General features: G+C 35.1%; 7 protein-coding genes and 1 long non-coding RNA gene across 24 annotated transcripts; 4 read left to right on the forward strand and 4 right to left on the reverse strand.

The window, feature by feature from the left end:
* Positions 1-2,623: 2,623 nt before the first annotated feature.
* Positions 2,624-10,337, reverse strand: LOC119629410 (uncharacterized). Its single transcript, XR_005245410.2, has 2 exons — positions 6,825-10,337; positions 2,624-5,466 (listed from the first exon to the last, which is right to left on the reverse strand). It is a non-coding gene; the product is annotated as an uncharacterized LOC119629410 (long non-coding RNA).
* Positions 10,338-12,494: 2,157 nt separating this feature from the next.
* Positions 12,495-47,654, forward strand: LOC101736809 (gamma-tubulin complex component 2). Of its 2 annotated transcripts, XM_012691811.4 has the most exons (16): positions 12,495-12,651; positions 12,754-12,921; positions 13,242-13,386; positions 14,008-14,194; positions 14,884-15,179; positions 16,111-16,239; positions 17,776-17,949; positions 18,780-18,957; positions 19,620-19,908; positions 20,247-20,362; positions 20,938-21,109; positions 22,707-22,875; positions 40,411-40,554; positions 41,642-41,719; positions 44,024-44,187; positions 44,795-47,654. In XM_012691811.4, exons 1-16 carry the CDS (start codon positions 12,581-12,583, stop codon positions 44,886-44,888), a joined length of 2,574 nt encoding a protein of 857 aa, XP_012547265.1. In that variant the 5' UTR covers positions 12,495-12,580; the 3' UTR covers positions 44,889-47,654. The 2 variants fall into 2 exon arrangements, with proteins under 2 accessions (XP_012547265.1, XP_004927829.2); XM_004927772.5 differs by lacking the exon at positions 41,642-41,719.
* On the reverse strand, positions 24,544-38,423 carry LOC101736668 (transient receptor potential cation channel protein painless). The gene is given in 2 exon segments (NM_001309624.1): positions 24,544-27,641; positions 38,323-38,423. A coding segment is annotated over 1 exon segment (2,832 nt). The 5' UTR covers positions 27,629-27,641; positions 38,323-38,423; the 3' UTR covers positions 24,544-24,796.
* A 1,282-nt stretch (positions 47,655-48,936) lies between the features above and the next one.
* On the reverse strand, positions 48,937-65,460 carry LOC101744411 (dynamin-1-like protein). 15 transcript variants are annotated; one of them, XM_062671853.1, is made up of 17 exons: positions 65,186-65,436; positions 64,457-64,601; positions 63,577-63,651; positions 62,742-62,950; positions 62,061-62,271; positions 60,562-60,671; positions 59,814-59,951; positions 59,395-59,635; positions 58,778-58,923; positions 58,058-58,201; positions 56,664-56,819; positions 55,457-55,528; positions 54,459-54,530; positions 54,117-54,240; positions 53,542-53,637; positions 51,627-51,838; positions 48,937-50,161 (listed from the first exon to the last, which is right to left on the reverse strand). In XM_062671853.1, the coding sequence occupies exons 1-17, from the start codon at positions 65,285-65,287 to the stop codon at positions 50,105-50,107; spliced, it is 2,310 nt and encodes a 769-aa protein (XP_062527837.1). In that variant the 5' UTR covers positions 65,288-65,436; the 3' UTR covers positions 48,937-50,104. The 15 variants fall into 15 exon arrangements, with proteins under 15 accessions (XP_062527837.1, XP_062527836.1, XP_037871084.1 ...); XM_062671852.1 differs by having other exon boundaries at positions 56,646-56,819; XM_038015156.2 differs by lacking the exon at positions 63,577-63,651 and having other exon boundaries at positions 56,646-56,819; positions 65,186-65,439.
* A 1,702-nt stretch (positions 65,461-67,162) lies between these two features.
* Positions 67,163-74,272, forward strand: LOC101744267 (TIP41-like protein). 2 transcript variants are annotated; one of them, XM_038015018.2, is made up of 6 exons: positions 67,163-67,566; positions 67,640-67,797; positions 68,366-68,545; positions 69,763-69,976; positions 73,767-73,925; positions 74,105-74,272. In XM_038015018.2, the coding sequence occupies exons 1-6, from the start codon at positions 67,552-67,554 to the stop codon at positions 74,201-74,203; spliced, it is 825 nt and encodes a 274-aa protein (XP_037870946.1). In that variant the 5' UTR covers positions 67,163-67,551; the 3' UTR covers positions 74,204-74,272. The 2 variants fall into 2 exon arrangements, with proteins under 2 accessions (XP_037870946.1, XP_037870945.1); XM_038015017.2 differs by having other exon boundaries at positions 67,250-67,566; positions 67,625-67,797.
* A 5,808-nt stretch (positions 74,273-80,080) lies between these two features.
* On the forward strand, positions 80,081-95,708 carry LOC105841933 (uncharacterized). The gene is made up of 10 exons (XM_012691970.4): positions 80,081-80,231; positions 80,444-80,669; positions 81,427-81,557; positions 83,416-83,670; positions 87,602-87,767; positions 89,093-89,265; positions 90,210-90,399; positions 91,556-91,864; positions 92,810-92,985; positions 94,450-95,708. The coding sequence occupies exons 1-10, from the start codon at positions 80,204-80,206 to the stop codon at positions 94,695-94,697; spliced, it is 1,902 nt and encodes a 633-aa protein (XP_012547424.1). The 5' UTR covers positions 80,081-80,203; the 3' UTR covers positions 94,698-95,708.
* On the forward strand, positions 84,483-87,256 carry LOC119629361 (uncharacterized). The gene is made up of 2 exons (XM_038015014.2): positions 84,483-84,675; positions 84,920-87,256. The coding sequence occupies exon 2, from the start codon at positions 84,920-84,922 to the stop codon at positions 86,912-86,914; it is 1,995 nt and encodes a 664-aa protein (XP_037870942.1). The 5' UTR covers positions 84,483-84,675; the 3' UTR covers positions 86,915-87,256.
* Positions 95,709-99,612: 3,904 nt separating the features above from the next.
* On the reverse strand, positions 99,613-103,547 carry brP-2095 (juvenile hormone binding protein brP-2095). Its single transcript, NM_001043522.1, is given in 5 exon segments — positions 99,613-99,870; positions 100,184-100,336; positions 101,216-101,352; positions 101,678-101,906; positions 103,424-103,547. Coding segments are annotated over 5 exon segments (750 nt in total). The 5' UTR covers positions 103,494-103,547; the 3' UTR covers positions 99,613-99,709.
* Between the last annotated feature and the right edge of the window lie 17,916 nt (positions 103,548-121,463).

Below are 121,463 nucleotides of genomic sequence, written 5' to 3' on the forward strand. Positions count from 1 at the left end.
AAGTATAAAATACAATCATAATAGTGTACAAATTTACAAATCCAATTAATTATAGTCGAATTTCGACTACTGCGGGACCTCTAGTTAGTATAGAAGTATAGATGAAATTATTGTTTTATGTCAAGTCTAGCATGTAGGTAATAAAAATGTCGTTACAAATACATATAGATACAAACTCACTTTGTATTCAGATTTATTTTATATATATTTTAATTCGACAACCTTTAATTTTTACTGCGTTGAAGCGTTATTCAATCTCTTTGATGTCTCAATAAGCTGACAAAAACAAAATGAATCTCCCTCGGTCCCTTACAGAATGCATCGGAGCGGAAAGGCGACAATGTACCCGCAGCAAAACTACGGACCAAATAAAAATCAAAAGTATACCGGACCTTTTTGTGATATCGTTTGAAATCAACAGGCAATAATAAGCTATTGAAATAATAGCCTACATCTGTCCTAACCGCTGGAACTGTACGAAATTAAAACAAACATGCGTTTCGATCGTCGTCACAAATCAGTAATCTACAATCGATTTGCGATGTGCTAGATTAAGTAACGCTTATATTAAGTGATGTACTGTTGTATTTTTATCCAACTAAGAAAGGAGGTTCATGTTTTTTGAGTGTTTTTATATTATTATTTTTTTCTATTGCTTAGATGGGTGGACGAGCTCGCAGCCCACCTGGTGTTAAGTGGTTACTGGAGCCCATAGACATCTACAACGTAAATGCGCCACCCTTCTTGAGATATAAGTTCTAAGGTCTCACTATAGTTACAGCGGCTACCCCACCCTTCAAACCGAAACGCATTACTGCTTCATGGCAGTAATAGGCAGGGCGGTGGTACCTACTCGCGCAGACTCACAAGATGTCCTACCACCAGTAGTAGTAAGTAACACTTATATTAAGTGATGTAGATTGTACTGTTGTATTTTTATCCAACTAAGGAAGGGATTAATGTTTTTTGAGCTTATGCCATTGTATATTCGTTTTATCCAACCGAATATCTTTCGTAAAGGCGTCGTCAAATTGACTAATAAAAATATAAAATAGACCTTATAACATCTATGTCCTAAAGCCTAAAGTGGTCGAAAACTTCAATTTTTTTTTTACTTTTTTTTTGTCACCTAGGAACCTGTCCCTTATAATTCCATGTTCACGGCTTCTGTATTCGCGACATATTTATGGAACATATATTATTACATACCCCGCGAATAAAGAGCTTTTAATATACTATATATATTTGGCACGCTCTGTATGTAAATATTATTAGGTGTCATTAGATTCGTCTGAGTTGTGGGAGTTATAATATAGTCTATATTATTTCAAAATCAGTATTTATACATCCGCCAAAAAAAGATAAAAATAATCCATTAACTAAAAATGCGAGAAATAAAATAAATTATTTATTTTAACAAATAACCTGGCTGCATTCAATATACGGTTAGACACCAACAATTACCACATGCATATCACTTGTTCGTGGTAGTAGTATTTTTCTACCCACTCCCTTATTGCTAAGTCTCTCCCTACATTAGGTACTGGTGGTAGGTGATACTGGTGGGCAAGTGCCAAGAGCATAAATGAATTCTAATGGAAGTGTATGACAGCAGCGATGTTGGGTACCTTTGAAATTGGGTACCAAATTTGATGTTTTATTCAGGGCAGCGACACTTAATGGTGTCTATTGTCTTAGGTAATTCCCGGCCCGTAACGTAGTCGCCCGCCTAGAAAAAACAAAAAGCTCTGTTATTCAATTTTGAATGACCAAAAAACCTGAACATGTTTTGAATACAAAATCATTTTAATTAATCCCGGTTGTATCATATTTTCCATGATTAATTATCAGCTATTTGTATCCGGGCCTACCCACCTATTAGGAAACGCCTTGCATGACAAAGACCAACAGTTTAGTTATTATGATATCATGTGTCAACGCTGAACGGAATATGTAATAAGTAAATGTTTTGGTCGAACGTACTCATTCAGCTACTTATTATGTGTAAATGCGTGGGAACGCAATTGTTTCCGAAGTTACATCCTAGTTTCAAAATTGCTTTTTTTATAAAGCAAGTATATAAATGTCTAAGGCTACGTAGGTAACTGGCTGAAATTTTAATTTAATGTTTCGATCGGGCATTGTAGGTAGAAAACAGAGTAATTCATTTACAATCGTTTAAAAGTAAAAAGTGCGCTTCAATGTCAATTTACGGAAAAATACCCGTTATGGTAAAAAATAATTATCGCAATTCAAGTTCACTAGACGTCTGATGGCCATTAGTGCCACCTGTTGATTAGTTGTGACAAAAATGTTTAATTGAGCTCCACAATTTTCGTGTATGCTGCCATCTATTGTGTATTAGTCGAACTAAGACATATTTCTTGAAAATTAACAAGGTTACGGTTTTAGTTGCTCAAGAAATCTCAAATTGTTCGTTAGAGATTTATTTAGAGCTTAGAAATTTCAATAAAATTGTAAATTAATTGTACGTGTTAATTGAGGAGGCAGAAATGTACGGCAACGGCGTCGAGGATGGCAAAATAATTAGTTCGTCTGTTTAGTGCTAAAAATTGAAACTTGAATGTTGCAAAGCGGCGTTAAGAAAGAAATAAACAATACATTTTTGTCCTTTAAATTAAATTTTAATTCAAAACAAAATTTATTACATATTTTGAGATTACAGATTAATTTAATGACGGTCTCGTAAGAAGTTTCATAGGATAAACGAAATGTTATTCTGAATGTAATTATCAAATTCCCAAATAACTGCAAAATATCTCTAATTTGTTTAACTCTGGCGAGCGCTGAATGTCAATAGCAGTTATTATTCTAAATCACAAAATTTTTGAAGGCACACCTTTTTATCGAAGAGGTCGTCATCATAAATCACGACAAAATCGTAAGGCATTTTTCGAAGAAATAACACGTCTATGTGACCGGAAGCATTACGACAACATTCTGAGTATCAATGGCTGTAAAGCAATTTTCACATGGCATCTACGTGATGATACGTAGGTGTGTAATGTTGCCATGTACACGAGCGTAATAAATTAACTTCAGTTTGTAACTCGAGTCACCGCCAAATATCGTCGTTTATATTCCTAAGGAGTATTCTAAGTGCGCATGGACGTTCCTACCGCCATTTACTTTAACCGGATTTTATAATTTACATTATTTTCCTCGTATGATTTTTCAAAAGCTACTAGAGTTACTTTCTTGAACCTTGTTAAGCAAAAGAGCTATGTGGTTTCACAATCATAATCTACCTCCAACACGAGTAATGTCATTTTAGGGATACCTATATAATAGAGATTCGTCCTTACATTTTTTTAAACAATAAGAATAAGCATATTATTGATATGCGATCAATCTCATTCCACAAAAAAACTTTGAATCATAAAAAAGAAAAAGAAAAAAATGGTAATACCAACCTAACTTGCAATTAAAGCATCTGACGTTATAACAATATCTAGAAAACATGTTAAAGACTAGCCGTACTCGCCCGCTTCGCTGGGCATTTAAAATTAACATTATTATTTATTGTCATTATTATTAGGGAGTCCAACACTCATATAAATATTAGCCTATCCATTAAGTAGGTAGGTACATGTATTTTCTATATGGATACCAAGTTTCAAGTCAATCGGATGCATGGTTCAGTAGTTATAACGGAAGATCCGTCAAAACCACCGTAGATTTATATATTAGTATAGATAAATATGTTCGACCGCCAAATTTTTTATTTATTGCTTAGATGGGTGGACGAGCTCACCGCCCACCTGGTGTTAAGTGGTTACTGGAGCACATAGACATCTACAACGTAAATGCGCCACCCACCTTGAGATATAAGTTCAAAGGTCTCAACTATAGTTACAACGGCTGCCCTGCCCTTCAAACCGAAACGCATTACTGCTTCACGGCAAAAATAGGCAGGGTGGTGGTACCTACCCGCGCGGATTCACAAGAGGTCCCACCACCAGTAAAACCACTAAATTGCGTTAAATCACTGCAATTTCAGTTTTTAATTGAAAAATTATAATTATTTTTACTTTTAATTGTTTACTCTTGATTTCTTACTAATAAATTCACTTCTAAATTGTTTATGCAGCTGATGTCCAAATGGACAGGTAAAGTGAATATGGCCCGTCAGCGAAATCTTGTAATATTTAAAGAATTCACAAATTAGTTTTATGTTCTGCGTATATAAATGTTTGTGACACACGCACAATGCATGAACAAAATTCGTTTTAACGCCCGCGTTAGGAACGAAGAGATTCGGCATGCACCCCGAGCCCACATAGCGCTAGTTTTATTCCCACATTTTTAAGTTTTTAACCTACCTAAGCTGATGGTCTAGAACTCTAGAGAGACCATGTCAGCGTAACTTTAACTAGTAGGTGAGCTCACGGGGCTCAAACCTGACGGGTATTTTTAAGCCAACTGAGCATCGTACTATATCCAATTGCTTTCTGACTTAGTTAGACAATTACAATAAAATAGAGCTTCATCCTCATTTCTTATTTTTGTTTCCAAGCTTAAGATTATGCTTGCTCGTAATAACTACCACCTTAGGGAGCCACGGTAGTTTTTGTTTACAATGACTCAGCGCTATGCTAGCTATCATGTTTTTTTATTAAATTCAACTCCATTGTACATGTGCTTAAGCGACATTAATACATAAATCAAATGTGAATAATGGAGCACCAAAGTAGCTAGGCAACGTTCATATCCATTTTTATTTGGATCGTCATATTTTCGACTGTCCTTAATTTGTAACATAATTTAAATACGAGACATATTTTAATGTACATTATAATTTGCGGTGTATTGACCCTTGTGTACGCATTGTTAATAGTTCAAATAATAATTCTTACAAGCAAGGAAGTTATCGCATTCTTTAGGTTCCATAGTGAATTAATTTGAATTTTATTGCCTCTTACATTGTACTGATATCAATAAACTACGAACGTCACGGTTGTATCAACCACTATTTAGTTACTCATCGTAGTGACCGCATCGACAGAACAATAAAAAGGTTATAAATTTAGTTCGTGTAAGAATTTCCGAATAAAACTTTGCGATAGGAATTTCCTGACGGGAATTGGTTGTTGGTTTGTTGAACATTTTTTTTAATGGTAAAGTCAAATATATTTTAACTGTTTTCAAAGATATTTAAAGAATTTAAATTTTAATATTTTTCGTTATCTAGGTTATCCTTTCTTGCAGTGTGGCCAAAGTATTCCAGAAATTCCAGAACTTAGGCAGATGTTAGAAAGCCTCGTCTTTATCTGGAGTTCTTGGAGAATCAACACGTTGGTGCGACGTGCTGTCCAGGGAATTCCTGGCATCTCTCGCCAGCGCCACATCTCAAATGCATCAATTCGGTCACGATCGGCTTTCTTCATGGTCCAGGTCTCCGCGCGATATAAGAGTTTTAATTCTTACTCCAAGTGAATAAGCTGCCTGAAATAATAATATCGCATTTGAATTCTATCGTCAAACAAGGATCCTGAATACAATTTGGTACTTGTTACACGTGTCGATTGGACTGTTTCTACATGGTTATTATTCAGTTTTGGCACAAAGCCGACTTGATTCGCGATGTCAACGGCCTTTCTGTTTATAATCGTAAGGTACTATTTATTACACAATAACTATTACTTACAAATTATTTAAAGTTATTATAAATATATTATATTAAATTAATTAAATGTTGAAGTTATGTAGCTACATAAAGTCTGTATGGTAACAAAAGATAAAAATAAAATCATTATTACGTATTTCAAATGAAGAATGTGAAGGTATAGATGAAACTTAAGCCGTCGTGGCCTAAAGGATAAGACGTCCGGTGCATTCGTGTTGAGCGATGCACCGGTGTTCGAATCCCAGACGGGTACCAATTTTTCTAACGGAATACGTACTTGAATGTTCACAATCGACTTCCACGGTAAAGGAATAACATCGTGCAATAAAAATGAAACCCGCAAAATTATAATTTGCGTAATAACTGGTGGTAGGACCTCATGCGAGTCTACACGGGTAGGCACCACCACCCCGCCTATTTCCGCCGTGAAGCAGTAATACGTTTCGGCTGGAAGGGTGGGGCAGCCGTTGTAACTATACTGAGACCTTAGAATTTATATCTCAAGGTGGGTGGCGCATTTACGTTGTAAATGTCTATGGGCTCCAATAACCACTTAACACCAGGTGGGCTGTGACCTCGTCCACCCATCTAAGCAATAAAAAAAGTTTACTAGTCAAAATAAAAATAATTTTCTAGAATTATTCTACAGATGCTTATAGCGGGATGCTATAAGTACAATTAAATTACCATAACGGTTGCGAGAACGCATTTAGAAGGAAATACGGGTCCTCTTTGCATACTGATTCAAGATTATATATGTACTTAAAAAACCTTAGTTTTATTTTTCAATATTCTAAACCATAGCGCTTCTATTAATTGTTTATTGATTGATTTGGTCGTATAATTAGTAACACGTTGGGCGCCACAATATTATTTGAAGGAAAATAGATATAGAAAATGGATTTTGCAATTTTTGAGTTTGTATGTTGTGGAATATATTCATTTGTATATTGTGCATAAGAAACATTCTTAAACACAAAAATTAAAAAAACGTAAAACGTTATTATTTCCTGCGTTGAATTGAATATGATTAAAAAAAAAAAACAAGATTAAACCGAAATTACTGATGGAAACCAGGTTTACGCCAACGTTGTAAATTTTGCAGATTTTATTTTTGTGACACCTTTATCGCAGAATTCGTTCATGAACTCGTCTTAGATATGTATTTACTTGGTACCTGCTTGCGGGATATCTCATCTCATTTGACCGGGGGGTACACCGGGTGTTTTACTACCACTGGTCCATAACATTTAAAAGCTGAATTTTGAATAGTATTAGTCTACCAAAACTGAAATCCATTTGTCGAAACTTCTTACTGTCATGCAGAAGTATTAATTGATATAAAAACACCTTAAACTGTACACTATCCCAGAACTTAAAATTATCATGTGTGTGCTCATTATTATTTCAATGACAAAAATATAACAATTGTTAACAGGTACGCGAGAATTGTCAACAAGAATAGTTTCGCACCATACTCGTCAGGGGAACCAGCGACCTTACTGGAATACAAAGACAGGCGGCTCCTTATGCAAGACGACGCATGTGCGGTCACCGACTCCTGCTCGACCTCGGTCCCTCTCGCCTCAAGCCGTCCCCTTGTCCCTCTGCCTGTAGGCCACGTGCGCCAGTGCGATGCCGCATACATACCGTGAAAATGGACATTTCCATGAACTCACCGGAACTCTAAACGTTTCAACTTTACCAACTAGTACGGTACAGCGGAGCGTAGATTATACACTTAATATATCAGCGGAGTACAGCCGATTTAATAATGTCAGCTTGTTTTTATAGTTTTTAATTGACAATGACCTTTTTCAACTCTTGTCATTATTATAGTAGTACCTAGTTCTATTTTTCCAACTGGAAAGCCAAAGGTACCATACCATAAACCTAATCTTTTATATTCTTTTTTTATGAAAAATGATAATATGGAGTGAAACGAAATGAAATTAATCAAATTGAAAAATTAATCAATTGGCATGAAATTAAATGAAATCAGATAAGATGATATGGGATGAAATATAATCTCAGTAAAATGGTAGTTATTTACTGAGACTTTTCAGTGGAGTTTTTGGAAGACGAGAAGTTACGTCCAGCGGCTTTGTTTCATTTTCCCACATTTATGCCTTTCACAGATACTAAACAGTTAATAAACCACCATTACGACACATTTAAACAAGAAGACACATTTGAAGAAAAACTAAACAAACTAAAACAATTCAGACAACTTCGCTCTTCGCGTTCCCGCCAAAAGTCATATTTATAATTCTACTGTGGATCTTAAAACAAAGGGGTCAGTTATCATAATTCTTTAACCGGAATTTAATTAAAATAAACAGAACGGTATAATTTTATCAATCTAGATAAGTACGTGTAAAAAGTTGGTATCTATGTACAAAATACGCTTGGTTTTTTTTTTATTGCTAAGATGGGTGGACGAGCTCACAGCCCACCTGGTGTTAAGTGGTTACTGGAGTTCATAGACATCCACAACGTAAATGTGCCACCCACCTTGAGATATAAGTTCTAAGATCTCAAGTATAGTTACAACGGCTGCCCCATCCTTCAAACCGAAACGCATTAGGCTTCACGGCAGAAATAGGCAGGGTGGTGGGACCTACCCGCGCGGACTCACAAGAGGTCCTACCACCAGTAAATCGTATCGAACCGAATATCCTTCATAAAGGCGTCGTCAAATTGACTAATAAAAATGTAAAATAGACCTTATTACAACTATGTCTAAAGTGCTCAAAGACTTCAATATTTTTTTATATTGTAAGGTATGTTTCAAGCTTGCAAGAAATTTAAGTTCAAATTTAAATCAAATTGCTACTTAAATGTCATCAAGCACGCATGTTGAATGTCAATCAAGTTATACTCTACCAGCGACGCCAAAATGAGCGACAATGCTCGAAGATTCCGTAAAAACTTAGCGATCGTGTATGGGTTATAATTTAATAGTCCAATAAAATTGACACTTCAAACTCAAGTCTGTATTCAAAACGAGGAGTGATTTTTTTGCTCTAACCAGGGCTGTCGTCCGACAATTATTATTTAGTTTAAATTGAGCAAAAACATTTTTTTCCCTAGAAAAGTGTTACTATTGGCAAGAGTGTGTAGGAAGTGAAAAAGCCGCAATAACACCCCGTCGGGTCTTGCATCAGCGAGAAGGTTGCAGTGTGATTACATCAAGTGCTGATTGCGATACGCCTCTCGCAGTTACCCAATGTACGAAGCTGGAGACAAGCCCTGAGCCCTATCAAAAATGAAAGTGCGAAGCCGGTTGTGTATTACGCGCTTCTGTACAAACATAGCTGTTATACAGCGGAAGTACATATATTTTACTTAATATCTTAAACAAGATGCAATAAATAGTGAGAAATAAAAATAACGGTTTTCTTACTTTATACGGAAATTAGTACCCGTATTTGCTGTATTTCTATATAGGTTCTCTCCGTAGGTAACTTACTGTAGAAATTAATGTTTATAATTGGGAATACTGAGCCATTGTTAAGTACAAAATCTTCGCTTACTTCGCTTAGGTATTTGCCTACACAATATTAAGTTTATTGCGCACTGTTCTTAATTCACGAGACACAATTCTCCGAGACTCGGGTGGTATTCATACTTACCTACTTATTTAGGCGATGACATAATTAGAAATAATGATGTCAATAGGTTTTTTTTTATAAAATTAATATACATAACATGGCACTTAATACTATTCATAGATGTACTGTAATTACTAATACCTACTATAAATTACTAATTTCATCAGCTACTTGGTGTGCTCATAAATAAACCATTACCCTTCTCACTTAAAATGCTGATAGCTTGCGGGTGCTTCGCGGCGAGTTTTGATGCGTCCACGACGTTGGTCATTATTTAAAAACAGAACACATACGTTGACATAATCGCGCATCCATATTGGGCAAAAATACATTGTTTTGTATGTCGTCGAACAATACAGTTAACAGTAACACTGTTTCTTATTCCGTACGGATACGGACGCTCCGACCGAAGGGACAGGCCGGCCACTTGGAGTCTGTAAATACAGTATACACACAGTCCATTGTAATTCAGATTGGACGTCGAAACGCACGGGTCGGCATGCGGCAATGCGGATACATCGTTTTACATTAACAAATCCCTTGGTATCGCTCACTGCCTGTGTACTATGATTGATATGTTGACTGGGCTTATCAAACCCGTTCACGAATACGAAGTTAGGGAACGGTAGTGTTAATGACTCCTGATGTCCTCAGAATACAGGATAACCTTTTTCTGCATTCTGAGGTGGCTACCTAATTATAAATTTTACCTACATTACATACTGCAACGAGGTGTGTAGTTTGGAAAATGTAATGAACAAAGCTCAACTCAAGAAGGTATTTTATGATATATCGTATTTAAATTAACACGCAACCACGTCTCAATAAACTACTTCTTCACATTAATTCACCGTACAACGCGATGCTTCTAGGAAGTTCCATAATTAGCTTCTTCCGCGTCTCCACCCACTTTATTAATCACTAAACGTCTCAAGTCTAATAAAAGTACGGCATTTATAGACTGGTAGTATAAAATGCATAAACTAAAAACCGAAAGAATGGCGATCTCTGTCCAACATCACACAAACGGATTTCAAAGGCAGGCAGGCCATTTTTCATTGGACCCATAAAGTCAGGTGTTTATTGGAAGCCTGTCATTTTAACGATTTTTCGACCCAGATTTATTTTTCTATATTTCAATTAAGACCTGAACTATGAAATCCTATTGGATTCACTTTTTAAATATCAAAAAATAGCAACTAAACAACCTTTATTGCAATTACAAAATATTTAAAATTATAACCAAAATGAATAAAATATGGATTTACATTACAGGCACTAGGGGCCCAGACCCACGGCGGCATAAAAAATAATAAGGATTGTTTTTTAAGAGTTTTGCTTTTAAAAGGAATCTTAAAAAAATCTTGGGAACCTGTAATCAAACACCTCCTGTGGCGGCAAAATATTTTTGATGGATATGTTGCTCTGATTGTAAACATAATCTCTTTTTATATTGTGAATTATAATTTCAGTGACGTCTTTTAGTTTCGTAATCGAACAATCAAAACATATTGGACACCTATTGAGAGCTGCTGCCGCATTTTACTCAAAGCTTTTGTGATTGGGCGCTGTGACGAAAAAAAGGTTATCGGCGACTTTTGAGTTTTAATAAGAATGACAAAACATTCTATTTGTACAAAATCTCATTGTTCAAGAAAAAAAAAAATACTGTGCTTCCATTGCGAAAGACGTGATTTTGATAAAGGGCCTTTTCGATGGCAATTTTTTATTGCTGTCGATCTGATGGCCTAGTAGCTGTTAAGTGGCAACCAAAATGGACACAACAACGTGGATACCACCATCTATCTTGAAGTTGAAATCACAATTCAGTAATGGCTTTCTTTTCAAAACATGGTTTTGCATGCATGGTTTCTTGCCCGGTCTCAGTAGTAGAAGAAATTCTAATGGTATTAATGTAAAAGTATTTTAGAGTTTGTGCTGTGTCTACCCTATGGTAGCCCTCAAAAATTTGATAATTAAGGGATATTCAAGGCACTTACATTGGAACAAACTATAACTTTACAAAAAAGTCTTTTCTGTTGCCAACACCTATTCTAATATTATTTCTTTTTGATTAGAAGGGGGAATTACCCTTAAATAAAAGAAGCTTTGGCCTTACAATTATCTTATGATGAAGCGCGATATCCACGTTTTGACGTTAATGAACTTCGATGATCACGTGACGTTAGATAAATCATAATTTCTACCAGAAATGCATTATACATTTAAGAGAACAATCCTCGTACTATTGGTGTTCGTAGATCCTGAAAAGATGCTAAAATAATTCAAAGCGGAAGCTTAATCTTAAATTTAATTAATTAATTTTTGGCGGGAGTTAACTGTTTTGTGTTAATTTTTAACCAAGTAGGAATTGACAAAGTGCACAAATTTTAATGTGGTTTCGGGTGAACGAGTTCATGACTCATTTGATGGTAAGTGGTTACTGGAGCTCATAGAATGTGACGGCACATTCTTGACTGACACTGTAACTGATTTTTAAAGGAGGTCGATGAGTCATCTTGTAATTTGTAGTCTTTAGCGCCTGAACAGCGTCATGTTGCACGCAGGGACACCAGCAATTTGGAACGCCTTGTGGTGACCGATAAAATAGAGGGTAAAAGGCCTAGGGGTAGAGGTCCCAAACGATGGTCGGACCAAATAGTGGAGGAACTGGGGATACCTGTCAGCGACGCACTCCACCAAGCTACAAAACGGGATCGATGGAGACAGCTGGTTGATGGAATCGAACGGAGTCACGATCCTCAGCAGTGAGGGACCGACCGAAGACAGAGAGAGAGAGCGCCTGAACGGAGCCCATGACTTCTTAGCGGCCGAAATATGATTTAAAGTACCTTCCTAAAGACTTATATCACGTTCTAAAATAAAATCATAACACATGCTTTCTCTAATTTTGCTAAATTGAAGCCTCTTTACATTCTCTGATGCTTAATGAAGATTCTTGGAATTGAACGAGGCTAAAAAGTCTAGAAACAACTGCCCGTCATTTTTTACAAGCAAACCTTCAGTGTCAGTATCCAACTTTATGAAAAATCGGATTTTAAGGGTGCGAACACTACGAAGGCAAAACGTTAAGACACTGACATAGCTTAAAGCTGTTATGAAAATGTAAATAATAATAGTACGGTCTATGTTTTCTTTACCTTTAGAATAGATAAAAAAAAAGGAATTGACATTGACATTGACTTTTCAAAAATAGATTTTAATTTTTAACAGAATTTACTAATGTCAAACCATTGAATTGTCAAACGGTGCAATGCAAAATGTACATAACGCGAATTTGAAAATAATATATGTTTAGATGTATCAAAACTGGATAATACCAAAAATAAATATGCAGAGTACTATCAAAGAGCTCCTAGATGCATTAGGGTGAGTCTCTTAACTTTTCTCTTAATGTATAAAGGGTAAAATATTGGTACGACGAACTTGGTTTACGAATCAATTTAAATTGAATGCTATTTACATTATTAGATGCAACTTGGAAGCCGACTCCGTTTTTGATTGCATTCAGAATGATCCCAACTATGGAAACTGTAACCTGTCCTCAAAACAGGTTAATGAATATGCACAACGTTTGGCACTGAAGGCATCGAATGCGAAGGCTTTTTTGAAAAAGTATGAAGAACTCAAAAACAGAAAGTAAGTCATTGTTTATTTACGAATATATAATATGAAAACAATTTAAGTGGCTTTTACAACCAAACACCTGCTGAGACAAATAAAGAATATGATTTTAAAACATAAGATTTTAAAAGTCATAAATTCTATAAAAAATATTATTGTATATCAACCAGATAATTAGGTGCTAGTCTAAAAATTAATCGGAAATAAAATACTATTACTATTATAATTGAAATAAAAATTGGTAGAAGGGAAATAACTGCATACAACACTCAGTTGTTATTCTGTTCCGTATAGAATAAAATATACTAATGGTGTCATAAATGGTCCATTTACAGTACCGACAATCTGTCTGATGTAATAGTGCTATTTTACAAATTAGTTTGTGATGAAAGAAAGGCTAAAATACCAAAACCAAAAGTTGCACCAAAACCTATTTTGGGTGACAACAAACATCAAATCACAAAAGAAGATTTGCCGCAGGTAAATATTTATCACACTTGATTTTATGTATAAGCTACTTAATTTTTGAATAGTCACAGCATTGAACTTATCGGTAAACCTTAAGTACCAAATTATAATTTTAAGAATTTAATGATAAAAGGATTTGTTAACTAAAATTGTTAGTATTTTTTACTGTTCATACTTTCAATAAAAATTACTTTTTGTTTCATTGTAATTTTGCTTACAGTTTTTTGAAAGAAAAACACACCTGTGCAGTCTATTCCATATATAATATTAGCTTATATAGTACCTCTCATATTTATTTCTTATTATTAATTCTGAGACACACCGTACTTGGAATATGATGTTTTGCAATTGTTGGAGCAGTAAAATGCTTGTAATGTTGATACAGACAGTTGTATGTGCGTTGACCACTTAAGGTTTTGATGCTTTGACAAGTATTTTATCTAAATAGCAGATGTAAGAGTTTTTATCAGATATTGATTTATTCTCATTTTGTTTAAATGCACTTGTATTGCAAGCAATTCTGGTGAGGAAATTGAAAATCTCTGATGCCTACGTATAACTGTTGCATATAACCAATTATTTATGTATGTAAAATTACAATAAATTGTGCCATTGATTTTGTGGATTTTACAGATAAAGGACAAATTATTGAAAGCTGTGGATGAGAGTAAGAAACTTGTGATGAAGTCCTTTGAAGAGAAGGAGTCCAGACTCCAACCAACCTGGTACAGCAGCTTGGATTTACCCAACTGGCAAAAAGACCATCCTGCCATGTCATGGGACTTCCCAAAAGACCCTGTGCCTATAATTTCATCATTAGGTATGTCCAAGAATAAAAAGATTATAAACTGTCACAAATGGATATTCTCGCTGATTATATACACAATATGTAGCTTCTGTAAAAATTGTGCTAGTAATTACACTACAGCAATGTTCGTATGTTATCACCAGTTATCAGCGATACTTCACTCCCAATTCCATAATTAAATACACAAAAAACTTCACGTAGATGTGATTTACAAACCAATACAATTGCTTGCAAACCATTGTTAACTAATTATTTATATATTTACTGAGTGATTACTTTTACTTCAATTAAGTGCTGTTGCATTATGAATGAAAATATTTTATATTAACATTAACTAAAACTACTTCTTTTCTGCATCAGATACTAAAGTACATAGTCGATTCTTAGATTAGGTTGGATAGACAAATGCTAGTGATAGATAGTGAAGGTTTACCTTGATGCATTTTAAATGGTATATGGTACTTTACACTTTCCTCTTTGCAATCCATCACCCTGATGCTGTCATTATGCTTTTGTCTCATACTGCTTATTGATAAATATTAACTAAAAATATTTTATATTTACTAAAATAAATTACCATCCTTTTTGCAGTCAGATAAGTGTTCGCATAGTATAAGACTAAAATGTAATATTATTCATGTCATTTGCACTGCACGTAAAGTCATTTGGAAACTAATTGCAGTATTACATTTGTTTTTCAGCTGGTATACCCATTGCGTCTCAAGAAAATATCCTTATAGATGAGCTGTTATACATTTTCTATGGTGTACCTGGAAATTACATAGTACACCAGCCAGTAAAAGATACGTATGATGCACGTACTTTCCTCATATCAGAAGATGTAGATGACGCATTAAAACAGATTGTACAACAAATGTTACCATTGGCCTCTAATTATTCCATAGTCAGGAGATTTATAGAACACTGCAATATGTGGTCTGGTCAAGTTTTACATGCACTTGTCGCTGCAATTGAAATTTTACTGAAGGATTACTATGTAGGTTTACTTGAATAGCTTTCTATTTGCCTCTATGGAATGAACACAACATATCTTTCTTTTAGAATTTAAGCAGCTATAGTTTTTCTTTGGTAATCTATTAATTAGTAATTGTTTGAAGTTTTCGAAGGCTTAATGACAGAGGAAAAATCTTCCACCGAGCATGTGAAATTTTACTTGGTAGACCGACTGTCCTACTGTTGTTGTTCACAACTTGTATACATGCAATTTTATCCTGAAAATGTTGTAAGCCAAATTCAGAAATCCGTCAAATATCTTGTGTTCTATGACAGCTACCACTACAAAGTCATTATTTTTAAAGTTATACTGGTCTTAAGGATGTCACCTAGTGTTCTTGTCAATAGTGGAACAATTGTAAAAGTTGAAATATTGAATTGTAACAGGCGCATAATTCTTGCGTACAAATGCACTTAACATAAATTTCAATTATTAAATTAAAAAAGGATATTTTTGGATTACCCTCGTAGAGAGATCAGCATGCGGCCCACCTGATGGTTAGTGGTTAACGTCGCCCATGCAATTCAGTAATACCAGGAGAGAGCCAAGCTGCCTACCGTTAAATACTCTCCACAAGCCTCGTTTGAATTACGATGCTAGAATAATTTTATGTAATTCAAAGCAAACCCGAAACAAGTAATTACTTCTATTATTACTTGTGAGACAGCCCATTGTGGGCTTGCACACTTAAGTTCCACTATCTTACTATGTCTACCACGGACCAGTCACACATTCTGGTTTTAAGTATGAAACAGCCATTATGCAGTAAAATAAGATATTTATGACCTTAAGCTTCAATCTTTCATGTTGTTATGCAATGGACTCTGATAAAAATTAACTTTTAACAAAGTTTGTTGTGATAATTATAAAATAGTAGTTTGGTATAGAAATAAAATAACGAACTTAATTACAGACTATGATCGCGCAACTGGAGACGGAACATATGACGGGAAGTTTGTCATTACAGAAATTATGGTATTTTGTGCTACCCACAATGCACACTATGCAAGTTCTTGCCGCTATAGTTACGAAAATTGGAAAAGTAAGTACGACTGTAATATGAATTTGATTCATCGTTTGCATTTTTGTGATCATGGTGTTTATTTATCAACGATATTTTTCTATTTCATAGTCGACTAGCGACCCGCCCTCGCTTCGCTTCGGAAACTGTAATTTATTATTGATTTCTCCACTATTTAATGGATGGTATTATACATATAAACCTTCCTCTTCTATCTCTCTATCTTTTAAAAAAAACCGCATTAAAATCCGTTGCGTAGTTTTAAAGATTTAAGCATACATATGGATATAGGGACAGAGAAAGCGACTTTGTTTTATACTATCTAGTGATAAAGTACGAACAGATTTAAACGCTATTTTCGCCATAACTAGACAAAAGCTAATTGCCAGAAAAGACAAAAATTGCATAACGGAAATTAAAAAATTTCCATGAAAGCGTAAATAAGTATAATTCAAATCATAACTGCGAATAGTGAAAGTCCAATCCTTTTTTTTTCCGTAATCTTTGATAGCCTAAGAGGCTATCCAACTACGCGCCGACGAGTAAGTGAGCTCACAGGCTCAACTAGAGAGAATTACCAACATCAGCCCTAGCAGGAGCAGTGCTACGCTGAATCTACTGTCAGAGCGGAATCGTGTCTTACTGAGAAGATCCGGCGAAAAACTTGGTGGAATAATGCAACATTTACATTAACTCTGGTATTGCAGAGGTTCGGGGGTGCTAGAAACCCCTTTCTATTAAATAGTCCGCATACAGTCTCGACTGTAAAGGGAAAACAGTATTTGATATCTTATTTATAAAAATGAATTTTTGTTCCTCATAGATGCAATCGCGCATTTTTGTGAAATTTTCTCGAAACTTGCTACAATTGTTGTTTTCCACTTTAAGAAAAAACAAATTATCACTAAGATTGATTTTAACAAATACATATTTATCACATTTAGTGATGGTAAAAGATTCCGCGAAGAACTGCTCTTGCTAGGGTTAGTGTTAGCGAATTCTCTCAGGTTGAGCCCACCTACTGAGGTGAGCTCCCCTACCCGTCTGGGCGTAGCTGAAATTGAATATCAACGAATAGGTAGAGGAAGAGATGGTGAAAGTAGATAATGGTTTAGTAAATGAAAAAACTTCTACCAAATATTAAAGGTGCTAGGTTTTATTAGAAAATAAATCATCTATCATAAATCATATATATAAATCTACAGTGGTTTTTACGGATGTTCCGTTATAACTACTAAACCATGCATCCGATTGACTTGAAACTTGGTATCTATGTAGAAAATACATGTACTTAATGGATAGGCTAATATTTATATGAGTGATGAACTCCTTACACCAATTGCGGGGGCGTTAATGATGAGAATCTTTGTGAGGGTGAGAAATAATAATGTTAATTTTAACTGCCCAAAGGACGGGCACAGCTAGTATTATATAAATTCATTGTTTGATATTTGTTTTAATTAAATTATGAATGTGAGAGAAAAATAAGAATATTTTTTTTTTTTAAATCCATTTAAATCTCACAAGTACCTATGAATTTCTACTTAATATCCACAGAGTGAGCTCCGTGGTGGAGCAGTTCTGACAGTACTGCATGACAAAACCAACACATTAATGGGCGACGCACGTGCACAGGAGATATCATTGTTCTTAACAGAACGCGCTTGCCGGCCCTACCTCAACGTCCTGGATCAGTGGATACATAAAGGAACCATTGTCGATCCATTTCAGGTACATACATTTACTAGATTTATTTATGTTCATTTAAGAAAAGAATTATCTGGCTCTTCTGTAATTTCCTTTGCTGTAAGTGACAGATTTATTATCAAAAATAAATATTTTAAAATAAAAATAAATAGTAGCTAAATAGTTACTAGGGGTAGGGCATACTGTGAGCAGCACATCATCACTATTCTGTTGGTTGTTTTGTTGTTCTGTTGATTGTCTTGTTGTCCTGTTGATTGGTTAGTCGTTATATACCATTGAGTCTGTGACCTGTCTCAAGATAAGCAACCGCATTCAGAAGAAGTCAGAAGTCGTCGTAGCCTAAAGGATAAGACGTTCGGTGCATTCGTATCTAGCGATGCAACGGTGTTCGAATCCCGCAGGCGGGTACCAATTTAATTCTACTGAAATACGTACTTAACAAATGTTCATGATTGATTTTCACGGTGAAGAAAGACATCGTGTAATAAAAATCAAACTCGCCAGATTATAATTTATGTAATTACTGTTGGTAACACGTCTTGAGAGTCCGAACGGGTAGGTACCACCATTCTGCCTGTTTCTGCCGTGAGGCAGTAATGCGTTTCGATTTGAAGAGTGGGTCAGCCGTTGTAACTATACTGCGACCTTAGAACTCATATCTCAAGGTGGGTGGCGGCATATTCGTTGTAAATGTCTATGGGCTCCAGTAACCACTTAACACCAGGTGGGCTCGGAGCTCGTCCACCCATCTAAGCATTAAATAAAAAATATAAAAAAATCATATTGTGATGGACAAACCCAACAATAGCAAAAGAAAAAAAAACTAACAAAAGAATTACAATTAATTTTACCAGGAGTTTATGATAGAAGATAACGAGCTAATTAATAAAGAAGAGCTGCCTGTAGATTATTCTGCTGATTATTGGGAGAAGAGATATTGTATACAAAGCGACAGAGTACCGAAATTTCTCGATAAGTTCACTGACATTATTCTTCGAACTGGAAAATATTTGAACGTTATCAGTCAGTGTGGTAAGTTTTAAATTTTGATAAAAAAAGGTTAAATGCTTTTATTTGATCATGTGACAGATAACCTTTGATAATGTTACACCTGAGATATCAATCTTTAATTAAATCCCAATTTATAGATAATGAAGTTCAATGACATCAAAGACAAAATAAGGTCAGCTATCTATTATTTCAGCTTATCACAATTGGTTCTACTATTTTATAGATATCTATGCGATCGTCATAAGATGAAATTTCAATAAATAATTAAACTAAATAAGTCTGGTTATAATCTATGCTCTAAAAAGTTTTGTATTTTTGGTACATAATAAAAAGTTTATTGAAAGGAAAGAACGCCTTAAGAAGTTTCACTTCAAAAAGCAATCCAATATGTAGGTATTCAATCGAATATCCTTTGTTAAAGCGTTGTCAAATGGACAAAAAAAAACAGTAACATAGTCTTTATTACAACTATGCCTAAAGTATATTTTTATTTTGTCACCTAGGAACATATTATCCCATATATGTAAATTACCATTCCATATTCACAGTTTCTGTTTTCGCGGCATATTTACGCAACACATACCCCGCGAATAAAGAGCTTTTAGTGTACATACTTATTGATCTTTTAACAGTGAAGTGTTGGAGTCGATCGCACATCGTTGGTAAATTTTGTTACGTTTCAGGAAAATCAATAAGCAAGACGAACACAGACGAAATAAAATACTCACTAAGAGAACAAAACTACGGTGCTATAATACAGAAGGCTTACGCTTTCGCAAGTAAATCATTGCTGGAGCTACTACTCAAAGAATACGATCTGATGGGTCGATTGAAGTCTGTCAAAAACTACTTCCTAATGAGCCAGGGCGATTTCATTGTGCAATTTATGGATGCGACCGATCAGGAGTTATCGAAGAAGATAGACGACATTATACCCTCCAAGTTGGAGTCACTTCTTGGACTTTGTCTTAGGTACAGTTTTATTTTTTTATTTTCCTATTTTGCAAACTTTACTAAAAAAAAAGCGCCTGTTTAATTTTACGTTTCCTTGTTACCCGGTTCGTTCCAAATTTGCTTTGTTAACTTTTGTATCTGTAAGACATTAGCTCCGAATTAAATAATTGTATTAATTGTGCAACAATCCAAACAGTGTTTTTTTCTTTTTTGCTAAATTTTGCAATTAAGATTTTTTAAGATTATCGCATCAGAATATTCTATTATATTATTCCCGCGGTCTTCTTTTTTGAGAACTGTACATAATGTATAGTTAGAATAAACAGCCTAGGTTAATGAAACTGTATTCTCTACAGGCTCTCCGCTGCCAGTCATGATCCATATAATGAAGACATGAGAGTTGAACTCCTTCCGTACGATCTGCAGTTCCAAATGTTCAAAATCCTATCCATAGAAACAGAAGAGGAGGAAGGTACCTATAATATTTAAAAATAGAGATAAATAAAATAAATATATAAATACTTGTATGAGAAACATCAAATTGTTTGCATTATTCGCGCGTTAGCCGTCGCACGTACATGGTTCTATGATATAAGTCATCCCTAAAGGGCCAAAAACGACTACTAAGTTTCACCACAATCGTATGTATAGCTTGGAAACGCATAGAGGACTAAACATACAAAACGTTTTTTGTTGTAAACCCGAATATAATATAAAAATGAAAATCACTGTTGAAATACTGCTACTATTAAAAATAATAAAAAAATTTATTGAAGAATTTACTTTATTCATTTAATTGCACAACATACAAAATGTATCTACTAGATTCATTTAAATTGTTTATTCTTAAGATAATTAATATGAATATTATGTTTGAAAAAAGTCGTAACATCAAAAGTTCCAGCAGATGTTCATTGTACGGTATAAAAATATTAGTTTTATTGTCGCTATAAAGAGAAAATAGGCGAATATGTTTGTTTTATATATATATCGAATAATATTATTTTTTCTATCTTGAATATTTATCTAAATTGTTTAATATTTCAGAATACAAACACAACAAAGATTGTCCTCCGTTGACTGGCATAGAGACATTCTCGTTCGGCATGGAGGTGAAGTGGCCGGTGTCCTTAGTGCTCAACCACAAGGCCATCGCTTGCTATCAGATGATATTCAGACATCTCTTCTATTGTAAGCACGTCGAGAGACTACTTTGCAAGTTTGTATTCCGTTTTAGATCTATACTATCATAAAACTGTAACAATAGTCTGTAAGTTTTACAAAGATATATTGACTAAAACAAAAAAAATGAACAATTCAAAAATCAATTGTCTATCAACTCGTGGCTACTGGTATACATAGCAGAGATTGTGCCATGAATCATACATGCCGCATAAATGTAGGACAAAATTAATTGCACAATAAATTAACAACATATTTTTATGAAATCAAACCTCAAAGTTATTCTTACAAAATTACCTTCCATTTTGTTAAGGTTGCTAAGCAATAATGGGCTCCGGTTTCAGAAGATATTTTATTTTAATAAAATTATTAATACTTCGGACCTCGTCTCTTGAGGTATACTGCGACGTTTCGGTCGCTGTATGTTACTCTACAAGCACAGTAACAAACAGGCTACGTGATATTCACAAGTGCTCCTCACGAGTGGCCCCAAACCTAATCTATGACTTTTGGTCCTCACCTATCTCACGGTCTTGTAGTCTTATTTTTTTAAACTTTTTTTTTGCCCTTGTAGGCAGACTAGCGTACGGTCCACCTGATGGTGAGTGATTACCGTCGCCCATGGACTTCAGCAATGCCAAGGGTAGAGCCAAGCCGCTGCCTACCGTTAGTCTCTCATGCTGTCTTCGATTTACTTAACTATCACAATAAAAAAAGTATATACTATCTATATGTAAAGATACTATATTTTTTATAGTACTTTTGTACAGCATTCTATAGCTCCTATGTAATCATATAGATGGCGCTGTCGATAATGGTGACATGCATTGCATATTGTAGGGTTGACGTCTGCCATGTTCGGACATATTGTTACTTTGTTGGTATTAAATTGCATAATTATTATAAGGAATTAAGAGTGGTGGATTTTAAATGTCGTTTCTTCGTTTTCACGTGAGATACCTATTATAGGTTTGCAATGTGATTGTACTGTTACTGTTACTGTTGTGTACTTTTTAAGTTATTAAAATAATAAAATCTTTGTTTTCAGAGCAACGCCATGCTTAGTTACTTAGTTTAGTTAAACTTACAATTCCTGTTTATAATTCCTAGTAAATTAAATAGAAAAAGTATTTTTTTAAGGGATTTTATGACCTGGTAACTAATACTTTTAAGTCATGTCTTATTTTAATTAATATTCTTAATTTTATGAAAAATGATAATATGGAATGAAATGAAATGAAGATGATTAATTTGAGACATTAATCAACTGGGATAAAATTAAATGAAATGAGATGATATGGGATGAAATATAATCTCAGTAAAATGGTGCCAGTCGTTTACTGAGATTTTTTTAGTGGACTTTTTGGAGGAACCCGAGAAGTTATGTCCAGCAGCTTTGTTTCATTTTCCCACATTTGTGCACTTTCACAGATATTAAACAGTTAATAAACCACCGTTATTACACATTTAAACCTGAAGAAACACTAAATAGACAAAATAAAACAAATCACACAACTTCACTCCTCGCGTTCCCGCCAAAAAGTCCCGGAAAAGTATTATATATATATATATATGTTTTCCGTGGCACAAAAGCTAATCGTTGTCGCTTGATCAATTTTCCCTCGGTGCGCCAGGGTGTGGCTGTACAACAAGGTGGTGAAGCGGTTCTCGGAGGCCCGCCTGTACGCGGACGCGTTCGCTCTGCGCCAGCGGATGCTGAGCTGCATCCAGCACCTGCAGTACTACATGTGCGTCGAGGTCATCGAACCCTCCTGGTGCCAGCTCATACAAAGTCTAGATAAGGTAGGTGATCGTTTACATATCGACGCTTGAAAGGCAAACGTGACTAAGCGACAATAACTGCTTTATACATAAATGATAGGCAATAACCATATTCGACGCGCAAAAAAAAAATATTTCTAGGTCTATTAAAATCATTTCAATCCTACAGATAGATTCGTTAAACTAGATTTTTTTTCAGGTATTTCAACTTTAAATTAGTCTCCTGTAAAGTTCACGCATTGTCGCTTAGTCACGTTTGCCTTTCAAGCGTCGATATTTTTAAATGTCAACATGTCATGTTTTAGTGGTGGTAGGACCTGTTGTGAGTCCGCGCGGGTAGGTACCACCGCCCTGCCTATTTCTGCCGTGAAGCAGTAATGCGTTTCGGTCTGAAGGGTAGGGCAGCAGTTGTAACTATACTGAAATCTTAGAACTGTATCTCAAGGTGGGTGGCGCATTTACGTTGTAGATGTCTATGGGTTCCAGTAACCACTTAACACCAGGTGTGCTGTGAGCTCGTCGATCCATCTAAGCAATAAAAAATAAAACAAAAGAGTAATCGATTCGGGTTGCTTTTTTCTATTGCTTAAATGGTTGGACGAGCTCTCACGGCCCACCTGATGTTAAGTGGTTACCGGAGCCCATAGACATCTACAACGTAAATGACGCCGCCCACCTTGAAACATACGTTGAAAGGTCACACTTTTAACAGTACAACGGCTGCCCGGCCTTCAAACCGAAACGCATTACTGCTTCACGGCAGAAATAGTCGAGGTGGTGGTACGTACCCGTGCGAACTCACAAGAAATCCTACCACCAGTAATTACGCAAATTATCATTTTGCGGGTTTCATTTTTATTACAAGATGTTATTCCTTCACCCTGCAAGTCAATCGTGAACATTTGTTAAATACGTATTTCATTGGAAAAATCGCTCAACACGAATGCACCGGACGTCTTATCCTTTAGGCCACGACGACTTCTTCGACGAGTTTTGATCTAATATTATATATGGCGTGGTTGTTTATTTGTCATTGTAGTCTAAAGGATAAGGATAAAGATGCCTAATGTATCCGTGTCAAACAATGCGACTATGCTGGTGTTCAAATCCCGCAGAATGGCACCAATTTGTCCAAATATATACTTAATAATAGGTTGGGGAAAAGTCTTTTCGCATTATAGTATGTATGAACTTGTAATTAAAGCTCTTTGGCTATACTATTTGTATCTGGCTGGTTTTTGTATCATTAAAAGTTTAAATTTTAAAGAAGATAATTCCAAATTCATATTAGGAAAATGTGTGATTTTTATTTATTTTTTGTACTGTCAAGATGAATGAATCTAATAAAGAAATTCAATACATTTTAAAAAATTTCTACAAAAAAGGTAAAAATGCAACGCAAGCCGCGAAACAAAATTAGCGATGTTTATAGACCTAGTAAAATACTAATTTATTATGCACAGAACCTAGTGCAGTGCCTGTGAGAGTAGCACAAATTTGGTTTTAGCGTTTTCAATCCGGAAATTTTGATGTCAAAGATGCATGTCGCTCTGGTTGCAGAACACTAAATTCCTTAGTACAAATTATCTCCCTAAACTGTATTACTCTACGATAGCTGATTGAAATCATGGTGCTTTGAATAGTACCTAGGACTACTTCGGCTTAGAATAGATAAACAAACAACATTCAATGGAATTATGGAGTCTTTATTACAAGATATATTATTACTAATTAACAAAATACAATCAATAATCAGATTCTACAAAATAATCAAGTTTAATCTATTCTAATTGATGTCCCATAAAAACATCGATGACAATCAAGAAAATGTGCATTTTCGTTTTTTAATACTTGTTTTAAAACAACAACAAAAAAAGCGTAATTAATGTATATAAATATAAAGTAAAAAAACGTAAAGTATCAAATGGAATATTCTTTAGTATTAATTGCGTTGCGATTCAATGGCTAATAATACTTTCTTCAGAGTTGCCTCGAGACTCTCAATTTTATTTTCGTACATCGAAAGCTTATCATCGAATTCGGTTATCTTTGTTTTATTACTAATCACTAGCTTTGCGTTTTTGACAATTTTACGATCCAGCCTATAGTTTTGACAGCGCTCGAAACAACACCCCCCGCTCCTTTCAAGGTCTTTGTCATCGGCGTGCGGTATCTCAATTATATTGTTTTGATTTGGTTTAACAAGTATTTTATATTTCGGCAGGAAATGGGGAAACAAACAAATCCTCTTTGCAAAGGATTTCGTAAAAAAGGTTTTAGGTTTGATGAGATTTAAGTTTTGAATGTTGAACGGCAGCAACGACCAACACTTTGATGGTCGTGAATGGGTTTTCGCGCTACCGATAAGCACGCTCTCGATATAAGAAATAAGTTTAATTCGAGAAATATGCCCTACTAATTCGGCATCTGCCCTAATTTCTTGTGTGTCACTAACCGCAAGACCGTTGAGTAAATTAAAAAGCACAATGGGTATCATGAAAACGAACACGATGAATATAATGTGACTCGTTAAGGGATATGTACTGAATTTTATGGAAGATGCATCGAATTCTCCAGTTAACATGACGATGGTCTTAAATAAAGATCTACCAGGATCTTCGAAGAAATCTTCTTCTTCCTCCTCTTTACCGACTGTGTTGGGGTCTGGTGCTCGCTGATCTTCTTCATTTTCTTGCCTGAATAGTGTGTAGAAACTTAACGCAAAAGCTATTATGAGAATGCAATACCAAAGTAAAAATTTGAAGAAATTCCACGAAACCGTTTTCAACATGACGATGTTAGTTGACAGTGTCGGAAACTGTCCAATTAGTAGAACTAATTCGGCTGATGATAACAAAATTGCAACCGCTGAAAGTTGCTGCTTCGTCGACTCTGTAGCCGATTTAGAAAACACTATCCAAATCGTCACAAAAATAAGACCGATTTCCATCCAATTTTCAATGCTCTGTAAATATCTTGTCGGTGATAGTAAAAGTTGAAATAATTCCCTGATCAATAGCAAAACCACACCAATAATAACACCGACATGTGTGATAACGTTTAACGCCTCAAAAGAGTCTCGTTGCTTCTTTTCAGCGCCGTATCCCAAAATAATATAGAGAATTAAACATAACCACAAAAAGGAATAAAACGTTATGTTCGCAAAAAAAAGACAGCTTATTCTTTGCCATTTTAAATAAAGAAAACTTGTTATCACCGGGTGTTTTAGCAATGGTCGTAATTCTTCATTTCGTGTCATGTATAACAAAGCATCAGTTTCGGGTGCTAATATAGTATCATACTCTTTAACGTTATTGTTAGTATTGTCGATTAATGGCACTTTACAAAGTTCGTTTTCTAGCGAATTATTTGGATAAACTAGGAAACTGTATTTCATGTGTATTTCATAATCGTCATTGCTTGGTCTTTCGTTGTTCGTTGTGACACATTCATCCAAGAATGCTTCCAATGTTTTAGCATTAATATCTGCGAGTGGTGGTTCGTCGAACGAGTTACGCAATCCTATGCAAGCCCCGTTTCTAAGTAGTTCCAGGACAGTTTTATTATCACCGTTTCTTGCAGCATAGTGAAGGGCCGTGTTATTTTTCATATCCATATGATTAACATTAATGTCCATTTTAGGATGATTGAGTAATAGTCGCAAACATTCATCAAAATTAACATTAGGGATATTTATAGATGAGCGCCTTCCTTTTATAGTAATTTGCACTAGAGATTCCGAATTAACTGGATCGAACAAAGTCGACTCATTATCCATGAACATTTTAACAATTTTGTAATATCCGTTTTGACACGCCAACGCAATCGGTCTGCTCGTATTACTGGAACAAGTTGCGTTAGGATCCGCCCCATATCTTAATAAAGTACTGACTGCTTTTTCAAAACCTTTCTCTGTTGCTAGTTGTAACATAGTATTCATACCATTGTTGACCGGCAATATTTTACGATGTTCGTTTTTGTTAGCAAGTTTTAGAAAATCTCTTATAAAGTTGTCCTCTTCGTGTCTGCTTAAATATGAGAATAATTTATCAGAGTCTACAATTTCAGGGTCTTGAGTAGTCGAATCAAACTTTGCTTCTAGATACGGGAAAGCTTCTTTTAAATAATCGCGAGCAGTTTTACCCCTTCTATCTTTGTACGTGTCTATGTCAATAGCGTGCTTTGCATAGTCAATAATTAGTGTGATAACTCTTTCTAGGCCTTGTTTCGCTGCACTATAAATAGGAGTTACACCCTTAAGGTCTGGTGAATTTGCATTACATCCAGCTTTTAGAAGTAGTTCAATCATATCTTCATATATTGTTAATTCGTGTTCACGGGCATCGTCTAGTTCTTCAATTTGTTTGACGGCCATCAATATCGCGGTGTTCCCCCTACTTTTAACGTTAACATCAATTCGGTCGTCTTCTAAAAGGGCCGCAAGTGCGTCTATGTTGCCATTTTCGACAGCAAAGTGTATGGGTGCGGCAGAATGTGTAACGTTCACTTTGTTCACTTCTACTTGATATTGTAATAGTAATTTGACGAATTCTAATTTGTTTCTGTCGGATACAGCCACTTCGAGGCATGTTTTGTAATCAGGATATTCATAAACATGTTCGAGATCAACATTAGCTTCGGTAACGAGTTTCTTGAACTTCGCGTAGTCGTTATTCTGAAGGGCCTTGTTCAACAGCTCTTGGGGATCGGTTCCAAATAAAGAGCTGTTTCTTGATAATTGCTTCGGCTTCATTTCGTAATTATCACGTGACATGATTTACCGGCATCTGGAAACAAAACAAAAACGGTGTGTTATTACGAAACCACAATTTGCTGATTGAATCGGTTTTATTTCAATTACACGTAGTACGTTAAACGTAGCTTGCACTATTATTTCATTAAAACGCGTACGTATAGTAAAAAGGTAATGGGTATATTTTTCGGAAACTAAAATTGGTTGCGTATGCCTAATCTTGGATAGATCTTAATATCGCCACAGCTGTTCGTGTTTATTCAATTAAAAACGTTTAATGATTATGTAAACGTACGTGTGAACTACTTAGGATCGAAAACGGACACCAGTTTACATCGTTAATCATGTTAATCTTTACGTCTATTAACAGTTCTTCGGCTTTTAGAATTTTGTGCGCCGTTGCGTAAATATTTGTAAGTATAGTTTTTACATTCAACGTTAATTGCGTTATTCCAATTTAAATTATATCTTATACCTTTAAACGAGCAATTCTTGTATATTAATATATATGTATATAATCTGAATCTCGGAAACGGCTCCAACGATTTTCATAAAATTTAGTTTAAAGGGGATTTCGGGGGCGATAAATCATTCTAGCTACGATTTATTTTCAGAAAATGTTGTTTTATTCGTGTTTTCAATAATCAACTCTTCCCGACTTCTATTGGCGAATAATAAAACTATTTTTCTTAATTAAGGGCAACTAACCGCTTTAAAGACACAAGATGGCGTTATCAAAAAAAATCGGTCATCATCTTGTATGTAACAGTGTTACGACTGATTGATAAACGACGAACATCACATCATCTTATGTGATATGAGACATGATATCATCTTAAGTGATAACGACAAGGCATAAAATTACTTCGAGGGGTGAAAGGCTTTGGTTTAAGCGACATTTCTCTTAATACGTGACATTTACTATTTATCTTTATAATTAAAGGTTCGTTTTGTTTGGTGTTAGCATCAACAATGCGATGTTTTTAAATGTACTTTAATTAAGTTTACCCCATTCAAATAGCTAAAGAAGTTTTTTGTTATGATATTTTTTCCAAATTTTATACTTTAAATAACTCTCCTGTAATGTGCCGAAATGTCACTTAAACCAAATAGTCTTTCACCCCCGACTTAAACAATAGATGTGTATCTAATTGAAAGGGAGTAGGCGTATTGGACACATTCACATATAGATTTTATTGATGCAAGCTTTGTCGACATTATTGGAATCTATCAATTTATTTAAATATTAATCTCTCAAAGATCAAACGGATACCTCAAGATCTACTAGATCCAATTCCACTGAAAATTTATTAAATTTTTTATTACAAAGCTTGATAAAAGAATTTGAAACCTATATTTACTGTTCAATTAATGAGAAGAACGTTTTATTAAATTATAATATATGTCCGCAGATCCAAATATTTTTTAATTAGCTGTCCTCAACTTTGTCTTGTATTTATATCAAAGTGAAAAACATATAAAATTAGTAGAATACCTAACCGCTTTAAAGACACAACAAGATGGCGTTATCAAAAAAAAAAACCGAGCAAAGCTCGGTCATCGTCTACTTTAGTATAACCAAGGTAATGTCACATTCAATAAAAGTACACCCAACATTGCTTTATTTAATGTACTCTTACATTAATTTCCTTGTGACTACTGGTTGTACTGGAACCTATTGGCTAATGGCGTCAGAACGTGTAGTAAGAGCGCGTTAGTGTGCACCGCTGTGTATTTTTACTGAGAAGCTACTTTTTCCTACTTAATCGCTGGTAGCCTTTTTTGCTTAGTTGGGTGGACGAGCTCACGGCCCATCTGGTGTTAAGTGGTTACCGGGGCACATCTACAACGTAAATGTCGCCATCCACCTTGAGACATGAGTTCTAAAGTCTTACTATATTTACAACGGGTGCCCCAACCTTCAAATCGAAACTCATTACTGCTTCACGGCAGAAATGGGCAGGGTGGTAGTACCTACCCGTGCGGGCTCACAAGAGGTCCTACCGCCAGTAAAAGCCTCGGGGGACTATTCCAGCTACGCGTGGATCTGGCTCAGCCTGAGAAGCTGATAAGCAATCGGACTTCATTGAATCGGAACCGAGATTCCATTGAATGATCTCATGTTTCAATAGAAACGTTGTGGATTCTGGGAATCGATCAAGTTCGTTCGACTTATCTACGCAATACAATCTTAAAAATTCATAGAAAGGCTTATTACTAAGAAAAAATAGTATGTGACTAATAATTAAAGGGCAATCACTCTTCTCCATAGTGCCATAAAATTAATGCAGCGCGCGCGTTCTCTATGCCTCTCGTTAGAATGCAGTTGGATAAGTTCACTAATTTACCGTTTAGTTACTTGAAAACAGAACCTTAACGTTCACTGCATAGTAATCAAATCGTAAAACATGATGGTATCAATTAAAAAGTACACTTTGTTTAGTAGTATCACGGACTAATTATTTTCCGAGTGCTGATCAAAAGTCGGAGTTCCGAACATCAGGATATACGGGCAGTGTTGTTTTAAAAAATTTGCAACCAGAAAACCCGCACTTTGTATTTACTTTAAATATAACCTTTGTTTGATTCTATTAGTTTGCTTATGTATCGCGTAATGCTTACACAAACTCTGATAAATGTAGTTTAAGTATTTAAAACTCTTTATTAAAACCGTTTGATTTGCATTGATCAACCCTAACCTTATTTAAAATTTGAATTATTAAAAACAAATTGTAATCTATCTATCTATCTATAATATATATAAAAATGAATTGCTGTTCGTTAGTCTCGCTAAAACTCGAAAACTCGATCGAATAAAAATAACAATTTTGTTTTTCCTTTGATGCGTCCCCCGTCGGACGGATTCCTTTTGTTTGTGTTAAGTTTATTTTATACAAAAGTTTAGGTCTTTTATTTATCGATTGAGGCACTACGAAGTCTGCCGGGTCAGCTAGTTTATTTAATAAATGAAATTTCTATCGTGGTTTTCTATAGCCATTTATAAAGTAAATTGACTCTATGCTAGGCAAAATAAGTATAATATACGAGTATACCAATTTCTAGGATCCCATTCTGTCTAGAAACATTAAAGCAAGTTCTGCTTTAATAATATTTGATCTTATAGAGACAACGTATGAAAATTTTAAATTTACAGAATAAAATTAACCATTACATTTGTTCCTCCCGTAAGATTACGTCAAACTTTGTACATAAATTCCAGAAAATTTTATTGGAATACATACGTCAAATTGAAAATAAAAACAAATGTAATTTTCATGCTATGCATCATCGTTAGATCTGTGAGAGCGAGCATAAGGTATTTGAATAAAATCGTTCGAATTTAAAATACTGGCCTTTGAATTCGGCGTGACGGAATAATTCAGATATTCCTCTATGGATTAGTTCGCCACGGTTGTCGGACCACTTAGGATAATATTTGTTTTCGGATTTGCCATGAATACACTGTGACTAACTTTTACCTTGAATACGAACGGCTTTATTTCATTATTCAGTATTAAGTTAACATATTCTTTGCACGGTTCAAACCTTTTAGATTTGATTTAGGTTTCGTAACGCATAGCGAAGGATGACTTGATCTTTTATTTATTTATTTTTTATTGCTTAGATGGGTGGACGAGCTCACAGCCCACCTGGTGTTAAATGGTTACTGGAGCCCATAGACATCTACAACGTAAATGCGCCACCCACCTTGAGATATAAGTTCTAAGGTCTCAAGTATAGTTACAGTAGTAGTGATCTATAACACCAGTAATCTGACAATGTGATTAACTTACATTAAAGCACATGAGTGAGCGATTCTATCAGTATTGTTGACGGTTTCGTAAATAAGTAACAATTTTATGTCTTTCTAAGCTAGGATTTTAACATCAGGAAACAATTGTAGCGATTTGCATATGACCGGAACGTAACTAGACAGCGAATCAGTTTACATGTTTTGTATCTCAGAATAGCAGTGCACGTTCAAAATAAATTCGAAACTAACAAAGAGTTTACGCCAGACAATGGCTGTGTTTGCCCATCGGAACGCTATGATATAGTCCACATGTTAGTCCGGTCGATGCGATTCGCGCTACACATTCTACGCCTTTCAATAAAATCCGCTTTCTATAGAACTTACAATTATTACCTACCACGATTCCGGTATTTTATTTCTATCGTTATCTATACTAATATTATAAAGCTGAAGAGTTTGTTTGTTTGAACGCGCTAATCTCAAGAACTACTGGTCCGATTTGAAAAATTCTTTCAGTGTTAGATAACCCATTTATTTATTGAGGAAGGCTATAGGCTATATAACATCGCGGTAAGACCAATACAAGTGGAGCACCAATAAAAAATGTTTCAAAATAGGGGTTTAAATAGCTCCTTAACATTCTATAATTCAAAAATATTTTCATTTTCTACGTAAATGAAGTTGGGGGTAAAATTTTGCGTTATGTCAAAGTAACTATTTCACGCGGACGGAGTCGCGGGCAAAAGCTAATAACCTATATGTGTGTAATATGCCTATACCAGTATTTAATAAAGGTTTTAAACATCTATTTTACGTTAAACACAACACAGGAAGGTTAAAAGTGAGGCCGTTTACAAGATCTTATTCGTTTCACGTACAAAAATGTTCCACTAAAAAAACCAACGTACGCCCGTATTTTTTGTCTCGGGTATATAACAATAATTGTCAATTTTATTGGAAAACAGATTGCTTGTGCATGTGGGAAACTGTATTATTTAAAAAGTAAGAAAGATATACATTGAAATTGCAAGTTGATTTTGTATATTACTGTTTTTATTAATTAGATTAGACACAGAAGATTCATCTGATGTTTAGCTGCTATCGGAGTCCATAGACAGGACAGTGAAAGGTGGACCTTGAAATTAGATTATGGGAGCCTCAATCGAATCGGAAGAATATGCTGTTAAATAAATCATTGGGTTAAATCACGATACATCGATCTTGACATTTACTAAAATTACACCATGCTTATGGATGGGCACACAGTACCTTTGTAATTTTCGATTGGAATAGCTTTTGTGGTTTCATTGTATTCATATTAATGATAGTGAGTACTACGGCCAAACTTACGATAATGGTTCAGGGACTTTAACGTATCATGTTCTTTGATAGAATATGTGATTTAAATCCATATCCATATATAAAAAGAAATAAGACACCCAGTGTACCTATGTCCGTTTATATCAAACGACGCGAATATGTTTCGGCGTTGAAATCCCGTAGAAAAATGATCAAATTTTTGATATAGAAAAAAAGTATAAGCTGTTACATTATGAATTGTCATTAGTATTCGTCCAGGATTTACGTTAAAAGTTAACAAAAATCCATCCTCGCAAACTCTCGCATTTCAAATATTGTGCGTAATATTGGTATAATTTTATTATTTTTTAGAACAAACTTTTAAATGGACAATATTAAATCATCATCATAATCATCAGCCTGCGGCAGTCCACTGCTGGACATAGGCCTCCCCCAAAGTTCGCCACTGAACCCGATCTTCGGTTCTACGCATCCAGTTACTGCCAGCTGCCTTGCGCAGGTCGTCGCTCCATCTAGCAGGAGGGCGAGCAATATTAAATTAAAAAACGATATAAAATTAAAATCATACCAAATTTCATAGCGTGCGTGTGTGTCCTAATAATTAATTTAATAATTGTGACTTCATTCTAAACAACGAGTTGTTTATGTTGTCGATCATCTAGAATTAGCGTTTTGAGTGTCCAGAAAGCATTAGCGTAGCATTTCTAGGTATACTTATTAAACTACAAACAATTAAATTGATGGATCTGTTATTTATGTTAGTCTATTTTTTCGTGGAGTTTCGACGTAGAGATGTTTAAATGAGTGAAATCTTATTCAAGCGATTATCTATATATTAATACGTGAAGCAAAAACTTTGTATCCCTTTGTACGAAAATTGCGCGGACGGAGGAGTATTAAATTTCCCACACTTATGGAGAAAATAGAGAAGGAGTGCAGAATGTTAATATTTTTTTTAAATCATGCATAAAAAACACATTAAATCAATAAAAAAAACATACACACACTACCATGTATTTGACACACACGCGCATGCATAATAATTGTATGTTTTCAAACACTTCTTATTGCTTATATTCTGCGGTTAAATTTTCAAATAATTATAGTCGAATGTCGACTACCGGGGGACCACTAGTTTAGATAAAATGTCAATAATGTGAAAGCATCTGGTATTAATAAGAAATATCCACATTAAGTTAAAAATAATAAATAAATTACGTATAATTACGCGTCATAATTATAACCGTATATTTTTAGGATTCGCTTTGTAGATTAGTGTATCCGCTGTTTCTCAATAATACCATCATGATTTAATGTTACACCCGAACGCTACCGCTCTCGGGTGCTTCGGTCTAATGGTCGGTCACGCCTCTTGTTCGCGTTACGTGTTTTTTCTTTCAACCTGCCATTACTTTAGTACACAGATTGTTATTTACTGTTTATTTTGATATCAATTCATACCGATATCTCTTAAGAGCAATCTATTAAAATACGTTTATATTTGCATAAAATTGAAATTAGGATAATGTTCAAGGATGTCATGTTGTTGTTGGTAGGGCTCTTTGTAAATTTGCTCGGGTGTAGCCTGCTTATTTATACCGGGAAGCAAACACGCTTCCTAGTCTTAGCTGCTACTTCAATGCTACCTTGCAACCAAGCAACGCGATGATCATTTTTCGGTGTCTATGCAATCCTTACACAGTTTAGCAGCAAGTAAACTGTAAGCTATAAACATGATCATAATCCATTCGAGAAAATTCTACGACATGTAAAACTTTATTGACCTTTTAAATACTTTTTCATACTCGTTCACAGCATATTTTGTACCCCATAAACTTTGACTTAATCATTATGTAGTAACACTAAAATTGTTTGATTCATCGAAATTTATGAATGAATCGTCGATATTGCGTAGGTGGATGGCGTGTGTGACAGTCAAACACTCGCGACCCGTCTGCCTTGGAAAGTGATGCAATTTAACGTCTTCCTTAAAAAAAACATTTAACGAATGATTGATAGGCCGTGGTGCACTAAGTAGTTTGTCGTATCGTCGCATATAAATCATACGACGAACCATGTTAATGCAATAGAAATTCTTTTAATTTCACTATCATCACGTATCGCACAAATTGCCCATCAAAATACCGGTTTCATTATTGTGTGAGTTATCGTAGAAATGTCTTTAATATAACCACTGTACGAGAACTTATGAATTATAAACGAATTCATCTGAATTTCAATTGAAAACCTCATGTACGGATTAAACCTCATAAATTTTTAAACGATCGTGTATGCATTATTTAAAATTGAATACCTACGCAAGCGTACAGGGTAACCCGGATCGTGACTTTAGAATTCTTCTTCGACATTAAGAAGTCTTCGGTACGCAAACATTTAAATATTTTTACAAAACCAAAGAACGCACGTATAAAAGCAGATTATAAGCATGTAGATGTAATCGTTACGACACATCCGTTACTTGACCAACTGAGCAGTAAAAAGCCTTCCGTTCCGCACACGATATTTCAATTTGTAAACGTGGGTACTCTTAAGATCAGAGGTGCACCGGTTTTTGTCTACCTTGTGCCTAATTTGATTCGGCTCAAAAGAAATCACTTTTCTCCTAACTTTCAAATAGAATGTAGAAAGTATATTCCATATCGACTGGAGGAATGTGGCTCTATCCATGGCTAAAATCACTTAAAACAAACAAGTGAACAATGAGGAATCTCGTTTACATCATGATCAACTTGAAAAAATATTTGGTTGATCGTTATTAACGGATCTAAAATCTCTCAACCGCTTTATTAATCATTTTCTGATGAGACTTGGCAATGTGGTTTATTGCTACCAATCTTATACGCATTTATAGCCCTAAGTGTATCACGTAAAAGAAGTTCTATTTTCACACTTGACTTGAGTCGGATTCGATTCGTAGTTCTTATTTCTAAAAAAAAAACCATTCTCCCAAAAATTTCTACTTAACAAATGGTTTTTGCTGCATACATTTCGTTCGTACCAGTCTTTTTCTGATTCTCGCACTGTCGACTTTCATCGTTACTATCAGATTTTCACTTGATTACATTTTGGATTGTTTATTTATGATGTCTCCCTTAATTTATACCACTAGAAATAATCAAACGCCTGTTTATACTATTTGTTAAAATTGTTTTAGCAATACCCAAATTGTCCTATTCACACCTCTCAAAATTATGATCAAAAACTGTTTATTTATGTGAACATAGTGTGAATCGTTCAAACATACGTATCGTGTAATTATATCGGTGGTCGATAATTCTTTTCAAAGGACATGCCCGCATGCATTAAATTGAAAGGAACCATATTAGGCATCCGCATATTAGGTGAAGTGGGCGAACTAACTTCGTTGTAAGTCAGCAGCGTCACCGATGAGCAACTAACTGAATTCATTATATTTTTATCGTACACAACTTTGGCCAACCTAATTGTTTTGCCCGTTAGATAACTTAGTTTTTAATGACCACGATTTTCATTAGTCTACATTTTTTAGCGCTGATCAACAGAACGGAACACGTTCGAAATTTTGATCACCATTTCAAAGGTTACCGTAAGCATTTTATATTAACAAGAGCTTTGAAATCATAGTTGTTATAATCTATCTTCTATTTATCTATCTTCTATAGGTATATATAAAAATGAATTGCTGTTCGTTAGTCTCGCTAAAACGTAGATTAAAACGTAGATAAAACGTAGATAAATATGAAAATGCTCGGAATTAAATAAAAATAACAATTTTGTTTTCCCTTTGATGTGTCCCCCGTCGGACGGATTCCTTTTGTTTGTTTCAAGTATATTTTATACAAAAGCTTAGGTCTTTTATTTATCGATTGAGGCACTACGAAGTCTGCGGGTCACCTAGTTACTTATATAATAGTAATATTATAAACTTTTTTGGTTTGAAACCATTTAAGTTAATAGTGTTTACGCGGTGAAATGATATACCGGTGGAAATATTTCTAAAGTTCGTAATATCTGTGTCTCAGTTCATGGCTGGTGGTAGCATGTAAGCAATGAATTTGCAATCCTAGAGTTGGTGATTACTTTTATTTATTTAACAGCTTGCACAAGAAACTTTAAGTGATTTCGGATTTTACAAAGGGATATTCGTTTTCGCTTCAAATAGCGTATAGCGTGAGAAAAAAATGTGGGATATCGCTTCTGGCGAAGATCGCACTGTGCTCAACCGATAACTTTCCAACGAAGGCATGTTTGCGAGGTCAACTCCGGTCATTTGATGTCAATCACATGTAATTTAATCATCACAGCAGAATACACATATTGGTCAAGTTTTACACACCAGATGATTGACTACTGTACCAGCGTATTAACACAATCTGGACATCATTTACCTTCGAAGGGTTTTCTTTAATTGTTGTTAAGCGCTAGTCTGTATTTTACACTGGATTGTTCGAACATATGTTCATTTGCCTTATTAAATATCTTATAGCATTCGTAAATCGTATCTCTCATATTATATTTATCTAATGAAGGCATTAAGTAAGCAGCACATTCATCGCTACAAACACGCATATAGTCTAACCAGTTCCACTGAGCCTGTTCGACCACTGACGCATTGCAACGATGCATTTGCAATCTAACGGGTTCATTGTCTTTTATAGAAATTTTATATAAGTTACACCGGATATACCACTGCAAGTTTTAACAGTGTTACTCTGCTGCTTGTTGTCTGCCACTTTATCAATTACAGCAGTCCAGGGATGTAATCGAGGAACCCTAGATTTATTTCACAATGAATAAAGGCATAAGGTATGTGACTAGTTGGAATGGAACTTTAGTGATTGCGTGATACGATTTGCCGATAGTACCTGGAATAATCCCTCAGGCTACCAGCGGTTAGTTGGGGAGAATAAAAATAGATTAAAGCAAAACAGTCTTGATGTTAGACCAAATTATCGGCATTTAAATTGAGATGTCCCAAATATTTGACCTTAATCTTTAGTCCATATTCATGACGATAATTCATTTAAAATATTCCTCATTGAAATTTATTACAAAAAATATATATTTCTGATTCCATTCCTGTAAAGTTACATCCCGTTTCTGGCTAATACTTATCACGGGCCCACGTTCAGAATCCATGATGACGTCATCCCAGTCGACCTTGTACAGGGTTTGACATTACACATGAGATGATGGTCCTTCCGATGTTTACACTCACATCTGTTTTTCGTATGTATAAAGATCATACGGGCCACTCTCAAAACATTAAAGTTTCAAAGCACTGACGTAAAATAATGAATCTGACATGATTATTTGTTTTTTTTTGTGTTTTGGTTATGATGAAAAGTGAGCAGCGAATAAAAACGAGAGAAATTGTGAATTATATCGATTTTTAAAACTACGGTTGGGTGAGCCGAAAGCTGATTCCTATGTAAAATATTTACTTTTTTCATAAAATTTCCTATATCAATGATAAATCCTTGTTACGTTGGCTACTGAACAGCAAAATCGTTTATAAGTATCACATTTTACAAACACAACAAAGACGATCGGTGTCGAATTGCGATGAACGTGATTCTCTTTTAAAATACCACTAACGTCTATTTAAATATTTTATTAATAATGATAATTTAAAACCCACCCGAAACGAAATATACTGTGTATCTAACACGAACCGGTCACAATCACTTCACTACTATGGCGATGTTGATCGCAGTATTGCCACTTCACCGTCCGTACTGCGAGTGAGGAACTGATGACTGAGGCGTCGCTTGCGCAGTGTGGGAGGCGATCCTTCCCAGCGTTACGGCCAAACGCAATTACCAACCAGACCATTAATGCTGGATGTGCAATTAATTGCTCGCGCGAGGATGTCCGAGCACGTACTGATTGACTCATCGGCGAGAAAGCCAGACTAATTTGTTGGTTGTTTTAAATCTCCGAATTGTTATTAGTTGATTTGAAGTCGACGTACATATGACAGAGAAAATCAAATCACCCAGACTGGTTACTACGTCACAATTCACTCTTAGGATACTTTTTGCAAGGTTGAAAACGAATGGTTTGAGAAAATATCAATTGGTTATATGTTTGTGAAATCGATATTTTCTTAACCTTATATGTAGATAACACAGTACAATTTACGTGAAATAATTGAACGTAGAATAGTTTTGTCGGCCATGTTTTGTTTTTTTTTGTGTAGAACCTTAAGTTTTTGCAGTGGGCGGAGCTGGTTTGCGATAATTTGTAGGCGGTGCTCCTTGCCACAGCTTACGTCACAAGGCTGCATTACTCATATGTCTGATCTTAAAACTTTTTATAGTTCTGACCTGTAAACAATCACTTCCAATCCAGAGAATTATTATGATATTTTGCTCATGTCGTAGTTGCATGTTATCAAAATTTCATATTATTATATAGTTCCTTTTCTTGTTCAAATAATGGCCAACCTTTATTGTAATCTTTCAACTTACATTATGTACATATTATTTAAAAAAAATATGTTTCTGTGATATGACGTACATGAAAAGTATGCTATAATCTGCGTTCATAAATCATTCTTCCGATTGTTTTGAAACTTTGTACAGTTTACGGCGCTTAAGGGAGGGAGGTTTTTGTCGATCAACGTGTCCATAAATCTTCTACGTATGATAGGTGGCGTTTGAATTGAATCTTTTTTTTTTTATTGCTTAGATGGGTGTACGAGCTCACAGCCCGCCTGGTGTTAAGTTGTTACTGGAGCCCATAGACATCCAAAACGTAAATGCGCCACCCACCTTGAGATATAAGTTCTAAGGTCTCAAGTATAGTTACAACGGCTGCCCCACCCTTCAATCCGAAACGCATTACCGCTTCTCTGCAGAAATAGGCAGGGTGGTGGTACCCACCCGCGCGGACTCACAAGAGGTCCTACCACCAGTGCTAACCATCTGAACGGGTACATATTTTTGATTTATTTAGATATAGTCCAGAGTTACTGCATAGTAAGTCTCTCGGTTAACAAATAGTGGTCATACTGATCGTTGATTTGAAATACCTATACTATGTATGTCAATTTGCGTAATTACTGGTGGTAGGACCTCTTGAGTACTGGTGGTAGGACCTCTTGAGAACTGGTGGTAGGACCTCTTGAGAACTGGTGGTAGGACCTCTTGAGAGTCCGTTCGGGTAGGTACCACCACCCTGCTTATTTCTAGCTAAGCAATAAAAAAAACATATTTTATTTATTTATTGGTTAGGTGAGTGGATGAGCTCACAGCCCACCTGGTGTTAAGTGGTTACTGGAGCCCATAGACGTCTACCACGTAAATGCGCCACCCACCTTGAGATATAAGTTCGGTCTCAGTATAGTTACAACGGCCACCCCACCCTTCAAACCGAAACGAATTACTGCTTCACAGCTGGTACCCACCCGCGCGGACTCGCGGTGGTGGGACCTCCACCACCAGTCCTACCATCTGAACGGGTACATATTTTTAATTTACTTAGATATAATCCAGAGTTACTCTCGCTTATCATACTAAATGGACAATGTAAATGCTGCCGTCCAAATTGGAACAATCGAACTAAATTGTTTTTCTAGAGTGAGTGTCTACATATCGGAACAACAACCTATGATTGTTTCACAGCAGAAATAGGAGAAAATGTGTAGGTGGAAAAGAAACTACATCAGGTTACTCGTATCTAGGACCAAACGAAGTTAACTATGAGTTTTACGAATAAATTTCAGGTGCACAACGTTGATGAAGTGTTGGAGAGGCACAATGACTTCCTCGAATCCTGCCTCGGGGACTGCATGCTCACTAATCCTCAACTGTTGAAGGCTGTCACCACGCTCTGTCTCGTTTGCGTCCAGTTCTGCAGTTTCATACAGGTAAAAATCCCTTGGTACAAATTCAGAAAAAAACATTAAATGTTGTCTTCTTAGTCGTTAGCTTCTTATAAATAAGGTTTACTTTTGCACTTTTATGGCTTAACCTTAAATAATTAAAGATTCTGAACATAACCTTAAATAATTATATATTGCAAGTTTTTATTCAAGTGAATTGTTATGGGAATAGTTTAGGTCATTGTCTAACAGGGAACAGGGAATTTACGATAAACTTTTGGTGTTACTAATGAGATGTTGGTTTCTATAAAAACTAATGCTTTAAATAATTATTATTAATATCTAAAAATAAATGTAATATTTACTCCCGTATAAGTATTTTGGCAGCATTATCTTTATTAAATTTCGGTATTGGATTGAGCATACATTAAATTTCCATTAAACAGATAAAAAGTTATAGGCAATGTTCTTTAAATTAAAATTATTGTTGTTTAATTGTTCGACCGCACAACTTTAGTAAACCTATAAATTTAAAATAATTCTGCTTATAGTGTGCCTCACCATTTCGTTACATTACGAAGACTACACAAATAAGGAATTGTAAAAAAAAACAGTATAAAAATAATTGTATGGCGAAATAATTCCACTTGTGCACTTTTGAATTTCTATGCACTCGACTAACAATGACTCCACTCATAATAAATATTAATATATATCAGGGTTGGGCAAATATTTTGATAGTCGGGCCACATTGCAGATGAAAATTTGACCTCGGGCCAAAAATTTTTTTTTTTCTAATTTTAAGTGTAGTTTTTGCTCAATCAAAATATTGAATCAAAATATTTGTTTATCAAGTCATTTGAATAAAAAAATTGAAAAGAATATTTATGGTAGACAAAAACTAATATTTGTGTTTTTAATATTAATATATACAATGCTTCACAGGCCGACAAAATTCTACCGCAGGCCGGCATTTGCCCAGGCCTGATATATATAATTAAGCTAGTTGTACCTTGTTGTTGTGGTTGATTTGTTTTTTTTAATACAAATTCTTAGCCGTTTATGTTTAACGTTAAATTTTGTGTTTTTATTTTCTTTTTAACGCTACCCAATACACGTTAATTGGCAAAAGGAGATGCACAAGTACTTCGTGGACGCAGAGCTAAACAGTATGCTTGGATCGACATATGACAATACAGAATATAGTGAGGTACAAAGTAGATATCAAACTAAAACATCAGTAACTTGCACCGAAATTCGTAAAATCACCAAAGTAAAAATCGCACAAAATTTAAACAGCTGCGCGTCTTAACCGCACCGACTTTATTCTAACCAATCAGGAAAGAGTATGTTGTTTTGACGTTCTTTAATGATTGGTTGAATTTTTATTGTCTTTCAAGAACAATTTAAAAATGGCCATTTTGATAATGCATCCATGTAGTATTTGTGACGAATGAAATTCATTAATGTCATTTTTGTTTTTTCATGACTTCTTTCTTTTAGAGCTTCATCGTAAGTATTATTTGTTTAAACGTATGTATTTTAAATTCGTTTTGTTTGTGTTTGTTTGTATATAGTATATTCATATCATTCAATAATTAAACATTCCTTTAATGTATCTATCAACATAATTTAAACGTAGGTATCAATTGGATATATGTATATAGTATGTAGTTAAAATAGGTATGGGTTAGATTCTTGAAATTGTTCATAAAAATAATTATAACATTAAGACTGATTTATCGCTCAAGTTTTGATTTTTACCTTTTTTGTATTAAGCCGTCCTTTAATGGATGAATGAATGCCGTATGAATTTAAAACAAAAAAAAAGAATAATAATTCAAACGTTCCCGCCAAAATGTTACAAACTGTCATCTGACCTTTGTCAATGTAATGAGCATGCCGCAAAAAGTTTGAGTTTCTTTAGCATTAATTCGCAAATCACTGCTTCATTCTCCAGTCGTGTATCTATGATATTGATTTACTAACTATCCGATAGACAGTCAGTCAGGCGGATGGACTTACTTACCACGTGGAGTCGATGATCATGTAACATCAGCTACCATCCAAAACCTTAATGTTAACGCATGACTATTTCGCGGCCAACAAAGAAACTCGTGTATTATCTAATTAATAAATAGCCAGGTAAGAAGTCTGTCGTATCAAAGATTTAACCAAATCAAAATACATGAACCACTTGATTTCGTGTATGATATATTGATGTTAAAATATTTAATTAGCAATAGATTAAACGGTCGACGCTTATTTAACGACACCTCAAAGCGTGAAGATCTCAAAATTTATGTGTGCTAAAAAAAAGTAAATAAATTGTTTTTAGAAATTACTAGACGTATTAATAATGAATACACACAAAAATATTGTATACGTTCTATTTTCTGGAGATAAATTATTGCTCGTGCGAATATATTGTCGTATTTATTAAAGTAGATAGATATGAGTCGACTATTATCAAAGCCGGCAATATGACTTTTGGACAATTATTGGTAAATCAGAAAAACGAATTATTGACTTTGTATTCCATTGGCAGTCACAAAACTCTTCGGAACGACATCTTAGATAAATAACAGGTTAACCATTAACCTTTATTTAATGCAGGTTTTGAACCGTATTCTTTGAAGGAGACGATTATATTCAAATCAATCTATATTGACATATCAATAATTTTTTTTTGTCCAAATGCACAGATTGTCACCTTTGATAATAGACGACTCATATACAAGACGTTGAAAAGTTATCTTATCTGTTAATTAATCCACGTTATAAACTATCTTTGTGCCATAATACATCCAAATTTTTTTCGCCACTAATGTGTGATTCAGTAATAAACATTAACTTGAAAATATTAGTACGTATCGAGGGCTGAAAGGCGATTTTGTTTAAGCGTTATTTTGCTTAAATACTCGACATTTATCTTTGTAATTAAAGGTCCATATTATTTGGTATTAGCATCAACAATTCAATGTTTTTTAATTGAACTTCAATCATGTTTACCCCATTCAAATAACTGAAGAAGCTTTTTTGTCATTTGATACTGTTTCCAAATTTTAAACTTTTTTTTTATTGCTTGGATGGGTGGACGAGCTCACAGCCCTCCTGGTGTTAAGTGGTTACTGGAGCCCGTAGACATCCACAGCGTAAATGCGCCACCCACCTTGAGACATAAGTTCTAAAGTCTCAAGTATAGTTGCAACGGCTGCCCCACCCTTCAAACCGAAACGCATTACTGCTTCACCGCAGAAATAGGCGTGGTGGTACCTACCCACGCGGACTCACAAGAGGTCCTACCTCTTGTAAAGTTGCAAAAATGTCGTTTAAGCCAAACCGTTTTTCACCCCTCGACTTATAGATTAAACTGTATTCAGCACGATATACAAATATTAACAAATAACACCCGAGTCGTCTGTTACTAACATAACTCTAAAGTATTCGTTTACTACGAATTTTGGAATATGATCATCATCTTGCATATGCCTCTTATTGTTGAACGTGACAGGAGGCAGGTTGCGGGACCACTACGAGCAGCTCGGCGGACTCATTCTCTCGTTCTGTGTCGCGGTACGGGCTTCGATTCACGGCGGCACTTCTCTCCGTGCTCGCTATAATCGATCGTAATGCACGCGACAACAACACGAACAAACTCCTCAACATATCCGCCAGGTTGGTCCCGACAGTGACAGTTGTTTATTCATGATCTCTTTATTTATTCGTATTGATCGCTTGTGAAACAGATACACGAAAGTGCTAGAAGCGATTAGTTCATCAACGTTTTACCATCATACTACCCACCAATTGAAGAAAAAATTCACTGCCACAACCCTACCCTCTGCAGGGTTTGTAAATATCCTTTCTTCGTAGCACATTCGTTTTCTGGTGTTTCTTGTGTGCTAGGATGTCTAAATAATTCGACGAAGTTAAGGAAAGGAAAAGAGTCAGTTACGCAAACCTGTACAGACTCCGACCAATTCTTAGTAAAGTGAGCCGTTGGCCAGGTCTGTTGATTGGCGCACCATTGAAAACAGTTGGCTTTAATACATAAGATTAAGTTTCCAAATGGAACTTATGGAATTGAATACTTAAAAGTAGATAATATATAAGAGTTAACCGATTAAGTAAGTGATTATTGCTAATCTATGTGAACTCAGATGTATATGCTATAAAGACCATAAGTTTGCAGAGACTTGAACTTGTAAGGTTTTGCCCGTTTCTGTTACAAAGCGGTCGTTGATTTTGAAGGGATTTTAATTGCTTACTTTTTATTTTTCAGATTGAATTTCAACACTTATTACGCGAAGCAACTTGAAAAGTTTTGCTCTGATGACAAACTTCTGGACTGTGAGAAGAAAACGCCGTCCTCCTAGCGCGGGCTTGCGCGTAAGCGCGCTAACCTCGTCACGTCAGTGTGAAACTCAAATTCTCGTACTAAAACTACATACATATTACTCAAGCGTACCACAATGGTGCTAAAAATACTAAACATTTTGCATCACAATGGAGTATTCTACATAACATTAAGGTATTGTTCAACACAATTGATATTTAAAGATATGAGAGTCGGTTTAGAATAGAAATTCGTTGCGTCAATCACTTCGTTGAACTCTGATTAATGAAATTATTAATGTCACTATCGGATAGTATTTAAATACTAGCATAGTATGCTATAGATACGTCACAAGTTAATATTAGTAATGTCAAGTACAAAATAACAAGTTTGAAACTAGTATTATAGTAATAGTGCACCGAACTAAATTAGCTGTAGTTGAATAAATGAATCGCGATCGAGATGTTAGTTTTAGATAGCGGATTTTTTTAAATATCTAGACAAAATCAATGGTTTTAAAATAGTTTAGTACAAGACAGTCGGTAGTTTTAGTGTAGTAATTCTGCAATGCCGGGCTTGGGCGGGTCCAATCTCTCTTAACAGAATATCCATAAAATATAAAAGTAAATTTTTATCGTTTTTTTTTATAATAATTTTATAGTAGCTTTACATTGGATAGAGTCGTTCGACTAAAATCGAATTTCGAGAATGAATTGGACTTTCTCAATTAATTCAATAGGTTTGCCATTTAAATATTGATGTTAAATTCAACAATGAAGAGTCCTATATAACTCAAGTATCTAGTTTTAAATTTTTAAATTTAATTAAAGCGTAACGATGAGTCTCTCGTTCCTTGCCATAAAATAGTTGAAGCTTAGCCATGACTTTCGTTAGTAAATAAGATTATTGGTAAAAATAAATTGTGTGTACTGTGAACAAATTCCTCTGATATTATCTTCGAATGTTAACATTTATTGAACTATACAGCTGTAAATCGATTTATGTACTCGCGTGTTTGAGTTTGTCTCGTGTTCTGTATAACACCGTAGATACTGCGAATTCCATGACAAATTATATCCATTCCAAGTAGATAGTAAAGGTTTGTTAGCTCGGGCTGTGGAATGTTTGTGTAATGTTTTAAATTATGATGTTTTCGGGTGTATTAGAACGTGTTTACTGTGTTAGCTATTACATAATAATTAGGTATATTGGTTAGTGAATTTGGCGAAAGCAACGTATGATGTATACATGGCCTAACCATTATTAAAATTCAAACTTCCGATATAAAGTTACTAAGGTACTGCTATACATAATTATTTTCATGCCGTTGCATTTGTCATGTAACACAATTTGAAAGTAAAAAAAAATGTGTGCGTGTACTAGTGTACACACGTAAGAAGTGAAACATTAATGCTATCCCTACTCCGTTGGAGAAAGTGAAAGTACTCTTCGTCTGAACCAACCGTGGTAGGGGCAAGAAAAAGATGGCGCGTAACGGAAAAATGTGACGCGTAACCGAAAAACGTGACGGTAAATTTTTTTCCAACGCCGATAAGGAAGTTTCACTTCAAAAATAAATAAAACAACCATTACATACTAAAAGTATTTTTGTCATTTTATACTTCATAATATTGTTATGTCTTTTTCAAATATATTGTATTTACGTTTTTCCGGTAAATTCGTAAATAAATATGATCTGTGCGTTCTTTACAGTTACTGAATCAATTCTGTGTGCTTAGTGCGAGTTTTTTAACGTTGTCGATAGCGTAAAAGTTAACCCAATTTTGTATGCAATTAGAACAGCGCCCCTAGCGGCAAACGTAGGCAAACGATTCCATTCCATACAAATATGAGCTAACTTTTACGCTATCGAGAACATTAAAAAACTCGCACTAAGCACACTGATGTAATTTTGTGTGGCGCATTGAGTGTTTGAGAATGATAAGTTTGATCCAGTATTCGATGTGTTATTTTCTCTAAATAATTTGACAGATAATTTATGGTCACTGGAATACGTCCGATGAGAGATGCGAATTAAAATCGCCTATAATCGAAATTTACTTGTCATTTGATTGAATCAACAAATTATGCCTTTCCTTTTCCCTACCTATTTGCTGGTAGCCTAAGAGGCTATTCGAGTTTCTCGCGGCGGGGAATTATGCCATACGTAACGTAACGTATCAACACCATTTCTTAATTATCGACAATTAAAATGTCACTTTACCCACTATGAACCATTCGTGGTCCTCTGAAAATCGGTTTAATAAATTTATCATTACATAAAAAATTATTATTCAAAATTGTTTTCATTATAAATCGCACGCCTACACTCGCTACCTACGTCATATATCATTATTGAAAAAATAAGTTGTGGTAACTTTGTCCTACAAACTTACCTACACCGTACCATTTGCACTATACTGTCTTATAAATATTTTTGGTAATCAAAATCTGGTGATGTATTCTTATTTAATATAAATTATTTGAACTGTGAAATATTAAAAGTTTTATCTCAGAAATGTGTTGATTGTTTTGTCGAAAAATGCCAATAACCGTGTGCCATTGTTTGTTACATTGTTATACGAGATTAATTTGAATGTACTTCAATTTTAACTTCCATGATTGTTTTACCAATATTATGAACTTTGTTGAGGTTTCTATGTTGATTTAGTAATACCAAACTGCTTCAGTTGTTCTGCCTTTTCTCTAAGTTCGTTAATGTCATTTGACGTTAAACACATGACAATTTAAATCTCGATCTGTGTAAATATTATCATTAATATTTTTAAATAAAATATACATACTACGCCCGTCTTTTTTTTTCTATCAAACATTACCGTACCCGTCTATACGATTAATTTTAAATATATTTATCACGAATTTATAGTCCGAACTCTACACAGAAGTGCCAAGAGAAACTACAATTCTTCAACAATCTAAAAAGAAACAAGCACTTTTTATTAAGGATATGTCCAGTTGATGCAGCTGTTACTCATTGTCCTTTCTGCATGGTCTAGATTAGGAGTACGATAATAATATTAAAAGTAAGAGATGGAAATGCTACAAGGTGATAAACTTATTCAGAGCTCGCGGTAATAAGAATATAATTAGAAAATAATACGAAAGTGTAGACAAACATATAAACACTTTGTTTATTTAATCTAATAATAAGTAATCTCAGCTCTCGACTCACACGGAACTCTAGAGTAATTTGAAAGGCATCACAATATTTTTGTTTTGTTACTTTTTTTTCCGTTTATATACATACGCATTTTTTTAACTTATCTTCTGGGTTTTAAACCTGAAACGAATTTTTCCAGAGGGGGTCAAAATATATTCTGCGGGTCAATGTGTGCGACGGTTAAAAATGATTGAATCATCTTTTCATCAACCAAGTTCCTTCGTAGTTCCTGATGACCCAAACGTGCAATGATATACGAATTACGTCCACATTAATCTGAACGACTCCTATAATGCGTCAAATTGATAGGTACCTCTCGTATTAGAGGCGGAGCAGTATTCTACATGAGCTAGGATATTTTATGCTACACTATATTTGAGTAGTAGGAGGAACAATCAATCTCTACTCCCTGGAATCACTGGGTTAATAATCAGAGCGTTTTCAGAGATCATTTTTTGGCATGTGCCATCGGGCTTTGTACTAACATCTCCTCCAATGTTACCTGAATACTATGATATCCCTCCTTGAGAAATTTGAAGAAAGTCCTCTGTGGTAGACAATGGCTTTGTTTATAACGTTGATAATACGGAGGCCGGCCTGCGATCAGCACTGATCCACTTACTATCAAGTGTTTTTTTTTCCTACCTAAGCTGAGAGCCTTGAGAGGCTATTTCAGCGTAACATTAACTAGTAGGTGAGCTCACGGGGCTCAAACCTGATGACCTTGCTAACACGAACCCCAGCAAGGGCCGTGCTGCGCAGAATCACCACCGGATCGGAAATGCGACCCACTGAGAAGCGTTTCCGATCCGGTGGTAGATTGTATTGTCTACTATTTCTGCTCTTGCGGTAGTATCTGCGGTAGAATAGCTTTGAATAAAAAACGTAGGTGTTAAATGAAAATACCTTTAGAATGAACCTAATTTAATATTTTAACAGACTTTAAAATAATTACTGTTCGTAAAATTCAATTCGTTCAACACATAAAGCGGATCACGACTACGAACCACCACAACAATAAATAAAGGTTCGACATTGAAACGCTCTATACTAAAATGGACATGACACAATATGATGACTCGAAAATGAATGAATTAATGACTGATACGAAAAATTAAATAAACGTAGTACAAGGAACTACTCCGTTATTACTAAACCGCATTTCATTGTTAATACATTTTGGTAGTCATTCAGTGCTGTTTGACCTTTCTACCCTGTTAACAAACAGATTAATAAGAGTCCACATCGGACTTTCACTACATTTTTATAACATAATCAAAAACGGTACGAGACACGTACAGACAATAAAAATAATATCACCGTTTAAGGAAACTACAGATTTACATTTTTATATGTGAGTATAGTTCATTTTATCTATATAACGTGCATAAGCAATGAAATGGTAACTGACGATAGGAATACAGTGCGTTCGTGCAACATTCAATAATAACAATACACGCGATATAACATCAGACTACCCTAGAGGGTTTCCAAAACCAATGTTACGACAAACAAGTCAACCGAAGCACGTTTACATAATACAAACACAAATTCTACGCATACTTATTGCGAGTTTTTTAATTTCTCTACGTTTACCGCTAGGGGCGCTGTTCCATACAAATAAGATTTTTTTATTGCTTAGATGGGTGGACGAGCCCACCTGGTGTTAAGTGGTTACTGGAGCCCATGGACATCTAGAACGCAAATGAGCCACCCTTCTGAGTTAACTTTTACATGATCGAGAAGTTAAAAAACTCGCACTAAGCACACAGACATACGGGTGCTCTTCTTATCAAGAAATAAATCGTGTCACACCGGCAATTAAAAATTGACATGCATTTGCTTAATTAATTTCTGCTCGGACTCATTTCATTTTTTTTTTGGTTCTCGACATATTTGTCATGTATTTGTAACGTTGAAGAGAGCTGCAGAACCTCAGAGCAAATGTATGTCTCATGTAAAAAAAAGGCTAATATACACATATCCAATGTGATTTTAAACTAAACAGTATATGTACAGAGCTGTCCGCTCATTTCACTATTTCACAGACTAGAGTCTCGTTCGTCTGAGGACCATCACCACATGTGCGTCTCGCGGATCTCGCTTATGATTTGACCGGCACGTTGTAAAGCCTGTAACAATAAAGAATCTGGTTATTGTAATCTTGACAAAACTATTAATGTTTATCTCCTATTATATTATTTGTCACAAATATTATTTCATTCGAGTTGATGAGGAAATGTTTTGATGATTTGTATATCGTCGCTGTCAAACCAAAATCTGCTATGTGGAAAAACTCTTTTTTGAATTAACGAGTAAAAACATTTTCGTGTAAAATTTTACAACGATATAAGACGACATTCCAATTATTATGATTATTTTAAGCCGACCTAAAACACTGTATATGACTAACTAATTTTGATGATTTATTTATTTATTATAAAGCTGAAGCTTCTCACATTCCCATTTAAGATTTATGAAGATCTGAGTATTGTTTGAATTATTATGAGTAATCGGCATATTTAATTAACATAGACCTCACTGATGATAGTCTCATTTTATTTTGTTCAAGCCAGAGTGCTTCGTTAATATTTTGTACTATTATAGAATAACTGTTGATATTGTTTTTCTATAGCATTATATTGATTTTACGAACTGATATTGCTACGACATTTTTGTTACGCATCGTACCACAATGCGCCTTCTTTCATTCATTTCTAACGTTCTCCCTAATTTTATACTCGATGTGTGGAAAATTGAACAATAATAACTCCCGTTTCGTCACGATCTAAACATATATTCATACTGCACGTATACAATTTATCACAACCATTTCAATACCTCTTGAGTTTTTTTTCTAGTTTTTTGGCCTGGCAACGAGAGCTTTAAGCCGTGTTAAGTTACCCTATAAAACGTATATTATAAAAAAATCAGTACGGTAAAGCCCGTAGTCTAATGAGAACACGAACGACGTCCCAGAATTAATACACAATAATCACGTAACGCGATATCGCATTACTAACGAGACATAACACAAGTATGGAGGGTAGACGTAAGGAGAACCGTCTCTGTGTGTAAAAAGTATCCGTTAAAATCTGCTAAATGAGGGTGGCGCTACAGTAGGCAGCGGGTAAATTAAAAAAAAGCGCTGAAAGTTATTAGAATAAGATAGAGAAATAAAAAAAGAGGAAAGAGCTGTAAGCACTACAAAATCACAAAAAGTATTTTATTTAAAGCTGATAAGAAAATGCAGTCGATGTCTCCACGTTTTACCACATCAATAATTTTAGACAATATTGACCAAATTAGTTTGGGACTACGTAAACATGTGAGGTCTTGTATATTACACTGTCACTAACTACTCTAGTCATTAAATATATTAAATTTCCAAACTCAGCATACTTCAATCAGTCAACAACACTGCTCAATTCGTATCCATACCCTGTGCCTATGCTAGCGCCATTCTGGAGGATTTTTGAACTGTTATTTAGTGCTGAAAGTGGGACACTTCAAGCTCCCTCCCATATGAGACGGTTCTCCTTACCTCTAACCTCCATAAACACAAGTGAAATGACATAAGATTGTCGATGGTTTCACCTTTAGCATGTCGGCGGCCTCCTTCCTCCGCTGTGCGATGTGCTCAGACTCGTTGAGCATGCTCTCGGCCTGGTCAGACTTGTACAGGTGAGTGACGAGCTCGGACTGCAGATTGTCCTTCACAAAATTCACTAAGAAATGCATAACAGCCTTTGGTACAGAGTCCTGAATGGATTTCCGGACGATGTAGAAATAAGACTTGATCAGTCTCTCTGAAAAAGAAAAAAAAAGTTTTTTGTTTATTATTATTATTATATACAGTAAAGTCGGAAATATTATAATATATTTTTGCATTATGTTACACATTGTGTTAGGCATTGTACAACATCGCAACCAAATGTAATAATGGATTAATGAGAAATATAATCCTTCATAGAATACATGTACTTAAAATAGTACCACTTTTTAAACAGTGTATGAACGCGGTCTTATAATAATCGAGTTAGTAAATCGAGTGCAACCGATGAAAGAGGTGATTTATTGGTGACTTGTAAGCACATTTTTAGCTAGACAACAACTCCGGATTTAATTATCCAACAGCATTGTGTAAATTTTCCTCCAGTTTTCGAGAAAACAAATTATAATTTAAACTACTTTTTCGGTTTGAGCTCGCGTTAATTATCTCCGACATTTTGAATATTTTGATAGTTTTTGTCGTCACACGAACTGAGGCGTTATTCGCGATATTTGAAACTTCGGGAAAAATCAAATCTAAATAATAAACGTGTGGTTAACCAACCGCAACAGTAGTTTTAATTAAGCATTGTTTAGTTGAGAATTTTATCTAAAGCTTCAATCTAGTTTGTTGTGGTGCATGTACAATAGTAGGATAGTTACTCTTGCGTTTATTAAAATTTCTGATGTACATATTATTATTAGCACCTTGTTTTTAATCATATTTGCTATTGTAAATACTATTATGTTCTAAAGTTCAAAAAAGGCTGTTGAACATTAAGCGGGTGAGTACAGAAACTGGATGAGTATTCAACTTATACGCCACTATTTTTTAATTACCAAAACTAGTATTATATGCCTCCGATATTAAATAAAACTAAGATTATTTAGAAAGATAAATCGATATAAAAACCCATATAAGCAAAAAAAGTCAGGTATACGTAGATCAAATATTAACAAGGGCTATAAATTCAATCGCCGTTGCATTCATAAATCGCAGGGCACCGAAACCCGGATTTTCATTGAAGATGTTTATCTCCGAGATCTTTGCCATGTTTTTTTTTCAGTTTTATAAATCATTGCTTTAAATTATTAAACTATTATACATAATCGAAAAGAGTCCTTTTTGCATTGGCTGTTAATTTAATTTTGGTAATTAAAGATTAGTGGTGCATGAATATGACTTTAGTGATACACAAAACGAAGCCTAAGGCGTTAGGAGTGACTGCAGATTCTTACCATAGAATTTACCAACTTAATAGAATGATCTATTTATTTTAACACTTGCTACAACTTTTCAACATGTAGATGTCTCTAAGGTCAATGTTTATGATCATTATTGGACATTCTAAATGTATAATATTTGGTTATAACGTAAACCAAATTTAAAAACACAAAATACATTTATGATTATTTTTCCTTTAAACAACAATGTGATAATCACAATCTGTATAAAAATATATATAAACCATACTAGTATATGACATCAAGCAAAAACCATTACACAACACAAGAAAATTAGAATAAATATATATCTTAGTTTGTGTCACTTTTAGCTGAACATCACAGCATAGATAAAAAACGATATAGATAAAGTATTGTTTATGGCCATATTTTTTGAGTTTATTAGTATAACCTGTGGTCACTCCGACCGCTACTCAGATGATAGGTGGTCGGAAGGCTAGAGATAGCTATGAGTAAACAAAGCATAGATGCCGGTGTATCTACGGACTAGCCTCACCAACTAAATCACCCATTTGATTCAGTTGCATCACGTTGATGCCGTCTACTGTCTTTACGTTACTGTTTAAGACTGTTGTGTTGTCGCTCCGTCCACCTAGCATCACAACAAAATTGAATCTCTAATCTTATGGGATGAATATTAAGAAAACATAAGAGCATACGAGCCCACGGCCCATCTGCAGGTTAAATCCATAGACAACAAGTATGCCACCTGTTATTGAACCGAGATATGAGGTTGAAGTTTAAAGTTTTGATATAACGGCTATATCTATAACTCAAACCGGAATTATATGACAGATTCGATACTATGTTTCTGTTAGATAGTTAGTCTCATGAAAATACCTTGTTTAAAAAAATTGTTAATACGAAATTTATGGTACCAATACCAATGATTTAAATTAGATTCTATTTTAGTTATTAAAAATTATAAAATCAATGAACAAATTTCCCATAAAAAGTAAAATTACCAAAAAATTCAGTGGTTATACATTAAATTATAATTAGATTTTATAATTAAAAATGTTACTTAAAAACACTAGAGCAGCTGATATTAATATTGTACACTACACCCACCTATGACGTCACAGTCGTGTTGTTCACGTTCTGACAGTTTACGTGATGTTTGGATCGGTACTTCGGGCAGAAGGTTCACTGGCTTCTGAGGAGTCAGTGCCTTGTTGTCTGGCATTCCGTTGATCTTTAACAACAACCAAAAAAAAAATACTATACGATTTATCCAATACAAAATTCAAATACTTTCCTTTGACAAACTAGTTGAATTAGACATTTAAAAACCCCAAAGTTTAACAGTTTATTACAGTTACCAAACTAGCCTTGACCTATTCAACATAATTTAACTATATTGTCTACAAATAATGTAGGATAATTTATGTGATTTTTATGTTATTTACATACCTGTGGGGTCGACGGTGTTTCGCTGATGTTTTGTGGAGATTTCTCGTGACCATCGGTTATAGCGGGAACATTCTGTAATATTTGTAATCTTTGTTTTATAACCAATTGAAAATATTGTAGAACTCATTTGTAACGTGTACAGTTTAAGTCTCAAAGAAAACAATGAACTCAATGTGTATTTACAGAGAGACAAACGATTGCTACAATCTATAAAGCGAATGAATAGATAAATATGAAATTATTTCATTTGTTTTTCGATTAATTCATTATCGCTGACAATCAATCGGGTGTAAAATTATGCGTCACTGTAACGAGGTAATTATTGTGGCAGATACGATTACTTCACTTGAAAATCCTTTTCATTGGAACCTAGATATAGTATTTTATGCCCTTTGAGCCTTGTCTAGAATTAGTTTGGGACCGTCGCTTAAAATTTTTATTAATATTTACAGAATTATATTTTTGTGCATAAAATAAAAATCATGTCTCAAGATTATGCCATTATACATTTCGTGATGTCTTTGGACTCTGAAAATTCCTTTGCATTAGGTATGGAGTAATAGAAAAAAAATATATTATTCTTTTAATTATATATTTATATCATATGGGGCCGTGCAGGCTCTACTTGGAAGAGGAAATGCCACGACCGGGACTTATGGCAGGGTTTGGGGGAGGGAGGCCTATGCGAAAGCAAAACAATCTTTGCCGATGTTAAATGTTAGAAAAATTACATTAATAGTATGTACCTAAATATGAATTAAGATTGTTAATATGGGGAGCTAGACTGAACTTTAAAGTAAAAAATGACTAATCAAATATTCCGATTGTTTCTACTGACAATCGCTCATAGGTCGACTTCACTGTGATCATGAAAAAGAGTCCATACAGTATTCAAATGGCACGACATCGAACGTCACAACACAAGTTTAGTAGGACAATGAATCGAGAATGAGTGAGGCGAGTTAATGGCGACCCGAATATAACCACGCCACAATTACCTTGTACGCGTCCAATACGCTTGCCAAGAATACTAGGGCGGACCCTCTTTCACCCATTTGTCGGAGAAACAGCTACAAAAATTTCGAGATAGTAATTTATATAACCTTAACATATCGTTTAGATGAGGGCCGTCCAAATTACATACCTTTGCGGGCTAATTAAATTTACTAAAAAAGCTGGAAGGGGCCGCAGAAAAAAATATTTTCAAAAACAAAATACTTTCCAGACTAAAATATTAAAAAAAAAATTATGTAAAAGATAACTTCACTTTTAAATGATGTCATGGGAATGGTATGTTACAAGAATACAGATAAATAATACCAAATAATGATTATATGATTTGACAAAGAATTCTATTGTCCATACTATTTATATTCAAAACTATTTTCTGATTAAAACATGCGTCGCGGGCCGCATGATAACAAGTCGTTTTCTGGACAGTTCTGGTTTAGATAATACACATTATTACTTAACGGCTTGTCATACTACGATTTTTAGTTGCTGTAGGGTAGATTGAAGACTGCAGATAAGGTGTTGTTAACCCAAAGTAATGAAAATTTTCCAAATAAGATATGACCTAAAGGTCTCTGTCACCAGGTCATAAAAAAAAACTGTTGTTAACAAACAAATATATTCAGCTTTTCTTTAGTCCATTTTTGATGTTACCACTCGAATCCAGCGAGTCGAACCGTAATTGGATCTTGTCGGGTAAAGGAAAGTCTTAATAATAGTGCGTTTAATGGGGATAGCCGCAAAAGTTTAAAAAAATGTAATTTAAGATTCGAACCGACACTAAAATTACCGTTAGTCGTTGTTAATACAAACAATTGTGAATAAAACTTACCTGGGTAGATGCATGTTTATGTAAAATTTTCAATGATTTGATGATAAGTTTTTTTTTAAAACAAACAAACACGACATATGCGTATACGGCATATATAAATGATTCTGAATAAAAATATAACGACTCTCGATAGTTTTTGAGTGTATCAGTACTCAGTTTTTGTTTTAAAGATGCAAACAGTGTTTAGTAATATTTTAAGTGAAGTTCCAATTGCATGCTTTGCTTGGTAAAGTTAATATAAAACCTTTTTTTCCTTCTAATTATACGCACACACAGTCACAACACACGTGTAGGCTTAGTATAATTAGTGAAACATCAGACGTGTTCATAATAAGCGGTTTTACTTTGATCAAGTTGGATACCGGTGAGGGAGAAGGCCTGGGAGTCTTGTGTCTATAGACGGGACTGTGGTCGTCGTCGCCGCTCTTCAGCAGGCCGGACACCAGCGCCGCCTCGCGGTGGAAGTCGGGGTGCTTCGTGTTTATGTACGCAAGCTCGATAGCCACCAGGTTCTCCACCTACAACAATAATAATAATAATCATAAAATCATTTATTGCCTTTCACATTCTAAACAAAATAAAATACTAATAAAAGAGAAGAAAAAAAAGAGAAAAAGGCAAAAGGAGATGGCTCAGCTAATGCTGTTCAAGGTCGATAAATCGAACAGCGCTGATTTTCAGTCACCCCCGTTTCCCTTTGGTTCTTTGCGGGAATGAAGGCTAGGTACGTGTGTACAGACTTAAAACATGGTATAAACTAGTATAAAAAAACGAAACAAAAATCAAATTAAATGGTGAACCCGAATACAAAACATACATAAGCACACACAGTAATAACAACCTGTGGGCAGCCTACAACGAAACAACAAAGAAAATAAAATAAAATAAAAGAAAGCGCGATAATACTATGACTATTACTGGCAAGCAGCACAACATTTACACTTGTACATTATTAAAAATAATTTTGATAAATGAAAATTTTCGCAAGCAAGGATTAAACTAGTTACTATAAATACTATAAATTAAATTAGTAAAGTTAGTTAAACAAGATACTATGCGTCAGCTTTTACAACTGGAAACAGATAAAGCTATACGGGTTGTAAAGCGATGGTCTCTGACTGTATGTTCTACGAACCATCAGATAAAATTACAGCTTGTCGCATACTATCATTTTTTGGACATATCTCCCGGCGAGGAAATGACTCCATAGAGCGCTTTGTCGTTCAGGGCAAAGTAAGAGGCACCAGACCGCGTGGAAGGTTGCCCATGCGATCGATCGACAAAGTAAAGTCGGCGGTTGGCGGTTGTTTACATGAGCGTATCAAGCTCACCACAAACCGAGATAAGTGGCGATTGCCCGTGAGGCGCATAACATCTACCCACAGCATTGATACTGAATGACGACAGAATTATTGGTGGTAGGACTTCTTGTAGGTACCACCACTCTGCCTATTTCTGCCGTGAAGCAGTAATGCGTTTCGGTTTGAAGGGTGGGGCAGCCGTTGTAACTATACTTGAGACTTTAGAACTTATATCTGAAGGTGGCTGGCGCATTTACGTTGTAGATGTCTATGGGCTTCAGTAACCACTTAACACCAGGTGGGCTGTGAGCTCGTCCACCCACCAAAGCAATAAAAAATAAATAAATAAAAAGGATATATAGCAGGATATAGGTCGTATCAGGATTGTCTATCATTTTCGTTGGCGCTTTCGATACAATGGTGTATTATGAATGCTGTATAACAAATCGACTTACCATAGAATTGGTCGGAGGCAATCTAGTCCTCAGCAGCTGCGTGACGACGTCGACGATGCGCTGGTGCAGGCGTGGGAAACGTAGCATTTCCTGCTGGACTTCTGTGCCACAGTGCTGAACGATCCTCTGCATTTCTTCGTGTACCTGTGTGTTGAAATAAACGAATATAATGCTTGTTTACAATTGGGTGAAAAGGCATTAGTAAAAAAATATACTATGGCTAATAAATACCATTAATGAAATTTAAGCATAATAGTCATGTAAGTAAATACAGGGTGTGGTAAAAATATACTATGGCTATGAAATTTATTCATAATAATCATGTAAATACAGGGTGTAGTCCTATAACATATACGAAGGGCAGTTCTGGAAATGTTCACGGTAGGTATAAAATTTCAAATGCTCTATCTACTGCTTAATATATAGCACTAAAAGTAAACCTATATAGTAGTGTACAGACAGCAGAATAATTAAATAACGTTCTAGTGGTCAACAACAGCAACATAAAATAATGAGTGTATGATCATGGTATAGCTGTGTAATGACTACTATGAGTCGTTCATTTAAGAATGAAATTTAATTAAATTTTCAAATAAGTAAGCGATATATTACTAATGTATATTAATTTGCCTAATAATAATTATTATTTAATATGTTTGAAATATATTTTTAATTTTAATATTTTGTAAATATTTTTAAGATTATTAACAATAAGCATACCAGTTCAACACAACGTAACGAAGGGTCTTCCAGTCTTCTAATCTGTCGCTTGACCAGAAGCTCAAAAGATACCTCAGGGACGAATAAAGCCGGTCTAGGGCCTGTAGCGTTGCGGATCGCGGTCAAAATGTCCATGCGGGTCAAACCTGGCGACGAATACAATACATAAACTAGAGTGTACACATCGAAAACATTATTTATTCTTATTAAATAGACAGATTCATGGTCTATGGACTCATGTGGTTACTGGACATCATTGACATAACTAAGTGAACGTTCATCCTGAAATTTTATGTGGTAGTTATAATAGTATTGAAACACAGCTATCATAAACAGGAATGGTAGCAGAAATAACTATGCTAGAATTGACTCTGCATACCGGTTTTTAATATCCCTTAACATAGTTAAAGTTAGTGATTGCTACTATGAGCTATTTAAGGAAATAGAGTAGGAAATAAAATCAATTTCAAGTCAATTTTAGCATTCATGAAATCTCAATTTACACTTATCAAAAGTTATCTAGATTGTTGATTAGCGAGTCGTTAACTTACTTTTAACTACCAGGCTCTTTTATTGAGTATTGAATGAAGATATTTTTTCTGTTTTTCGTAACTCACCTACTAAAGGATGTATGGAGTCCAAAGTGCGTCCAAAAGTCTCGTGGAATATATAACAGATTCTGGCGCCGCCACAAAGTTCAGTGGTCTCAATGTTCCGGGCGGTACCTTCTATTGTCGAACAGTAAGCACTCGCGAATTTCGTTATAATTTGCAATAACGTCTGAGACTTGTCCGACACATCTTCGCCGTAGGAGTTCAGAAGAGATTGGAATTGTGATATCATTACATTAACACGCACCTGAAATTACATCACATATTAATTTGTTACAAACATCCTAATAGAGGCGCAATTTAACATCTGCGACTTGTTTACATGTGATTTTTAACATCTTTTTAATTAATCTTAAAAAAAATACACACATAATGCAATTGTAGGTATAGTTTTATTTTCTTGAAGGTCTTTAATAATAACATACCTTGAGTTCTGGTAGGCAATCTCTTATATGATGCATGAGTAGTCTATTCAATGTTTTAGCTAAATACGGAGTTCCGTTACGTGTTGCTATAGTGGGATACTTCCTTTGGAGATAAGTGGCTTCATCTTTCAGTGCATCCTGAATATAAATATGTAATATGAGAAAAATAAACACACACTCCAAACTGAGGAGCTTCTTTCAGTTTTTTCTTTAAATATGATTATGTACATTCACAACACCGAAATTTGACTGCTTTTTTTTGGGCATGTTCACCCAACATTCGTGCTATGAAGGTTGCCAAACTCGATCACCTCTGCTTTCACATTATCGGAACTTTATATTGTTACCTTATTTACCAACTTTATGCCAATCAATTATATCCCGATTTGCAAAAGAGCAATCCTCAAAAATATTAGTCAAGATAACTAACTGCCTTTCATAGAACTAAGCCAAAACTAAGTAAAAAATTACAAGGAATGAACCCATGCTATACTTTTTACGGAAAAATTTTCACAACTAGCGACTATCACAAACTACAAGTAGTAGTATAAGTTCAAACATTGTAAAACCACTTTGACAAAATATGTTTAAATTTGTCATAAAATGTTAAATTAAAGATATAAGAAAGTAAATCAATTATGTATGCATACACATCACAATTAAGATTACTTTTAATTTTTCATATTGATTGTAAAACTTTTATTTATTTAAATAAATATTCATAACATGTTTCTTTGTATACAATTACCGTGATGGTTTTCTTATCAATAATGTCTTGTTGTGATCTATTTACGACGCCAATGATTCCTAGTTTAACCGGAATAACGCGCCCACACAGAATATCTATTGCATCAGTTCCTAAAAATAAATATATATATTAATAATACTAAAGCGAAACGTAAACAAGAATCATTATATTCATCATATCAAGAATTATTCTTATAAGGCCCTCATCGACATTTGATATGGCTGTTATTGTGGTAGCAGCTTGATTGGTATCTACAGTCAATTTATTTCTTTCTCAAAAGATTCGTTTATTTCTCAAAAGATTACAATATAATTAACACAGGAAACCATTCACTATATGAAAAATTTAAACAATTTATGAAGACAAGTAAACCTGAGTTTTTGAAACTGCAGGGAATTGGGATCTATATAAATTTATTCAATCACAGGGGTTATAATCTGAAAGCACGTAATCTCATGAGAATTATTGTTGTCTTTGTGTCCCAATGTTATTCGCTGAACTCCATATATGAAGTGTTAGAAGATTTACAAAGAATATTTTATACTGCAGTATTATATGTACATTTTTGGATTTTAAGGCAGTGTCTATTTTGTAAAAATTGCTTATAGGTATAACTATTAAATGGGTCGCCTGGTCATAAACCCCCATGGGAAAACGCCAACATCTTCTGTTTAGCTGCGAAGCTATGCAATATTATAAAGATTCCAACCTCATGTTTAAATGTGTTTTTCAGAATGCATATTGTGATCTATGGGCTCCGGTAAACATCTAACAGCAGGTGGGCCATTAGCTTCTTCACTATACAAAACAATAAAATACGAATTCTTATTGTTATTTTTCACTGTAGAGATTTTGAACCATACAGTATATAGTAGAACCGTATCTAACAAACAAAAACATTATATAATTAAAACTAGTTTCGGCGCTTCGAAAATTATAAACTGTAAAACTAATAAAATTAACTTGAGTCTAAGACAGTTTCAATTATGTCTAAAATCGAGAAAACGGAAGAATTTACTCTGATTTAATGTTTTGACCTTTTACAGCACAATAGGATTTTGTGGAATGCACTACCATTCTTGTATAATTGAGTTTCTCTGATGATGCCATGAAAATCTATTTAGAAAGTATTTAATTAATTATTGTGAGAATAGCAATCGTCATAATCGCCTACACCAAAATGTAGGCAAAAATGTATGTATTTAATTAATTTGCATAGTTAGAAAATTGATAAGTGTTATCAATGATTACAGTGTTTGATATTTAAAAAATGTAGTAAACTATTCAGGTTTAAATTTAAAAAAATGTTGTTTTTTAATAATAATATAATAGTAGTAATAATAATTATTTATTTATTTCTCTCTCTCTCTCTCTTTTTATATTTCAATTGACCTAATTGGGATCAGATCTTGTTTTACAAATGCTAAGCCACAAAGCAAATAATTTTCTATGCATTTATCAGTGGCTAATAAATGTAAGAAAGGTTATTAGTTTAATACCTGCATCCATGAGATCAAGTTTGGTGACAACAGCCAATGTCCTTCTGCCATCAGGGTCCACATCCTTAGCCAATTTGATGGCTTCACTAGTCGCCATGTCTGTATTAGCAGCTGTTACAGCTAATATAATGGAATTTGGGTTAGAGATATACTTAATAATAAGGTTTCTGATTTGGTTTTCTATGTCTTCTGGTTGATCACCTATTGGCACCTAAAAGAAAATTTAATTCAGTTTTTTTCTAATATTTTCTAATTTTGCAGTACTTTTATTCCTTTCAATTGTTGATTAGCAACCTGTCACATTAATATCCGAGTCTTCATTGATCAGACAAACAGTATGGAGATGCAGCAATTCTATGCCAAAAGTCAAAAGCACTATTTTATTTCTGCAGTGAATAAGTCAAGTACTTTAATCTGAAGGTGGTGATTTAAGCTTAATAAAGACTTAGTACCTTAAGATTAAAGTACGAGGGGCATACTTTAAAGCTTTACTATTTCTTGTTGTATGAATATCACTTTTTTAAATAACTGTATGTTAAAACAAAAAAAAACTAACTTCAACATTCTTGTTAAGTCAAAAGCTTAAGTTTTATTGTTTTAGATAGTGTTTTAGATTTAAATGTTCATCTCTTCCATTGAAATTTGATATATCGAGTTTTAACTGTAATGCAAGGAACTTGCCTTTGTTATACCGGGTAGATCGACTAAAGTAAGGTTGACAACTGTGGTTGAATATATTTTCAAGTTTATAGGTTCTGGAGATATTCCCTTGTTGCTGCCAGCCATACGGTCAGTTTCTCTTTCTATTTCTTGTCTTATCTCTTCAAAGTTTGTGTAAATTTTGTCTTTTGTGTGTAGGAACTTTCCCCATTCTTCTAGATTAAGAGTACCTGAAACAAAGTAAGAGGTTAGATGAACCATTTCAAAACATGCAACTTAAGATTTTAATTTTATCATAATACTCCAAAACCAGTATGTTTATTTTAGGTAAAATAATCTGTAGGTATGCCGTTACTGTATAAACAAAAAGTAATTATTAGCTTTGGCACTTTCAATAGTTACATATAATGTAATATAAAATAAAAATTGTGTAATATCCATTTTATATTTCAAAACTTATTATTACAAAAAAAATCATTTTTAAATATAGAAAACTTCAAACAATTCTTTTGCCGTGGCCTAATGGATAAGACGTCCGATGCATTTGTGTTGAGCGATGCACTGGTGTTCAAAACCAGTGGCGCATTTACGTTGTGGATGTCTATGGGCTCCAGTAACCACTTAACACCAGGTCGGCTGTGAGCTCGTCCACCCACCTAAGCAATAAAAATAAAATAAAAAAAATACCATGTATTATGTTATGATAAATAAGTTATTATTATGTTACATGAATATGAAACAATTCCGAGATTTGATATTAGTTGAAATCTATCTATCTCTTAGGTTTATGGCGTTTCCTTTTAGATTTCGCCAATTAGTTGAAATCTTTAGAATATTCCAACCTCAAAATACAAACCTGCTGAAAATATTGATTGAGTAATCTGTGCCATTGGATTCCATGACGCAGCTTCTTTATGTTGGGCTTTTAGTACTAAAATAATAGTTTTTCATTGATAGGTAAGTATCATGGATTGATTTTAACAAGAAAAGTAAATTTTGAACTTAATCATAATTAGATACCTAATTGTTGTGTTTTTGTTTTGAAAACATTTTATTTATGGTGCTACTCGATTAAAAACAATATTTTTTTATACTCCACACACTCTCAAATAATAGGACGTAGAACACTTTGTCAACTCAAAACAAGACCTTTATTGCTTTCTTTTAAATGTTTGGTTCTCGTGTTATGAGATTACCGAATACATTCACATATCCTATACCTAATAGGATGATAGATATGCTACACTTGCCCTACAAATAATCTGCATGTATTGAAGCTGTGAATAAGCAGGATGGATGTGAATAAGTGGCATGCAAGTCACCCATATTGGTCTAACTATTGCTGCTGAGTGAACATGGATCACAAATTGATTAAAATTTCTTATAAACATTTGAGGTAATGTGTTTGAACAGGGAATACTACACAAAAAAATTATATAATAAAGACTATTTGAGTCATTTTTTTTACTTTTGAAATTTGGAGTAATTATTAATTGCTTTGATATATGAATCTTTACAAATGATAACTGACAATGAAGATTTCTAGTTCAAGTATTCTTATCCTATTGAAAACAATATGAATAATTATAACGCAATAATATACAAATTAGTTGTGTTGACTGTTAATATGATTGTTAAGTTAATTTATGGCTCAATTTAGGTAATAATTTTAATCATAGTGATAGGTTCAAATGATGTATGAGCTGTTATTAAGCATTAACTGAGATGTCACTAACCTTCTTCAGCTGAGCGATGCTCTTTGCCTTCTTTTGGACTGTAGACTAACTGGAGAATGAGAGGACGCCGAGTGACTATCCCAGGACCCCGAGGCAGAAATGAGCGACCTACCAGGCTTTCTATCACTGAACTTTTACCAGAGCTCTAAAAATGCATAATTATTTTAAAAAAAAATTAAAGTAAGAAGAATTTACACCCATACTGAACAGATAATTTTTTATATCATTTTTTCTTATGATTAAAACTACGTTTCATGTTGCGTTTATTTATTGGCAATTTGCGACGGGCGACGGTCGTTCTTGTGGACAGTTTTTTAGTTTTTGTGGTTATTCTACAAGAACTGTAAAATACTCATTTCGTAATAGTTATCAAACTATCTAACTTTTTTTTCATAATAAAGAGTAGGTTTGCCATTCGATAAAACTAATAATTTGCTTTAGATTCGATCGAAGTCCATTTTTCCAAAGCAGAATAGGGTTCTTGTTGCAATTTATGTCTATTAAGACGTAAGCCATTCTTGCGTAGGTACATATTATTTCAATTCAATGAAACTGTACTACGGTCTTGGTCAATGACAACGTAGTTTAATTTGAATGAGGACAAAGAACTCTACTGACGTTTTTACATAACCACGACGATCTGTATGGCCTTTTATACCTTGTTAATAACAATGCTCAAAAATATAATAGTCTTGCTGAAATTCTAAAAGAATACTGGCCCAAATTTACCTGGGTTCCTAAAACAGCTATTTGGGGTAATTGAATGGCATCAGCTCCAACTGTATTGAACACATCTTGTAGTTTATTAATAACTGGTATAAGAGCTTCCATTATTTAAAAATATATAGGCACTTTTACAAATGCCTAAATCTAAGAGACACGTTGGTTTATCTGTTACGAAACGATAATTTTTTTATCAAAATTCAAAACAGACAGAAGACAGGCCAACCGGTAAAAGTCAGCCATATTGATTTTGTTAAAAATGAGGGATGCCTATTTGAAAACGATTTATTGAAGAATCGATTTTTTAAATAAGTTCGATTTTCTTTCAATTTACCAAAGAGTCGATTTCAGATAGGAGAAACAAATAAAAGACAATAATTTTGAAATTATTTTTTTGCTTTTTATTTGTTCATAATAAATAAATGTATTGCTTATTCAATAATTTATAATTGACTGATATTCAAATTTGTACTAAAGCCAACTAGGAACTGTCTGTTATGCTCTTAACCAATATGAGCCCAGTGGAATTCTCATGTTAAAGGAAAGTAGCAACAGTTCACACATATTTATTTAAAAATAGAAGAGCCAACATTAAAAAACACATTTCAAACGTGGCAAAGTAAAAATAATCATGCCAGTATTTTGTGAAAATTATTAAAATTTAAATAGATCTAAATCTAAGTTTAAAGATTCAATTATTGTATTTTTATAGCGTTGATGGTTGGACGAGCTCATGGCGCACCTGATATTAAGTGGTAACCGAAGCCCATAGACATTTACATCGTAAATGCCGCCACTCACTTCGAGACATGAATTCTAAGGTCTCCGTTTTTACAGTGCAACGGCTGCCCCACACTTCAAATCGAAATGCATTACTGCTTCACGGCAGAAAAAGGTGAGATGGTGGTGCTTACCTGTGCGGTCTCACTAGATGTCCTACCACTAGTAAATTCTCACTAAAAATGTGTGGAGGTATACGAGAAAGGGAAGATCTTCCACCAAGCGGGTGATATTGCTCGGTAGACCGACGGTCCCAAAATTTATATTTCGGAATTTGTATATAAGCAAGATAATCTTGAAAATATGGTAAGCGAGATTGAGGCATCTGTCGAATATTTTGTGTTCTGTGATGGCAACCACCACAAATGTGATCGAGAATTTAAGATTTGATTTGTCTGAGCTGATTTTTAAGTAGAAAAAATGGGTTGCCTGTAAAGTTGGCTTGCGGAAGATAGTTTTACGTGATTAGTACGTCATAAGAAACACTGATGAAAAATTGTATACTTTAATTAATTGAATTGAATTAATATCACTGAGTTATAATTTTTTATAAGGAATTAATTGAAAATTATTATTTTTTTCAATAAATTAACACTTGTGTCGATCGTACCTTTCTAACGGTAGTTTCGTTCTCTCGCTTGCACGTTCAGGCTCAGGCGGAACGTGTTACTTTTTCGTGTGTGCAGCCCGTTTTTATTGATTTATAAGACGTTATCACGTCAAAATAACATACAAGTTGATCATTAACATGACACAATAATATTTCAGGAACGCCGTGACATCTCTTTCATCAATGTAGGTTCAACGAGAGCATTTTATGGTAGGTAGCTGATTAGGTAGATGATGTTTCTACGACAGGCAGTGTCCGCGGGCGTCAGACCACTTTCCATCAAGTGGATTGTCTAATTAATCGCTTGTTAATACAAAAAGACACTAACACTAACTACATAGCCTTTTACATAGAAAACCTATTTTTTCTGTAAAGATAAATTCATGAAATTAACTGAAATTGAACTGAATAGGAGGAAATCAAGTTTTTTATTTATTAATTAATATTTTTAGCATGTGCTTCACTTATTGTAATTTATATTATGGTTGATTCCAATCGAAACAATAGCTTAGTGAAACTCGATTTTATAGTTTCTGAAAACGATTCACTGGGTCAACTGCTTGTTTACTATCGATTTTTTTTAAATTAGTTCTTCGAAAAGTAGATTTCAGACCACAGTCAAAAGAACTCTTAAATATTAAATGTGTATCTATGCTAAAAACTAGGTATAACACAATCAAAGACTTGACCTAAAGGTCTTAGTTACCAGGTCATAAAATCCCTTAAAAAATTATCACACTCATAATGACGTCCTACCGACTTAACTACTTATTGGTATAGAAATAAATACATAAATAAACACTAAATAGGGGAAACTGTGACCGAAAAAGTGTTTGGTGTATATTTTGATGTTTACTTTAATTTAATATAAAATGATTTAAATGCAATAACAAAGATTAAAGTGAAGCATCAAGTAATAATTACTAATAATTAACCAAAACTCTTGTTGTTTATCAGCTGAAAATATATCTAACGTGCCAAAATGTTTCGACCAGAAGTAAAGATCCTCAATTTACATAATGTATGATTATTGAAATAATTAAATTTTCTGACAGCCTCTTAACTTACAGGAAACAAATGTTGATGCCGGTCGTCATACGTCTAATTCGCAGTCCATTGAATTTGGTCCTTGGCATATTTCGTATGATGTCAGCCGTATACTACCCAGTATGTGTGCCACTAAGGTGGTTTGCGAGAGAGATGACGACCAATTTTGTCAGTTCTGCACGTAAGTAATAAGTAATCGTTAAATTGATTGAACTGAAATATAGAAACCGAATTGCAATGTTTGTATGAGTTTTCGTTGTTTCAATTATGGTTTTCGGTTTTACATTTGCTTATTAACGTATGTCCACTAATTATGAGTACAAAATGACAAACCTAGTTTAAAGGAGTAAACGGAGTGTGTAGGTGTCAACATAAATACTCACTGCCCTTGACATATAAGGTCAGTCTCATTTGCATTGTAAAAACAGTTATTCTATTGTACATGAGAATCAGACTAACCCATAACTGGCCCATAACAAAAAATTGCAATCATTGTACTGGCATCTATAGAAAAATTATCAATATTTCCCTCACCACTGTTAAGAGAATGTGCGATGTCCAATCTGATCTCTATTCATGTTACTGTTACCTGATGTTATAGTCATATGTATCAGATAGTTCGGATGTTCTCAAACACCATTCAATTTGAACCGAGTTGTACTTATTGTAATAGGTGGCTCACTAGCTGGGAATGCTCACATTACTTAAAAGTAAAATTAATATGTTCATAGTTGATTTATCAATTCCAGTTACTCTAAAGAGCTGAAGATTCCACATTTCCCTGATATGGTATTTCCAAAAAACAGATTAACATTAGCACATAAAAGCGGTGCTAGTATAAACTTTAATCCTCTGGATGCTCTTAAAAGGGTGGCTAGCACAGTGGAGCCAGTTGAAGTGTCCTGTTCTGAAGTGTGGATGCAAGCACGGTAATGAAACCTATTTAATCTGTGGGCTTAACTTTATTAATTGATGTCATATTTACTAAAATTGGATTTAGTGAAAAATACAATCTAATATAAGTTCTAAAAATTATTTGTTAATAAACTCAAGATATTATTATTCAAAGATTTATGGGTATATTGAGTAGATGTAAGAAGGGATACCTTTTATTGCTATTGTAAGATATAGCTAAAAATAAAAAAAGGTAAAAACAACGGACTTATACAAAAGTGACACCTACATTACCCATAGACATTTATTAGAACCTTACCTATTTTTATTTAAACAAAATATTCTTACAGTTGTTACAACATTATTTTTATTGTTGATAAGATACTGTTTTGGCAAATCATTGTAGTGCCCTCTTGCATCCAATTGGTTTAATAAGAGACTGAGAAACAAGCGTTTCAATGTTTGAAGTCATCGTGGCCTAAAGGATAAGACATCCGATGCATTCATATCTAGTGATGCACCAGTGTTCCTATCCCGCTGGAACGTACCAATTTATCTAATGAAATACGTACTTAACAAATGCTCTCAATTAACTATCGTGGTGAAGGAATAACATCGTGTAATAAAAAAAAAACCCGCCAAATTATAATTTGTGTAATTACTGGTGGTAGTACCTCTTGTAAGTCCGCACGGGTAAGTACCACCACTCTGCCTATTTCTGTCGTAAAGCAGTAATGCGTTTTGGTTTGAAGGGTGGGGCAGCCGTTGTAACTATACTGAGACCTTAGATTTTATATTTCAAGGTGGGTGGTGGCATTTACATTGTAGATGTCTATATGGGGTCCGGTAACCATTTAACAACCAGGTGGATTGTGAGCTCGTCCAGCCATCTAAGCAATAAAAAAAGTATTATTACAAATGAGTCGACTATTATCAAAGCCGGCAATGTGACTTTTGGACAATTATTGGTAAATCAGAAAAACGAATGATTGACTTTGTATTCCATTGGCAGTCACAAAACTCTTCTGAACGACATCTTAGATAAATAACAGGTTAAGTATTAACCTTTATTTAATGCAGGTTTTGAACCGTATTCTTTGAAGGAGACGATTATATTCAAATCAATCTGTATTGACATAACAATAACATTTTTTTGTCAAAATGCACAGATTGCCATCTTTGATAATAGACGACTCAAATAACAGTATTAACACAATGGTTGAAGTACATATGATGAATATTTTTATTTTAGACCATATGCAGAAAAGTTGAAGAAATCATTTGATTGGACTTTTTGTACAGATTACAAAGGATCTATCAGTGATAATATTACAGTTTGGGAAACTGAAGAGTCTATTGATTTTGAACTGTTAAAACAGAAAAACCAGATACTCTTCTACCATGATTTGACTTTATTTGAAGATGAGCTGCATGATCATGGTGTATCAAAGCTCTCAGTGAAAATTGTAAGTACACCATTAATATTTAGAAAATATTTAACATAAAGGATATATCGGGGCAAATATGATGATTCACCTACTTATTATAAAAATAATAATGATTGAATGTGATAATCTGATCAGCTCATCATAAAATAATTACTCTATGTTTATTACGATGAGAAATTGATGTTAAACAGTCCATTTTATTGTAAATTCAATACTTTAGAACGTGTAAACACGCGCACGTGTACTAAGCCCTATAAATACGGCCGTACTGTCTAGCGCTTGGTATTAACCCATAGACACAGCCCACTGAGTTTATCGCCGGATCTTCTCAGTAGGTCGCGTTTCCGATCCGGTGGTAGATTCTGCGAAGCATTGCTCTTGCTAGGGTCAGTGTTAGCAACACTCTGGTTTGAGTCCTTGAGCTCACCTACACACGTTAGGGTGAAGCTGAAATAGCCTCTCAAGGCTATCAGCATAGGTAGGAAAAAAAAGCGCTTGGTCATTCGTGCCCGAGCCGTAGTACAGTACGGATCTCTCTGGAACGTTGTTATGCTACTCGTAAAATATACGAAGCTCACCAAGTTCTCGTGAAGTTTTCTTTTGGAAACCCAAACATGAGTCATCGTCAAGACATTAATAACCGTGACGTCAGCAATGATGTGTGTGCAAGTACACTTTTTAAAAACATTGCGGAGGTTTCTTCTCCGTTAGATATAATAACTATAATAAGAAAAATAACTGGGAACATATCACGCACAGTAATCTGGCAGTGTCGGGACACACACGGACTGGCGACGTGAAGAATCGCAGCTTAAGCATTATTTGGCCAGTCACTCCGCCAAAGCCAAACGGAACAAACGAGTAGACATACACACTCCACGATGACGGTTTCCAACACACAGGGGACAGAAACCCTAAGACCCTTTTGATAGTCGTCGTGGCCTAAAGGATAATCCTAAAAGGATAAAGTGTTCGAATCCCGCAGGCGGGTACCAAGTTTTCTAATGAAATACGTACTTAACAAATGTTCACGATTGACTTCCACGGTAAAGGAATAACATCGTGTAGTAAAAATCAAACCCGCAAAATTGTAATTTGCGTAATTAATGGTGGTAGGACCTCTTGTGACTCCGCACGGGTAGGTACCACCACCCGGCCTATTTCTGTCGTGAAGCAGTAATGCGTTTCGGTTTGAAGGACGGAGCAGCCGTTGTAACTATACTGAGACCTTAGAACTTATATCTCAAGGTGGGTCGCGCATTTACGTTGTAGATGTCTATGGGCTCCAGTAACCACCTAACACCAGGTGGGCTGTAAATTCGTCCACCCATCTAATTAATAATAAAAAAATCCCTAAAAGGCTTATTGGCATTTGGCTGAATTTAGTCGTCTGAATTCAGAAGCAAATTTAGAAGTTTCTGAATAAAGGCTTATTACATTTGGCTGAATTTACTTAGTCGTCTGAATTCAGAAGCAAATTTAGAAGTTTCTGATTAAAGGCTTATTACATTTGGCTGAATTTACTTAGTCGTCTGAATTCAGAAGTAAATTTAGAAGTTTCTCATTAAAGGCTTATTACATTTGGCTGAATTTACTTAGTCGTCTGAATTCAGAAGCAAATTTAGAAGCTTCTGATTAAAGGCTTATTACATTTGGCTGAATTTACTTAGTCGTCTGAATTCAGAAGCAAATTTAGAAGCTTCTGATTAAAGGCTTATTACATTTGGCTGAATTTACTTAGTCGTCTGAATTCAGAAGCAAATTTAGAAGCTTCTGATTAAAGGCTTATTACATTTGGCTTAATTTAGTCGTCTGAATTCATAAGCAAATTTAGAAGCTTCTGATTACGCTGTTCTAAATTCAGTTACTCAATCAATTGTCAGTTTAAACGCGACGAAGTAAGACGTGTCGTGTGCGTGAGAGGATGGCCCCAGTATTGTTAAACAACAACAATTTTTTTGTTTTTTTTGTTTGTTTTCGTGTTTTGTTTCAATTTCTGAAAAAAATAAAAAATAAAAACAAGAATATCGGTGAAGAAATATTTATTGCTGTGCGGAATGTTAGCAAATATGAACATTATGAGTGATTTAGAACCAGCAGACTTCAGAAATTATCTATAAATGGATTCGATCTCGTTTGACCTAATATTAAACCTTGTGACACTGTTTATTCAAAAGCAGGATACTATCCTACGAGTCTATTATATATCTATTATATAACTATTACATATCTAATTCTACGATAGTATAAGTCCAAAAGAAAGATGGGTTGTAACATTAAGATTTCATGCAACAGGAAATTCGTATCAAGATTTAAAATTTAGTTCTTCAATATCCCAACCCCTGATGACAAAAACTATTCCTGAAACATGTCGGGCTATTTATAAATGTCTGGCACATTAAATAAAGGCGACCGAAATTAATACTTTGTATTCGAAAGCAAAAAACAAACTAAAACGTCCTCACGCACGGAGAGCTAGGTCTTCGTGCTTGGCTTCCCATTCAGTAACTAAATGCGATTACACCTTCCTAAATGCGTTTCTAATTAGGCTTCTAAATGATTCAGTCAGTCAGAAACCATCCTTGCTACTGAATTCAGTAGACGAACTTACTTAATGCTATTACACTTGACTGAATTCAGTAGCGTCTGAATTCCGACGTCTGAATTCAGCCAAGTGTAATAACCTTATAAGGCTCAAAAGATCACCCCCTCCTGCTTCAATAAATAAATACATGTAGTCGAATTTTAATACCAACATTGAGGATTCTCTGTGATACGGGTACCAGAGATAAACATACTTATATATGTTTAAATATATAATAAACATCCAGACAACGAGCAAACAAACCTGTTCATTACACAGTGTTAGCCCGATGTTGGAATCTAACCCACGATCCTTGGCACATCAGTCAGGACCACTAACTACTGCAACACTGAGTTAGTAAAATTATATTCAGTAAAGCTTGTGCTTACGGTGTTACTCTGTCACTTAATTTGAAATAATATTTCAATCTGTTCTGGTCTATTCTATTCTGTGTCAAACCAAACTGTTTTGCTACCTTATTCTTACAGAGTAGAGTAGTTATGGTTTATTGTATAATAATGGTTATGAATAGATAGAAAGAAAGGAAGTAAAAAAATCTATTGCTTATTATGACAATACTATTGTACCTAGGCCACTTATGTGTATTATATAGTTATTGACCTTGAGGCTCAAGAAAAATGTTCCAAATAATACATACACATACAATGCGTTTCAAATAAGAATGTGCACGGACCTGCGCTATATTGTGACGTCATAACTGTCAAATCGAAAAATGTATATATTTATGTAGTCAGTAAAAAAAATAGGTATTTTAAAATTATATTTATTTTGAGACCAAAACTTCACGTTCGCCTATTCCACTCACCCCACTGCTTCAGAAATCATCATGATCGTCGCCGTCATAATCCTCATTGCTGCTTTCCACTACAAACAATATTTGGGTCATTAAAATATTCCATTGGTTGATGATATATGAAAGTAAAAGAATGTATGAACACTTCAGAGCCGTGGGTATTATATAATTGGTCTGTTTAATAGGACTTTGGTGGTTTGTTTTGTATATCAACTAGTAAAGCTCTGGCTTGGTATATCATGGCTCAAATTCGAAGTATCGAAAAAAAGAAAAAAATATTTTTCTTGCTGTCCATACTTTTTTATCGAGTTTTGACAAATCGAGGTCATTGACGCGCACATTCTTATTTGAAACTATGTGCATTTAATATGAAAATATCAATATGTGAATATATGTTCTTATTGTTTTAGAGAGTTATGCCATCCTATTGGTTTGTTTTGTTGAGATATTTTTTGAGAGTGGATGATGTCCTAGTCAGATCAAATGAAACTAGAATGTTTCATATGCTTAACACAGATTACATACTAAGAGAATATACTTCTAAAGAATCGAGCGCAAAGGATTTGAATGTAAGTACATTGTATTGAAATCTTCAAAGTTTTTGATGTACTAAATTAGGAATCTTAAAACTTTTTACTAAACAACTAAAAACTAATATATTACAGTAGATATTTCATTATTTTTTTTATATTATCCCGTTAATTGATATTTAAAATCACTAAATACAACATTATGCCCTAAATTACAGATGCCCACGTCCCACATGAAGGAAGCAGATGACGTCATTCCATTTTTACCTGTCAAGGAGAAAATTACACATAAGCTTCATTTTAATTGTAGTTCCTAGTTACTGATCTCGGAATTTGTTAACAAGCTTAGAATAATAAAACAGATTGTATCCGTTTTTGTACATTTACTAGACTGCATTTTTAATTTAATATACTTAAATTAATATTTTGAAAAAATTCGGATAGTAAAACTTTTGAAATCTTGTTGGAGCAATTGATAAAATTAAACTGATATAGACATTTTTATGAAAACATTATTGAATCCATTATAAAATCACGTAGCAATCAATATTCCTCAAGGTACAAGTAGCGACGGAACAAGTAGTAACATACTACAAGCCGAAATGTGACTGTATATCAACAATGCAAATCACGTTAAAAATTTAAAAAAAAATTAAGTCGTAATTGCTATGTAGTTTCACATAAATATTAATTATTCAATTAATTCAACTGTTAGGTGACAGCCCTGTATTGAAACAACAAAAGTAGCGTCAGGCCGTTCATTCGGTCAAAGGCGTCAGAACGAGATAGACATTAAAAAAACATCAACGGAACAAATTCGTTTCTCATTTAAAACAACGAATATAACAAACAATGCAACATTATACATCGCACCTTTAGAATTGAAGTGACTTAATCCAAATTTGTTAATTTTTGGGAAACGTCAAAAATGTATGTAATTGAAGAACTTGTACTTTAAGGTATGCGTTTGATTTAAAAGAGATGGAAAGAGTACGCTTGTTCTGCAACTAAAAGAGACCATTTAATTTTATAAACTAGAATACAATTGTTTATAAGCCGTTCGAAGTATCAAACTTATTACGCCGAATATTACTAAAGAACAATGGCAGCTTTCTATATAACATTTTACCTGATATTTATTTGAAGCGTCTTTAAATAAAAAATGCTAATACGATAGGAATAACATAACTTAAGCTTAATCAGAAATATTTTTGTTACCTATTAGAAAGTCACAAAAAAAAGATGTTAACGTGTTTACTTTATAATTTGAGGTTATTTATCGATAATAGATGTCTCTGATTTTTGTAGGCACGGACTATAACAAATTGAAAAAATAAGTAAACGATAATAATATGTTTATATAACATTTTTAGTTTCATTATCATAGATGACCCCTGTCACCTAAGCTGTTTATCGCGGTTCTAGAAGATGTATTTCGAAACACAGACTGGAAAAATAGAGGTATAAAAATAAACAACAGGTGTCTAAATCATCTCAGATTTGCGGACGACTTAGTTATGCTGTCTGAAACAGCAAATGAATTACAAGATATGCTCCGCTCTCTTGTTCAAGCGAGCTCACAAGTAGGATTAGAGATGAATGCTACAAAAACCAAAATCATGACAAACAGCATAGAACGACCCATCAATGTAAAAGGAAAAACTATAGAATATGTCTACAGTTACATCTACCTAGGCAAACAAATATCATTTTTAAAAACGCACAATGAAGACGAAATTGAAAGAAGAACAAACATAGCCTGGAAGAAATTTTGGTCACTCAGAGAAATTTTAAAAGGAGACTACTCAATAAACCTTAAGAAAACTGTATTAGACACCTGTATACTGCCTTGTCTACTGTATGGCTGCCAAACTTGGGTATACACGACAAGAGCAAAACAAAGAATCACAACAACACAAAGAGCTATGGAGAGAAGTATACTAAACATAAGAAAAGTTCAAAAAGTCAGGAGCAAAGTAATAAGACAGAAAACAAAGATGACAGATGCCCTCACACAAGCTCTAAAATTGAAATGGCAGTGGGCAGGTCACGTATTGAGATACACAGACACCAGGTGGACAGTCAACACTACAATCTGGAAAGGGCCAATTGGCAAAAGAAGGGTAGGGAGACCGAAAACATGATGGGCTGACGACATAACCGAAATAATAGGAAAATACTGGCAAACGATCGGCAAGGACAGAGATCAGTGGAAAGGACTGGAGGAGGCCTTCACCCGAGGAGGGGTCCATATCCAATAACAAAAATTAACTCGTACTAACATTTAGACAATAAGCATTAATAACTAACTAAACACTAACAAATATTTAATACCACATTGCAAATGAAAGTTCAGGATAAGGAAATACAGGCTTTTTTATTTTTTATTTTTTTATTTTATTTTATTTATCATAGATGAATCAAGGATACACCTATAAATAGTACTCGAGTAGGTATCCCTAGCAATTGCAGAGCTACCTAAGTACACACATAATTATTATGTAGTTTGTTCTTTCTTCTTTGTAAATGTGTAAAAATGTGTGTCAGAGATAGGTACTTTTTTTGAACGCCTAGTCACATATTTGCGACAAACGAAGGCTTGCAAAGCTAATTTACCTATTAGAGTAGACTATAGAGTCAGTTGTCATACTGTTAAAATCATTGTGTTCTGCAGTGCTGCCATTACTATTATTTAGTTATGTAATTATGTACTAATTGTAACAAAGGATAATTAATGTTATTATTTATCATTTTAAATACTTTTTGAAAATATTTATCAAAAAATACTGCTTTTTTTGTGGCATAAGTATTAATGCCATACATTACAAATGTATTAAACCGGAAGTACACCAAAATCGAATTAAAAGCTTATTAAATTAACATTTTTTCCGTGGCTTTGCCACGTAAATCTAATATCGTATAAAAACGAGCAAATAAAATAATTAAGTTTCGTTTATCTCTTAATCTAAGACGCCTTTTAAAGCATTCAGGTAAAAATTGCCATTCTTCTTTCACCTTTATTGCAAAGACAAAAGAAGCTATTTGATGTGCCAGCGCCGGCGGACTACTTATGTGTGAGTGTGCGTGCGTGTTTGTGCGTGTGCGCTGCGTGTGTGTGCGTGTGCGTGCGCGCATGTGTGCGTGTGCGTTAGGAGTGGGTAATATCGGTTTTGCCGCGTATCGAATCGTATCTATATATCGAGGATCAATATCGGATATTGAATCTATATATTTTCTGAATCTATATATTGATGGATGCTAGTAGATTTTCTCGATTCATGATATTTGAGATTTGAAACGATACGCTGATATAATATCATAGTAGATATAGATTTAAGTCAACGTTATACGGTTGGTTTTCTGATATCAATTTATAATATGATCTTAAAGTAATAAAAAGAACATGAAAATAAAAATATCAAAAAAACTTTCCTTCATGCTTTTACCAGGCTTAGGACTGGCTACATTATTTTCAGTTTTTAGTATTTTGTGTCTTAATTTAAAATTACAAAATATACCAAAAGAGTGTAGATTTCAAAAGTTTAATACAAACACAAGAAATAAACTCAATTATTTGGATTCAACTAAAAATAGAAAAATGTGTACTTTAAAAATCAAACACAAAAAACTTTTAAGTATTTATAAACACTTGTCCAAATATTCTAGTTCAAGGTCAAAGCGCGTGAAATTAAATTCAACGATGCAAATAGGCTATACTGCATTCAAGTTAGGGTCGAAAGTTGAAACTTCTTTCCTAAATTGTATCCTGCTGATACGCTAAGAATAATCTACAGACATATGGACTTAAATATAAGGTTTACAATTGTATGGATAATGCCTGTTTCTGTTTCATTCATCACATGATATCCCTATCGTGCGCTCACTCACTCTGGCCGATTCGATACGAACCAAACGAATATCGCTGATATTCACGAATCGGTACGATATGCCGATGCGCATCACATCGAGCAATATCGTGTATCGGCTGATATCGAAATATAGATTTCGATTCACGAATCGGTACGATATGGCGATGCGCATCACATCGAGCAATATCGTGTATCGGCTGATATCGATATATAGATTTCGTGCGGGGCGATATCGGATTCAACGATATTGGTGCGATATATAGATATTGAATCTATATACGATTTATATCACCCACTCCTAGTGTGCGTGTGTGTGCGCGCACGCGTGCCTTTTTGTGTATGTGTGTGCTGACAGCTGCATCATATTATGACTGTTTTTGGTTTTTTGAACTCGATGGCGCTGCGCCATGTTGTCTGCTGCGTTTCTTCAGACTTCTGAAATAAATCCGAAATTATTGATTAAATTATAGAATCATTTTTACAATGATTTTTACTTTTTCGCGAAAGAACTTGGTTTACGAACGTAAATATTTGTGAGATAAAAGTGATTCATGTTATCACACTAACTCGCGTGGTGCTATGGTTTTAATGTTCCTTTCCTGAAGAACGCAGGATAAATCCCATAAATGATAGCTAATGTGCAGTAAAAGATCGCAATAGACTAAGCACTCTATCTCACTCACACCCGCTTGAACAGTTGCTACCTCGCGCTCGCCCCTACAGCGGGCTCTCAATGTGTCTGGCAAGATGTAAGAACCATTCAAACTGGCTATTGGGGTAACTTTACTGGTGGTAGGACCTCTTGTGAGTCTTGTGAGTCGGATTAAGATCGGGACTAGACGACGGCCAGTCTTCAGCTCTGATGAAGTCCGAAACGTTCATTTCCAACCAAGACTGCGTAGACCGAGCTTTATGACCTGGCGCCGAGTCTTGCTGGAAGGACCATTCTTGATTATTGAACATGGTGTTGTTAAGGGGCTTCACTACCTTCTCAATAATGGTATCTTGATACACTTTTGATGTTTTGATACCTTTTTCACAAAAGTATGGCTCAGTCACTCCTTTATAGCTAATACCTCACCAAACCATCACTCAAGTCGGATAGTGCCCACGTTGCACTCTGTCGACTAGTTGGGAAACTTACTTAGCGCTTTGAGCATAAATACGGTCATTTTGTTTGTTAAAATGTTGCTCAATTCTAAAAATGTTCTCATCCGTAAACAAAATTTTTCTATGACCTCCCTTTGCGTACCGCTTCAGTAGTTGTTTCGATTTTACCACCCTATTCTCTTTTAAATTATCAGTTAAGAAATGACCAGTACATCTCTTATAGGCTGCAAGTCCTAAGTCATCTTTTAAAATACGCGACAAGGTTCTAGGTGCTATCTTCATCTCCCGAGACAAAATCTTTTGCTGTCGGACAGGATTTCTTCGAATTCTTTCCCTTACTGCTTTGACTGCCTTTTTCGTACGAACACTACGTGGACGGCCAGTTCTTTTTCTGTCACAAACAGAGGAGGTCTCATTGCACCTATTAATAGCCCGGTACACAAACATTTTACTAATACCACGCGTATGGAGAGTTTTAGAAATTGCATTTGTCTCCATACCTACTTTGTGTAATGCAATCACAGCGATTCGGTTCTCTTTATCACCCCACTCCATTTTAATATCGCAAAATATTGTACAATGTATTGGCGCCAAAATGAGAAAATTCAATGAGCAATCATATAAAAATGACAGATTCCAAATTCAAATGTAATATTTTGTTTATTTTTAATTGTAACATTATATTTTATGGCCGGACTAAGTATTTAAGATAGAAAAGATAAATCATATAAATCACTGTTGTTTCATAATTGGTGAATTTGTTTTGCAAACAAATCGTACATTACAAAACTTTTAAAAAGTCTTACTTGTAAAAGTCTTACATTAATAATTATCTACACTACTATTTAGGCATGCCCATGCGTTTTGGCATGCCCATGGCGTTGCCGACGTCCGTATGCGACGACGACCAACAATCAACAACTGAACCAAACTGAACCGTATGCTAGCCTATCATAAAGCAATAAAAAATTTAAGTAAGTTACACGTTTAATGATTAATGAATATTATTCATTAGTGCGCAATATTTAGGAGTCTTTTATAATACAACCCTCAAATAAAATAATACAGAATAACTTTTTTTTGTTTCTATGAAACAATCTTAATCCTAAAATCGTGTTGATTCGTGAACGTAATCATGATTATCAAGCTTTATAGAATAATAATTAACATAAGAGCTATCGTACATCAGATGAAGCAATAGCGAGTGATTAATACAGTGATAACTAGTCGATAAATTAAGCTTAGTCTGCTAATTTTTTCCAGTCTAGCTGATGTTTACAGACAGACAATGTGCTATTTTAAGCTCGCGTAATTTGATTTTTTGGAATCTAAAAAACAATGAAGGATTTTATTATTGCACTCCTAGGTAAGTTATTATATGATTAACTTAATGAGACCTTTATAAAGGGAACATAATTTCAAAAAGCTTAATATGTAAAATCAGAAATTAAATGTTGGTTATTTTTTACACAATAAACTCCAGAAACAACAAAAACTATGCTTAATTTCTAATTAATAGAAAATACAAAATTGACCAACATGCAATTTTTTATTGACTAAGTGCTAAATTCGTTTTAGTGTCTATTTGGATTCATCATGGATTTACTCAGATAGCAACATTTGACGTGAGATTAGGGAACTTATACTTAATGCAACGAGGATTAGGGTCGCCATATGAATTAAGAGTAGCAAAGGGACATGAAGCTCTTTTAAAACTGAACAGAGAGTTGGTAAACCAGCAGTCTTGTTCGGTCACAACACCAAAAGGCGTCACGTTTGATGTTCGACAGCCCCCTCAAAACAGGTCAGTTAGATACAATATTTTTTGACATTGACCATTTAGTACGCAAACTTTCCAAGATTACAAGGATAAGAAGGTTCGGCTTACAAAATAACACATTTTTGGTTAAATAGTGAAATATGTTTAAAACGTATATTATATTAAATGTGTATGTGTATTTTGTAATATTTTCATGTTCAAACCACCAACCAACGTTTTAAGTGTAGCCAAGTTGTCAGTTACCTATGTGTATACAACTGAACATTTGTATGTTTCTTCTTTATGCGTTCATAAACCATTCATCGGACTGTATCTAATTTTGGTGTAGCTTTACACTTTACGAAAGGTTTTTGTGAAGGTTTCCAGGAAAGGTTCCTGGTTTCGCTGGTAGCCTAAATAGCTATTCCAGCTATACAATGGCTTATAGGTGAGCTCACGGGGCTGTCTGAGAGAGTTGGCTACCACGGGATCGAGGTTGTAGTAGCTGAGTTTCTCAGTGGGTTGTGTCTATGGGTTAGTTGACCCAGAGCGGATCCGGGGGATACGATAAGACATGTTTCGGGGGAAAGACGCTTTCCATTGCCACGTCGCCTGAGTCGGATCTGAGTGTGGGATAATTAGAGATATTTACAAAAGGAAAATCAGTTTACCGTTCATTTCATTAAGGCGTGTTTCATTTAATATTGCTTAATATAAATAATTGATTTAGAGTCTTGAAAGATTTGGTGTTAAACCATTAAAATTGCGATGACTGAAACTGAATTGCTAAGTTTTATTTTAGATACGAAAGTTGGAGCGATGGATGCGGTGTGAGAGTCCGTAACATAATTAAAGAAGACGAAGGCAGATGGAGGTTAACTGCTACTAGAGGAAATTATTCTATAACTGGATGGTCTGAAGTGCATGTTCAAGGTGAAACTCTTTTGAGACTCTCTGATTAATCTCTATCTATTAAAACAAAAAAAAAACCGCTTACTTAGAAAGCTGCTAATAAAAGCGTTGACTTAGGAAACTGCTAATAAAACCGTTTACTTAGGAAACTGCTAATAAAACCGCTGACTTAGTCTTGTTTGTAATATAATATAATTCAATATTTGAAGAGAAGCCGTGAAAATCGAATCGTATTCTGGTAATACAAGTCTGCGATAAAATTGTTGAGCCAAAAAAATCCGATTTCAATTCGACTTTACACGTGGTCGCCCGACAAATGTTACTTTTCTTATCGGTCAACAGATCACCTTGAAACACATAGTCTGAACTTCAGGTTCAGGTTTGATGTTTTAATCGTTTACGTTACGTCGATAAAAAATATAATTGATTGATCGTACACCAATTCATTGTTTGATAATAGCTGATCGAAGTTTATATTCAATCAGCTTTAATGCCATTATAATCATGCCATTATCAATGCTTTTACCATCTTTTGAAAGTATTGACACTTGTCTTCGCAATCCAATGTCCGTTTTCCTGATTAGTCATCATGCGTTTATTGTTGTTAAAGTGGTTAGCGATTCGTTTTTTTTATCTTGGAGGGATTACTGGTGGCCCGGAGGCCTTTCCAATTTCACAAGTACAGGTGGGCGAGCAAGTGCTTAGCCAGGAGCGGTGGGATTTGCTAACAGCTACCCGAGTGCCTCCAAGGGAGACCTAACAAATCAAGAGTAGCTGCTTCGCGAATGAACCTACTACCGGATCGGCATCGCGACTTGCTGAGAAGATCAGGCGAGAAACGCAGCGGGCTGATGCTTAGGTTAGGTTGCACGTCGAACTTTTTGCCGAGTTCGACGAGTACGGTTATCGGGGTCTCTACTCATAGTGTTAGAGCTAAAGGCTAAAGGTGTCTAATGCAAGGGTTATTGGATCTGATGGCTTCGTAAGGACGTGTCTAGGGCGTCAACGCTGACTGGTTCCTGCGCGATCAGAATTAATAGATGTGATGCAAGGCTACCGTTAACAATGTTCATCGACGTCGATTGTTAATTTGACGTCGTCCTGGCCTGAAGGATAAGATGCTCGGTGTAGGTATTCGTATTGAGCTAAGCAATTATGTCGATGTTCGAATCAATTATAATTTGCGTAATTACAGGTGGTAGGACCTCTTGTGAGTCCGAACGGGTAGGTGCCATCCCTTCTGCTTATTTCTGCCGTGAAGTAGTAATGCGTTTCGGTTTGAAGATTGGGGCAGCCGTTGTAACTATAATTGAGACCTTAGAACTTATATTTAAAGGTGGGTGGCGCATTTACGTTGTAGATATATGTCTATGGGCTCCAGTAACCACTTAACACCAGGTGGGCTGTGAGCTCGTCCAGCCATCTAAGCAATAAAAAAAAGCCCGCAGGTACCATTTTTTATAAAAAAAATACTACGCGTCAACGATCGTGGACAGGCGGTACTAACTGATAGCAGGGTGTATTGTAAGCTCGTATGGGTGGGTTATCATGCTGTCTTATATCACGGCGCGGCGGTTCCACCCTTCAGAGCGGAGCTCATGACTGTTCTGCGGTATAAATAGACCGGCTGATGGTACTTACCCGTGCGGGTCCACATATCTGGTAGTAGATGCATTCCCGAAGCAGTTCCCAACGAGCTGTTAGGTCTCCTTCCCAGGTGTTTGAGCAGCTGTGAGCAAATCTCACTCCAGCCCAAGTTGGCCATCTGTCCTGGTGCAACTGATAAGGCCTTAGGGCCACAAGCAATCTTTCGATCCTTAAATGTCACTGAACAAAAAATATTGAGACTGACTACAAAAAAATTGTTAAAACCTCACAGATGAAATACCAGAATACCATCCAACACCAATAGCTCTACAAGACGGGGAAAGGCACGCTCATGTTGATCTCACTACGCTCAACAGCGCCTACTGTTTGGTTGAACAGCCCTTTTCTGATATTTCGTTTGTGCCTGGACACTGCAGCGTGACTTTGGATCGGACCACGAGAGCGGTTCAAGGGAACTGGAATGTTGTCCTTGGTCTGCCAGGACAAGTAGCAGAAGTACAAGCCAACACCAAAGTTGAGGTGGAAGGTGAGTTTCGCTATAAATGTACACAGGTACATTTACGAAGTAGACGACCTTTCGACTTCCTTGGTAGTAAGAGGTCACTGGCGCTCATTGGTATCAATAGTGTTGAGTAAGCATGCAATCTGTTGCCTTCCGCAGCGGACTCTTTTCAATTTTCGATTGATCAGAGATGATAATAGTAAAATTCATTAAGTTCATGAAACGCCGTAGGTGGGAGCGTTCATCCCAGAACCATTTCTGTTTTGTACGAGAACTCAAATGAGGGCCTATCAATGACTAAAATTTAATCTTCATCAATCAACCATGATTTACATGTATTATATCAAATCTATTTCTTCACATATAAAGTCGTGTACAGAGTATCCCAAACCCAATGATGTTCTGATGAGGATCATGACAATACTTTATTAAAATGATAGACACAATTACGTATAAATTCAATTTCGTTGTGAAATAATAGAGCTATTATTGATAATCCACAATTTCTTAGAAAACTGTGTGTTGTGTTTTGTACTGTATGTTATATTATACAAAAAGTTTTTTTTTAATCTATCTTCTATCTATATATATAAAAATGAATTGCTGTTCGTTAGTCTCGCTAAAACTCGAGAACGGCTGGACCGATTTAGCTAATTTTGGTCTTGAATTATTTGCGGAAGTCCAGAGAAGGTTTAAAAGGTTTAGATAAATATGAAAATGCTCGGAGTTAATTAAAAATAACAAATTTGTTTTCCCTCTGTTGTGTCCCCCGTCAGACGGATTCCTTTTGTTTGTTTTAAGTTTATTTTATACAAAAGTTTAGGTCTTTTATATAGGGTAGACTGGGTACGGTTGAAACGGTGGACGGTTGAAACAAAATGAATATCGCGTAAACAGTGCGTGGTAAGGTGAGGGGTGCAAGGGGAGTACGAAGCGGACGACAAGTCGGAACACGAATTTTAGTATTACGTCGCTCTTCGGGCGTCGTCCTCGTGTATAGGAGGCCCCATTGTCTTTTTTGACGGAAAAGTAAGTATTTTGGTAACTACATTTTTGCAATTATAAAGATTTTGTCTAAAGTTAGAGTATAGAGCGTTTTGTTCCGTTTTAATTGAAGTTTGAATAATATCGCAGTATGATTAGTTTTTATTTAAATTTATTAACATTCTTACTGCGAACCGTTTTATACCAAGAGCGGGGGTTGGGGACAGTTGAAACGTTATTTGTGGGTACGGTTGAAACAGTTTATTTATTTAATTTTCTTGTTTCCTAGATGCCAAGGGTACGCCAAAGAAAGACTACGAAAGGTCGGGCAGACTTATCAACGTATAAACAAGCTTATGATGATGTAAAAGCGGGATCGTCGTTAAGAACAACGGCAGAAAAACATGGACTGAACCACTGTTCCCTGTTCCGATATGTACATAAACGAGATGCGGCTGGTAACGACGAAAATCAAGAAATGGGATATAAGGCCCACAATCGGGTGTTTACCCGGGAACAAGAGCTTGAGTTATCTAAATATTTAATCAGATGTGCAGATATATATTTTGGCCTAACTAAAAAGGATGTCATGAAATTGGCATACGAACTAACCGTCAAGTACAACTTATCACGACCTCGGACTTGGGATGACAACGGAATGGCTGGCGAAGAATGGTTTCGCATGTTTATGAAAAGAAATTCTGAACTGTCAGTACGTGCAGCACAAGCCACAAGTCTTTCTAGGGCGACTAGCTTTAATAGGAAAAACGTAGATGCTTTCTACGACAATTTGGCTAATGTTATGGACCGCTACAAATTTGAACCACAAAATATCTATAATGTTGATGAGACTGGCATAACTACTGTGCAAAAACCCGACAGAATTATAGCTAGACGTGGTGCTCGTCAAGTAGGCTCAGTAACTTCGGCGGAGAGGGGTGCTTTAGTTACAGTAGCCATTGCGGTCAATGCCATCGGAAATGCTATTCCTCCGTTCTTTGTCTTTCCGCGAGTACGATACCAAGATCACTTTGTCAGGGATGGGCCAATAGGATCTGCTGGGAGTGCAAATCCTTCTGGCTGGATGCAGGATGAATCATTTATGCATTTCCTGGATCACTTCAGGAAACATACGAATGCTTCTCCTTCGCGTAAAATTTTACTTGTGCTTGATAACCACGCGTCACATATACACATTAACGCACTAGACTTTTGCAAGACGAATGGTATTGTAATGCTATCTTTCCCTCCCCACTGCTCACACAAACTCCAACCACTTGATCGATCTGTATTCGGTCCACTAAAAAAAGCTGTAAATTCGACCTGCGATGGATGGATGCGAAGCCACCCCGGAAAGACAATGACAATATACGACATTCCAGGGATTTTAACTACTGCTATGCCGCTTGCTCTTACACAATCCAATATTCAAGCTGGCTTTCGCACAACTGGGATTGTTCCATTTAATCGACATTTGTTTACTGAGCTCGATTTTGCACCTGCCTTTGTGACAGATAGGCCAAATCCATTAGAAGCAGCTGATGGTCCTATTCAGAATATTAATACACTTGAGGATAAAACGCCACCAACATCACCTTCCATTTTAACCCTCGAACCACAAGAAGAGATGGAGGAGCTTTCTAATGAAGCTCTTCTTGTACAACAACCGACTGAAAATATGCCACAATGTTCACAAGTACTTGATAAAGAACAGGAAAACATTATTGCAAATCCAAAACTTTTGATTATATTACCCGGACATGAAAGTAGTAGTAGCGCTCAGCAAATTTCACCCAAACCCTCTAAAAGTTCTCAATCCATTCCTGTGTTAACAACTCAAACGGGAAGTATCATGACTTTGACTACACCATCTTTATTTTCGCCAGAAGTAATACGACCACTACCAAAAGCTCCTCCAAGGAAATTAACAAATAGGGGCCGAAAAACCAGGAAATCTACTATCTACACAGACACACCTGAAAAAGAAGAGATAAGAAGAGAATATGAAAACAGATTGAAACGAACCAAAGCTAAACAAGTTAAGAAAAGATTAGATGGGGGAAAGACTAAAACAAATGCTAGAAGCAGGGGAAAAATTAAGATGCACCAAGAGTCATCATCATCAGAAGAAGAGGAGTGCTACTGTGTTGTTTGTATGTCAGCATATTCAGAAAGCAGACCCAGGGAAAAATGGATACAATGCACAGTATGTAAAATGTGGGCGCATGAAGAGTGCACACAAGGTAGCCTTAGTTATGTTTGTCACAATTGTGACTCCGAATGATCTCGTAACCATTCAAGTATTTTTTTTTTAATATAATTTTTTTATAGGAATAATGTCTTTTTTTTCTAAAAGTTTATAATGCTGTCAATAGTTGAGAAATATATTCACACAAATATTGCAAAAATATCGTCACCGCCACCAATGTATGATTATTATTTAGTTTAAGTTGTACTTAACATAAAACTTTAAAGGCTGATTAAAAATAATGTTAGATTATAAGTATCGCCAAAGATTGATTATTAATAAAAAACACATTTGTGATATTCAACTGTGTCATTACGATTTGTAAAATATTATTAGATGATTAATGAAACATGATTATTGATTATATTTTGTATTATTTGCATGTGTTTCAATCGACCCCAGGCACTGTTTCAACCGACCCTGGAATTGGGACGGTTGAAACAAATTACTGTTTTTTTTAAATATGATTTTATACTGAAAATACTATACAATAATCTTAAATAACATTGCCCAGTAGTAGACAGATATAAGGTCTTTTATTTAATATATTTACGTCATCACTCTCATAATAAATTCCAATGCTGTGCATGATAAACGCTAAAATGTTTCAACCGTACCCAGTCTACCCTATCGATTGAGGACTACAAAGTCTGCCGGGTCAGCTAGTACATAATAAAATTCAGGTGTTGCATATTGTTGTTTTGATTCATATATGATTTTTAGTTGAAAGTTTGGACACGGGATACGTACAAGATACGAATGCTAAGAAGTTACATTTGTACTGCAACATATTGCATACACAGAAGAATATCACATTTTGTCGTTTCCAAAAGATAACGGAACATGTTGGTTATAATATTATGAACGGCTTGAGCGATGGTGCGCACAGGTATTCAGCTAATTTTAATGTTTTTCACTTTGATATAAATAGAGGACAAAGTTGAGGACAGCTATTTTTTTTTATTGCTTAGATGGGTGGACGAGCTCACAGCCCACCTGGCCTTAAGGGCTTACTGGAGCACATAGACATCTAAAACGTAAATCCACCCACCTTGAGATTTAAGTTCTAAGATCTCAGTATATGTAGTTACAACGACTGCCCCACTCTTCAAACCGAAACGCATTACTGCTTCACGGCAGAATTAAATAAAAAAATATTTGGATCTGCGGACATATATTATAATTAAATAAAACGTTCTTCTCAATAATTGAACAGTAAACATAGGTTTTAAATTCTTTTATCAAACTTTGTATTACTAATAAGTAATCAAAATTTTAATAAATTGTCAGTGGAATTAGATCTATTATAGTAAATGATTTGAGGTATCGGTTTGATCTTTGAGAAATTAATATTTAAATAAATAAATAGGTTCCAATAATGTCGACAAAGCTTGCATCAATCATATCTATATGTGAATGTGTCCAATACGCCTACTCCCCTTCAGTTAGATACACATCTATTGTATAAGTCAGGGGTGAAAGACTATTTGATTTAAGTGACATTTCGGCACATTACAGGAGAGTTATTTAGAGTTATTTAAAACTTCTTTTGAATGGGGTAAACTTAATTAAATTTAAAACATCGATTTGTTGATGCTAACACCAAACAAAACGGACCTTTAATTATAAAGATAAATGTATGTAAACGTCAGGTATTAAGAGAAATGTCGCTTAAACAAAAGCCTTTCACCCCTCGAAGTATTGAATGAGGTTTAAATGAAAATAGTAAATTTGAACTATATTCTTTGATTTTTATGCCTTGTCGTTATCACTTAAGATGATATCATGTCTCATATCACATAAGATGATGTGATGTTCGTCGTTTATCAATCAGTCGTAACACTTACATACAAGATGATGACCGATTTTTTTTGATAACGCCATCTTGTGTCTTTAAAGCGGTTAGTTGCCCTCAATTAAGAAAAATAGTATTATTATTCGCCAATAGATGTCGGGAAGAGTTGATTATTGAAAACACGAATAAAACAACATTGTTTGAAAATAAAATAGCTATAATAGATCGATTTATCGCCCCCGAAATCCCCTGTATACTAAATTTTATGAAAATCGTTGGAGCCGTTTCCGAGATTCAGATTATATAAGTATATATTAATATACAAGAATTGCTCGTTTAAAGGTATAAGATTCGATATTTGATCACAGCTATTGCGGGGATGACGTGGCACTGTTACATATTCGATATTTTTGTCACAGTTATTACGGGGACGGTTTCGAGATGCGACACTGTGGTATGACGGTGGAAAATCCAACTGAACAAGTGTTCGGTACGTGGCGGTGTACTGTGGGAGTTCAGGAAAGGGTCGGCACTCAAATACACCAGAGGACACCGATGCAAGCGTTGATTAGGGTTTCCCCATACAATTTAGGTTTGTCATTTTGTAATTTTGATTTTTTTAGTACAATTTAAGAGTGTCGAGCGATTTGTATAAGTACGTAATTAAATATGTATTTAATTCTTGTTCACGAATGACTGCCAAGATGAAGGACAGACAATAGGTAATAAGAATGAAACGCATAAAAAAAATTATTTGCGTATTACTGATGATGATGATAGGGTGTCTTGTGATTGGTCTTCCTCGTCTCCCTCTTCCTCTCTGGAGGCGCCGGAGTCCGACATAACCCGGTCAGTTACCCCCCGCGACGGGCATCCGTAAATGGATTCCTCGGTGTTAAAAAAGGGTGTCTTGTGAGCGCGCAGGTCCCTTTCCGTAATTTCTGCGGCGAAGCGGTAATGCGTTCCGGTTTGAAGGTCGGGGGGTCGCAAACTATGGATCTGAGACTTAGAACTCACGTCTCGAGGTGATTGACGGTATTCAGTGGGCTCCGCTAACCATTTAACACCAGTGGAGGCTTTAATGATCGTCTACGCAATAAAAAAAAACTCAAAACCAATATATGTATGTATAAATGTAACAAAAAGCAGATTATGATTATGAGCTTTTTTTAAGTCGAACGATCGTGCATGTGTTCAGTGTTCAGATTCAGAATTAACGCTTACTTTAATAATTGTTAGACTTTGTGATTTTTATCTGTATTAACGATTATAGATGTATTTAAAGTATCATGATATTTTAGTTTTTATCAAAGTCACGTCTTCAATAAGTGAATGTTAATTCTTGACGAATGTCCATTTATTTGTTAATCAAGTCATGTGAGTGTTAGGGAAGGTATGTACGTATGGCATATTTATATCAGAATATCTGCCGCTAAGAACTTTGGAACATTTTTTGCCGGAAAGTGATAAAACGCACGGAATATGGACAAGACTGGACAAGCTTTAAACAGAATGGTACAGATTATTCTATTGCAGGTTCAAGAATCATGAATGAAGTTAATGAAGACAGCATTGCGAGTAGAACGATCTTTGTACAAAGGGATATGGGTTTCACAATAACGTGCAGAGCTGAGGTTTCATTGAGCTATTGTTGGTTTCAACATCCGAACGGAACCCAGTACACTCCTGTGCCACGGAGCGATGATTCCGATGACAGTTTATTTTGGTGATTATCAAACAGTTGTTGGTTTTGTCAGATATATATTCATTTGCATAACTTATAAACATGGCAACTTAAGGAGTGGAAGGGGTGTCGTCGATCAGTGAGTAAATGTTTAGGATAGTGGCTGTTAAATTTGCTTTTCTTTCAATTTAATTCTGTCATACACACAAATGGTGGGGATCAGATTAGATTTACAGAAAAAAACACCTGGCCACAAGCACGTTTCTGTACAAGTAAGTACCTATACAGGTAAACTTCTTTCAGATCGATCCAGCTAATTGACTTTCGGTGCTCGAGTTTCTCGTCGGATCGTTTCGGTGGGTCGCGATACCGCTGCTGGTAAACTCATTCGCCAATCAGCTGCTGGAGATACTAGGAATCATTCAGAGGTTCTCGGGCAGTTATTAGCAAACCAGTGGCGTAGCGTGGGTGTCAGTCGCCCGAGGCGGAATACAATTTTGCCGCCCTTTCATTTAGGTATTTCACTCTGATGTACACTATACATTAATTCTATAATTTTTTTTGGCAAGAGTAGGCATCATTATTTAATACAGGTAAGATTTTAAATAAAAAAATTATCTAAGTGCTACAATCGCGTTTATTAATACAAAAAATATTCTACTTCAACCACTTGTGGCAGCCACATTATGTCAATGTGGAATGGACAACTGACAATCCATCAGTAAAACTTTCTTTGAATTGTCAAAGTATCACGTACTTCCTTACTATTATAAAATACGGGGAATCCCCGCGAGTCAGTATAGACGGTGTTGCCAGTTCAATCGGTCCAAATTTGTAGTTGCGATAAAAATATGAAATGGTTCAAATATTTTTATTATTTATTGTGAAATTTTGCCGCCCCCTAAAAAGTATCGCCCAGGGCGCCCCCCCACCCTCACCACGCTACGCCACTGTAGCAAACTTGTTTTCTACCGGCTGAGCCCCGAGTTCGCCCACACATCCTGGTTAATATGTAAAGGTCTCAGGTCCATCAGACCTGTTTGTAGTAGACCACTATTTACATACATCTCATGGGTCTATATGCCTTTTAAATGCCCCATCTCTAGAATAGCTCCCCCCCACTTTTAAGTCATTTTGAGAATAATAGACGGATACAAGCGGCCTTGCAAAATTTATGATATTATTTTCGCGATTGTAGGTATGCCGGTGAAAGTCTTCAAACTGGCGATTGTGGTATATCGTTTTCTTACGCTACGGATGAAGACTCCGGAGAATGGACTTGTCATATGGGTCCAAGAAGGCAAATGGGAGTCGAACTTACCGATAAATTAGTAGTTCGTGTGACTGGTCCGTTAGCGGCTAGTCAAAAGGAGATCCCTACGGTGATTGATGGGAGTGCTACATTGTTTTGTAAAACGTCGAATGGGAACAGACCGTTGGAATACTGTCGGTTCTTGTCCCCAAAATTTGTTGGCATTAGCATTGATCCGTCTGTTACAAAGGAAAAGTAAGTACGATAATCAAGTTTAAATATTTACTGATGGTAGGACCTCTTGTGAGTCCGCACGGGTAGGTACCACCACCTTGCCTATTTCTGCCGTGAAGCAATAATGCGTTTCAGTTTGAAGGGCGCGGCGGCCGCTGTAACTATATTGAGACCTTAGAACTTATATCTCCAGGTGGGTGGCGCATTTACGTTGTAGATGTCTATGAACTCCACTAACCATCTAACACCAGGTGGGCTGTGAGTTCGTCTACACATCTAGGCAAAAAAAAATGTTCTAAATCTTCGCGATTATCTACATTATAATTATAATTTATCGGTAAGCGGGTTATCATCGAGATTTTTAGTTTTATACTCTAAAAACCGTGACAAGAACTCTATAAATAATAGTACTTAAAATTGAAATTCTTAACTTTATCAACTTTCTGAAGTCATCGTGGACTAAATGTTAAAAAGCCCAGTGCATTCGTATCGAGCGCTGCAAACTATGCCGACGTTCAAATCCCGCACGCAGGTACTAATTTTTGAAGTTTTTTTTTATTGCTTAGATGGGTGGACGAGCCCTCAGTCCACTGGTTGTAGAATGGTGACTGGAGCCCATAGACATCAACAACGTAAATGCCACCACACATCTGTAGATATGCGTTTTTAGTCTTAGTTCTATAGTACAACGCCTGCCCTATCCTTCAGAACGAAACGAGTCGAGAGAGAAGTCGAGAGTCTACCCGTGCGAGCTCACAAGACGACCTATACGACCTATACCTATCTTTATGGATAAAATATAAAGAATTTTACCGCTTTACCTGAGTTTTCTGTGGCCACGAACCCTTTAATTTTCAATTGTCTAATAAATGACACGAACCGCGGATGTAACTGCAAAAATTATTTAAACAATTTGAGATACAATATAAGTAGATTTAAAAAAAAAAACCTAACCTATATTTTCAGCGCAATACTGGGCAGATACTTTTTTACAACCGGCAGAGATTTAGATTATGGTGATTGTTCTTTGACGATTATATCGGTAACCAATGATGACTTAGGAGAGTGGACATGCGCTGCTCTACTACACGACGAGGCCGCGGAGAGTAGAGACATCATGACACTCTACGTCGAACAAAGAAGTAAGTAGTATTTATTAGTATTAAGTTTTATTAGTAGTAGTAGTATATTTTAGGATTTCGTTTCCAAAAGTGGGGGCGAGACAACATATTATGTATATCGACGCTTGAAAGGCAAACGTGACTAAGCGACGATGCGTGAACTTTACAGTAGACTAATTTAAAGTTGAAATATCTGAAAAAAAATCTATATTAACGAATCTAGCTGTAGGATTGGAATGATTTTAATGGGCCTAGAAATATATATTTTTTGCGCATCAAATATGGTTATTGCCTATCATTTATGTATAAAGCAGTTATTGTCGCTTAGTCACGTTTGTTTTTCAAGCGTCGATATTAATAATTATATTATAATGAGATTTAGATTATAATAAGTACTGATTATGCTTATTTCGGGTCAACGTTTTTTAACACGCTTATTGACATTGACTCGGTATGTACATATGTGTGCTTCTTTGTGTGTAACGGAGTTATTAAACGTCACTTTCGACAACTTAAAAACGTCCGATTAATTTGAAAATTTCCAAACGCATCTTGGAATGATGACAATAAATTTACTTTGGTAACTTCGTTCTAATATCCTGATCAATATCAACAGTGTGAGATTTCAAAAAGCCGCATAGGTCAGAATCCTATAGAATGATCTATCTAAAGTCACAATGACACGAAAGACGTAAGGATTCAGCTTGTTTTCCGATTATCCATTTTTATGTGAGTCAATTACATAGCAATGCGAGAACAACTGCCAATGGAGAAAACATCCAAACGAATGGAATATAATTTCGAAAAGTATTGTGCTCTTGATTTTTTAAAAAATCGGCATAGATGTACACCGACTTTTCAGTGATAGCATATTTTTTATAATTAAATTTTACATAATAATTGATGCGTATTTTAGATTTCGACTGACTCAATAAAATTCTTTAAAATTAATATCACTCTAGGCCAGTGAATCCCAATCTGTCGTACGCTTACCTCTGAGGGTTATGGGGTCCTATTGGGAGTACGTGAAAATTATATTAGAAATGGCGGAAATATTGAGAAGAAAGTTTTAAATTATTAGTTAAGTCCTTAGTTAACTTATATAAACACGATTATAATGTATTATGTCTACAATATGTAGATTAAAATGAACTTAATAACTAATGGCTTACTAAGGCTCTAGACTGTGTGCTGGGTTGGTAAAATACAATATTTTTGTTTGTATAGCACCTTTCTAATTTTGTGTCTGTTAAGAGAAAAGAGATGCATTTTCATGAGTAGGTATGGAATTATCAGGGAAGCATACTAATAAACGAAAGTTTAAGGTGTACGGGAACGAAAAAAGATTGGGAAGCACTGTTTTAGGCGTTAAATATGAGATTTTCAAGATTAAATTAAGGCGGATATAAACATGATGTGAATCGCGATTACGTAGCGCCTAACACTACTGTATAATAATTTTAATGGCATTTTAATTTATTTCAGGTTCAGTTCGATTTCGGGCTGATATATTGGGGATGGCTGGTGGCGTTGTTCTGCTGGCTGTAGTTTTAATATGTGTTTTGTGGTATAAACGCGAGAAAATTCGTTCTTATTGGAAAAAAACAGATTCTAGCAGCAGAACAGATAACGTGTCCCTCCAAACGTTTTCTGCGGCTAGCTGGCGCAAAGACAGCGACAGTAGTGGAAGTGCCAATGGATCCCAAAAAGCCGGGTCTCGCGACATTTCATAATCACATACGTATTCAAACTGGTTGAAGTACTAATGATTTTATCTTTTTTTTTTATTGCTTAGATGGGTGCACGAGCTCACAGCCCTGGAGCCCATAGACATCCACAACGCAAATGTCTCAGGTATAGCTAGAACGGCTGCCCCACCCTTCAAACCGAAACGTATCTTTCTTTATTATATTTCTTTATTCTATTCATCTTTCTTTATTCTTTATTCTCTCATCTATCTTTCGAAATAGTTAAAATCCGATAAAAAATATAGATCTTTTACAATATTGAAAAATGAAAATAAAGATGACATGGTTCCTTTTCAAAGATTAATGACGCTGTTTTTTTTAAGTATGACAGAGACGTCTCAATTGTTAAAATTTTAAGTAAACACATGAATTGTAATCGGACTTAATAATCTGTTGAAAACAAAGTAATAATCGAAGATAATTAAAATCTATCAGACGCTCAAATGATAATAAAACGAAGGGAGGAATTTCTTAGCAAATCACCGTGCGAGTGGCGGGTCTATCGTGTTGCAGAGAGAGGAATAAATATTATACGAATTATACGAAGAATGCTAGCGGACTTGTTGGATTGATACTGTTGGATTTTATAGTTGAGCCTTCTTTCATGAAGTCTATTTGTTTTTTATTTATTATAAAATAAAATAAAATAATTTTATAGAATACGGAACGGGTAAAAACATCTATACTTCATAAAAAATTACATATTTTAGTTTTTAAGTAAATATTATCTTGAATAGCAGGAAACACGAATTATTATTGTGGACTATTTGGGCTTAGAGTATTATTTGGAAAGATAATATACAAATTAATACGGACGTAGAGCAGCAAGGAAAGAAATATGTTTATGATTCGTTCGCGTCTCTGGACCTGTCATGAATTATTTATATCATTATCTACCAGCTTATTAGGCATCGCTGTCTGCGATCTTTTTCTGTGATACCGAATTATATTGCAATGTATTATTTATTTTTCTATTAAACTGAAATGATTTAATTATGTAGTTGATTTTCATTGATTTTCATTTTACTGGTGGTAGGACCTCTTGTGAGTCCGCACGGGTAGGTACCACCGCCCTGCCTATTTCTGCCGTGAAGCAGTAATGCGTTTCGGTTTGAAGGGTGGGGCAGCCGTTGTAACTATACTAACCCCCGTATCTTTAGTCGTTTACACGAGCTGAACTCGACTCGACTCAACCTCCAACGCGCGTTTTGGTATGCTTAGTCGTAAAAATAAACTCCACTCAAACGTCCTTGGAAAAATTTCCTAACCGGAGTGGAGTGAATGAACTGTCAAGTAGGGATGGCGATCTCAAATCGATTAATCAAAGAATCGATTTCTCGGACCAAATAAATCGATTTTTTAAATCGATATGTCGTACTGAATCGATTCAGTGAATCGATATTTTACCCTTGAAAATCGACTTTCGATTTTTTCTGTTTTGGTAAAAAAAAAAATTATTTAGAATTAGCTGAATGTACTCACAATATTACGGCATTGCCAGTTAAATGTTTAATTACTTAAAAACTCGCGAGATGGCGGTATGTTTAGTTTTCGTCGCTTCTCGTTAGTAAAAAACACCTTCCACAAAATAATAGTGAAGAATTCGACGCAATAGAAGGGACTGATTTAGAAAAAGGAATTTGGGATTTTCATAAGTTGCTTGTCAAAAAGCAACTCTCTACATGTCTTGCACTGGAAAGTCAAGGCTTAAACGAAGAGTTTAAACACTATTTATCACAGGCAGTTGTGCACCTAAAGTATGATCCTATACTTTATTGGCAAGAACAAAAAAACTCTATTTATCACCAAGTTCACTCAATAGCCGTGATGTATATGAGTATCGTAGGATCATCTGTTCCCTGTGAGCGCCATTTTTCGATTGCCGGCAACATCGCAAGTGATGAGCAGCACCGCTTGGATCCCATTAGACTTGACAAATTGTTGTTTTTAAAAAGCTTAGATATGAAGCATTGGGAACTATAAGCTATTGTTATCTGCTCTCTTAACTTTTTAATGTAACAAATACATTTAGAAAATAAATGTCTTCTTTTATATCTGATCTGATATTTTGATATGGTATTAAAAATAATTGTAATTATAGAATTCCCTGAACTAATAAATTCCTGATTTTACTGATAAGAGATCCCAGAGATTGTTTATTATGGTATCATTTTTGTTTTTCATAAAATGGATTTATATTTACATTGTAAATACAAATTTGAAAAAAATCGATTTTTTTGAAATCGATTTTTTAGACCTCGATTTTTTTATGAATCGATTTATCAGGTTACGATTCGAATCGATTTAAAAATCGATCTTTTTTGGAAAGAATCGCCATCCCTACTGTCAAGTCAAGGTACGTCGCGACGTACCTTGAACGTTCCTCAAGGCTGGTTTTCTATCAATGTCCAAATAGTATGAGGACCGCAAATGGAAATATATGATATTGTTGTGCAATGGCCTGGATCTGTGCATGATTCGCGCATATTTTGATAATTTAATTTTGATAATATTTACTAATAAAGTAAATAGTTCGAGGTTAGACTCTTGTTTAGACATTTGAAACTCCTTATTTTATTTACCTACATAAGAGTCATATTTTGCTTACTACCTAATAAATAAAGTCAATGCGATTATAAGTTTTATTTATATAATAATACACTGGTGGTTGTGGAAAAGCACTTCAACAACACGATGCAATCAAAATAACACAAAAGCGGCGAATAAAAATACAAAGCCGGGTCCGAAATGTAAAATAATAATAGGTTAGAAAATAAATAATACACTTTCAAATTACCACGCACACATATTTACGAATAACTCAGCAACCAAAACATCAAACAAGTTCAATGCTTCTAGTGTCAAACAGACAGCGGCAGCTTGACTTTGACATTAAACAATGACCATAGACTACAGAACTCTATGGGTTTGATGCTAGCTTGATCAAATTTACCCCAAACTGATGTTGTCGTGGTGACGCAATAACACGACTCTACCTCACTCGAGGACAGTTGAGGAATATTGTTTTTTTTTTTTTTTATGATTGTAAGTTTACTGGTGGCCCGAAGGCCTTTCCAGTTTCACCAGGACAGGTGGGCGAGCAAAGGCTCAGCCAAGAGGGGTGGGATTTGCTAACAACTGCCCGAGCGCCTCCGAAGGAGACCTAACAACTCAAGAGCAATTGTTTCGCGAATGAATCTACTACCGGATCGGAATCGCGACCCGCTGAGAAGATCCGGCGAGAAGCTCAGCGGGCTGATGCATGGGTTAGGTTGCACGTCGACCTCTTTGTCGAGTTCGACGAGTACGGTTACCGGGGTCCCTAAGCCTGCACCTAGTATTAGAGCTGAAGGCATCTAATGCAAAGGTTATTGGATCTGATGGATCCGTAAGGACGTGTCTAGGGCGTCGACGGTGACTGGCTCCTGCATGATCAGGATTCGGGGAGTAGTCAGCGGCGGCAACGATAAGGCGATTATCATGACGCATATGATTCGAAGCCCAGGTCGTCGTGTAGGTCAACGTTCCTCACGAACCACGAAGCCCCGACAGCTAACCTGCAAAAGCGGGATTGTAGGGATTGGAGGGTGTCTATGTGTGTGCGGGCCGCGTGAGCGAACACCACACTCGCGTAAGTCATGACGGGCCTTATGCAAGTTTTGTAAAGTGTCACCTTGTTCCGAAGGGACATTTTACTCCGCTTACAGATCATGGGGTATAGTCTACCGAGAATAAACGCGGCACGGTCACGGACTGATTTTGTATGCGGGCGGAATGTCATCGATGCATCCAGGGTAACGCCCAGGTACTTGACCTTCCTAGCCCAGGGTATGGGTTGTCTAAAGAGGGTAATCGGGGGTGTGAGATTCCTCCTCCTAATCCGGGAGGAAATCCGTGTGGAGCTTCCCCTCTGAAATAGCACCGCAGTACTTTTCGCTGGGTTGATGTCTATGCGCCATTTTCGGAACCACTGTCCTAGGGCTAGGGCTGCGCTCTGAAGCTTCTTCGCGATTAGGGACTTATTTCTACTAGAATAGTAAACAGTCGTGTCGTCGGCGAATAAAGCTAAATGGGTCGGCGGCGACCGGGGAATATCGTTGACGAATAAGCTAAATAGGAGGGGTGAGAGGACAGAGCCTTGCGGGACTCCAGCTGTGAGACGTCGTGGGGAGGAGCGGGTTCCCTCGACTCGATATCGAAAAGAGCGGTTCGACAAGAAGTCCCGTATGATGAGCACGAGACTATCCGGCACGCCCATGTTGAATAGTTTGAAAATCAAACCATTGTGCCAGACTTTGTCGAACGCTTTTGCGACGTCGAAGAAGAGAGCTCCCGTGTATAACGGTTTTGGTCGATTAAGCCCCACAAGAATGTGCTCCGTGAGGCGGTGCACCTGTTGAACGCATGAGTGATTTGTACGGAATCCGAATTGTTCATCGATGAGAATGAGGAATATTGTAATGGTCGACTAAAAATACCAAACTCGAGTAAGTTTGGGAGGAATGCTCGAGCATCATCGGATGAGTTAAGAGTGGAGGACTATTTTACAAAACGTCTAAAGATACGGGCATGAGACCTTAGAACTTATATCTCAAGGTGTGTGGCGCATTTACGTTGTAGATGTCTATGGATTCCAGTAACCACTTAACACCAGGTGGGCTGTGAGCTCGTCCACACATTTAGGCAATAAAAAAAATAATATCAGTATTCCCACATCCATACACGTCTATTAACAGTTATTACACTATTATTATAACGATTTTTTTTGTAAATTTTGTTACGGCGAATTTCACAATGCAATCGATTCGATCCAAAAAAGTCTTTATCATTAGTTTTGGTTTTTCCAAGTTTTTTTTTTTTTTTTATGTAGATAAATTTGAAGAAAAAACAAATACATTCACATATTGTTATATTAAGACATCGTTTATCACAGATACGAACTCGATATGAAATTTTAAATATGTATTTTGATAAAGAGTAGAGGACGTTAGTTTAGTTTAAGGCGAGTATCCTTTGATAATTTGTTGTGTTGTGACGCTCGCGAAGAATTTGTTGATCGCTTTGACAACTGTCTTAACGATTTGCTTGATAGCAGGAGGTGCTAGGTCGTCCATGAGCTGTTGCCAATTCTCATTGGCAAACTGCAGGGTTGTGTCAGCTGAAAAACAAACTCAATTAGAAATTTGTCAAATAAGATCTACCTGGTACCGTGTACCAGTTGGTAATAAATGTCCACTATTTTATGAGAGTTTATTTCATTTCATCCTACGCTTACTAGACCAAGTCGCGTCTCATTTAATTCCGTTCTGTTTCACTTTACCCATATAATAATTGTTAAATGAAGATTTCGTTTAAGGACTAAAATTTAAGACATTAAATTTAAAATAAATAAACACTAAACTAGTCTTAAAAATATAGTCTAAAGTTTAGTTTAAGAGTTAAAAATTACGTAAATAAAAGTTCTGTCTCACCCAATTCTTTGTTTCCGTTGAACAAGTTTTTCAAATCGAACGTAGTCTTCTCTATCTTGTATTTGTATGAAGGAGTGCCGAGTTTTAAATGATCTTTTCCGTTGTTGTCCTTAACTTGATTCAATTTGCTCTCTATTTCAACGTCCACGTTTACTGAAACCAAGAAAAAAAAAATACAGTTAATGAAATTTTCATTTCCATTTTTACCTAGTTTTACCTTTCATGTTTCTCAAAAGGAATTCTCAGAGGCCAATATTACAATATTTTCTAATTACACTAATAATATTTTCTAATCTAATAATATTATACATTAATGATTATAAATAATATTTTCTAATTATTTTCTAAGCACGTCTTATCGGATCCTCTCGATCCACTCTTGGAGTGCTTAAAAGCATCAGGTCACCTTTCTCGTCGAATACGCTAAACGTTCAAAGACTTCGACATGGAACCCATAGCCCATAGACACATCCCGCTAAGTATCTCGTGGGATCTTCTCAGTGGGTCGCGAATATTGTCCGGTGGTAGATTCAGCGAACCAGTTCTCTAGCTAAGGCCGATGTTAGCAAGTCCTCCCACGTAGAGCCTCGTGAGTTCACCTACCAGTTAGCCCCTTAGTTACCAACGATTAGGTAGGGGAAAAAAAACAATATTAAACAGTGGTCACAATAATTAAAGTATTAAGGAAAGACATGCCTTTGAAGCAGAAACTTGTTTCCAATATAATATTATAGTATGTATAAAGCATAAAGTTTTTTTATTATAAATCCGCTATGTAGGATATTTTTAAATGACTTGAATAATAAAACTGGGTGCCTCAGAGCTCTGTTACATTAAGGAAGTCTTTATATGTTTATCTGAACGATATTAAAATATTTGGAAAATGGAATTGGTCAAGATAATCTAGACTGCATTGATTTATGTAAAAGTCGCCCTTATGCTAGTATGAGAAAAATAGCTTGCATATTTAAAAAATGTTAAATAAAAAAAAATTGATGGTATGAATATTAATGACACATTTTAATTAGGTACCGCAGTTAATGAGGGCGTCTCCTTTTCCTTTAATTTGTAAAATGAGAAGTTTTCCGTCGGCTTCATATTCAGCTGTTAAGCTCATGTTGCTTATGAAGGCCAATTTGAAATTTCCGTGGTCACCATCGAATTTAAGCCTGAAAATTAAAATATTTTAGTACTAAATTAAATTTATATAGTATTTAAAGATTGATTATTTATTAAATGAACGGTTGGTAGAATTCATATTTAAATTAAATTCAGATATCTAATCATTTTTAAATGATCATTTTTAATTAAATCGTCAGTGAACAACTTCAAGGAGAATCGACTCTAATTATAATATACTTGTAAAATGGATTAAAACTAAATAATGTTGGCTCGTGTAAATCCGGTTTATAACCAATAAAATAAATTGTAATAAATTTAATTAATTGACGTCTGTTCGAATTTGTAGTCTAAAATTAAATTTGAAATGCTTACTTAAATTCTTTTAGGTGACTGCCTTTTAAGCCATGCATTAATGCTTTGGTGAATGTCAGTTTCAACCCGTTGCCGTCGATGTTAATGTCATCCAGATGCACTGGGTCCGTCGAAGGAACGTCCAGTTCAGGAATACCCTTCGTAAACTCAGGCAGACTCTTCTCTATTTGTTCTTTGATGCACTGTTCGAGGTTTTCATTGGAGAATTCGCAGGCTTCAATGTATGGAGCTACGAAGTACACAGGAAAAAATAAATACAAAAATGAATTGCTGTTCGTTAGTCTCGCTAAAACTCGAGAACGGCTGGACCGATTTGGCAAATTTTGGTCTTGAATTATTTGTGGAAGTCCAGAGAAAGTTTAAAAGGCAGATAAATGTGAAATTGCTCGGAATTAAATAAAAATTACAATTTTGTTTTTCCTTTGATGTGTCCCCCGTCGGACGGGTTCTTTTTGTTTGTGTCTTTTATTTATCAATTGAGGCACTACGAAGTGTGCCGGGTCGACTAGTAATATATAAAAATGAATTGCTGTTCGTTAGTCTCGCTAAAACTTGAGAACGGCTTGACCGATTTGGCGAATTTTGGTCTTGAATTATTGTGGAAGTCCAGAGAAGGTTTAAAAGGTAGATAAATATGAAAATGCTCGGAATTAAATAAAAATAACAATTTTGTTTTCCCTTTGATTTCCCCCCGTCGGAGGGGTTCTTTTTGTTTGTGTCTTTTATTTATCGATTGAGGCACTACGAAGTCTGCCGGGTCAGCTAGTTAACAATAAAATAAAAGTATTTCTGTAACTGAGATCTTCTAGAAATCAACGAATGTAAAAGTTTTTGTTCACTCACTCTCTCATTCACTCAAATATAGTTCGTATATTATCTTTTTCATTTAATATCTACATATTTGTTAATTCGCCAGTGATACTGAGCGGCGATCTACTAAACTTTTATTGAAAACAACAAGAATAGCTGCTTCGCAAACAAAATAGCAAACTTGCAAGACTGGATGTATACGTAAACTTTACCTATATCGTAAATATGTTTCATAATGTATTTGTATATTTTCTGGTCAATAATAAATAATTATCACATGCCAGTTTTCCGATTAAAAACAGTTAGATTAATTATACAACGGGAACGATTGTTCTTCACGCACTGCATAAGTGATGTTAATTGTATTAGCAGGACAATTGGCAAGGACAAAAAGAAACCGACCATCTTTGATTTATTAAAGAATCATAATTTCAAAACTTAATTGTATGCGGAACAAAGGTTTTTTTTTGTGTTTTTACGACGTGTCTTTACGGTTGCAATACGTCCGTGACCATTACAACCGCAGGGTTAATTGTAAAGTATTCTAAAAGTCGAAGATAATAAACCGGACATTATACAGAAAAAATAGTTTTAATGATGACAGTTAATTTGTAAAAATCGTCAAGATTAACGAGTTTGGGTTGAAAAATCATTAGATTTCAACGAAAATATTCTTTGGCATACCAAAGTTTAAAAAAAAAAAGTGGGTAACAAGTAATTATATTAACGTCAATTAAAAAAACTGCAGGTATAACATTTTATCCACATCAGGAAAATCATGTTGAACTAGATCTACGGGCTCAATTTCGATTTTAAATCTCTGTAGATTCTATTACTCTGACCGAAACAGGTTTTGGCGTGTTTTTTTTTGCATTGCAATAAAATATTTAATGATTTCCAGAATTTTAATTTTTAATTATTAAAAAAAAAACTCACGTAGATATGCATCGTCGGCGTTTGTGTTGAACACGTGAGCCGCGAATAAAAATAAAGCGATCAACATCATAGTTCTAGAGACTGCGGATTCTTGGATTGGAAAATCAAGTTATTGACGTCTAGAGCTCAGCACTCACTGTGCGAATCCTTTGTGGCGCGCCATATTATATATGTTTTACCCAGGCACTGAATCACACCGAGAACCCAAAAAAGTTCGATCAGAAAAGAACCTATGCAAAAACATTCGGTGTGAGTTTACGTTTAAGGACGTTTTTCATGTGCGGGGTGGTTAACGCGTCGTGTACGATTTGTATTAAATATTATTATTTTACATTGTTGTCGATGGCTAGAATGTTATATGTAATATCGATTGCTCACACTACCTACTTATTAAAGGCAGTAATTTGAGATAATTACTATTAGACAATTAACTAACTAACAATACGATACAAATAGCCACCCGTATGTTAGTACCACTCTTATATTATTATGTTGAGATTTTTACAATTTACTGAAACGGCCGCCGCCTAATATTTAGGTGGATTTGTATCGAGTAATTTAGCCGAAGTATTGATTTTGGAGCTGATAGCATTTTTTCTAAATTGTAAATACATATCGAACAAGGGTTTATCGTGTTGATTACAAGAGAAATAATAAGGGAGAATAAACAAACTCATTTTTTGTAAAGTAGTTGGAACGGCGTAAGCCACAACTACTGTAAGCTTTGCACATATCTATTTTTGTGTTAACTGCTCTTTAAATTATTACTTTTTAAATATATTTTATTAATTAAATCAGAAAGCCCTTATTGGTTTGAGGGCATGTTTCAACGACCTAGTTGAAAGAAATCACGGCCTTGTTTGGCCCTTTAATTTTCAAACGTCATTTTTCAGGAAAATTTATCACCTGTTGCAAAATCTAGACTGTGTGCTAGATGGGTCACGAGCTTTTTAGAAGCCAAAATGACTTCGTTTTGTTCGCGTAGGCGGTGTGCCAGAGTATTGTCGTGATGCGTATTGCGATTGCATTGGGAGTTTTTTGTAATTTTTTCGATACTGGCAAACAAATCGTGGTCTACAACTAATTAACTATTTCTTTATTCTTTGTGTAGTATCGTAGAGCCAAGACCTGTCTAGGAAAAAAAATCTATGAGTTGGTTTTCTTACGCTTCTCGACTGCCTAATTTTTGTTGGCTTACTATCGGCATCGACTACCCTACTTGTTCAATTTCAGCAGTGTAAAAATCTATCCTTCGTTTCCTACGACATTGTTAAACACAGCATTGAACGCTTCTGATTGAACTTTTATTTCATTTTTACGCCAACTCGTTTTTGTTCTGAAGTGGGTTCATAGTTCAAGGGCAAGTTCGACGAACTGAAGCGATTAAGCTTTTTAAATGTATTATTTTTAATTTGGCTAAAACTAATCCCCAAATAATTGATCTCCAGACGAAGGCTAAAAATAAAATAAAGAGAATAAATCCAATTTGTCTTTGAATCTTGTCAAAGGTGAGACACCGGTTTTATTTTATTTTAATTAGTCGCTCGATAGTAGCCACATTTGCATCAGTGGTCGTAGTTGACGGCCAACCATCACAAATTTGATTACGGAGAGAAGCACGCCTTCGATAAAATTCTGCGTACTTTACCGTCATACGGTTATCCCACGAGGAGCTCCCAGAAGAGAAAATTTTCTTTTCCTTACGAACAGAGATGTTCTTGTAATAACAAAAGTTGTCGCTCTTCCATTCCGTATTATTAAATTTTTCCGATGTAGGGAAATCGGACATATATAAGAATTGATATGCAATTTCCCGCCAAAAAGTACTTAAACCAATGAAAATCTTAATATTTTTAAGCTATAGCATTCGAAATTCAAACACTTACGAATGGTGAAGAACGTGGAATAGATAATACATTATTTATAAATTTATAAATAAGTTTGATTGCCAAATCTCTTCCGTAAAAATCTAACTTGTTAATCTAATCTGCATAATTATTGGGCCTTTGTTCTGTTTTGGTTTGGTTTTGTGTACTGTATAAGTTAATTTATCCTGAGTGGTCGACTGGCTGTTAGGCCTTGACTCTGCTTTAGAGGTCTCTCTTTTATACTTAATTATCATGTCTAAGGTTTTTCTCCTCTCTGTTACGGCAAGTTCAAAACAATTGCCCCACTCGATATTTGGTTAAAGTTTTGACATGTCCTTACCGTTTCAGAAAGTTTTCACCCATTCCGAATATAAACACATGAAGAGTCCGTGCTAAATATCACATTGTAGGTGACCTTTAAACAATTAACAAAAACATATTCAAAATAAACGATAATATTTTCGGCTTTATTTTCTTTTGTTTCCAAATATTTTTATTTAATGTTTTTGCCATATCGTTGGTACCTTAATATTTTAAACGTTTATACAAGAATGACAAGGGCAGAACATATTATAGCAAAAAATAAGATTTAAATGGAACCAAAAAGATAAGTGCAAAATAAATATAAATCAATGAGCAAAATGTCCTCAAATGTGGATGATTTTGTTTATTCATTAAGTACCTATGTGTTTGATTTGCGTATGACCGTTTATTGATTTTATTAGGTAATAGAAACTGATTCCAATTCTAATATATTGAATAATTTTAGAACATATTTTTATATGTTATCGAAACTTCCATCCTATGTCTGATTCTGGGCGGCATTCACACTGTGACTCCGGTGATCACCTAACACTAGCCCCTCCGTGAGTAGTGAGTAAATATAAGTATAAATATTTAGATAGCATTTTTTTGTCATTGTCTACTTTAATTCGAAGCATTAACTTCTTCTTGAGCATATTTAATAATCAAATAATATTTTATACTTTAGATACTGGTTTATTTAGACTATTAAAGTAATAACAGAATAATTAAAAAAAAAAAATTAATCAAAGATGTTAAGTAGGAGATTAATATGTATTTTAAAAAGGTTGGTAGTTAAATAACAGAATAAAAATAAAATATTAATCGTGAGTGATCTCAAAAGTTATATGTATTCCAAGAGGCTTTTCAAGTCGACCTTACTTCGACATCAAACAGTAACAAAAATTATTACAAAAGGTTTCAACATAAACTCAATAATACTATTTAGTGTTCGATAATAAATTCAAAATTCAAAATCATTTATTTCAACTTAGATGTCAGTATAACACACTTGTTGAATGTCAAAATATAAATAGCAATGTTAACTCTACTACCGGTTTCAAAAAAAAGCCACAGTCTTTTTTTTTTATGATTGAATGATTACTGGTGGCCCGGAGGCCTTTCCAGTTTCACCAGGACAGGTGGGCGACCAAAGGCTCAGCCAGGAGGGGTGGGATTTGCTAACAGCTACCCGAGCGCCTCCGAAGGAGACCTAACAGCTCAAGAGTAGCTGCTTCGCGAATGAATCTACTACCGGATCGGAATCGCGATCCGTTGAGAAGATCCGGCGAGAAACTCAGCGAGCTGATTCATGGGTTAGGTTGCACGGCGAACTCTTTGTTGAGTTCGACGAGTACGGTTACCGAGGTCCCTAAGCCTGCTCCTAGTGTTAGAGCTGAAGGCGTCTAATGCAAAGGTTATTGGATCTGATGGATCCGTAAGGACGTGTCTAGGGCGTCGACGGTGACTGGCTCCTGCGTGATCAGGATTCGGGGAGTAGTCAGCGGCGGCAACGATAAGGCGATTATCATGACGCATAGCCTTATCGAAGTACCGTTCCGACGCTGACTTCATGTATTTCTGGATAGATTCGATGCCCAGGTCGTCGTGTAGGTCAACGTTCCTCACGAACCACGGAGCTCCGACGGCTAACCTGCAAAAGCGGGATTGTAGAGATTGGAGGGTGTCTATGTGTGTGCGGGCCGCGTGAGCGAACACCACACTCGCGTAAGTCATGACGGGCCTTATGCAAGTTTTGTAAAGTGTCACCTTGTTCCGAAGGGACATTTTACTCCGCTTACAGATCATGGGGTAGAGAGTAACCTACCGAGAATAAACGCGGCACGGTCACGGACTGATTTTATATGCGGGCGGAATGTCATCGATGCATCCAGGGTAACGCCCAGGTACTTGACCTTCCTGGCCCAGGGTATGGGTTGTCTAAAGAGAGTAATCGGGGGTGTGAGATTCCTCCTCCTAATCCGGGAGGAAATCCGTGTGGAGCTTCCCCTCTGAAATAGCATCGCAGTACTTTTCGCTGGGTTGATGTCTATGCGCCATTTTCGGAACCAATGTCCTAGGGCTAGGGCTGCACTCTGAAGCTTCTTCGCGATTAGGGACTTGTTTCTACTGGAATAGTAAACAGTCGTGTCGTTGGCGAATAAAGCTAAATGGGTCGGCGGCGACCGGGGAATATCGTTAACGAATAAGCTAAATAGGAGGGGTGAGAGGACAGAGCCTTGCGGGACTCCAGCTGTGAGAGGTCGTGGGGAGGAGCGGGTTCCCTCGACTCGATATCGAAAAGAGCGGTTTGACAAGAAGTCCCATATGATGAGCACGAGACTATCCGGCACGCCCATGTTGAAGAGTTTGAAAATCAAACCGTTATGCCAGACTTTGTCGAACGCTTTTGCGACGTCGAAGAAGAGAGCTCCCGTGTATAACGGTTTTGGTCGATTAAGCCCCACAAGAATGTGCTCCGTGAGGCGGTGCACCTGTTGAATGCATGAGTGATTTGTACGGAATCCGAATTGTTCATCGATGAGAATGCCCTTGGATGAGACGAAGTCTCTCAGGCGTTTGTAGAGCAGACGCTCATACAGTTTGCCTATAGACATGAGGAGGGTAATCGGGCGGTAGCTCGTTGGATGATTTTTTGGTTTACCGGCTTTATGTATGCCGATAACGTCCGCTTCTTTCCACACCGCGGGAAAGATACAGTTCGCCATAGCGGCATTGAAAATAGATGCCAACATCACGATGAGTTGGATGGGTAAAAGTTTAATAACGCGGTTGGATATACCGTCGGAACCGGGAGCTTTGCGAGGACGTAGGTCTTTGATCAAGTCTTTAACTTCCATCGGGGTGACGGGTGGTAACGCATCCGAGGGTGGCAAGGAGACTCTGCGTTCTACCTCACTGTCTAAGCCACAGTCCTGAGAAGAACCGGCGAAACAAATTGGCGGGCTTTTTTTTTTTTTTTTTATAAATATATTTATTTTTAAAAAATAAATTTAAAATAAGTAAAAATATTTGCAATAAACGAAAAAACAAGTCAAAAATACAATTACAAAATAATATTAATAATAATAATAATGAAAAATGAAAAGGCCAGGAGCGAACGCCTCATTCCCACGTAGTGCCATCTAGTAGATAATCCTTAACTTTATAATATGCCTTGTTGCGCAAACGTTCCTTGACAGTTTTCTTAAATCTATGAACAGGTAGTAATTGAACGTTTTGTGGGATCTTGTTGAAAAGTTGTATACCCAGCCCCCTAAAAGAGTTGCTTATTTTCTTAATTCGAGCCGCCGGCAACACAGGCCACGTACAATAAATTTTCAAAATGTATTGGGACGCTAAAGTTAGAATTTTGATTTTCTCCAACTTGTCCCTCAAGGATTCCCTCGGGTGCATATTATAAATAGCACGAATAGCCCTCTTCTGCAGGATGAAAATCGTTTCGACATCGGCAGCATTGCCCCATAGCAAAATGCCATAGGACATAACACTATGAAAATAACTGAAATAAACCAGACGTGCCGTATCTTCATTAATAAACGTTCGTATTTTTTTACCGCAAACGCTGCAGAACTATGTCTACTCGCTAACTTGCATATGTGAGGACCCCACTGCAGCTTGGAACTATTATACCAAGAAAAACTGTCGAATCCATAAGCTCCAGTGTCTCTCCACTTACAGTAATATTAGTGTCTACTTGTCTAACATTAGGTGTGGTAATACATTTTGTTTTTTTTGTTATTTAATAACAGATTATTAACACTAAGCCGATGTACCACATAATCTTCCAATTGTCGTTTAATTTTAAACAATAAGGATGTATCGAATAATACGACCTCGTGACGGGTTTCAATAAACTTTGGTAAGTCATTGATATACACAAGAAATAGGAAGGGACCCAATATGGAACCCAATATTGATTTTCAAAGTAAATTCAGCATTGCTGTTTCTGACATTCCCAGTTTCCCGATTTTGTTGGGTGCATTTTTTATAAGTTTGCCTAAGTGCAATGACTTGGCCAATGTACAGACTTTTTTAAACAGCTTGGAATATTTAGAGACATACTCATGAAATGACTTATTATGATTATATGATTTTTCAAGATAAAGATCATACAATCTCTGCCTACTTTTGTGAATTCCAACAGTCGCCCATTCATTGAATGATCTTTTATTATGTAAGATCAAAGTTTTAGAAGTAAAGATGGCACTGAATTCAGAATTAATGACATTAAATAAATCCATGTAGTGAACATTAGGATCTTCACTTTAACAAACATTCGAAATTTTTGCCAAAACTTTACCTCTAGGCTTCTCCAAACGTCTAATATGAATAGGAACAAACGGTAGGTTTCTTGAACTATTAACATCTGAAACAGATTTAATTTTAAAAGATAAGAATTGTCCACTGTGGTCTTAACTTAAATGATTAATAATGTATTTATGTAAAGGTTTTACGTTTGTGTAAATATTATCTATACAGGTTGCCGATGTGCTAGTTATTCTTGTGGGCTCTGAAAATAAATTGCTAAGGTTATATGATTTTAACAATGTACTGAAGATTCAGTACATTGTTATACAAATGCCACTATTAGATAATAGTGGCATTTGTATTTTCCAATAAATTTATATTAAAATCACCACAGATAAAAATATGTTTATTAGAAACAGAAAGCTTTAATAAAACACGTTCCAGTATATTTTCAAAAGAATCATAAAACGAATTCGGGGGCCTGTACACACTTATACAATGAATCGCTCAAGCTCTACACAGGCCATTTCAATAATCCGTTCCACAGAGAGGCTCACAATGTCTCTACGTTCCTTACATTTATAATCTTTATTAACAATGATCAGTGAGCCACCTAGTATAAGATTCTCTCTGCAGAAGGAACTCACAACCTGGTGATTTTTAAAATTACCATTTAATTCATATTTTTTAAGCCAATGTTCAGTTACACATAGAACATTGATTTTATTATAATCTAGGAACAAATCAATCTCAAGTTCTTTACCCAGCAAACCTTGTAAGTTCTGATGCACCAGGTTGATCACAGTTGTTTTCAAAGAAACATTATTTGTTGATGGGCTGTGTCCAAATAAATCATATTTACTGCCAGAGGTAAACCCTGTTGTCTTAGTATTTAATTTAAATTACTTGGAACGGATTCCAAATTAATAAATGTCATATTTTTTCCTGCTCAAAAGAAGCAGTAGGTTGATTAGCCAAATTCATGGCTAATTGTGTAAAAAATAATGTAGCGAGTTTGCTACTTGTCTAAAACTGTAGCTACCTAAATAGTATTTGTTAAGTTTTGTCATAATAATACACTTATTTTTTATTATGCAATTAATGTCATGAGTATAAAATATATTTTGTGATTTGCATGGTGTCATAACGTAACAATTATTCACAATTACAAATTGTCTGCATGAAATCATTAATGCTATGTCTCATTTTGTTTTCCGCTGGCATAATCTGAATACTTAGTCTGGCCATAAATACTGTTACAATTAAAAATAAACAAAATATTACATTTGAATTTGGAATCTATCATTTTTATATGATTGCTCATTGAATTTTCTCATTTTGGCGCCAATACATTGTACAATATTTTGCGATATTAAAATGGAGTGGGGTGATAAAGAGAACCGAATCGCTGTGATTGCATTACACAAAGTAGGTATGGAGTCAAATGCAATTTTTAAAACTCTCCATACGCTTGGTATTAGTAAAATGTTTGTGTACCGGGCTATTAATAAGTGTAATGAGACCTCTTCTGTTTGTGACAGAAAAATATCTGGCCGTCCACTTAGTGTTCGTATGAAAAATGTGGTCAAATCAGTAAGGGAAAGAATTCGATGGAAATCCTGTCCGAAAGCAAAAGATTTTATCTCGGAAGATGAAGATAGCACCTAGAACCATGTCGCGTATTTTAAAAGATGACTCAGGACTTGCAGCCTATTAGAGACGTACTGGTCATTTCTTAACTGATAATTCAAAAGAGAATAGTGTGGTAAAATTGAAACAACTACTGAAGCGGTACGCAAAGGGAGGTCATAGAAAAAATTTGTTTACGGGTGAGAAAATTTTTACAATTGAGCAACATTTTAACAAACAAAAAGACCGTATTTATGCTCAAAGCTCTAAGGAAGCTTCCCAATTAGTCGACAGAGTGCAACGTGGGCACTATCCGACTTCAGTGATGGTTTGGTGGGGTATTAGCTATGAAGGAGTGACTGAGCCATACTTTTGTGAAAAAGGTATCAAAACATCAGCACAAGTGTATCAAGATACCATTCTTGAGAAGGTAGTGAAGCCCCTTAACAACACCATGTTCAATAATGAAGAATGGTCCTTCCAGCAAGACTCGGCGCCAGGTCATAAAGCTCGGTCTACGCAGTCTTGGTTGGAAACGAACATTTCGGACTTCATCAGAGCTGAAGACTGGCCGTCGTCTAGTTCCGATCTTAATCCGCTGGATTATGATTTATGGTCAGTTTTAGAGAGTACGGCTTGTTCTAAACGCCATGATGATTTGGAGTCCCTAAAACAATTCGTACTGTTATGATATCCTCTGGTTCCTAGCTTTGCTTTCATCACCACCTTTCCCGAATAGCATCAGCACTTATGATCCTTTATTAAAGAACAATCCCCTCCCTAGTCGGTCAGTCCTATTCCTAATTCCACATGGCACGGCTGCCGTCATTTTGTCGTCGTGAAATCTTTATAATATGTGTATTTCACCAATAAAATCTTTTTTTAAAAGATATTTTCTCAATTCCGTATAACAGTACGATTGGCAGTGAAAAATTTTCCCATGGAAAGAGCGCGTGCTTCTATTGATAACTGGCCTCAAAGTTTAAAGGACTGTATTGCAGCCAATGGAGACCACTTCGAATAAGCTTTTTATACTTTAAATTGTTTTACATTTATGTATTAAACTAACACACTGTAAAAGTAATAAATGTTATTTGCACTACATATTTTGTTTATTTTTAATTGTAACAGTATTTATGGCCAGACTAAGTATATGGAAATGCAAACATGGTGATCTTTTTCACCTGTAGTGTTAATATCTGATTTATTTGATATTTTATATCTCTTATATCTGCATTTCCCCTTCTCCCAATCATTATAATTATTGTTTGTGTTAGGGCAATGAGTCATATTTAAAATATTATTAAGTTTGTGGGTACATGAAGCCGCAGGCATACAATAATTTATAACAGATTGTCCCAAAAACAGATCATTCAGCGCTACACCCATATTTTTTCCTAGTTCATCACTGAATATTTTAATAATGTTTTTAGTAAGCGAAGGTTTCATTATATTGTTCACAACGGGCTTAGAGGTAGAAATAGAAAATTGAATTTGACGATTGGAATGGTCTGGTACTGGAGAACCCGATATAGAGCAGCGGCATTTACAATTAGCATATTGTAATGTCAAAGATTCAAATCGCTCTTTGTTATTATTACATAAATCAAGCAGGTTATCCATCACAGATATATGTTCACATATGTCTTTTTTTTTAATATTATTATGATTGATCATTGTTTTAAATATAGTAGCTTCTTCGGTTTTCGCGTGTCTTAGACATAATTAAAACTTCTTTTACCGTTTAATAGTACTTTTTTTTATTGCTTAGCAATAAAATTAAATAAATAATTAAAAAAACAATTACATTTTAAGCAATAAAAAAATGTTTTTTTATTGCTTTTATAGTTATTACTTTTGGAATACATCACGAATAATGTTTTAAGTAGATAGAATTTAATTAACAAGTGGAGTTATAGATTGTTGTTAGCTACTTGTCTTTACTCAATTACGTATCGAAAGCAATAAAAAAAAAAAAAAAAAACGTATCTATTAATACGTTAGTCAGTAACTATAACATAAAGACAGTATTGTAATCGAGGATTTTTTTTAAACTACAATTACTGACGACAATGTAGTATACCTATGTATCTAGTCATGAAAAGTCTCTAGTTTCCCTGTTATAGGAAATAATTTGGCTTATAATATAATATAATAATTGTAGTTTGGCCTAAGACTAAAGAAATATTTAAGGGCATAGCGGGATACTTTTGTTCGAGCGCTTATTTATATATATAAAAATGAATTGCTGTTCGTTAGTCTCGCTAAAACTCGAGAACGGCTGGACCGATTTGGTTAATTTTGGTCTTGAACTATTTGTAGAAGTCCAGAGAAGGTTTAAAAGGTAGATACATATGAAAGTGCTGGGAATTAAACAAAAATAACAAATTTGTTTTTTATTTGATGTGTCCCCCGTAGGACGGATTCGTTTTGTTTGTTTTAAGTTTATTTTATACAAAAGTTCAGGTCTTTTATTTATCGATTGAGGCACTACGAAGTCTGTCGGGTCAGCTGGTTTTTAATATTAAGCAGTGCTAAATTCATTATTATTAAATGAAATCAGGATTAAACGAACTCACGGTCCAACTACTCTTCATTGGTTTTATTTATTAATTTATTTAATATATTTTTTACACACAGCTGTTAGAAGAAACACGACAATAAAGATACAGAGTACAAAGGCACTAGGTACTTATTTTATGAAATCTCTTCCAGTAGGCCCGCAGAAGGAAAGAAGAATTAGGAACATAAACCAAGTGCATACAGTAAACATTACATATAGTAATATATACATATTACAAGATACAAAACAATATATATACATACAAATACACACATATATATATATATACACTTTCTATAGTTCATAAAAATCATAACGTGAAATCAACAAAACATCATGTGACAGGGGGTTGAAATCCAAAAAACTATCCGATATCTAGTTCTGTATATTATAAATTTAATATATTATATGTATGTATATCTACAATCTGGCTAATTAGTCAAAAAAATTCGTTTACTGATTTTAAATCGAACTTAGTATGTATGCAGTTATATATTAAACATGTACAACGCGCATGCAGGTATTTCCATGTTTTCTTAACTTGGATCGAAGGATGTGACTGTAAAACAATGTAATGACGGAGGTCACGTTTCTACAGGATGCTTGCTATTGTTTTCAAGTATACATACATACAGTTTGTTGGTATCTATTTGTTATTAACATATTAAAATGTAGAATTTTGTTCTTACTGTTTTACTAATAAGGCTCCAAGGGCTGCTTAATAGCCCAATTTCAGTAAGGTTGTAAGAAAATTTACTGTCTAATTTATCGGTACCTACTAAGTGTATTAATTATGTTAGATCTCATGCGTACTATCAACTTGGAGCTTGTTTCTGATATACCTACTCGTTTCAAAGTATGTAAACATCGATATATATCGATGTATGTAAATTTAAAATAATAAAATCGTGAAGATTTTAAAAATCTCAATTCTCATCTACAATATTATGCACATTCATCTTTTTCAACACAAACTTGATATGATTGAGTAAATATATTTATTCACATTTGGTTCCGTGTTTTATCCATGTCCACTGAAAATCTTAGAGTAGATTCAAGGATAAAGTTTGTAATCTTGACATTGATCATAAAAAGATTAAGCTTTTCAGCAAAAACGCTAACTAAGGCATTAGTGTTTTTATCTTGATCGTGTTTTTTTTTCGGTATGTGAACTCTAGAAAATAATAGTTTAAAGACTTTTTTCTTGCAAAATGATCTCGTAGTTGTCTATAATAAATACATTAGAATAAATTAAAATAATGAATTCGAGTCCGTATTTAAATTCGTGAAAAAATCAACAAGCAACGATATTTTAATATTATATGAATGCTAAATTTGAGTTCTTTGATTTGTATTTTAGCAATGAATTCAAACCGTCCGGTCGAATGAAGCGGAATTGAAACGAAAATTTGACCTAGTGTCCCTTATATGTACTTACATATGTCACGGCATACGAGTACTTTAATTTGCACTTTAGCACGTCAGTTCATCCTTAAATGTCATTGACATTAACAAAGAGGAAATGATGAAGTTAAATTATTTTTTGTTTCCGTTCGTTTTTTTTTTGTAACACTTGCACATTGAAATGGATATAAGCAAATGAAATAGCCCCGGAAGCTTTAATAAGAGAACAGGATCTCTATCACTTAAAATGATGGTAACACAGGTTTTATTTAGGTAAATGAACAAGGTACCGTTTTTGAAGTATCGAGCGGTGCCGGCGCACTAATCCCTTAGGATACCAATTTTTCCAATGAAATACTTACTTAATTTACGTTCAGGAATAGCTTCCACGACGACAGTATAAGCATCATCATCATAGTTGGCTACTCTTGGCAGAGCAGTCGTGACCATGTGGAATCCAACAGAATGTTCTGTTCTCCGTTCCATGCTGTTCTCCATAGTCCGCGAACTGAGGCTTGGCGCACGTACTCGTTAAGTGGGTTTGGAAAAGAATTTTCACTTGATCAGTCAATGATAAAATATTTCGTGGACGAAGCCCCTTGCGCTGGATTGATCAAATCTCTAGACCGGCGGCTCTCAAACCCGGTGGCGCGGCATATTGGTGGGCCTCGAGTTTTATAAATACGATATTGGAGTTTATACATAGGGTAAAAAGATCCATCCATAAGGCTCTTTACTAGTCGTTAACTGTACAATTATGTTTAATATATTAATAATATATCATTTCATTAATTATTTGCCTTTTTTAATTATCTATTTACCTACCTTTCGGTTTATCTCTGAAAAATTTTGAAAGTACAAGGGTGTCGCCAAGTTGTAAAAAGTATGTTAGTGTGTGGTTTAGTAAACAAAAACGTGGTGAGCCGCTACTGTAGACTTGTGTTTTACTTTAACGACAGATACGGCCTTAAGCTCGACTGCTATGTACCGCAATAAAAATAAATATAGTTTAAAACTAAAGTTACATGTTCAAATCGCAAGTACAGCTACAAATTAAAATTATTTTTATTTTTATTCTGGAGATCCAAGTGAGGATATTAAGCCAAAGTAATAATATAATTGTATTTTCATTGATTTTTGAAACTTGGTTTGAAACATCGATTAATAAATATTCAAGTTAATATTATAGAACGTCCTAAAGTCGATAAATAATAAGGAAGATCCCGTTACTGAATAGATGAATACAAGACCAGCTAAAAAGCGCCATAACAGCCCGCTCTTTTTTAGCTATTTTTTACCGAAGTTTATCCATTGCTCTAATAAATGTATTACGTCTATATCTTTATATTTTTTTAATTTTTGCCTCTCATTGACATTCTTCCTTTTATTAATTTCAATCCAAATTTCCATCGTGTAGTCTATGCCGTATATAATTTTTGTTGCTCTTGAACTAATCGTAATGTACTCCGTCACAAAAAAATATGATGGCAACTTTACCGTCGGAATAAAAAGAAAAATTATAATAAAATACAAATATTTCGTTCTTAAATAAAGTAATAAAAAATTCCCTATTTACGTTATAGTAACCGGCAAACTTCTTGAGCAAATGACCTTGACTGCGCAGAACCGAATTTTAGATCACTTTGGTGGTGAGAGTGAGGCGCGACGGCAGGGGAAATCGTATCGAGCGCTTTATTGGTAGATCAGTCGAACCTTGCGCCCCGCACCGCGCCCTCATTCCGCTTGCTCCCAAAAGTACGCTTGCGTACAGTGGAAAGTCTATCGTTATTAATCGTTAAGTTATTAGTTATAATTGCTTGTGGACTTTGTTGCCATTGCTATTTGTTGAGTGTTTGTTGATTTTTTATAAAACATACACTATGCCGTGACAAACTGGTGTAGTATTCAAAAGAAAGGGTAGAAAATTTGTGTACGACGTATATTGCTTCATTGTAAAACAGGGGAAGAATGATATGGAAAAATTAAAACAGACTTCGGAAGCAACAAAAACATCAGTGAGTACTGTTAGGTGCATTATTAACGAAGCTAAAGGCTCTGGCTTGCTCGCCGTGTTTCGGAATCCGGGTAAGAAAAGATCAGGGAAGAAGAAAGTTACCAGAATGGATAGTTTCGTTCAATCTGTAATAAAAAGATGTAATCATAATAACTACATAACAACCAGCGAAACTCCGTACCGTAGAAAGGCTTCGAAAAATTTAAAGAAGATATAATTTTAATGGCTCGGAATGAAGCTTACGACGAATTATGAAAGAGCTAGGCAAAAAAAGAACAGAAAATAATTGGAAGCTGGTAATTGAAAAAAGTAACATTCGATTACTACGAATCGAATATCTTCAAAAAATAATTAATTATAGACAAAAAAGAAGACCGAATCGACCGAGTTATAAACTACGCCGATGAGCCCTATGTCGACTCATCACGATGATAGCGACTCGGGTGATGAAAACAGTGATGATGATGATGGTCAAGATTATGATAACGAAAAAAAAATTACAAATACCAGCTTCGCTTCAACTGAACCAAGACCTGGCAACAGCTCTAGTTTTGACTTAAGAGAAGGAATATTTATTTTATCCCAAGATTAAATTATTACAATTATTAACCTATATGTTTTGTTGATGTTCTAATAAATATATAAATAAATACATATGTTGATTTTAATAATTTAATAGCATTATGACGCAGAGTAAGTAATGTTTTTGCACGTGAGTGTACCATGCGCGAACTTACCCCCACTACGTCAACAAATGCTCAAGAAGTTTGCCGGCTATTATACTAAAATTGTAATGACCGAAATGGTAACACGCTCTGTGTATTCGTATAGAGTAATACTAATTAGCCAATGTTCAAATCCCTTAAAACAATCACGTCATCATCACAGACGACTTGCGTGGTATAAGGGCGTATGTAATATTTAATGAATTGCTTTAATATCTTATGATAAGTTGAACTGTGGGCCCGCCCAAGAAGGTTCCATCATCCTGTTAATTTTTATTATTGTTTTTTTATTTATGATTGAAGGTTTACTAGTGACCCTTTCCAGTTTCAGGAGGCCTTTCCAGTTTCGCCAGGATAGATGGGCGAGCAAAAGCTCAGCCAGGTTCTGTAAAATTCTGCCATGAAGCATTCATACATTCAGGCTCTAAGGAAGGAAAAACCGTTATGAAACTGCGATACTTTAAGATATTTATTTCTTGTATGGAAACTAGTGACATCTAGTGGTGGATGCCTTTAAGCTTATATGTTGTTAAAGTTAAGGCATTTAATTGTTGTTTAACTAAACACAGAAAATAAAAAAACATACAAGTCTTTATTTGTTATAGACAAATTGATTAAATTTTATCAGTTTGTGGTTTCTAAAAATTTACAAAGTCCTTCATTAAAAATAAATATAAGATAGGTAATATGTTACTGCCATCTAGAGGAGCAATGAGAAACTAATCGAAGCGAAGCCATCTAGTGGACAACGCCCGTATACGTTTTATTGAGTGCTTGAGTTGCTTATCTATAACTAATTTATGTGTATTATCTATAGTTATACGATATAATTGACTTCGACCTCATGTCTCAAAGTGAATTGTGGTATTGTGGCGTCATAAAACCTTTCAAATTACGTTGTGCCTTGTACAGTTTTCACACAAACCTACAATATCGTGGTGCGGTATTTCAATCTATAGAACAATCAGGCGTCGCGTGAGCCACGTAATTAACTCGCAACTTGCTTAGGCAATTATAGCTTTATTGTTTATACCGTACTAAGTATGAGCTTTAACTAAATATCTTTATTATTATGGCAACTGATTAAATACATTTAAAACTATAATGCATAATACTTGGACACGCCCGGTGTACTAGCTGTCAATTACACAAAATAAATATGAATAAATTCTACGATGAAGGAACTACTTTACTATTGGAAGGACCTCTTGTGAGTCTGCACGGGTGGGTACCACCACTCTGCCTATTTCTGCCGTGAAGCAGTTATGCGTTTCGGTTTGAAGGGTGGGGCAGCCGTTGTAGCTATACTTGAGACCTTAGAACTTATATCTCAAGGTGGGTGGCGCATTTACGTTGTGGATGTCTATGGGCTCTAGCAACCACTTATCACCAGGTGGGCTGTGAGTTCGTCCACCCATCTAATCAATAAAAAAAAAAGAATAGCATGGTGTGACAAATATGTATCAGAGTCGTGGTATTCATTAGTTTGTGTGACAAATGGCAGTCCTGTATTGGAATAGGCGTTGAACTTCGACCTTATATCTTAATATAGGTAATGTGTGTAACATTTAAACACAATAGATGTAAATGTGAGTTTGTTCATCCCCGAAAAATACGTTTAGATATTTTTGTTTTTATAATTTTTAACCATTTAACATTTAACTTGAATAGCAAATTGACAGATACAATTAATTGCTAACCATAAATAAATCCTATAAGGTAGTTAATTTTTTTTAGGTTTTAAAGAAATTATCCGATTGCAATCTAGCAACTAGCAAAGTAAGAATCACTTATGAATAGGGTTATAAATAGTAATAATATGTTAAAACTTCGATCTGCGACTTAATAACGAGACTTCTTAATAGCCTTAAATATTTCAGATGCTTTACAACATAGCTTATTAGGTGATCATCGTAGGTCATCATGCTTATAAAAAATAATCATTAAATTATAACAATAATTAAGCTCTGGCTGTAAGTTTTTAAAAACGACCAGCACAACTTTGTTTTTTGTTGTTGGCAAAAACTTTAATGATTTTTTTAATCGAGATCGAATAATAGTTTTTTATACGGTTATTCGAGTGGCTTAAGTTGATTAAAAAAAACTGATATACGAATGTAAAATTTTAAATTACAACATCAGTTTTAAAACACATTAATAAACCGGTTAAAACCAGGTAATTGCGTGTCAGATTACGCACACGACAGGGTTCTGTAGTTCGAATGTACTACGGTAACGATAGCAGTTTGCGTGCCCTAATCGGTATCAAATCTGGTATATTCTTATCGATTAACCACGGCATCGTCTCACTATTTTTTTCGCAACAAAGAAGCGTCCAATATAAGTTTATATTATTCAAATGACAAAAAAAAAAAAACAATACGAAGTATGTAGGTCGTAATATATCAGGGATACAATTAAATGTGAAGTGCAAAAGCCTCTTCAAATCGCGATTAGACGATGTATAAACCTATGATTCATAATCATGCATCACTACATAGTAAAAAACAAAGTCGCTTTCTCTGTCCCTGTGTATGCTTAAATCTTTAAAACTACGCAACGGATTTTGATGCGGTTTTTGAAGTTATATTTCTTTAGGCGCGTTATGAAAAATTGATGAGAGTTAAATTTTACGATGCGCGCGCACCGTGACACAATATTAACAGAATGAAGTTGCCCACTAAATCGCTCATTACAATACTACCGACGTAACTTGGCGAGTCTGAATATAGCCGCAGGTGAACTTTCGCGCATGTACACTCGTAAAAAAAAGTGTTATTAGCATTCATTTTTTAGTAATATAAATGACAAAATTATTATTTAATATAATTCATACTAAATATTATTAAATTATTAACGTTAATTATTTATTATTAATTATTTAATATTAAAAAAAAAAGAAATAAATTTAATAAAAATAAAGTATAACTTCTTACGCGCGTACATAAGTACACGCACCCTTTTTTTTAATAGATAGAGTGCACGAAGAGAAAGGTTTATATGTATAATAACATCCATTAAATAGTGGAGAAATCAATAATAAATTACAGTTTCCGAAGCGAAGCGAGGGCGGGTCGCTAGTATTATTATAAATGTGAAAGCGTTTGTTTATCCTTCCTTCACTTCGAAACGAAACAACAGATTTACAATACTTTTAAAGTGATAGTATTAGGTCAAGAGTGTGATACAGGCCAGCGTTTATCCCGAAAAACATCTCACTCCCCCGGGAAATTACACTGACGTTAGGTATTCCTTGTTGGTG

This window comes from Bombyx mori, chromosome 13 (genome assembly GCF_030269925.1).
Source record: "Bombyx mori chromosome 13, ASM3026992v2".
NCBI classification, from domain to species: Eukaryota; Metazoa; Arthropoda; class Insecta; order Lepidoptera; family Bombycidae; genus Bombyx; species Bombyx mori.

Bases quoted from the DNA above. Each gene is read 5' to 3' on its own strand.
- LOC119629361 (XM_038015014.2), top strand. From the start codon at position 84,920: ATGCCAAGGGTACGCCAAAGAAAGACTACGAAAGGTCGGGCAGACTTA.
- LOC101736809 (XM_012691811.4), top strand. From the start codon at position 12,581: ATGTATCAAAACTGGATAATACCAAAAATAAATATGCAGAGTACTATC. The intron at 13,387-14,007 runs GTAAATATTTAT...TGGATTTTACAG, and splicing joins CAAAAGAAGATTTGCCGCAG to ATAAAGGACAAATTATTGAA. The intron at 18,958-19,619 runs GTAAGTTTTAAA...GTTACGTTTCAG, and splicing joins GAACGTTATCAGTCAGTGTG to GAAAATCAATAAGCAAGACG.
- LOC101744411 (XM_062671852.1), bottom strand. From the start codon at position 65,287: ATGGAAGCTCTTATACCAGTTATTAATAAACTACAAGATGTGTTCAAT. The intron at 62,272-62,741 runs GCAAGTTCCTTG...ATTTTCTTTTAG, and splicing joins ATCTACCCGGTATAACAAAG to GTGCCAATAGGTGATCAACC. The intron at 58,202-58,777 runs GTATGCTTATTG...TTCAACACACAG, and splicing joins CGTTACGTTGTGTTGAACTG to GTACACGAAGAAATGCAGAG.
- LOC101744267 (XM_038015017.2), top strand. The intron at 67,798-68,365 runs GTAAGTAATAAG...TATCAATTCCAG, and splicing joins CAATTTTGTCAGTTCTGCAC to TTACTCTAAAGAGCTGAAGA. The intron at 68,546-69,762 runs GTAATGAAACCT...TTTTTATTTTAG, and splicing joins GAAGTGTGGATGCAAGCACG to ACCATATGCAGAAAAGTTGA.
- LOC105841933 (XM_012691970.4), top strand. From the start codon at position 80,204: ATGAAGGATTTTATTATTGCACTCCTAG. The intron at 80,670-81,426 runs GTCAGTTAGATA...GTTTTATTTTAG, and splicing joins CGACAGCCCCCTCAAAACAG to ATACGAAAGTTGGAGCGATG. The intron at 91,865-92,809 runs GTAAGTACGATA...CTATATTTTCAG, and splicing joins CCGTCTGTTACAAAGGAAAA to CGCAATACTGGGCAGATACT.